The sequence below is a fragment of the Lissotriton vulgaris genome, chromosome 5, assembly GCF_964263255.1.
Source record: "Lissotriton vulgaris chromosome 5, aLisVul1.2, whole genome shotgun sequence".
NCBI classification, from domain to species: domain Eukaryota; kingdom Metazoa; phylum Chordata; class Amphibia; order Caudata; family Salamandridae; genus Lissotriton; species Lissotriton vulgaris.
This window is the reverse complement of record NC_141693.1, coordinates 66053960-66175855: the sequence shown is the minus strand read 5'-3', so window position 1 is coordinate 66175855 and position 121896 is coordinate 66053960. Positions and strand designations below refer to the sequence as shown.

General features: G+C 47.3%; 1 protein-coding gene across 1 annotated transcript; it reads left to right on the top strand.

The window, feature by feature from the left end:
- Positions 1-2661: 2661 nt before the first annotated feature.
- Positions 2662-117842, top strand: LOC147710187 (E3 ubiquitin-protein ligase TRIM39-like). The gene is made up of 6 exons (XM_086920871.1): positions 2662-3181; positions 46445-46540; positions 60680-60910; positions 71184-71206; positions 77638-77690; positions 116779-117842. Exons 1-6 carry the CDS (start codon positions 2768-2770, stop codon positions 117291-117293), a joined length of 1332 nt encoding a protein of 443 aa, XP_086776997.1. The 5' UTR covers positions 2662-2767; the 3' UTR covers positions 117294-117842.
- The last annotated feature ends 4054 nt before the right edge of the window (positions 117843-121896 follow it).

Genomic DNA, 121896 nt, shown 5'->3' with positions numbered 1-121896 from the left:
AAAAAGACCACGACCTACATCCCACCACAACCTATTCCTCGAAGAAACTGGAACAAAACCACCACCGACCAACTCCTCACTTCGCTTAATCAAAACCCCCCGCAACATCATCGGACCCAAACCAAGCCGCCTACAATCTCACACAATGGATAACCCACAGCGCTGACAAATTAGCCCCCTTGAAAAACCACCAGATCAAACAAGGAAGCAAAAAGGCCTCTTGGTTCAACGATGACCTTAAGAAATCCAAGAAATTATGCCGGACCCTCGAGAAAACCTGGAGGAAAAAACGATCCACTATCAACTTGACCACCTTCAAGGACGCCACCCGCAAATACCACTAACTGATCCGATCCACCAAGAAATCAGCATTCAAGGATCGACTCGACAACAACACCCACAACAGCAAGGAATTATTCAACATTGTCAAAGAATTTACCAACCCTACCGCCGGTGCCAACGACATTACTCCCTCCCAAGACCTCTGCGACTCCCTATCCTCTTTCTTCCACAACAAAATCGCCGACATTCATAACAGCTTTGGAAACCGACCCGAAGAACAACCCACTCCACCCACCTCCGAACCAAAACAGCACTATCACAACCTATGCGCCTGGAACCCAATCACGACTGAAGACACCATCCGCCTGATGAACTTCATCCACTCGGGATCGCCAACCGACCCATGTCCCCACCACATTTTCAACAAAGCAGACTCCATCATTGCACCCCATCTATGTGAGGTCATCAACTGCTCCTTCAACTCCGCCACCTTCCCAGAAAGCTGGAAAGACGCCGAACTCAGCGCCCTTCTGAAGAAACCAACAGCGGACCCCTCTGAACTTAAGAACTACCGCCCCATCTCACTCCTCCCTTTCCCGGCCAAAGTCATCGAGAAAGCCGTCAATAGTCAGCTTGCCGCCTTCCTTGAAACCAACAATTCACTTGACCCCTCGCAGTCCGGCTTCAGAGCCAAACACAGCACCGAAACCGCCCTAATCGCCGCCACAGATGACATCCGCACGTTACTGGACAATGGAGAAACAGTTGCCCTCATCCTACTTGACCTCTCCGCCGCCTTCGACACAGTCTGCCATAACACCCTCATACAACGCCTCAGCAACATCGGAATACAAGGGAAAGCGGTGGACTGGATCATCTCATTCCTCGCCGGAAGAACCCAGAGTCCGCGACAACACAACCTCAACATCATCTCCTACGCTGACGACACCCAGCTGATCCTCTCCCTCACCAAAGATCCTAACACCGCCAAAACCAATTTACACGAAGAATGAAAGAAGTAGCCGAATGGATGAAGAACAGTCGCCTAAAACTAAACTCGGACAAAATGGAAGTCCTCATCTTAGGATCATCCCCCTCTACATGGGACGACTCATGGTGGCCTCCGGTTCTAGGCACAGCACCCATGCCCACAGATCACGCACGTAACCAGGGCTTCATCCTAGACTCCTCCCTATCAATGACCAGACAGGTCAACGCCGTCTCATCATCATGCTTCAACATCCAACGCATGCTCAAAAAAATATTCCGCTGGATCCCCACCGAAACAAGAAAGACAGTCACCCACGCACTAGTCACTAGCCGACTAGATTATGGAAACACCCTCTACGCTGGAACCACAACCAAACTACAGAAAAAACTCCAACGCATCCAAAACGCCTCATCCAGACTCATACTTGACATCCCCCGTCAAGCTCACATTTCCGGTCATCTGAAAGATCTCCACTGGCTTCCCGTCAACAAAAGAATAACGTTCTGTCTCCTCACTCACGCACACAAGGCCCTCTACGACCTAGGACCCGAATGCCTCAACAATCGACTGTCCTTCTACACACCCACCCGCCAACTACGTTCATCCAATCAAGCCCTCGCCACAATCCCGCTCATCAATAGATCCACCATGGGAGGAAGATCTTTCTCCTACTTAGCGGCCAAACCCTGGAATTCTCTCCCCACTCACCTTCGCCTCACACAGAACCACCTCTGCTTCAGAAAGCAGCTAAAAACCTGGCTATTCGATAAATAATCCACCCACCCTCACTCAAGCGCCTTGAGACCCTCTGGGTGAGTAGTGCGCTATACAAATTACTGAATTTGAACTTGAACTACTGTTTCCTTATCTTGCCCTTTTACTTTCACCTCCTCATTGTCACAGTTTTTCCCTATGAAGGCGCTATTTATTATTTTTTTCTTCTTCCTCGCGTGTAGTTTCATCTTTCATTCTGCGACACTTGTGTTTATTTTTTCAGTTCCATTCGTTCATTTTTAATCCACTCGTTCATTTTTTTCATTCTAAAATAAAAGTCTTCCTCCGTTTTGTGTTTTACATTTCGAAAAACATAGAGCACAGCGTGAAGTAAAGAGTAAATAAAGTTACGGGAGTGTTTACGAGGCTATGTCCCTCACATCTTCAGCGTCAATCAATGAGAGCCAGAAGGCTGTCAACCAATAAAAGCCAACAGGAACATTCAGGCTCCCAGCAAATCCGTGTCTGTGCTGGGATTAACCAACCAATGGCACTCAGCAGATTCTCTACTAGTTAGACTAGTGCTTATCTTGTCCTCAGCAGCAACCAATGGAAACCAGCAGACTATCAGCCAATCCACAATAGTGCTGCTCAGCAACCAATGGGGAGCCTGCACACTGTCATCCAATCTCAGCCTACGCTGCGCCTCAATGAAACCGTTTCTTTCACTTTTAAAAAGAAGAAAAAATAAACTTTGTTTAATTTTCTGTTTTCTGCATCATGGCGGCAGCAGCTCAGCTTGGGAACCTCCAGGAAGAGGCCACGTGCTCTATCTGTTTGGAATGTTTCACTGATCCAGTGACTATTGAATGTGGGCACAACTTCTGCCGCCCCTGCATCACTCTGACCTGGGAGGGAAGAGATGGAAACTACCCCTGTCCACAGTGCAGAGCAACATCTTGTGGAAAAAACCTCCGACCCAACAAGCAACTGGGGAACATCGTGGACATGTTAAAACATTTTCATCTGTCCCCAGTAAAGCCCCAGGGGGATAATCTGTGTGAGAAACATGAAGAGAAACTGAAGTTGTTCTGTGCAGAGGATCAGAGGTTGATATGTTTGGTGTGCCGGGAGTCCAAGGAGCATAACACTCACTCGGTGACTCCTGTAGAAGAGGCTGCAGAGGAGTACAAGGTATGTCTGTGGGCCTTGAGGGATCATAGAGTTCCACTGTGAGCCCCATTGAGGACCCTGCAAAGGAGCACAAGGTGTGATTTCTGGTACTACAAGTGAAGATCACAGGATATGTATGTGGGCCTTCAGGGATCTCACAGTCCCACTGTGAGGGACCTGAAGAGGAGTACAAGGGGTGTGTGTAGGTGTTATGAAACTGAGCGAAGCGCACAAGGTATGTCTGTGAAATTTATAGATCAATAAGTCACTTGGTGAGCCACACCAAGAGGCAGCAGGGGACCAAAATCTGTGTGTGAGGGTGTTCAGAGGTCACACGTCTCCCTGTGCATCCCGTCGAAGAGGCTCTAGAAGAGCACAGGTAATGTCTGTGGATTTCAAGGGGTCACTAGTCACCCTGCATGTCCATACAGGAGGCTGTTGAAGGGCATTATGTCCATGTTTACGAATTCTGTGGGTCCCGAAAAGAAGGCTGTAAAAAGTGTGTGTGTTCAACAGAGGGCGAAGGTGTAGAGTAACAAGGTATGTGTGGGGATGTTCAGGGTTCACAAGCGGATCCACATGTTAAGTCTTTAAGAGGATGCAAAGTATGGGTTTGGGTAATAGGAGATTCAAACCTCGCCTCTCATTGAGAAGGGTGCCCAAGAGCATATGGGTTGTATGTGAGTGTTGATATTGAGATGGTCCATATTAATATGAATAATAGTACATGTATGTAGGACAATGAAATTGCATCTCACTTATCGTATTCGCCCGTTATGACCTTTACGTCAACAGCGACTCAGAAATATGTGTAGCCTGAAGTTACAGATTAGCAGGTCACAGGTGGGGTGGCACGTAGCAGGCAGACGAGCACGCTAACAGGAAACCCTGAGCATTCCTACAGATAGGCGCAGCGACGCCACAATGGTCCATAGAGAATGGCCCCAATGAGCACACATGATTGGGGGGGGGTACGCACATTCCTAAAATCCCATAAAGTCAGATGCCACATAGTTAGGAACACATAGCTAATAAGGACACTGCACACACCGTGATCACACGCACCCCATGTGGGACATCTAGATACTTTATCCACTGGCCACAGTGTGTCCACGTAAGGTTGAGGACCACCTGGATTCCTCATTCAATGCATTCTTTTATGACTCCAAAGACAGTGGTTCACATACCTAACCATAAAAGGATCGCCGGAACTGTTTGTGGCACGCAATGACCTGTATATACACTGATTGAAAATTGAGGCAGTCCTCCGACCGTATATCTGTGCTGTGCTCTCAGCCTCCACGTTTAATTAAATAAACTCTTCCGTTTTGCCAAACGCTTCTTGTCTTTTCTTCTATTCATGTTAATTAACATTTGAGCAACACGGGTTGTCATGGTTCAGGAGTGAAGACACTTGTGTTCTCACAGAGAACATAAGGTATGTATGTCGGCTTTCGGGGACTACAGGTTGTACACTATGAGCCTCATAGAAGAGGCAAAAGAAGAACACATGATGTCTGTAGGCATTCATGGATCACTATGATCCCAGTGGATCCCCTAGAAAAGGCTTCCCATAAGCACAAGGTATGTTTGTGGGTGCATAGGGATTGTAAGTAAATACACTCCAGCCCTCGAATTGTTTGCTCACAAAGTGAATGAGCAATAAATATGCCTTTAAATCTTGTTTTATCTTGTCACATTTACTCGCCATTCAGAGACAGAGGTCAAAAGTCAGTTTGTCTTACTACATTTCATTTTCTTTCTATGACTGCGAAGTTAGAGGATTTTCTAAAGTGAATTGTGTGACAATCCCGCTGTGAAACAAAAGGCTGTAAGATTTCAGGCTCTTTTTCTAACACAACATTGAAATATCTAATAATTGAACCGTACACACATTTCAAAATATATTTCAGTAGTTATGTAGGCACATGTTTGTAATTCTGTTAGGTGAAAAAAAAGATTTTTATAGGATCATAACAAATCAAAACACTTTACTTGGTGATGTGCAAATGTTTACTGTTAATGCTGAAACCTAATTTCCATACATTGTTTATGCTCTATATAGTTTTATCAGTATAGCTACATGTTAGTGGGAACGTTTGTGGGCATGTCAATGGAAAATGTACTGTCTGTAAATGTGATACCACATCATGCTTTAGTATTCTATTTATTAAAAGTGGGTCTTTAAACATAAACTGCAAAATATTCCTGACCAGATGACCATGCCATTAGTGGACTAAGAGACAAGCTAGGGATCCCTCTGTGTGGGCTCAATACTTATACATGGAGCACACGTTTAGTCTAGTTAATAGTTTTTTTGTACAGCAGAAATAGTGAACTTGCATATTTCAAGGTGCTCTTTTGTGTGATGAAGAAGGCGCTGGCTACATAAGACCACATATTTGCCTAGGATTACACAATTACAGTTAACGGGTCAAGTACATTAGTTAGATCAAGTAGATTATTCAATTTACTAGACTTGCAGGTCTAGTTCATATTTTATGATTTTACGAAGCCTGCACTCTGAGACCTCTATAAGAAGGTGCAAAAGAGCACACAGTGTGTTTGTCAGAGCGCTGAGACCACAGACATATACCTTGCGGTACACAGGCAGCTGTAGAAGATCAGAAGGGATGTGTGTGGGTGTTTAGTGATGTCAAGCTATACTTAAAGAATATAGTTTTGCAGTGCAGTGTAGGACATGGGCTCAAACGTTTGTTGGTCTCAGAAGAATTGATAAAACAATTCAGGGAGTAGCTCACGTCATTAGACACAACAGAAGAGGTGCAGCAATGCAGGGTGTGTCACAAAGGCAGACTTGGTACAGAGCTGAAGAGCTGCAGGTCAAGAGGTGCAGCAATGCAGGGTGTGTCACAAAGGCAGACTCGGTACAGAGCTGAAGAGCTGCAGGTCAAGAGGTGCAGCAATGCAGGGTGTGGCTCATAGGCTGACGTGGTACAGAGCAGAAGTCCCGCAGGTGCAAAGGTGCAGCAATGAAGGGTGTGGCACACAAATTCTTATGGTTATGGTACAGACTGTACGCCCAACTCATCGGGGGCTGCAAATACCCCTTTACCTCTACCAGCACCTCTACTATTACCTCCTTTACCTCCACCAGCCCCTCAACCATTACCTCCTTTACCGCTACCTGCTCCTGAATCATAAAAACGCCTTACCTCCCTTTCTTTACCCATCCCTGAACCCTAAAAAACCCTTATCCCCCTTTACCCTTTCTCACCGCTGTCTGTGTGTGGGTTAGCTCCTGCTCTCTTGGGAATGCCTTTTCAATGTGGCGACCCTGTATAGCTCTGGCTCTCTTTGTTCTCTGTGACAGACCCTGTATGGATCTGCCTCTCCCTTTTTCTGTTCTCTGTGGCAGACCCTGTATAGATCTGGCTCTGTCTCTCTTGCTGTCTGCTCTCTGTTGCAGACCCTGTGTAGATCTGACCCCCGCTCTCTCGCTGTCTGTTCTCTGTGGCAGACCCTGTATAGATCTGGCTCTGGCTCTCTTTGTTCTCTGTGGCAGACCCTGTATAGATCTGGCTCTGTCTCTCTTGCTGTCTGCTCTCTGTGGCAGACCCTGTATAGATCTGACCCCGCGCTCTCGCTGTCTGTCCTCTGTGGCAGACCTTGTATAGATCTGGCTCCTGCTCTTTTGTTGACTGCTCTCTGTGGCAGACCCTGTGTAGATCTGACCCCCGCTCTCTCGCTGTCTGTTCTCTGTGGCAGACCCTGTATAGATCTGGCTCTGGCTCTTTTTGTTCTCTGCGGCAGACTCTGTATAGATCTGGCTCTGGCTCTCCTCTTTGTTCTCTGTGGCAGACCCTGTATAGATCTGGCTCTGGCTCTCTTCTTTGTTCTCTGTGGGAGACCCTGTATAGATCTGGCTCCGGCTCTCTTCTTTGTTCTCTGTGGGAGACCCTGTATAGATCTGGCTCTGGCTCTCTTCTTTGTTCTCTGTGGCAGACCCTGTATAGACCTGGCTCTGGCTCTCTTCTTTGTTCTCTGTGGCAGACCCTGTATAGATCTGGCTCTGGCTCTCTTCTTTGTTCTCTGTGGCAGACCCTGTATAGATCTGGCTCTGGCTCTCTTCTTTGTTCTCTGTGGCAGACCCTGTATAGATCTGGCTCTGGCTCTCTTTGTTCTCTGTGGCAGACCCTGTATAGATCTGGCTCCAGCTCTCTTCTTTGTTCTCTGTGACTGACCCTGTATTTATCTGGCTACTGCTCTCTTGCTATCTGTTCTCTGTGGCAGACCATGTAAAGATATGACTCCTGGTCTCAATCCGTCTGTTCTCTGTGGCAGACCCTGTATAGATCTGGCTCCGGCTCTCTTCTTTGTTCTCTGTGGCAGACCCTGTATAGATCTGGCTCTCTTCTTTGTTCTCTGTGACTGACCCTGTATTTATCTGGCTACGGCTCTCTTGCTGTCTGTTCTCTGTGGCAGACCCTTTGTAGATCTGTCTCTCTCGCTGTCTGTTCTCTGTGGTTGACTCGATAGATCTGGCTCCGGCTCTCTCGCTAACTATTCTCTTTGCAGACCCTATATAGATCTGGCTCAGGCTTTCTCGTTTGTCTGTTCTCTGTGACAGACCCTGTATGGATCTGCCTCTCTCTCTTTCTGTTCTCTGTGGCAGACGCTGTATAGATCTGGCTCCGGCTCTCTCTCTGTCCGTTCTCTGTGACAGACCCTGTATAGATTTGGCTCTGTCTCTTTGCTGTCTGCTCTCTGTGGCAGACCCTGTATAGATCTGACCCCGCGCTCTCGCTGTCTGTCCTCTGTGGCAGACCTTGTATAGATCTGGCTCCTGCTCTTTTGTTGGCTGCTCTCTGTGGCAGACCCTGTGTAGATCTGACCCCCGCTCTCTCGCTGTCTGTTCTCTGCAGCAGACCCTGTATAGATCTGGCCCTGGCTCTCTTCTTTGTTCTCTGTGGCAGACCCTGTATAGATCTGGCTCTGGCTCTCTTTGTTCTCTGTGGCAGATCCTGTATAGATCTGCTCTGGCTCTCTTCTTAGTTCTCTGTGGCAGACCCTGTATAGATCTGGCTCTGGCTCTCTTCTTTGTTCTCTGTGGCAGACCCTGTATAGATCTGGCTCTGGCTCTCTTTGTTCTCTGTGGCAGACCCTGTATAGATCTGGCTCTAGCTCTCTTCTTTGTTCTCTGTGACTGACCCTGTATTTATCTGGCTACTGCTCTCTTGCTGTCTGTTCTCTGTGGCAGACCATGTAAATATATGACTCCTTGTCTCAATCTGTCTGTTCTCTGTGGCAGACCCTGTATAGATCTGGCTCTCTTCTTTGTTCTCTGTGGCAGACCCTGTATAGATCTGGCTCTCTTCTTTGTTCTCTGTGACTGATCCTGTATAGATCTGGCTCTGGCTCTCTTCTTTGTTCTCTGTGGCAGACCCTGTATTTATCTGGCTTCGGCTCTCTTGCTGTCTGGTCTCTCTCTGTCTGTCTGTTCTCTGTGGCAGACCCTTTGTAGATCTGGTTTTCTCGCTGTCTGTTCTCTGTGGCTGACTCAATAGATCTGGCTCCGGCTCTCTCGCTAACTATTCTCTTTGCAGACCCTATATAGATCTGGCTCAGGCTTTCTCGTTTGTCTGTTCTCTGTGACAGACCCTGTATGGATCTGCCTCTCTCTCTCTTTCTGTTCTCTGTGGCAGACCCTGTATAGATCTGGCTCCGGCTCTCTCTCTGTCCGTTCTCTGTGACAGACCCTGTATAGATTTGGCTCTGTCTCTTTGCTGTCTGCTCCCTGTGGCAGACCCTGTATAGATCTGACCCCGCGCTCTCGCTGTCTGTCCTCTGTGGCAGACCTTGTATAGATCTGGCTCCTGCTCTTTTGTTGACTGCTCTCTGTGGCAGACCCTGTGTAGATCTGACCCCCGCTCTCTCACTGTCTGTTCTCTGCAGCAGACCCTGTATAGATCTGGCCCTGGCTCTCTTTGTTCTCTGTGGCAGACCCTGTATAGATCTGACCCCGCGCTCTCGCTGTCTGTCCTCTGTGGCAGACCTTGTATAGATCTGGCTCCTGCTCTTTTGTTGACTGCTCTCTGTGGCAGACCCTGTGTAGATCTGACCCCCGCTCTCTCACTGTCTGTTCTCTGCAGCAGACCCTGCGTAGATCTGGCCCTGGCACTCTTGTCTGTTCTCTGTGGCAGACCCGGTATAGTTCTGCCTCTCTCGCTATCTGTACTCTCTTTCTTTGGCTGTCTGCTTCTCTGTCACAGATCCTGCTCTCTTTTTGTGTCTGCCTGTTCTCCGTTGCAGACACTGTATGTGGCTGGTATGTACTATTTTGCTGTGTCTGGCACCTGCTCTCTCTCCATGGCTGTCACAGACCCTACTGGAATTGAAGCCATCTATCTTCCTATGCCTGTTTTCTGTTACAGACTGTGATCATGGCAGTGCCTGCTCTCTATTTTATCTGTTCTGTCTTTGCTCCTGTGTAGGTCTCACATCTGCTGTCTTGGCGTATCTGTCTGTTCTCTGACACAGATCATGTATGAGCCTGACTGATGCGCTCTTGTATGTTGCAGACATTGCTAAGTTAGCATGAGCTCTCCTGCCATGATGTTGCTTTTACGCACGTTACTACATGACTTTATCTTGCAAGACTGTTTGTGCCTTTCACATGAGAACTGTCAGCTTTCTGTGTTTTTCTGCTTGTTCCTGGAGTTTAGTCTGAACACGATGTGCAAGGTCGATAAACATGTCCCTAGCACCTAGACAAAACATGCTAAACACAGCTGCACTGCTGGAGACTCATGCTTTGATATTACGGAGATGCATGTTGTTCACACACACTGGAGAGAGACCTTTCCTTGAAGAAGAGCTATGCTGTTCCTATGATTTTAAACCTTCCATCTAGGCTCTAAGGTATGGGATCTGCTGACAAAGCTTAGAGATCTTCCTTTATATAATAAACTTGACTTACCAAGGGCAGGGTGGTTAGGCGTTGTAGTCCTTTTTCCACTGTCTATATATAATGACACCCCCCTTTGTATTCTATGGTATTGTAACAATGCTAACTGTTTTAGTTTTATGCATTTTGCTGCTGGTAGTGGCTTGTATTCTGCATTATAGAGCACAAGAGTTAAATACCATTTTGAACTAAAACCGTGACTCTGACATTCATTATTGTGGACAGGTACGAGTGAGTGAGCGAAAAATGTCTTGCCACCGCGATTCCTGGGAGAGTCAGGAGTGTTGTGTTCTGGGTTGTCTAATCATCTGTAGCTTCGTGATTAAGTAGAACGAATGAGATATTACAGCTAGTCGGTTTTGGGATTTTGAGTACTAAGGTGGTAGGAAGGTACAACCCCTATACACCGAGGTCCTGTTTTCCTGCGTATATATATTTATTTATTTATACAGGATTTGTAATGCGCATGGCTGCCTCAGCGACGAGGCGTCCCAGCGCAACCAGAAACCAGAAGAGAGACAGGGAAACTCATCAAGCGACAAAAAGTATAGTTCTGTGTATGCGTAGAATCCCTGCAACAACAGCTGGTACCCACTATCTCACTTTGGTTGCCCGTTCTCTGTTGACGATCAAGTATGGAACTGGTTTCTGCATTCTGTCTGTGCCTACCTGTTTGTCGCAGACCATATATGGCACTTGCCCCTGCTCTCTCTCTGGCTGTCTGTTCTGTCACAGACAATGTATGAGGCTGGCTTCTGCTCTCTCACAGTGTCTGTATGTTCTCTGTTTCAGACCATGTATCAAGCTAGTTCCTGCTCTCTTGCTCTGCCTGTTCTCTGTCGCAGACCATGTATGTGGCTGGTACCCGTTCTCTGAATGTTTTTGTTCTCTGTCGTAGACCATGTATGAGGCTGGCTCCTGCTCTTTAACTGTGTCTGTATGTTCTCTGTCACAGACAATGTATGAGGCTGGTACCCACTCTCTGAATGTTTGTTTTCTGCTTTAAACCCAAATGAGGCTGGTGCCTGCTCTCTTGCTGTACCTGTCTGTTCTTTGTCTCATGCCCTGTATGGAGATGGTAGCTGTTCTCCTGCTGTGTTCTATGTCCCAGACTGCACATGGCTAGTGCCCACTATCGTACTTTGGTTGTATGTTCTCTGTCGCAGGCCATGTATGAGTCTGGCACCTGCTCTCTCTCCGTGCCTTTGTTCTCTGTCGCAGGCCATGTGTGAGGCTGGCTTCAGCTCTTTCGCCGTGTCTGTATGTTCTCTGTCACAGACCGTGTATGAGGCTGGCTTCTGCTCTCTCGCTGACCATGTATTATGCTGGCTCCTGCTCTGTTGCTCTGTCTGTTCTCTGTCACAGACCCCGTATGAGGCTGGTACCCGTTCTGTGAATGTTTCTTTTTTCTGCTTTAAACCCTGAATGAGGCTGGGGCCTGCTCTCTCGCTGTACCTGTCTGCTCTTTGTCTTATGCCCTGTATGGAGATGGTACCTGTTCTAATGCTGTGTTCTATGTCCCAGACTGTGCACATGGCTTGTGCCCACTATCTCACTTTGGTTGTCTGTTCTCTGTTGTAGATCCAACGTGGGTCTGGCTCCTGCGTTCTGTCTATGGCTGCTAGTTCTTTGTCCGTTAAAAAAAAAAGGCATTGCTTTATAGAGAACCCTTCAAGAGCGTTCACTATGGGGTGAGGGCCTGATGTCATTTAACGTGTGTTGGAATAGAAACGGTAGGCTCAGAGGGTACCTCACAAAGGCTGTGAGGAAATGTTTAATTGGTCAGGGGGCACTGATATATCTTATTACCGACCAATATGGATATGTGTGGCCAGAATTTACCATATGGATATCTGTTATTTGTACATACAATCTTGATATATGTGGCCAGTACTTACCTTCTGGATACAGAGCACTAAACTGGGGACAAGGCCTCTGGAAAGATACAGTTGTTGGGTGAAGGGCAAGAGTGAATTGTCGAGTTATGGTAGTGCTTCATGATATGTTTTCAGAATCTTTCCGAATTGTGGGAGAGTCTGAGCTGATTTCATATTGCTAGGGATGCTTTACCAGATTATGGGAGCATGAATAGAGAAGATTTTGCGTGTGGTTGTTTTTATTCTTACATTCTTTTTCTCCAGGTCTGGGGATATCTGTCCTCCTGGTCTAACATGTTCCCTATACTTGGGGTTAGTTTGTTTGCCAGGTAAGCTGGTGTCTTGTTGTTGAGCGCTTTATAAGTGATGCAGTTGGTCTTGAAGATGATCTGGGCTGGAAGGAGGAGCCGGTGTAGTCTTTTAATATGGAGGTGATCTTATCAAATTGCTTTAAGACCTTGATGAGCTGTGTCGCTTCGTGTGTGCTACCTTTAATAGTTGTCAAGTGGTATTGCAGAGACAGTTGAGCAGGGCTTTGCCTCCATCCAAATGGAAGAGGACTTGTACGGTTGTTCTGAAGTCATCTTCCGACTTCACTTTCTTCAAGATGTTTGCAATGTGTTCTTTGAATGAGAGGTATGTGTCGAAGATGGGGTAAAAGTCTGGTTTAAGTTGGAGAGCCAATCATGAAAATGGGATTGTTTCTCTGTATGTCGTCGGGTGAGGATATTTTTAGGTAGCATTAAGTATCTGAAAATTGATGCATCTTGATGCTGCTGTCTGTAAGAATGGATCAAAGAGATCCCTTTTATAGCTTGTAGATGATGGGAGAAAGGATGGAGCCCTGGACTACTCTGCAGCAGACAGGGCATTTCTGGGATCTTGTTGAACCCATTTATATGAACTTGCACCAGTTGGTGAGGTAGGATGTCACTATTTCAAGGTATTGCCTGAAATCCCATGTGTTTTTTCCAGGATGTTGATCACAGCTGGTTGGTTGTGTTTGATATGTTTTTTATTTTTTAATTTGCAACCTTTAAAGTTGAAGATTTTACAAGAGCATGCCATGGGGAGGCATGAGAATGTAGCACGCAGTGCCTCTTATTTATTTGTTTTAGAGTTTTATAGAGCCCGAACCAGACCCGTGAGGGTATCGGAGCGCTTTACAGGATTGACAGGTGGTACAAACAGTCGTACGACGGATGTATACAATTGGGATGGGAACAAGTAGATGCATTATACAAGGAAAGAAATAATAGGCAGTAACATATCCCGGATACAGGTGGGATAAAAACAGGTAGATACGTTATATGAGAGAGCAGCTGTCTCCATTCCCGGGTGGGATGCCCAGAAGAGCTGGGTCGGTAACATCCGGAAGAGCCATGAGTAATGCTGAATAGAAGGAGAAACACAAATGCTGAGGTGATGAAAATGCAAGCGTTGAGCGAGGAATTTGCCCATAAGGAAAGATTTGGCCTCCTTTTTAGGTTTCGCCTGTCGAAAGCTGCGCACCGCGCAGCTTTTCGGCGCAGGCGAAATCTAATGAGAACAGTATGTGGCTTGGTCACCGCCTCTCTGTTCCATTGGCTAGCTCCATAAATGGAGGCTAGCCATTGGAAGAGAGAGGCGTCCGTCATTCTGCGAGGTGATTCATGGGCGTTTCTTCAAATTTTTCTCATCCCGCCCCTTTGTGACGTCATTCCGCGCCCCTTTGTGACGTCATTCCGGCGGTGGGCGGATGTATTTTTATTTTTTTTGGTCAAGGTTTGTTTTGGGCATTTCTTTGAAGATGGTGCCGGGGCCCGTTGACTTCTCGCATCTACTGGTACGGAAGAAGTCCAGGTGAGTGCTTTTTTTTATTTTTCTTGTTATATAGGGCGTCACATAACAATTGCTATGTTAAGTAATGTGTCTTAACTTACACCGGGTATACCGAGAAATATGCCCCTCTCTATTTTCTCTCCTTCTATTCCTTTCCTGCTTCCATTCCGCAAATCCTGCCACAGATGGAGCCTGTTAATTTCCTACTTCAGTCTAGCCCTTAGTGTTATGGCACACATGCACGATTCCACTGACGAGCACTTATACTTGCGCCGCATGAGACCTCTGTCTACTTCCCTCGAAAGTGGTTCCACCGGCTCCTGTCCATTGTGCCAGATCTCCCCTTGAAGGTGAGTGCGTCGGTTTCCCTGCACCCGGTGCAACGCTGCCGACCCTCTGCCCTATTACTATTCTAATTTTACCCGCTCTCATCTCCTTCCCTTAGATCGTTTATCACCATGACTCCCTCCGGTTCTATATACTCCCATGTGGTTGGAACCACCGCAACTGACCAGACCATTGTGTCTTCTCATCACCAAACAGGTTAGCATGCCCTTACCCTACACCCGGAGTAGTCTCACCAGCCTTCCGCCTCCACTTGTTTCCTTTCCTCCCCAGATCCCCTTGACGGTCCACCAGTATGTGCTCTGCCACCGGTAAGGTGCCTCCGTGATCTCACTTCTACATTGACTGCCGGGACCGCTCCATCTGGACCATTCTTTCCAGCCGGCTGACACTGGTAAGCCTTGCCCCCCTTTTCACATGCCACCATTGTGCGCCCGCCAAACTTGTTTTTTCTCGTCCCCCTCCCCCCGGCACACTCGAGTGAATGATTCCTCACATAACCCGCCACTCCAACTGTCTCTTCCTTCTGGCCGCCAGCCTGGGGAGTGGATGGGGGGGGGGGGGACACACTTTCTCTGGCCCCGCTGACGGGACCGCTCCATCTGGACCATTCTTTCCAGCCGGCTGACACTGGTAAGCCTTGCCCCCCTTTTCACATGCCACCATTGTGCGCCCGCCAACCTTGTTTTTTCTCGTCCCCCCCTCCCCCCGGCACACTCGAGTGAATGATTCCTCACATAACCCACCACTCTAACTGTCTCTTCCTTCAGGCCGCCAGCCTGGGGAGGGGAGGCAGTGGGGGGGGGGACACACTTTCTCTGGCCCCGCTGACACGTCAGGCAGGGCATGCTGGCCTTCAGAGGCCGCCCTCCTCTCTGCCTTTCAGTGTACCGCCTGTCATGGCCACAAAACGGCACCTCCACTTTCGCTGCAGACTAGCCCGAGCCTGTCTTCCTCCAGAGGCAAACACCTGTCTGTCAAAGGGCAGCCTGACTTGCGAGAGCTCCCGCAGGTTCACCAACCCAAGGAAAGCTGCATCTCCCCGGGTACGAGACGGACGTGTGCCACACACCTCACCCCATCCTAGAAGCCGGACTGTGGTTAAATGCGGCTGTGGGAAGGCCCCCCTACCTCAGGTTTAAAATGTAATACTCCACCTCTTGAGGGTTCCCGTGATTAACCAACCAAAACCTTGCTGCAACTGAAATGGAGGCGGGGGAATTGCTGTGTGAATGCTCTCCGACGCCTGCTAGTCAGCTGACCACCTCTTACAAAACAAAACATCACAACTCGTCGGTGGCTCGACCTTAGAATCTCTGCGGTGTGAAGGTTTATTCATTCAAAGCGGCCCTTCTATAATCAGCCGTTTCTTGCCCGCTATGTGGCTTCGTGAACCTCTTAGCTGCAGTTCCAGTATATCTTTTCTCATTTGTGAAATGTGACCAGCCTGTTATACCTAACCCCCTGATGAAATTTGAAACCAAGGCAGATGTATATTCAGATTGGAAATTCTTGAATCTAAGAGTCCTTTATTCGGCAATTGACCCGGACACGGGGAAGGCAAGCATAAAAATGTCTTATTTTGGTCACTTACATGTCTGTATTTTGTCGTTCAACACATTGTGTGATGGCAGAGCTCTGGGGTCAGATTGTGCTAAAGTCACACGTGTGTCCATGTTGATGCTGTGGCAGATTGTGATTAAATTGGACTTGGGTAGGCAGGGGAAGTAGAGAGAAAGGAAGACGCAGACCAAGGCACAAACACTTACTGAAAGGCAGATGGGAAGATAGATTGCGAATGATCCGAAGGCAATAAAGATACATGGACATACAATCTGGTAATGATGGATAGTTCATAAATAGATTTATTTAAACCTCGTTAGAAGTCCAGTGTGTGCCCATCTCTCCATTTCTTTACTGTGCTCTAACTGTTTTGTAGTGTGTCTATCGCTCCTTCTCTCTTTTTCTTTCTCAGTCTGTCCTTCTTGCTCTGTTTTTTCTTCCTGTAACGCTCTCTTGTTTGCTCTTAGTATGTCTCTCCCTGTCGCTTTCTCCATTTTTCTCCCGCCCTGGCTCTGTCTTTCTTAGTCTCTATCTTTCTTTGTCTCTATCTTTCTTTTGCTTTCTCTCTTTCTATGCCTCTCTGCCTCCGTTTCCTCATCTTTCCTCTCTCTCTCTCTCTCATTCTCTCTCATTCTCTCTCATTCTCTCTCATTCTCTCATTCTCTCTCATTCTCTCTCATTCTCTCTCATTCTCTCTCATTCTCTCTCATTCTCTCTCATTCTCTCTCATTCTCTCTCATTCTCTCTCATTCTCTCTCATTCTCTCTCATTCTCTCTCATTCTCTCTCATTCTCTCTCATTCTCTCTCTCTCTCTCTCTCTCTCTCTCTCTCTCTCTCTCTCTCTCATATTTGTTTTGAAAACCTGCAAGCGGTGCATAAACACACACTTTGTACCTATAATCCTTGATTACGAGAAGCAAGGTTGTCAGTAAATGCCAGATTTGCTTCTCATAAGCAAGGACTATAAGTACAAAGTGCTTGTTTACACACAGCTTGTTTAATGTTCCTTTGGGTATTGTCCGCGCTATATAAAAATAAATAAATAATGCTGTGCTGGTCCTTTCGGATCTCCGACCCTGCTGCCCCTCCCCTAGTACCTGCGGAAGTCGTTCCTGTCCGTTGCAAAGCCATAAGCTGTCTTTGAGCTGGAGGGGCGCAGTGTGCTCTGGGCCAGTGGTTTTGTGTTACCTGTTTTCGTTACTTTTGGTAGATATGTGTGTCTGTTTGGTGCGTGTGTTTAGTTTGTATTTGGTGTTTTGCCATTCGTGTCTTGTATGATAAACTGCATTGGTGCACCTTTGAAAGTTTATAATTGTGTTCAATGTATGTTTGGGTATGTGCACATGTCGTTTTGATATGTACATGTCTATGTGACCTAAGAGTGTCCAGTGTGTGTCGAATGTATGCATTATGTATGAGTGATTGGTTGTGCTTCTATCGCTGTGATTTGTGTAAGTTTTTGTGGTTGTGTGCCTACCCCGAATGCACAGGAGTTTGTATTGTTATAGGAGTACATGGTTTGATTGCTGTATGTGTGTGCTTCGGTGAAGTATTCCTGTAATTGTGTTTTGGGCTCACACGTCCTTTTGAGTGTGTGTACTTTGAGTTTGCGTGAATGTTGGGTGTTCATGCTGGTGTTGTGCTGTTTGAGCGCCTTGCTTCTGTGGCCCTGTTTGTGTGTGTGCGTGTGTGTGTATGTGGCAGAGAAAGTGATGCAGGTGCAGGGATGAGGTGTGCCTCGGCCCAGGGGCAGCAGAGCTGGCCTTGTTTCTGGCCCTGCAGTCCCCTCGACATCACCCCAGAGCTGACATTACCGCAGGCATTGTCTGTGTAATTGGGTTTGCTCGGTCCATCTCAATGGGTTTAAGGAAACGCGATAACAAGGACACAATGGATTGCTTATGGAGTGGACCTGGGAACCTTAAGATTAGGGACAGGGGTAATAGGCATCACAATTTGATTTCATTCCCCTGCAGGCAATGACACTTTGGGATCTCGGGGTTGACTCCCATGTGGTAATTTGCTTCACACCTCTTATTTTCGCAAGGGAAACAGACCCTACAGCTCACACACAAGATTTGGTTTAGTTTGTTTGCTTCAGTGAGTATGTTAATGGGAGACCGAATATGCCAGACCGCCTAGCTAGAGTGGTGTGCGCATTATTCACACATTCAAACTCTAATACACTTGTGCATTCTTCCACAAATGCGCACCGACACACACGTACATTTTGGTTTATGATTGCATAGATGAGCAGGAGAATGAGTTGCTGACTTTTGTTGCATATTGACACCAGCCCTTCAAGGCCTTTTGCACACTATCTCTCTCTTTCACACACTTACCCTCACACATGCACGCACCACTTTCAACACATTGCCACAGATACAAGCATATGCATTCTGACATTCACTTGCTTTCACTCACACATGCAGTAAACATTGTTTCTGGTCCATGATTGCCTCAGAGGGCATGATGAAAAAATCCTTGCAGACCAACGAACTAGAGAGGCACATACATTTTCATGCCTTGTGGATCCATGCATATGCACACTCACTCACATGCGCACATTCATACACACTCGTGAACGTTCATTCACACAATGATCATGCACACACACCCGTGCACATGTGCATACTCGCGTGCACACGCGCACACACACCTACAAACACACACACCATCACTCAGGGAGCTCCTAATTGAATGTGAGCATTGCATGTCAGCAATACACACGTGCACACACACACACACACACACACACACCTACAAAACACACACCATCACTCAGGGAGCTCCTAATTGTCAGCAAGCTCTTTAATGACTGTACCTTAAGGCAGGGTTTTTGATCCTTTGATCCTTTGATAAGAAGGTTAGTTATTATTAATCATTGTTACTGTTTGCGAGAGATTAAGCTATTGGCATTGTAAATGGCAATGCCATTTATTTATCTGTTTTCAAAACCAACACATAAATAAACAAGCATTTACAATGCAACGGTTTCGCCTTGGCAAAAGTTAGAGCTATTGGCATTGTAAATGACAACATTTTTATTTATGTGTTGGTTTTGAAAACAGATAAATAAATGACATTGTCATTTACATTGCCAATAGCTTAATCTCTCGCAAATGTGAGACCTATTGTACCCTACTGGACGAGCTCAGCAGACAGCAATTACTACCACACACACACACCCAGAACCACAGACACCCAGAGCCACACACACCCAGAGCCAAACACACACACACACCCAAAGCCACACACACACACACACACACACACACACACCCAAAGCCACACACACACACACACACACACACACACCCAAAGCCATACACACACACACACACACACACACATCCAGAGCCACACACACACATCCAGAGCCACACACACACACACACCCAGAGCCACACACACACACACACCCAGAGCCACACACACACACACACACACACACCCAGAGCCACACACACCCAGAGCCACAGAGCCACACCCACCCAGAGCCACACACACACACACACAGAGCCACACACACACACACACACAGAGCCACACACACTCGCACACACAGAGCCACACACACACACACAGAGCCACACACACACTCACACACCCAGAGCCACACACACACACACACCCAGAGCCACACACACTCACACACACCCAGAGCCACACACACTCACACACACCCAGAGCCACACACACTCACACACACCCAGAGCCACACACACCCACCCAGAGCCACACACACACCCACCCAGAGCCACACACACCCACCCAGAGCCACACACACCCACCCAGGAGAGCAAGCACAGCGAGGGGGCAGGGAAGCAAGCACAGCGAGGGGGCAGGGAAGCAAGCACAGCATGGGGGCAGGGAAGCAAACCAGGGGGCAGGGAAGCAAACCAGGGGGCAGGGAACCAAACCAGGGGGCAGGGAAGCAAGCACAGGCAGGTTGCAGGGGAGCAAGCACAGCCAGGGGCAGGGGAACCAGGGGGCAGGGGAGCAGCACAGCCAGGGGGCAGGGAAGCAAGCACAGGCAGGTTGCAGGGGAGCAAGCACAGCCAGGGGCAGGGGAACCAGGGGGCGGGGAAGCAAGCACAGCCAGGGGGCGGGGAAGCAAGCACGGGCGGGGAAGCAAGCACGGGCAGGGAAGCAAGCACAGCCAGGGAAGCAAGCACAGCCAGGGGGCAGGGAACCAAGCACACTAGTCACTAGTAGGTTTCAAAAGAGATCCTGTGCTGCACAATTTTGAGATCAAGTATTTGTGCAACAGCTGGCCGGAGATCCCTACTGGAATACTGGGAGAGGGCATGAACCCTCTGCCTACTCAGAAACGCAGATAAGGAGCAAGATTACACTTTCAAGCAGGATGAAACAGAAAGCATGATGATCAACGCATAACCAGTGCTGCTGCCACAGCCAGAGTTAAAAAGGTAGAATAAGGTACGAACAATTAACATCACTTTTTTACTGCTTATAAATAAAAATCACCTGGCTTTAAAACACACTGTACTCTAATACAACGATCATTAAACCATGTTTCGTCATGTAAGTAATGAGGAGTGCTTTTCATAATGAGGTTTACTGAGTTACTGAAGGGCACGTAGGTAAGCAGCCATTCATACTCTGTAGCACGCAAAATGTATTTAATTACTTTCATTCAAGTTAAGAGGGATTCAGCATAAGCGAGTGCGTGCCAAACTCACGTTTTGATTCACACGTTTAGTTTTTGTACCTTCTACAATGCCTCCTATTTGTTCATCCTTTTTCACAATAGTAAGCGTTTTTTACAGCACGTGTCCCATACAAATACTTAACAATGATATACCTTACACTGATCCCCACGCCCAGAATTCTTATATTTTCGCCTTGCCTGATAAGTATTATATGAGACACCCCAAACATTTTCTCCGTTAGTGGGCTAAAGGTAGAATATCTAGATTAATCCCCTCAACTGATTAAGAGCTACTACTGTAGTTCTCATTGGATGCATTCATAGTGGTGCAATTGATGCCAATGAATGCGTGTTTACAGCCTTCTCCCCATAGTGGGAATCTCAGGGTGTTGGTGCTGTATTTGTTACCAAGCGTATACTTGGCAGTAGGAAGTAAGCTACTGCTTGCCGAGTGCGCCAACCTTTGGGTGTATCATGCCACCTGGGTAGCTCCCGTTTAGTGCATCATAGGATACTCTTGATCAAGTTGCCCGTCTCTAATTACGTGCAAATGTAGATAGTTACTAATAGAGTCCCTTACTGTTCACGCTCATTGATTGCCCTCCATATGGATGGGAACTGTAGAGCGAGCAGACCAACCTCTCGCTCACTACACTCAATCTCCCACGATATTCACAAGGCGCATCCTATATGCTACAAAACATTGATTGCTCGAGGCATATAGGCTGGAGGTTCCTGTTGTACTATTTTTTCCTGAGATGGGGGGACACCATGCGTAGGACACACACACCATGATGCTCAGATGGGGTACCCTGCCCATGTCGGGTGTGGTCTCTCTAAACCTGCTGTCAGCTGCTTCCCCTCCTGGTTTCATTGCAAAATATGAAGTTTCCTTACTCTCCTTACCTCACTGTCCACTACTTCATGATAGGCCGGTGGAGGGTCGAAGCCTCCGCGCCCGCTGCGACTGCCCTCGCCACTGTCCCCACGAGGGCCGCCGCTATCCATGGGCTCATACCCGCCGTAGTCCAAGCCCGGCCGCTCGTTTGTGAGCAGCGCCACCGCTTCATTGATGTCATTTTTTGCCAAACGCAATGCTTTCCGGATGGCACCAGGGTCAGCGAATCCCATGCACAGCAGGGTCGTGGTATGCTGCTCTTCTTCGCTCTCCATGTCACCCGTGCGCACAATCTCCTGGCCACTCACTGAGCTCCGCACCTGACACTTACGCTCCTGCGCGCCGCCATCTTCCCGGCCCTCCCACTTCCTCCCACTACCTCCCTTTCGGTGAACAGAACAAAGCCACTGGAGCTGCCAATCTCTTGTCACGTGACCCCAGGGGCGTAGCTAGAGCTTGTGGCGCTGGGGGCTATCCCTCAAATTGCCGCCCCAGGGGGGACGGGGGGGTGTAGTGCTGGGGAAAAAGGACGACGAGCACTTGAAACAGGTCCGAGAGATACGTAATATCGCTGCTGATAGTTACCTCGATCATGCAAGTTACATGCACATACATGACACGGTCCAAGACTACACTGTTGAATACACTATATAAGGGCTACAGTATGAATTAGCTTCCAGTGTAGTAGTGTGATGTTTAAAAAAAATGTCCTCTACTCAATTTGTTTGACACCAGGGTTATATTAATGTAGAGCGGGTACAATGGGGTGCTGTATGATGTTTTCAGGTCATTCAAATTTTTGAATGCCTTAAATGTTCACTGCAAGATGATCAAAGTCAGCGGTGGCCATCAATAGGCGGCTGGGCCAGCATGGCTTGATCCATGATACAGTTTCAGAATATGTGTATAGTATACATTTATATGCCGCAAATCTAAATAGGACTCATTTACATATCAGTTACTTTGAAAATATGGCAGGAATCTGGAGCTGCATTGGCCGCACCTGCTCTAAGCTTTAGTTCAGAAGCTGCACATCTCTGCAAATCAGATGTCTCCTTCAGGGGCAAACACACTCCTCTGTGGCGCAGGGTGGCCCCAAACCTTTAAAGGGGCCCCCATTCAGTCCAAAGTCTATGAATACTTATGAGATATTGGGGACTTGGGGCCCCTTATCACAATCTGGAGGGGTGCACCATCATTTTGTGTTACGCCACTGGTGTCCTTAGGGCTCATGTGGGTTTCTGATTTTTCATGGTATCGGGCAGTCACTGTAATGAAGACAGTGGTTGGTGTCTGTTGTCACGTCTTCATCGCCCTAGCAACTCAGGACCAAACAAAGAGCAGCTAAGAAAGAGAAGATGAAGAACAGAAGATTTCTGAAGACCATGTGCCTACCAATCATGCTTCAATACATGGCACAGAGCAGCAATGACTGCCCCAGAGGAAATCGCTGTAGGTCTCAGTGTCAAAGGAAGCACCTGCGAAAAACTGTACTTGTAATTCCATCTTAGCAACAAGATCTGCACAATCTTTACCCTCCAGGATAGTTATGGAAAGAAAGTGGAAGCCAATGACTAAACTCTGGGAGGCATATGAAGAATAAAAGCCTTCATGCACAGGTTGAGTACTAAATAGGCCTTGCATATGGACCCACCTACATTCCTATGGGTGAAATCCTCCCTGGTCACTTTCAAGCAACATGTAAAGTTCTGAAGCCCTGGATCTACAGTCATAGGAAGTGGAAAGTATGGTTTTCCACTGGATATATTCTGGTTACAAACTGGGTGACAGTGATTTTCTCCATGCCTTTCTATTCATGAAGGATGGCATGCTTGAAAACAGGAATCATACTGAGGGATCTAAGAAGAAGCCTGTGTAACAGAGAAAAGGGAGCACAACTATTGAACAGAGCATTCACTGGATCTATAGGAAGCCCCAAGTGATTTCCTAAGGAAGACAGGACCAGAATAAACCCTCTTTATCAACAAAACCCCCTCTGGGGTCTGTCAAGGCTGATGTATCTGAGTTTTCCCCAGCATCCTGGGAAAACCAAGCAGAATGAGAAGAAATATGTGTCTCTAAATGTTTCAGTCATAAAGGCATTTAAACGAACCTCCAAAACACAATTTACACCTCCCTGACTTTCTGAAGTTGAAGGCCTGTCAGTCTCTTAGAAGAGTACTCGCCCTCCATCAAGCAACTAAAGGCAAACATTGCTCTAATAGCAGTGAACCAGCCAGGAGCAACAGTCCCCTGAGGAGTAGAACTCTACAGCTTAAGTAGCCTTGGGTAGTAAACACCTTCAGCTGGGGATGTACATCTATGGCCACCAAATAAACATATAACATGGCGCATATGCTGTACACCCACCCCCTCAATTCCAATCCACAGAGGAGGCAAGTGCATTAGACGTGAGCTGGGGCTGAGAAGCTGAAGAAAGAGAGACCAAATAAAGTAATCCACCCTCAACCCAAACTGGACAGGGAATGGGGGTTGAGTCCACGCAGCACCATTGCAGGACCCTATTCTGAAGGATGCCCCTGAACAGGACCAATTCAAGAAACGATAATAATAAGGTATGCAAAGCAGACAAAAAAAAGTATGTGAGATGTGTATAACGCCCTTTTATAGAGTAGTACTTGGGGGATTAGGTCTTTTTTTGTGTGGTAGTACATAAATGTAAAGGTGGGGCCTCTTCACTGGTAAGGCCTACGACAGCATAGCTGCCAAGGTTTCAGATTGCTCTTGTATGACATTTTCATAATTTCTGTGTAATTATGAGTGACATTTAACGTCTATAAGTGGCACTTTCTCACAAGCTAAGTCAAGCAATGAAGACGAGGAAAACATAAATATTAGCAATTAAACCCATTTGAGCAAAAGGAAGCCCCAGAATATCTTGATACTGCTTCAAATCCCTTGAAATGGAAGGATAAGATACTGATATAAACCTATTATCTGTCCAGAAGACATAAAAGTAAATCAATCATCATAAAATGTCTCACATCCCCATGCCATTGCACTTTATTGCACCCTAGCAAGTAAGCATTTGCTAAAGGGATGAAAAGAACAGAGGGTAGATATTTTGTTGTTCCCGCTGGTACAAAAAAAAATCACCTAAAGCTGGTAAATATATTTTTTTTATCTGTACATACTTCAAAGAACACATATAAATAAAAAGCACTTTTAAATATGTTCTAGCGCTGACCCATGGCTAATGCTTAAAAGTAAACAAGTACAGAAATGGCATGTTACAAATGAATAAATCCGATTTTGTTTTTAGTTCTATTTGGTATAACATTTAAGCATTTGCAGACTCTTGAAACAAGTAAACTTACCGACGGCTGCCATTCTAGCGCTTGGGATCGTGTCTCAAAGCTGAGCGCTTCACCAGCTTGCTTTATGTACACAGAGCTGCGGTGTGTAAGTAAAGTGAGACGAGGTTTTTGTTGGTCTATGCTGGAGTAGCAGGGTATAATAAAGGATTTTGTTGTCCTTTACCAGATGCACATTTTTACTAATTATAAATAAAACGTGTTTAACTTGAGCAGTAATTCGCTCTGTCCCGTTGTATTTAATCCCTGGATAGCTTTATGGGACCTTCTGAAAATTGTACAGACACGTACATCCTCATGTGCAGCTGAGCTATTTTCAATGTATTTGAAGATGATGTAAGAAGTATTAGTTTGCAGTTAAGAGCACAACAAAACTAAAGCTAAGTGCAGATTCAATGTGCAATTTGTCCACAGCTGTCCTGGTATTTATAGAAATGCGAGCCCCCGTGTAAGCACAGTCATTTTCTTTCTGGCACTGTCTCCTCCTTCTGCTCACTTTCGTATAATTTTTATGGCCTCAAGCACGTAGGCGCATTTCAGAACTGATTTATGAAGATAATGTGCCTAGCATATTCAATAGCAGTAATAAGCAGGTTGGCTATGAGATTTTCTCCCCATTTATTAACTGCAGCAGCGCTGGTCCAAGCAAAGCTCATGTAAATCACACACGAGGGGAAACGAGCGCAAGATGGGGAGACGAGCTCCGGGAAGCTGCTCTGAAAGTGAAAGAATTCCAAAAAGTGCTGATAGCCTGCAGCCCCTTTATTGCCCTTGAGCACAGGATGCATACTGTCCCTCACCAGTACCGAGATTTATGTCTGCACCGGCGGTGCGCGCCTTGAAAACCATCCTTCGGACATGGAAGAGAAATGCAAAGAAAATGCGCACTGCCCTTCAGAGAAGTGTTATGCTTGTTCACCAAGAACTGCGTCTTCGAGCTTTTCAAGGCACAAACACCAGAGGTCAGCATCACTTCAGGCAGACTCCCCGCACCCATAATGCCAGTCATGCTGTATGCAGCCGCCTCGGGTCGACCGTCGCAGTCAAACTTGCAGAAGTTAAATCTGCTTGTGACGGGCCTATTCTAGGTGGTGGTGAGGTTCCTTGACAATTGTAAGTGATGTTTTCAACTCGCACGAATATAGTCGAGTCTGGTATCTACGAACCGCAAATGACGAGTTTAGTAAGTGTGCGCAGTTTCGCTGTGCTAACTTAAACCGTTCGTTTGTTACGTGGGTTTTTCATCTGTACCCACGGGTTCCATCTTAGATACGGCATCCATTTTGTCTCTTGCCCTCAAGTAGCCAGCGAACGGACGTTGTCCGCTTCGCGACCCTGGGACTCCCAAGATATTTGCGGAAGACACATGTCTTTTGTAAGTGTCTTTATGATGAGGGGGATGATACTGTAAGGCAGATGGCCCCGCTCGAGGCTCATCTCGCCGTGCCGGTTTATTGTCTCAGCCGTGCATCTCATTAGGCACGTCCCTTTGATGCCTGTAGCTCGTGTTTCCCGATACCTCCCCTTTTACACCCTTTCCAATCTCCCCACTGTTTCCATCTGTTTCCATCTTCCTCTGCACCTGTTCTTGTTCCTTCTTCGATCTGTCTTATCTTATGAAGTCGCCACCTCCGTATGTACAGGGTACCACAGCTCCTGTGGTTCCCCCTGTACCTATTCTTCCACCTATTCTTCCTCCACCTGTTCCTCAACCTGCACCCGTTCTTCCGACTGTTCCTGCTCTTCCTGCTCCTTTGCCTGTTGCTATCCCCTCTGCTCCTCCGCTTCCACATACTCCTGCTCCCGCTACTGCTCCTGCTCCTGCTCTGTTAACTCCTGCTGTTGCTTCTGTCTCTACTCCTTCGCTTGTTAGTCCTGTGTCCTATACTTCTCCCTCTACCCGTAGTCGTACTTCTCCTCTTGCGGCTAGCTTCTTTCATTCTCTCGGACCTGTTCTTGGGTCCGCTGGTTCCGATGGTCCTCAGAGACGTAGTCAGCTTCCAGGTAACAGGGAACGCGCTTCGCTATATAATATGGCGATGGGTTGGATGACGCATCCCCTTAGAAACCCACCACGTGTTGTGCTCGACACGTTTTGTCAATTCAATATACCAACCCAAAGATTCGTGTTTGAAGAAATGTGTAAGGTTCTTCGTGATCAGATATCGGCCGACGCACCTGACGAGGTGCTGACCGCTTTGTCTGATTTGCAGCTTCAGTTCTCGACTGGACTGATAGTGGATACCAACGTTCGACGTGCGGTTGAGCGGTTGCTATCTTTTCGTCCCACTCCTATACCTCAAGCCTTGTTTGTTGAGGATGTTGAAAGACAGCCAGATGAGTCTGGTCAATTTCCTATGCGTGAAGTTCCACCAGTATGGATGCCAGGTGATGCTAATGCTATTCCTATTATTCTGCCACATTTCCAGAGAGTGTGGATCCATCTCCCATGGAAACGATCAGAAGTGTTACAGGTGAAGCAATCTTTGCCTGACCCTCGCAAAAACCCTGCAGGGTACTATAAAGAATTATCGCAGCTCGTAGACGCTACGATAATGAATCTTGCCGATATCGACATGTTGTTCGGCAATGTCGTGCCTCAACCGGTATGGGCTAAGATTCGTCAGGAGAATCATCCAAATGAATTAGGTGGTGATTGGGCTGCCATTGTAGCGGCGGATGGGTTGCAAACTGGTGGTGCTAAACCCGAGCAGTTGATTGCTGCTCTTCCTCAAAGAATAATAACGCTAATGAAAACTCTTATGCCAGCTATGAGAGTGAATTGGGACAAATTGTCAGCTTGTAGACAGAAGAAGGACGAGAGTGTCTCTGACTTCTTTACGAGGTTCGAGGAGGCATTCATTGACCATAGTGGCCAGGATATGAGCACTGAGGGTGGTCAACGGTTGTTTGTGGACAAATTCGTTTCAAACTTATTGCCCGATTTGAGCAATAAATTGAAGAATTCAGAAAGTGCGTGGGCCGTTTCTACTTCGGCTCAAATATTGGCTACGGCACAGCATTATGAGAATAGAGAGAAAGAAGAGAACGACCGTGCTGATAAAAAGACGAAAGAGCTTAAAACTAAAGTGTTGTTACAGCAAGCGTATCCTCCACGGTCGAATCAGAATGCCTCGCAACAAAATAGATCGCAGTCTCAATCGAACCGATCACAATCTCGTAATGACTCCTCTTCCCAAAGATCCTCGTTAGGGTACAACCAATGTGCCTATTGTAGACAGGAGGGTCATATCAAATTCAATTGTCCTGTTCTAAACGATCGTAATAGTGGTAATTCATCTAGAGGAGGTCGTGGTGGTTCACAGCAGACGTCCCGCGGTAGGGGTCGTGGAGCTCAGAATGACCGTTCAGATAACTCATCAAATTCCGATAATTGTTTTGATCAACGTGGATCATCGCAAGGACGATCCGAGCAGTACAATGTAGACGATTATTACGTCGATCAGGGAACTGACGACAGTAATTACTAGGACAGCCATAGACAAGGAGAGGGAGTGGTCTCAGTTCCGGTTGATCAGAGAGGGCCTTACGTCGCAGTTGCTACATCGGGCGTCTTTGAGCCTTTTCTGTTGGACACTGGTGCAGCGAAAAGTTCCATAAAGCATTCGAAACTCCCTGGCGCACCTTTGTCTGGCTTAACAAAGGTTTCCGTTGGATTCTCTGGCGCCCCCGTTAGCAATCCAGTTTCGCGCCCTCTGCCCCTTACAATTGGGCCTCGTGAGCTGCAAGCTCCGTTGATTTTGACCACGGGCTGTGGTGAAAATCTTTTGGGTCTGGATTTGCTTAAACGTTTGTATGCAACTCTGTATTGTTCCCCTGCGGGTGTAAAGCTTACGTTGGGAGAGAGGGTTGTCTCTCCTATGTACTTGTCTCTCGATAAGCTTCCACCGGAATTGAGTTCTCTTCCTGCATCTTTGTGGGCAACAGGTCCCAATGACGTGGGCCTGCTTGACATCTCCCCTTATGTTGTTCAGTTGAAATCTAATGTGCGGTTGCCACGTATTCCCCAGTATCGTATCTCTCTTGATGGTGAACGAGCATTGTTAGCGATCATCTATGATTTGATCGAGAAAGACGTTATTGAGGAAACACGGGGAAACGTGTGCAACAGCCCTGTACTGCCCATTCTAAAACGTACTGATCCTTCGAAACCACCTGTTTATCGTTTTGTTGTCGATTTACGGGAGGTGAATAAAATTGTGATTCCTCAGTTCCCCGTTGTGCCTGACATCACGGCACTACTGACTCTGATTCCAGCTTCTGCATCTTGGTTTTCGGTGATTGATTTGAAGAATGCGTTTTTCAGCATTCCCATTGCAAAAGAGAGCAGAGACCTTTTCGGTTTCTCTCTTGGTGGACGCAGCTTCCGGTTCAAACGCGCTCCTCAGGGCTACTGTGAGAGTCCATCTATTTACAGTCAAGCCTTGAAGGGTCAACTGGATGCGTTTTCATTGCCGGCTGGTGCGGCCTTAATCCAATATGTCGACGACTTATTGGTAGCTGCAGATACTCAGGACATTTGCAAAATTGCTACGGTATCGCTGCTGCAACATCTCTGCGAATTAAATCACAAGGTGTCACCTTCTAAACTCCAATATTGTTGTCAAGAAGTAACCTATCTAGGTCACTTATTGTCAAAGGAGGGAAGGCGGTTGACCCCGGAGAGAATTGCAGCAATTGCGCGAATGGCTGTGCCAACAACCCAAAGAGATGTGCGTGCCTTTCTAGGTATCACGTCGTACTGCAGGCAATGGATTCCAAATTTTTCATTGCTAGCGAAACCATTGGTAGCTCTTACGTGCAAGGATGTTTCAACTCCTTTACCATGGACGGAAGAATGTCAGAAAAGTTTTTCTGAACTACGTGATTCATTGTGTTCGGCTCCTGTGTTAGGTACTCCTGACTATAGCAAGCCGTTTACATTATATGTTCACGAGAGGGAAGGTTGTGCGTTGAGTGTCTTAACGCAACCTTTTGGTGGTAAGCAACGTCCATGTGCATATTTTTCCTCGACCTTGGACCCGGTAGCTAGAGCATTGCCGAGTTGTTTGAGAGCAACAGCGGCAGCTGCGGTGTCCATCCGACAATCAGCAGGATTGGTCATGGATAATATGCTTACGGTGATGGTTCCGCATGCAGTCGACACTCTTTTAAATCGTACGAAAACCCAGCACCTGACGAGTGCGAGATTGTCTGGGTACGAGTTGACGTTGCTGGCAAGCCACATTCAGATAAAACGTTGTAATGTCCTGAATCCAGCGACGTTGTTACCAATTAGCTCAGAGTCAGATGAAATAACAGAACACGACTGTTATTTGAGGACAGAAGAGGAAACAAAAGGTCGAGTGGACCTTAAAAACACTCCTTTGGAAGACCCAGATGGAACGCTGTATGTGGATGGTTCATGTTTTAAATTACCGAATGGCGATGTGACTACTGCATATGCTGTTGTAACGTTGAATACTGTTGTTGAGACCGCCCGATTAAATCAGAATTCTGCCCAAGCTGCGGAACTGATCGCTCTCACTAGAGCGTGTGTGTTAGCGAAAGGGAAACGTGTGAATGTGTTTACCGACAGCCAATATGCTTTTGGCGTCTCCCATAGCTTTGGACGATTGTGGAGAGAGAGAGGTTTTCTGACATCGCATGGTACGAAGATTCAGCATGGTCAGCTTGTGAATGATCTTTTGGATGCACTTACGTTGCCTAAGCAAGTAGCGATTGTTAAATGTAGTGCGCATCGTAAGGTGACTGATAATGTTGGTCGTGGTAATGCGTTTGCGGATGAGACTGCTAAGGAGACTGCCCGGAACCTTAGCACTCGAATGTATGTGACGAGTTCGGTTAGGTGGCCTACAGAATCGAGTATGTGTGAGGACACTATCGAGAGTGTGAAAGCAATTCAGAATGAGGCCACCGAGACTGAAAAGATGAAGTGGGAAGAAAGTACGGGAAAGTTGGATGCGAATGGTTGTTGGATTGACTTATCGGATCATAAAAGATGGATGTTACCGGATGCATATGTGCTAGCTGTTGTGACAATGGCACATGGGTTAGCACATATTAGCGCGAAAGGTATTTGCAAGTTGTTGTCTCCTGTGTGGAAGAATGATGGTATCACGAAATGTGCTGAACGCTTGGTTAAGAACTGTATGGTATGTATGTTGCATAATCCTGGTAAGGGAACCCCAACTCCTCCTGGTAGTTTTGCTCCCCCTTCATGTCCCTTTGAGGTGATCCAATTGGACTTCATCCATATGGAGCGATGCAATAACCTGAAATACGTTTTAGTTGTGGTTTGCGCATTCTCCCGATGGATCGAGGCCTATCCTCTCAAAGATAATACTGCCTTGTCCACTGCGAAAATCCTACTGAAGGAATACTTTCCTCGGTACGGAATGCCTAGAGTTGTGTGGTCCGACAACGGAAGTGAGTTTGTGGGGAGTGTGATGAAGAGTGTGTGTAAGGGCCTTGGAATTAATCAAAAATTCCATAGCGCCAATCATCCCCAGTCAGCTGGTTTGGTTGAAGGGTACAATGGCACCCTTAAATTAAAGCTAGCGAAGATTCAGGCTACGACTGGTCTCTCGTGGCCTGACGCTTTACCCTTAGCATTATTGTCAACAAGGGCAACTGCACACTCCCGAGTAGGGCTCAGCCCCTAGGAAATAGTGTTTGGTCGTCCTGCAAATGTTTGGGGGGTCCCTAGACCGGGTGTGTTCTGTGATCTTGAGTATCCAATGTTGATCGATTATCTTCATGACTTGACTGCTAAACTGAGGTTAATTCACCAACAGTTTTACGAAGCATTGCCGACGCAGACGGAGGGTCCAGGCCACCAGCTCCAGCCCGGAGACTGGGTGGTGACGCGCAATTTTTCGCGCAGGAAGAATTTGGAGCCAAGATTCACTGGACCCTACCAGGTCCTCCTTGCCACGAGAACTGCTGTTCGTCTAGAGGGTCGGAAAAACTGGGTGCATGCCACCCATACCAAAAAAGTCCCTATTCCGCTGCCGGCAGACTCGTGGGTGAGGAGAGGCATTGCATCAACTGAAACCGAAGGATTGCCGGCGTTTGTACCTTTCAGCGACGCACAACCTGTCGGAGAATCCTCAGTGCAGCAGAAAGACACTGTTGAACATTTGTCATCAAAGACTCAAGACCAGAACATTCAACTGATCAACAGAACGCTGTCTCTTCAACGGATCCTTTGTTTGACGAACAGACACGTCCTGGGAAAACCCGATACTTTTAGGCGATCCAGCACTAAAGACTAATAAAAAGATCCTGTTATGTCCCTTGACAATTGCATTATCCCGTTTTCCACGATCAGTTTGAACACTCGTATCATTGTAATTATTCTTGTATATATACATTGAGTTTCGTTCCTCATATTTTTGCTTCCACAGCTGAGAGACACTTTGCATACACATAATTGTGAACAAAGGCCGTAGGGCCGCGCGTGTACTTCCTTCTGGTTAGTAGGTCTTGACACTAGGTTAAAGACCGTCGGTTCCTGGGAACTCCTAGGGATTGACTACTGCTACACAGAACGAAGTGCGTCAAGAAACGTTGCGGACGGTCGTAGGGAATGGCATTTTCGAAGCTGATGGACTTGGAAGAAGCTCAGGCGCAAAGGTTCAAGTTGCAACAACTTAGTCGTACCAAATGTTTTATGTTTCAAGTTTTCGTATTGCTTTTGACTGTTTCTGCATTATTGGCGGGTGGGGTGTATTACATGATGTCTTGTTTTTTATCTCCTGCCATACCTACTCCTACCCCTAATTCTAAACCTACCACTGTTGCATCTGCCCATTCTTTTCACTTCTTACCCGAACACGAGCAGGCTAGACGTGCAGAATTCCGCAACAATTCCTTTATTCAGCTCCTTCACCAGCACCAGTTAGTGGTTAACACTACTAATTGTTGGGTGTGTGGGTTGATGCCACATACCACGGATAAGGGAATTCCATATCTGGTGTTACCGTATAGTTCCCAAGGGTCCGCTCGAGCATTTCAAACAATGTTTCGAAGCGCACTAGATTCTCAACCCAATCGAGAGCCACGTTCTCCCTACCTTGGCCCTGGCTCGTACTATAAGCCTTTGTCTATAGCGATAGAAGACTTAGATAGAGATATCTATGAGCCATCGCTCATTCCAGTGGAAGAGGTACAAGCCTATAGGGTCCTGAGTAAGGTCGAGTACAGTGCGCTCACGAGTGATAAACAGCTTAAAAGCTCGCCTCCGATATGGGTCGTACCCCACATTGGTAATTTTTGTCTAATGGGTCGTGGCCGAAGATCGAAAGCCCGACTTGGAGAGAGCGCTTGCGCTGAAAATTACATGCTGCCGATGATCTCGTCCCCTGTGTTTCTGGCTGCCAAGGGTACCTACTTTGTCTGTCATGATCGTGCGTATGCATGGTTGCCCTCTGACTTCATGGGCTCATGTTTTATCGCAAACTTGTTGCCTCCGACGTTCACTGTAGATGCAGATTATCACAAGACTAGAATTGTGAGAGGCGTAATTAGCGAAGAGGATACTGCCGGTCAAGAGGCAGGAGACTTTTTCAAGGGTTTCCTCCCCTTTTGGGGACCTATGGTTAATAGTAGGAACCTGAGACAGTTGACTCGAGTGGTAGAATCGACAGCTAATATTACTGCCAGTGCCCTTGGTAATATCACCACAGAACTTCAGGCGGATAGACTTATGACGTTACAAAACCGTATGGTTTTAGACGTGATCTTAGCAGATCGAGGTGGGGTATGTAAGGTGATCCATTCGAGCTGCTGTATTTTCATTCCTGATAACGCTCCGACTGTTTATCAAGCCATCTCAAAGTTGCATAAAATCTCTGAATCCATACACGTGGATGTAGGGGATTGGACGCTACTTGGGTGGTTTTGGGGCCTGATGTCGACTTGGGGTTGGAAGATTCTGATGATCATCGGAGTTGTTGTGGCGTTCCTGTTCACGTGTTGCCTTTGTGTGCAGTGTGGTCCTGCCTTATGTGGCCTCTGGGCTACAACGTGTATGAGACAGCCGCCTGTTACCAATGGAGCTCGGTTGGACAGAGCTATGCTACAGCAACATCTAGATGGTCTGATGAATATCGAGTATGATTCCGACTAGTGCTTGCCTACATGAGGGCAAAAGGAGCGTCTGAGGTTCCTTGACAATTGTAAGTGATGTTTTCGACTCGCACGAATATAGTCGAGTCTGGTATCTACGAACCGCAAATGACGAGTTTTGTAAGTGTGCGCAGTTTCGCTGTGCTAACTTAAACCGTTCGTTTGTTACGTGGGTTTTTCATCTGTACCCACGGGTTCCATCTTAGATACGGCATCCATTTTGTCTCTTGCCCTCAAGTAGCCAGCGAACGGACGTTGTCCGCTTCGCGACCCTGGGACTCCCAAGATATTTGCGGAAGACACATGTCTTTTGTAAGTGTCTTTATGATGAGGGGGATGATACTGTAAGGCAGATGGCCCCGCTCGAGGCTCATCTCGCCGTGCCGGTTTATTGTCTCAGCCGTGCATCTCATTAGGCACGTCCCTTTGATGCCTGTAGCTCGTGTTTCCCGATACCTCCCCTTTTACACCCTTTCCAATCTCCCCACTGTTTCCATCTTCCTCTGCACCTGTTCTTGTTCCTTCTTCGATCTGTTTTACTGCTGATTGGAATGTACTAATGGTGGGAAGATGGGTTTTTACAGTTGGGAACCGCCAAAATGTTTCCGCACTTATGTTCCGGACCTTATGAGTATCAAAGTGACCAAAGCGACCCCTCTCGGGGATAATTGTGGGAACCGGGTTGTAAACTTTTGTCTGCTATGCAAACCTATGGGAGAATCGTGTATAAAAGGAGCGATCCACAGAACCAATTTGAAGCAGTCTCCCCGAACTACACTCGTTGTACTTCCGTGATTTCTGTGTTTCCCTGCAGCAAATAAACCTTGAATCTTTGACGCCGAAGGAAGTGTCCCGTGTCTCTGTCATTTGTACGCCGGAGCAGGTTACCCACGAAGGTTTCAGGTGTTGTCCCCTGGCACCGCTGGGTCTTAAAGAACCCAGTCCTTCAGTGGTGGCGTGGCGGCACGCAGCAGTTTCTCTTCAAACGGCCCCACCCGCCCCCCCCCTAGATACGCGACTGGGTAAGACAGGAGAGATGAGAGAGAGGGACAGGGAAGCCAGAGAGGCGGGAGAAGCGAAGAGGTCCCGGGCCGCGCTGTGATTGGCTGACGTCACGGGGGTGTCCCGGGCCGGCAGCCAATCACAGCGCGGCCCGGGAATGACGTCACGGGGGTGTCCCGGGCCGGCAGCCAATCGCAGCGCGGCCCGGGACAAAGGGGCGGGGCTTAAAAAAAGCACCAGAAACGCCCCCGAATCGCGTTTTCTGGAGAAAGCGCGATTGACAGCCTCTGTCTCCCAATGGCTAGCCTCCATTTATGGAGCTAGCCAATGAGAGGCAGAGGCGGGTCATCGATCATATATAGAACTCAATAGGTTTTTTAGCGCATGCTCACTACGTGAGCACTTGCAGGCAAAACCTAAAAATTTGTCATTTACAATGCCAATAGCTCTAACTTTTACAAAGGCGAAACCGTTGCATTGTAAATGCTTGTTAAAAAGTGCCAAAGATGGAAGTCTTCTGATGGTGGGCGGGAGTGAGTTCAATATTCTTGGGGCGGCCCCAGAGAAGGCCCGATTGCATGTTTTTAGGTCTCGGCTAGAAGCGAGCGAAGCTCGCTCTCGCCAGAGACCTTATTGTTAGCGGCTCAGCTTCCCAGGAGGACAGTCCTGGCCGCGCGCAAGGCGATTTGCGCCGGCCACGCGCGCGTGAACGCGCTGTCTTCCTCGGAAGCTGAGATGCTGGCAATACCTCCCGCTGCTTGCGCATGCGCCGTGCCCCATGGAAGGTTTCGGCCTTACGCATGCGCCGTGGCCCTTACTGCAGGACCGGCCGCGGCAGACTCGGGGCTGCGGCCGTCCACTTTAAGCACTTTAGGGGTTAAGAATCTTGTTGGCGCGGAGGGGGGTTCGATTTTACAGTGGTTCCTCGGGTCATTTTTGTGTAGGACTGGAATGTGCGTGGGAAAGGTGAGCAAACATATAAAACAAAACTTTTCATTGAACGTTTTATGTATACCCCTCCTGAAAGGGTTTTACGTGAAATCTCATGAAAAGCATTCCTGATTCGATATGCATCTGGAATTGTTTCTGATACTGGGGCCCTCGAATACTGTAAATAGCATAAAAGTCAGTGAAAGAAGCTTGGAAGGATTTAGGCGCAGAAATCCACAATATGTCAACAGCAGCAACTTTTATTACTCACACAGGCCCCGGAACAGCCAGCTCCATCAGACTCCACGTGATATATGTATTACTGTTGTGGCCAATGCGCCTTCGTTGCCCTAACATGACAGGGGATTGAATGCGTTTCTGCCGGTTGCCTTAGAAAAAGGAACGTGCTATTAAGTGGTATGTAGCTGCCTTGCATTAATGGAGAGGACCGCGGTTTCACAAGCTACACAGACGTATTTTCTTACACTGACTGGTCAGAAGTCCAATTTTTTATTAAAATAATTACTCTGGTGCACATCTCTGTAATACCCATGATGACAGCTGCGCATTTGTGCATGGTTGCATATGTAGATGTTCTCTTAAATAATTTCAGTTGAAAGGACGTTATTGCTGTTCGAAACCTAGAAACCATTGCAGAGAGTGCGAAATTTACATACATTTTTTTCTGGACGTGAATTTACATTACATTTTGACAAAAGTTTATGTTTATTATGTTTATGTTTATTAAAACTTTTATAGCGCGCTCTGTTACCACGGGGTATCCTGGCGCGGTGAGTGAATTGAGAACATAAGTGCTGGAGCAAAGCCTGGATGAACTACAAGAGAGGGGCATTGAACAAGTGAGTCTTGAGATCTTTCTTAAACACAGAAATGGTTGGCGAGGCTCTGAGGGAAAGGGGGAGAGCATTCCAGGCAGAGGCTGCTTTAACTGAAATGGATTGACCTCCCATACGTGCATATTTGAATTTAGGGGTGGTTAGTAAACATAGATTGGCCGATCGAAGGGCACGGTTGGGGGTGTAGAATGAAAACCTTTTCTGCAGATATGTTGGTCCCTGGCCATGGACTGCTCTGAATGCCAACACAAGAATTTTAAACAGAATTCGATGTGGTACTGGTAGCCAGTGCAGACTGCGTAAGTGGCTACGCACGCTTGACCTCCTTGGGAGAGAGAAAAGCAGACGTACTGCAGCGTTTTGTATCACCTGCAGGCGGTGAACCATGTACGCAGGTAGACCACTGAATAAGGCATTGGCGTAGTCGAGCCGGGATAGGATCAGAGCTCGAAGGACAGACTCCTTGGCTGCCCTAGGCAGAAGAGGAAAGAATTTCCTCAGGGCACGCAAGTTGCCAAAGCAAATGCCGGTCAATTTTTTTATGTGATCCGCAAACTTTAGATCCTGACCGAACCAGACCCCCAGGTTCTTAGCTGGGCCTCCCGTCGCACTGGGACAGGGCAGGTCCGGGGGCCAAATCTGGTCCTTGAAATTGTCAGGGAAGTAGCCGAAGAATAAGACCTCGGACTTATCTTCGTTGCACTTAAGTTGGACTTGTGCAAGCCACCTGAAAACTTCCGACAGACAATGCTGGACTGCTGATGGATCGGACACACCCTTAGGCCATGTGAATAGCAACTGAGTGTCATCAGCATATGCTATTATCTTGGCTCCCAGATGTTCCGCCAGATAAAGTAGAGAGGTCATATAAACGTTAAACAGTAAAGGGCTTAACGTAGAACCCTGCGGGACTCCAGTTGACAGTCTCTTCGGGGCCGACGAATAGGGGGGCATCCAGACCTGTTGAGTTCTATCACTCAGGAATGATGACAGCCAGTCAAGGGCCAACCCAGAGATGCCAACAGCACGCAGTCTGTCAATCAGTAAGGCATGTGGGACCGTATCGAAGGCGGCAGAGAGGTCCAATAAAATCAGGACCGCTCTGCCACCTCCGTCCAGGCACTCACGAACAGCCTCCAAAACCTCAACTAGAGCTGTCTCGGTACTGTAGGCAGCTCTGAATCCTGACTGAGCAGGATGTAGGGCGTGAGAGGACTCAATGAAGCTGTCCAGTTGTTTAAAGGCCACCTTTTCACACACCTTCGCCAGAGCTGGCAACAGTGAAATGGGCCGATAGCTCGATGGTAGTGCTGGGTCTGAACCGGCCTTTTTTAATAAAGGGAGCAGCTTTGCCTCCTTCCAACTTCTCGGGATCATGGCCGTGGAAAGGGAGAGGTTAATGATGTGCGTCACCTCTTGAGTAATGGTGTCCGTTATCCCGCCCAAAACCCTGGCTGGGCAGGGGTCTGAGGGAGATCCAGACTTTAAAGCGGTCAGGATTTGCCGTATGTCCAGTTCCGAGGCCGGGAGGAAGGCAACGAGTTGGTCCTGTAGACATAGTCTATCCGATCCAAGTAGGACAGGAGGAGTCGTAAGGGACTTTTGAGCCATTTCTAAGTCCGATTGTATTTTTGCAATTTTGTCCGTAAAATAGCAGGACAGTTCTTCACACCATTGGGCGGAAGAAGGGAGCTGGGGTTGGGCAGCACAGGGAGATAGAAAGTTTTGGACAATTGAGAAGATCTCTTTGCTGTTGTTATCCGCCTTCTCAATTCTGTCCGAATAATACCTACTTTTAGCTGTCTTGATCGCAGCATAATAGTCCATTTGGGCTGCTCGTAAAGATTTCTTTGCGGCAGGCAGGTAGGCTTGTCTCCATGCTCGCTCTAGTTTTTTGCAGACCAGCTTCTGTTCTCGCAGGGCATGCGTGAACCATGGTTGGGAGGGTCGTGACCGCATTCGCCGGACACCCCCCACATTAGTGGAGGTGGCGACACCGTTCGCTATCCAAGAATTGAATGCATCAACAGTCGCTTCTAGCTCCATCATTGGGGCCGGACGGGTGTCGGAAAGGGACTCAGATAAGGACATCACATTAATCCGGGGATGGTGTACCATAGAAGGAGTTTTCCTCAGACCCTCATTTAGCTGCCAGGCAAACTTGATCATATAATGGTCGGACCACACCATAGGCATTGGGGGGGACAGACTAATCTCAAAATTAGTGCAGATTAAGTCAAGAACATGACCTCCCACATGTGTGGGAGCGTCGACCCATTGGGAGAGGTGAGCCATGCTGAAAGTCTCACTAAGACGAGTAGCTTCAGTGGTGTTAGCAGAATCCACATGTATATTAAAATCGCCCAGCAGTAAGAAGCGAGAGAAGCGTAAGGCTCGTGGCACGATAACCTCCTCCAAAGATCCAATAAAATTTCCGACGTAGCCTGGCGGTCGATACAGTAGTGTACCGCCTAAGGTAAAATGCGGACTAATGTCCAGGCAGAAATGGAGAAGTTCGGCGGCTTTGATTTTGTCCAGTGTATGAAATAACGCCTTAATGTGCGAAATTGGCTACTTTCAATGAATTTCAGTGCAAAATGCAACATTGCACATTTTGTGCTACAAAAAATTGCAAAAAAGGACTACAGACTAATGATCGCCCTCTGTCATTCACATTGTTCCCCTATGTTCATGATACTTTTTAGGTCTCGGCTAGAAGCGAGCGAAGCTCGCTCTCGCCAGATATCTATTGTTAGCGGCTCAGCTTCCGAGGAGGACAGTCCTGGCCGCGCGAAAGGCGATTTGTGCCGGCCACGCGCGCACAAACGCGCTTTCCTTTTTGGAAGCTGAGACGCTAGCTATACCTCCCGCTGCTTGCGCATGCGCCGTGCCCCATGGAAGGTTTCGGGCTTACGCATGCGCCGTGCCCCTTACTGCAGGACCGGCCGCGGCAGACCCGGGGCTGTGGCCGTCCACGGAGCCCGCGAGGACGATGTAAGTGTTTGTTTTCTTTCTTCGGCTCCTCCTCTTGTTTTTGCTAATTGCAATCTGGCTGAGCGGAAACTGTGAAAGCACATTTGAGCAGAAAGTTCTGAAATATAGTCCATATTGCTTCTTTTTTTGTTCGTGTTAGACTCTCAACTGCTCTTGTTGCGATTTTAATACAGTTGGCAAGGATTGTGTTGTACATTTATAATGTGCCAGGAGAGTGTGGTCGTCTTTTTCTACTGCAACCGTCCCCTACTAGCTCGGATTCTGTAAGTCTAAATCTGGGAAGAATAAGAAAAAATGCGTTTTTTGGTCCTTCAAAGGTCATGCTTAAAACATCGCTATTGAGCGCTCTCTCTCTCTCATATATATCACTTTTGCAATCGCAACTCCAGTGATACGTGAAAGGGATTTTTACTACTGTGCATCTGTTTTTCCAACCCGTAAAATAATGTTTGAAACCCTTTAAAAGTGCGAATAAGAGGGAGCGTAAAAGTGTGGGTGGGGCTCCCATCTCCCATTTATTAGTCAGAAATATATGTATCATTTGTTTGTTGTGATAGCAGTAATGTTTGGAAGCCATTGATCAGTTGCTGACCTTAACTAGTGCCCTCCCACAACATTTCCCGCCAGTTGGGGTTGTGATATATTTCTAAATGAGAAGCTGTTCCTGGATTCCAAAAAGAATCGTACTTCGTACACCTACTGTCTTATGTTTCCTCATAATTTGTAGATTCCAAGCTGTTTATTTGTTTTTTTAGGTACGCTCAAAGAATTTTCAGAGCATAGCTTTCGAGTACTACTACTATTTGCAAAAAATCACTTGTCGATTTCCCCCTCAGTGGAAAATATGCACATGGAAATGATTTGGAAAGTGCATTTTTGCACATGTATTTATTTTCTTTTATCCCTAAAGAAACCTCTTCCAATGTGTGAAATATCATGGTGTTATGCCTGTACCATATTGGAAAGCATTTGGTTTGCCTTTTTAACTGGAATAGTTTTTCTGAGGTTTCAAGGTTGGGCCCTATCTTTACATTTAGAATATCTTCAAATGTAAGAATGGGTGAGTTTGCTGAATTTTACAGGGCTACCACGCCTGCAACAGTCCTAGCCGCTATAAATGTTAAGACACTGGAAAAACCACACTACTGGCACATTTTCGACTGCTATAAATGCACTCTGCTGCGCTTAGCCTAATTATGTGACTCGCACGTGAAATTTTAATCACAAATTGCTTATTTCACGCACCTATTAGGCTAAGGTGTGCAAAAATCTACGTTAATTGAGCCGGTTTTGTGTGTCGAAGGAGCCTCACCGCCCCTGCAAGGCGAATATTTTTCTGGTTCTACGAGAGTTGCTGCTTGAGCTCAGATTATCCGCCGCGACACTGCCTCCTCTATTTCTATTTTGGTGACCGTCAGCATCACACGTTTTTCTACAATACACGTACACAGAGGGGCCAGGTTGAGTTTCGTGAAGCAATTAAATGCACGTTGGCTTGGTTGTAAAGCACAGCACGGGCATGAATGTTGGATTCTGCTCGGCTAGGTATAGAAGTGGGACAGCACAGTCCGGAGGCTTGCAAACAGGTGGAGAACGCACCCTGGGGCGTCATGTCCCTACTGTCTCGGTATTAATAATGCATCGAAAGATTAGCTGTCGAGCGTGTGGAAAGAGGTAGCAGGTTTCCTTGCGTTTTAATACCCAGGAATGCCCCCGTTCTGCTCTGGGTGGTGCGCATTCAACCAGTGGTTGTTCCCACTGCGCTTTTCATAATTCCTTCGTCTTCCCGCGAGCCTGTGAATGACCTGCCCGGCACTCGGCCTAGAATTCAGCGTAATGAAAGCCCGGTGCGGCACGCGGACGCTGGGTGCCAGCGCGCGGCCCTTGTCGAGCGCGGTGTATTTTTAGGTCTCGGCTAGAAGCGAGCTTCGCTCGCTCTCGCCAGAGATCTATAGTTAGTGGCTCAGCTTCCGAGGAGGACAGTCCTGGCCGCGCGCAAGGCGATTTGCGCCGGCCACGCGCGCGCGAACGCACTGTCCTCCTCGGAAGCTGAGACGCTAGCTATACCCCCCGCTGCTTGCGCACGCGCCGTGCCCCATGGAAGGTTTCGGGCTTACGCATGCGCCGTGCCCCTTACTGCAGGACCGGCCGCGGCAGACCCGGGGCTGCGGCCGTCCACGGAGCGCGCGAGGACGATGTAAGTGTTTGTTTTCTTTCTTCGGCTCCTCTTGTTTTTCCAATGCGAAGTGTGTAAAGCAGTAGGACCCGCCTGGATGGACCCGGGTCTCCCGGTATGTTTGCAGCGCTGCCCGGCATCAAGCGCTTACTTCGTGGCCCAGCAGGCAAATGACCAGTGATCATAGCGAGTCCCTCTGCTCTCCGTGAAAATGCTGTCTCCGTCCCAGCGCAGCTCTGTCCCAGCGATTGCGTTCCGAGAACCAGGGGCCTTTGTTCCAGGTCGCAGCAGGGTACGACAATGCCTCGACCCTGCATCCCTGCCGAAACGGAAACAGCAACTCCTGGGGGACTTGAGCTACAAGGGCATCCCAGGATCTTAGACAGCACACAGTCTGTTAGAGTGGTGTACATTTTTTGTGGCCATTTTATATAGCGGAGTATTGGAGCGCTTTACATGAGCCGCAGTTACATTACACAAGGATACATTCATATATTGGTAGACACGGGGAGATTATTTGGCCAGAATCACAGGATGTTGAGCCGATGCCGAAACTCAAACCTCAAAGTCAACAGCTCTGGCCGTTACTCCACATCCTCGTGTGCAGCCAGGGAGAGAATAAAGCACATATGCCTACTGTGAGTAGTTTTGGTACATTAACAGTTGAATCCTTTATTCCCTTCGTGTAGCCTCGAGGCTCTCCCTTTATTATGATGCCGCACAGCATTCTCGCTTGCTATACCGCTGCCTCGCAGTGACACAGAATAATAATTGGGGCATTCTGTCTTTAAGACATACCAGGACTAATATTAACAAGCGAGAGGAGTTCAGAGTGCCTGTGCAAGCTGTGAGGAGCTTGGGGCACATGAACAGCGTGGACTGCTCTGTGCATCGCAGCGGTGCACAACATGACTCGTAGGTTTGCATTGCGCACCGACGTGCAGTGCAGCATGTGGCCCAACATGTTGCTTGTAGCATACTAAAGATGCCCGAATCAATCCGTCTCAAGTTATTAGAGTTCTCGGGTGCCGGACGTTGTTCTTTATCGATCGACAGATCTTGCTCGGGGTATCCCTTCGATCTCTGTAATGATCGAGCCCGGCTGCTGGAGTTATAGGCTGGTTGTACAGGCACACGCTTTGGCGCTGTTAGCGCTCAAGCCTCTAATCCTCCAGTAATTAGGATTTCCCGAGCAGGCCCATTTCCAGGAAGGGCTGCGCTCCTAGCGGCTTCACACACTCCAATTACAAGCATTTACAATGCAACGGTCCCGGCATTGCAAAAGTTAGAGCTATTAGCATTGTAAATGACAATGTCATTTATTTATGTTTTAAAAACAAAAACATAAATAAAAATAATATCATGCGCAATGCCAATAGCTCTAACTTTAACAATGCCGAGACCATTGCATTGTAAATGCTTGTTTTTTTTTTCTGCAGGCGTGCTGGTTGGAGCAAAATGTCTGTCGGATCATGAGTTTCTGAATCCTCCAGATATCACGAGTTTCTGGGTGAGCAAAGCTGGGGTCTTGGAGTATGGTGCCTTGTGAGTGATGCAAACCAGCTTAAGTTGGATTCTGGCCTCCAGAGGAAGCCAGTTTAAGGCTGTGAGGTGGGGAGAGATATGGTCTAATTTCTTTGACCCTGTTAGGAGTCTGGCGGCGGAGTTGAGGCAGGCTTTCAATGGGGCAAAAGAGTTTTTGGGTAGACCTGCGAGGGTAGAGCACCCAATTTCTAGTCTGGAGACGACTAGTGCCTGTGTTGCCATTTTTAGGTCAGTGGTGTCAAGGAAAGGTTTCAGGTGTCTTAGGTATCCCATTACAATACAGAATAAAGAAGAAGGAAACAAAGGGGGAGTAAAGGAGGGCGCATTAAGTATTAAAATGGGACTGGCTTAGGGAAGACGGTACTCATGTGGTACAGGTTAAGCGGACAAATATCATCTTCTGACTATCATAGGCGGGGTGAGATCACGTCCTCGGTGTGAGGGTAAACTGGTTGCAGTGTGTGTACTCTCCAATGCAGTGGGGGCACTGTTAGGCATAAGGGGTAGTAGGAGGGTGTGGGAAAAGGGAGAGAGTGGGGAGAAAGGAAAAGAGCCTGATAAGAGTCAAGTGTGTTGGGAAGCCTGCAGTGGTGCATGCAGTGTCAGTGAGCCAGCAGGTACCATCTGGTTCAGTATGATAGGGGTTTTGTTCATTGGTCAGTGTGTCTCACGCGGGTGTGGGGTGCAGGCAAGAGATTCTAACACTGCTGTCATGAAAGGTCTTGAGACCACCTCATAGATTTGTAATTGGTCATTTATAGTATGTGATTTTTTTTCATGTTGCACTAAGTGATACAGTGTAAGGAGCCATTCAGTCGACGGGGGAGGGAGGACTACCTCCAGTGACGTAATGTGCACAGCTTGGCCATTTCAAGTGGCATGGCTAGCCATCTGCAGTCCTGCGAGATCGTGCCTGGGAAGTCTGAAAAATCATGGAGAACAGCAAGGTGGGACGAAGGAGTAATCCGAACGGCACTATACTGTCATATGTGCCTCCAAACATGAGACCAGTATTAAGCAAGTCAGGGGTGGTCTTGTTGCTGAGAAGGAGGGCGTGATCTACTACTTGGAATGTAGCTGTCTCAGGGTGCAGTCTGGTACGGAGACAGTTTGGTCCTCCTGTGACAGATTATTCTTTCTAATGTGCTCCTGTAAGGTAGGTAATGGGGCAGAAGTTGTTGAAGTCGCTAGGTCCAGGGATGGTTTCTTTAGCAAGGGAAAGATGTGACCCTCCTAAGAGTTTTCCTTAACTGAAGGAGATGATGATAGTGTGGTTGAAGGTGCTATCCTTTGAGCGGGTTGATGATGGATGAAGGAAAGGAGGTTACCTAGAAATATTCGATAGATCCCCATGCATGAATCTACTGCAGGAGTACCATTTGGTGGTGAAGGAATGGGAGATGGTTGGATGTGCGGGGTATGAAATGATAATGTTCGATCCGATTTGGTGGAGAAGAGGTTAATGTCATTTAATTTGTCGCCTGATGCAGGGACTGTAGGTTCTGGCAGAGGGTTGGTTCAATGTTTGACCGCCTTGGAAAGGGATTTGCTTCTGATGGTTACTCCACCGATGGTGGTTTTCAAGTCAAAGGTTTTAGCTGTGGTTAGATTTAGTGTGACAACTTTACATTGTCCCGCCTCCAGTAATAGGTCTGGTTTCCTCCGGGATGGCTCAATTTTACTGCTTGACAAGTTCATACTCAAACCAGATCCTGCCCGTGGCATCAGGTCATCAGACTCCTCAGTCAATGAGCCGTGTGGTCCGACGGGCTAGGGGCTCAGCTCCCACCCAGGTTGCTTAAGTCAATGATGTTGCACTAAGTTTTGCCAGCAGCAGTGCGAGCGGGACAAATCTCCTGAGTGTTGCAGGTAGTCACTTGGGGTACCCTAAAAGGGCAGTTTTCTAGACACACACTCGAATATCTGCACCCAAATGCTGCAATTTGGGGACAGTGCCAGACCAGGTGCGGGGCAACTTATGCAGTTGTTAGAGCCGCTACACTATATGTGGCTTGTTTTAATGGGGTGCTGTAGGCTTGATGCAAAAAGTTTAACTGAAGTAGTCTTAGTCGACCATTTGTCAGCTTGTTTGAAGCAATAGAGCCCTTTTCGCTCGGTAATTGTGTGGCCAGGTGTGTTTACCATTTAGCTTTATCTGTAATCAATGGGGCAGATGTCTGTGTAGTAGCGTATAATGTACTGGTCAGGTGAGCGTTGCATTGCAGCATTCAGAGTAACGAGTGCTTTGCAGGCTCCTGGTTCCAACAGAAAGGATGAGTAGTGTGCTTCACAAATGGCGTGCATACGTATGTAGGCAAATCTTTCCACCAGTGTAGGTTGTATCCGCCTGCTGACGGTGGCTAAGTCTATATAGGCGCCACCGAGGAAATAAATCGCTATCTTAGTTATTCTCTGCCCTTTTATTCTGTTGAGGGTCAGCCTGTCAGCTGTGATTGAGTAAAGCGGGTGGTGGGTCGGGGACGGTTCCTGGGTGTAGAGCTCAGGGCAGGCTGAGCGTCTTCTGAGGCCCTTACAGGCCAGTCATGCACTATTGACTGAGTTTAATTCAGTCGGGCGCTGTCAAGGTGCCTTCCCAATAAGGGCACTCGAGGGTATTGATGTGCTGCGTCTTGCTCAATTGCTTAGGGAGCCATATATGGCAGAGAGTGTATCCACTAGTGTGTGTGTTTGTGTGTGTGTGTGCCGTGCCTGTGCACAGTAGTAGTACAGCTTAAAGTCTGGTGTTCTAATTCCCCTAGTCGTACGGCAACATGAATGTTCACTTGTTTATTCTGCGCTGGGGTTATAGATACTCTCACTTAGTGCTTTGAAAATGTCACTAGGACAAAGTTTCTTTTTTAAAGTAGTTTCCAATCTAAGTATTTTTATGAGTTTAGGTGTAAAATACTAATGTCTTTATCAAGTAGGAAAAGTGCCAGTGATGAAGCTAGTTTACCTGGAGCAGGAACTCTGGCCCTAGGTCCTTCAGATTTGAAAGTGTGCAAATAGGTGACATCCTTGTCTGTGTCCTTGTTTGTGATACTTGAGGATGGTACTTAGTCTTAATATGTACAACTGATACATAAAATCTGTATGTGGTACTGCTACAGTCTGGGCAGGTATGTTTGGTAAGAGACTGCACACTACCGATCTACACTTATTTCTTGCACTCCCATCTCTGCAGGTAAAACTTCAAGATTGGCTGCGTCTTCTGAAGAAAAAGGAGGAATATATTCTGGGGTCTAAGGTCAAGGAAGAGGAACAATGTAAAACCTTCAGAGTGAGTGCTGTGTGTTTGTGTGTCTGTATTTATATTTGCCCGTGTCTTTGTGTGTACCTCTTAAAGTTAAAGACCCACAGAAGCCAATGAGACCCCCTACATACTAGGTCGTGACACACACTAGGTAAATATACTGACCAGAGTCACTGCTGTTGGACATTTGGTAAGAAACCAGCCAAGGGTGTGTCTTAAAACAAACAACAACAAACAATGACTCTGCTCACCCTAAGGTAATACTTAATTACATACTTACGTAATGTGTATTCATGTATGTATTTACATGTGTGGCATCTGGCAGTGAGTTTATATCTGTGAGTGTATGTGTGGGTATGTTAGTGTGCAGACATGTTACAGTATGTGTGCTTCGATGGATGGTTCCGGAGTTATCTTTGGGTGTGCATGCATGCCTGTGTATCTCTATAGTTGTGTATTTTTGTGGGCATGGTTCAGTCTTTGTGTTTTGTCTTTGTATGTATGCATTTTGAGCATCAGAATATGCCAGTAAATGTGCATGTGTGTTTCAAGGATGTGAATGCTGTTGTCTGAATTTATTTGCTCTGAGTTTGTACTTCCATATGTGAATGTCTGTGAGTTCTCACATCACACAGTCTGGTCGTATTTGTGAGAGTGCAAATAAATGTTTGCATCTGTATGAGTGTGTGCCTCTGAGCTTGTGTATCCCCGGGTCTGGATATATACATCTGTGAGATTATATAAATATGCATCTGTGTGTAAGTATGTGTATGCATGGGTGTGTCTGGAGAGTGTGCATCTGTGGGTTTGTGTAAACATCTATATGTATGTGACTTCACAACGTGTGCATCTCTATGAGTGTAAGCATCTGTGAGTTTGTTTATGCATGACTGAAGAGTGTCTCTACAAGCATTTGTGAGTGTGCACACTGTGCATCTGTATGAGTGGGTGCCTCCGAGTACGGTGCAGGCACTGGAAATAACAATCTGTGATACTGCACAATCTTATATGCATCTCTATGCACATGCATTTGTGCCGCTGTGTAAATATGTACCTCAGTGGGATTGTGTTTGTATGGATCTGGAGTTATATATCCATCCATTGGTCTGAGCACACCTGCTGTAAGGCCCTTCCTAAGCCGAGGTCTTAGCAGTGTAGTTATGCTGGTACATTGCATATACATCACTGAAGCGCAGAATATTTAATAGCGTTCATCTAGATCAGTGGTTCTTAACCTGTTGTCAGGGGACCTTTTGTGGTCTGCAACACCTACTGAGGGGGGGTCCACGAAATATTAGAAAATAAAAATATATATTAATAAAGTGTATGTACGTAAAGAAGCAAATTGTATATTTGTTTAACACCTTAGCTGCTTCGCAACTATCCCTTCCCAGTGCTGCGCTGTCCATTGGAACTACTGCTGAATGGATGTTCAATGGTCGTGCGCAGCACTGGGGAGGTAGCGCTCGTGACGACCGTTGGCCGTCAGCAGCGCTTAAGAGGTTAATGAATGCGTATTTCACAATATTTTGTGTATTGTTTTACGATTTAAATCTTCGAAATTGCTTAAGCCAGAGGTCCCCAGATTCCAATAATAACTCAGCGGGTGTTCCGGATTTCAGTAATGATTAACTGGGGGTCCACAGAAGTCAAAAGGTTAAGAACCACTGATCTAAATACTAAATGGAAAACAGAAGCTCCAACATTGTGTTGATGAGTTTCTTTTTAAGATGTGGAGCTGGGGACTTTTGATCGAGCCATATGAATGGTATATCCAGCCCCCTGGTATATCCAACCCCATGGCATACCCATGGGTACAGAGAAACTGAAGGTTTGGCCATTTTCAGGCTTCTAGAGTACACACACTCCATGTAATTATCTTCTGTTTCAAAGCAAAGCAATTTTCATAGCTTATTTTAACCTACGGCTTGTTCATTAGTTTCAAATCAGATGCCCTTTAATCTTGACATGTTTCGGAACATGTCCCTTCCCCAGGAGATATGCATTTCTAAATCTGGAAACAATGTAGCACAACCCAGCTTTAACCTCTGTTCTCGGACATTATCTGTTTAACTCAATCCTCATTGCAAGCTTTTTCTGCAGCAGTCTCATAAATCGGCCACAGTTTGATGTGTCATATTTTATGCCTGCATTAAACTGCTGTTACAAAGATGGGGCATAGTTGAACTAGGACACAATGCCCTGATTCAGACTGGTAGAAAGGGCTGCCTGTAACATCTCAGGAATAGTGCACATTTATCATCACTCGGACATTACGGTTGTGATAGTTCATCATGTGTCAGTGATGATAAAGTTAAAGAAGGTGTCATTTCCATAAACATTTCATGGTATCTGATAACTGTGGGAGAGTTTTTCATGAAGTGTTTTTCCTAAAGTGTACTCTTCATTCTTTAGTGGTTGTTGTTACCTCGCTTGTACTCTACTCCTGATAGTACTGACAGCTGAGTGCCCGTTCATTGCTTTAAACCATGGTGCACCAGATCGCAGCTCTGTGCACCAGGCTCAGGGGGTTTGCGCAGTCAGACTGTGTGTGGGGGTGAAGAGAGGGTGGCGCTGATCAGGGTAGAGAGTGCAAGGGATCCCCAATCGTGGCGGGTGAGGTTGTTTGCTTCTGGTGTCCAGGGCTCTGTCCTACTGTGGCCAGATTGAGCCGTCAAAGGCTTCTCATGGAGATAGAGGGCGGGGAAAGCCCTCAGAAGTCAACAGATACAATCTATTCTGTCCAGCCTTGTTCTTATTTATAGTTCGAAAGAAAGACCTTTAAGTTCACAGAAAAATGAAATATCACAGTTCAATAAAGGTACAATTACACGATTGCATCTATTTCGATCTCCAGGAAGGCGCAGCGCCCCCTCTGGCGCCCTCGTCCCTCTGTAGGAGTTTCAATGTCTATGGTCCATGGATGTCCTCTCAGCGTAGGCTTTATTCAAGCACAGGTGCAGCGGGCTCTAGATCGCCCACCTGGCTCATTTAGATCGCTTTTGCCTCAAGAGCTGACGCATACAAATCGCTCCGAGTGCGGATTTCTCTCTGCCTCTTTGGTGGGGTTATGGCTCTGGTGGCATTGGCGGGCATGCCCGGCGCACCCGTTCCTTTAGCAGCAGCTTCAGTTGTGTGGAGCTGTAGCAACAGCTTCACTCAGGTCAAGGACTGCTGGTAATCAGTTCAGCAGAGCCTGCACTGCGATGCTCGTCTTTGACCGGTGTGGCCCCCAGGCCAGTTGCGTACGAGAGCTCCGTCATAGCAGTTTCGACGTCGGGGCAGGGTCTTCAGGGAATGGCTGTCAGTGGCAGTTGCGGCTGCCAGGTCGGATCGGTGCTTTCACACCAAAGGTTAATGATAGTTCTTTTTGGGATAGTTCTCCCTTGAATGTTTTGGCTCAGTTCATAACGGGAACTGCCCAGGGAGACTGGAAGACCCCACACAACACAGATGTCTCCTGGCTGTTCTCCTAATGGCAGTCCGCTTTTGTGAGAAGCTGGGTTTCAGTTGCAGTAACCCCCACATCCCCCCCCCCCCCCCCACACACACACACTTTTTGCCAGACTACTGATGCACTTTGACTTGATGTGTCCTGGGTCGACTCTCTCTGGGTGTTTTCCATGCTGGAAATATACTAGGCTTCTCTCCATGGCAGGCTGTAGTGCCTGACACTCATTCCCTTTCTCATCAAGCTGGCTTCTAGGTGCTAGGCACTTCAGATCTCCTATAAAGCTGTTCAGACTTCATGTTGTGTCCCCTCCCCTCTGGGATGGGAGCCTGTCTGTTAGTCAGACTCCGACCATGGGCACACAGCAGTCCTATGAGTACTATGTAAAGCATTCCTTGGTCAAGAAGACATTGGAATTCAAACAAAAGTGCCGGTGCCTGGGGGAGGGGGGGGGGAGGGGGGGATCAGGGTGGAGGGGGTTGAGTCTGATTTTTAGTATACCCATTTTACAGGGACTGGATTGGAACTGGTTTGGTTTGATTATCTTGACATTTTCTGGATGTGTCTCAGACACCGCCTTTGCACAAGGTGATGACACTCAAAGGAGGCAGCAATGATGCTGCCTTCAGCAGGAGTGTCCAAAACAGGGGCACAAGGAAGTGCGAGATCCCTGTACCTGGCTGTCATCAGCAGTCCTGAAGCAGTGATGAGGGACAGACAAAAGGACAGGACGTGCCCAGAATCTTCATCTCTTAACAATAGAAACTGCTGTCAACCATCCATCCTACCATCTACTAAAGGGCAGTGCTTGGAAAGGACTAAATAGCAACCATCTGCTAATAAGGATTTAACTGAATTTCACCGGGATGCCCTGTCTACATACTCACTCACTTTAGTGTCTGGTTCTTCACCATCCGACTGCAGGAATTCAGTCAGTATACTTCCAATGGGGGGAAGCTGTATCCACCCTCCATCTTGTGCCATGCTAAAAAAGAACCATCTGAAATGGGCCCCACTATCCCAGAACTCAGACCCCCACCAGAAAGTGTTGTATTACCACACACGTGCTACACATCCACAGTACCTACGTGCACTGGAAATGCACACGGAAGGTTAGCGCATGGGCCTGGAATTCGCACCAAAGCAGAACTTTACAGTAGACTTCACTCTCATCTGACACAGAAAAAAGGTTTGGTCACAACTAATGAATCGCAGAACTTGGTACGCGGCCACCACCAGTTTAGGTGGGTAACTCAGGACATGGAAAGTAGTGCCATCTCAGTTATGCGAGTATACACGGTCTTCCAGGTCACCCCCAGGTTCTGAGCTTTGCTTTATCATCGGTAGGACTAGGCCTTTGTGCACACGTTATATCAGCATGATTACCTGGCCACACAAAAGTTCAGATCAGTTTCACATGCAGTCAGACACCTGTTTACCATTCTGGAGACATACCCTATCATTCAGTTTATTGATTACAATCTGTGCTGTTGCCCTGGCACAGGGCATAAGTTACCCAATCACGTTCTGCGACGCAGAGGGCAGATGTTTCGCATAGTCAACATGTCCCCAAAAGTAGGAACCCTGTCCTGATGAAGACCCTACAGAGGTCCACAAAGGGTAGAAACACGCTGTATTGACAACACGGTGGAGGACTATAATTTCAAATTAGGAATGATGTAACAAAACCCCTTTCATAATCAATCAGTGAAGCGTATCTTTCGCAACCCCTGCCATCTCCTTTTGAAAAGCAACATTGATCAGCCCAATCTCAAAAGAGGACTTTCCTTTAACTTTGGCAATCTACAGGTTCCTGCAATATGACATTCTAAAACAACTGTTACATAATCATGGGGGTGATAAACTATAGGTTCTTTCATGGTAGTTGCATAAACTCACATACCTGCACGCTCCACCAATGGTCCCTCGTAACTCTTGTTAATTCAGTGCTCCACAGAGAAACTACAGTGAATGCATGGAGTGAGTTATTTTAGTGAACATGACTAGTTCCTATAACAAACATTAACTAACAACACTGGAATACCCATTGGCCTTGGGTTCCGGGGCAGTATGCTGCCTGGTGAAAGTGCTTCAATGCGTCGTCTGGTAGTAAGTGCTATATAAATGTAATTACAATTACACTTGTCATTACAATTCTATAAGCAGAATATATGCCAATGATATTCCAAATGTAGTTAAGAAGCTGCACATTAGATTTGCCATGGGGTATGACTTTAAATATCACTAAAATAATTCATGCAAATTTGTTTTTAGCCAAGAGATCATGGCTGATAATTGTTTCTCTAGAAATGTAATTCAGAATACATTATTGGCACTAGTAGTCTACTCTCCTGCACGTCATCTTTTGGTCACTACTGAGCGCAAGAGACACTCCTCACTTCGTGGTTGGGTCCGGAATCGTAGCATTAGTTCTTTTTTGGAGGGGGGGGGGGCGTGGCCCGGGGGGGCGTCGACATTCCACCATTTCGTGACGTCGACGCTCCCACCATTTGGTCGTCATCTTCAGATTCTTTTTTTGCTGTTGGGTAGGGATCGTTGCCGAAGAGTTCCAGAGTTTTTGGATGAGGAATCAAAGAAAAGTACAGAAAATCAACGAAAATAAAGGTTCTGCTACACCGGACTACAGGTCAGGTGACCGGGATGACTAGTGAGAAGGTTTACGACCAAGATCTCAACGATCTACCGAGAATGCGCTCGCAGGGGGCGTCCTGAGTGCGGGGATGGACAAAACACAGTTCAAGTTTTACACCAAGTGCCACCACAAATACGCCAAGAAGGACCAGCATCCAGTCTGCAACCTCTGCTTGCTGCTCGACCACAGCATGGAAGACGGCAACTCGTGCTCGGCGTTTACACCCAAGACCCTCGGAGTAAGGGAGAGGCAGAGAAAGGCGAAGCACAACCAAGGACGGTCAGCCGAGCGGATCCTTCGAAAAGCACTCCCAATCTGCAAAAGCCCTTGAAAAACCTATGTCGTTGAAGGTTGCCCTCGAAAATGACACCTCGGCGCAGAGAAAGGAAGGGCCGAGGAGGCACTCCCATCCTCGAGGCCGAACATGCCACTGAGATGGAGAAGAAGAAGAGGAGGGTCGAGGCCGAAATGGCGAGCATCCTGCAGCAGAAAAAGGACTTCGACGGCAAGATGAGCCAATACACCATCCCGCCGAAGCCCGCGCTCGAAGTTGAAAGAGACGACCAGGACGCCGAACTGCCCGAAACACCCAAACCACTCGAGGAACAGGGGGCGAAGACTCTTATTTCGAGGAAGAAGGCGACGAGGATCTGCAATCCTACCAGAACTCAACGTCCTCGGAGGCACAAGACCTTGAATGGCAAGATATCTAAGTCGAATCGCCGTAAGAAGGGGTAGACACTTACCCTTCGGGGGCCGAGGCCCTCGCCGCCACGCGGCATGGGGGTCTACAACTTCGTCGTCCAAAAGGCTGCACAAACTTATGGGGTAAAAATGGGAGGAGAAGACGCCCAAGGCATGCTTTCTCCTCGACTCTACTGCCTCAACAAACTAGGAGCCAAACATGCTCCTTAGTCTGCTGGAACCATGAAGAGAGGCCTTTAAGGAACCAGCAGTATGCAAAACGGTGACTCAAAGAACAGAGAAGAAGTATAAACATTCTTTAAAGGACCCTGCATACATCCAAGGGTCAGTACCAGCCAACTGCAGCAACGGCTAGGAAGAGGGCCAATGTGCCCACTAATGCCGGACCACCTCCAGACAAGGAGAGTAGGAGGATGAGTCTCACCAGGAGAAGGGTAGAGAGAAATTCGTCAATCCCTTGGTGCATTGCAAACTCCAACACCCTGATCAACAGGCAGCAAACCAACACTGGGATGAAGTGGGGCAGCTCCTAAGGCACCTACCAGATCCGTACTAACAAAGAGCAGCTCACCTGGTATAAGAAGGCAAAAGCATGGTGAACACATCCCTAAAATCGGCCTTGGATGCTGCAGAAACCTCAAGCAGACTAATGATAATGGGAGTGACCGAGAGAATACACGCATGGCTCCGAATTTCGGAATTCAAGCCAGAGGTGCAACGCAACATCCTGAATACACCTTTTAATGGAGAGCAACTGTTCGGCACACCAGTTTACGACAAGTTGACGCAGCTCAAGAAGGACAACGAGACAGCAAGGTCCATGGGAACATTGCAGTTCAGTGGGCTGAGATGGGGCACACCCACGAGACGGCCCAATGGTAGAGGAGGCAACATGCTTACCACATCGCATCAGACGTTCCAGGAAGGCTACCCAGAGAACAACCAAGGCTAGCAGCAGCAGGGACAGCAGCAGCAGAACTGGCCGTATCAGCCCCGGGGATAGTCCTTTAGAGGGTGCGGAAATGGACGAGTACAGACGCGAAGAGGAGTCCAACAGCCTACCTCCAAGTGACTTCACAATGAAGCCACCACCCACCCTAGCAACACCTCGACGTGGGCACAAAGACATAGGGAAAAACAGAAACCTGACATTCCAAACAAACAGTCCCACGAACACACAACCCCAGTAGGAGGCAGGATAAAGGACTTCCTCAAGGAGTGGAGCAAGGTCACAACAGACAGATACTAAACATCATACAATACGGATACTGCATAGAGCTAGAGAAACAACCCTCCAACAGAAAACCAAGACACAAGGCACACAAATTTCGCTCTTGCGACTAGAAGCACAAGAACTGCTCAGTAAGGAGGCGATAGAGGTAGTACCGCACAACCAGAGGAACAAGGGGGTTTACTCCACTTATTTCCTTGTGCCAAAGGTGGACACAACACTAAGACCATCCTAGATCTAAGGTTCTTGAACAAGTTCATAAGGACTCAAAGATTCAAAATGATTACCCTGCAAGAGGTAATACCCCAAATACAAGGGGATTACATGGCAACTATATATTTAAAGGACGTGTACTTACACATCCCAATCAACCACCAGCACAAACGTCTTCTAAGGTTTGTGATCAACCAAACTCATTACCAGTTCATAGTACTGGCATTCGGACTCAAATCCGCACTAAGGGTGTTTACAAAATGCCTACCTGCAGTAGCAGCGCACTTACAAAGACAAGGGATATACTTATATCCCTACCTCGATGACTGGCTCGTTCATACAGCCAACTGGGGTTAATAATAATAATAATAATAATAATAATAATAATAATAAACCATTTCTAAAGCGCATGGTTACACTTAAACAGTGTGTCCCCGCCCTGAGAGATGCTACTGCTCCCCGAGAGGTTGGTGTCTGGGGCTCACCAGGATCCCCGACTGCGAGAGACTGTTATTTTCGTGGGAAAAGATGAGTTTTCAATTTTTGCCTGAATCTCATTTCAGAGGGCTCCATACGTAAATCAAGAGTAAGCTTGTTCCAGTGTTTACTGGCAAGAAATCTAAAGGAGCCCCTCCCCTCCTGGCTTTGCGAACACGAGGAAGTTGGAACAACATTGCTCCGGCGGATCTTAGGTTTCGGGTGGGACGATGAATAGTGAGAAGGTTTCGTAAGTACCTTGGGCCTTTTCCCTGGGCAATGCGATGGGCAAAGCAGAGAGCCTTAAACCTAATTCGCTCCTCTATAGGGAGCCAGTGAAGTTCAGATAGTGCCATTTTCCCTGATGCTCTGCGTGGAAGGTTGAGCACCAGACGCGCAGCAGCATTTTGGACACATTGCAGCTGGTGGATACCTTTTTTGTTTAGGCCAAGGAGAAGAGCATTGCCATAGTCTAAATGAGGCGTGACTAGGGCATGAATGAGTGTTTTCCTGGCACCAATGGGGAGTAGGTCCAGGACTTTTCTGAGTGTTTTAAGTATTCCGAAGCATTTTCCTGTGATTTTACTAATCTGATGCTTAAATGAAAGCTCCGCGTCCACCATAATTCCTAGATTTCTGACAGACTCCACCGAACGGGGAAATGCCCCTAGTTCTATTGGCCACCAGGCCTGCGACCAGGCAGAGGGGGATTTACCAACCACTAGCAATTCTGTTTTGTCGCCATTAAGGCTCAGACAGTTGTTGTTCATCCACCCTGCCACAGAAAGCATGCAGTTGGAAAAATTAGTGGCATCCTCTGCCTGGTTGTCAGTGAGTCTAATGATTAGTTGGGTATCGTCAGCGTATGTGAAGATATCCACTCCAAAAGCTTCCACGATATGAGCTAAGGGCTCCATATAGAGATTGAATAACGTGGGGCTCAAACTGGTGCCTTGAGGAACCCCATGTGTGAGCTTTCGAGGGAAGGATTTATAAGGGGGGCATTGCACCTGAAAGCTCCTGTTTTCTAAAAATGATTTTATCCATTTCAGTGCGGATCCCTCAATTCCCATGTCTGAGAGGCGAGACAGCAACGTTGAGTGCAGCATGGTGTCGAAAGCTGCACTTAGATCTAATAAAACCAACGCTGCGGTCTGCCCCTCATCTGCTAGTTGTCTCGGGCATTCTGTGGAGAAAAGAACCGCCGACTCTGAGTGACCCGCTCTAAACCCTGACTGTGTTGAGTGGAGAAGAGAGTTCTCCTCAACAAATTTCATAAGTTGTAAATTTACTACCTTCTCTACCACTTTCCCACAAAAAGGGAGAAGGGAGATAGGGCGAAGATTCTGTAGCTGGGAGATATGCAAGGTGGCTTTTTTCTTCAGGGGAATTACTTGTGCCGTTTTCCATGCATCTGGCACATAGCACTCTTGAAAGATAGGGTGATCAGGTGTTATTCTCAATTCATTGGGAAAAATCATCAACCGACCTGGCGGAGATCGACACCATACAGGCCAAAGTGTTCCCCAGCAGGAAGAGAACATTGGCGATACTGAAAGAGACACGTCTTTACCGCAAGGGCAACGTTCCGACAGTGTGGACAGTGAGCAAGCTAATGGGATGATGGCATCATGCATCCACCTGGACCCAAATATTTGACTCCACATGAGGCTATTCCAGGAATAGATACAGAAGCAATGGTCACAGGCAACAGGGAGTTGGGAAGATATAGTGATTGTCGCACACACAGTGCATCAGGAAATGGCGTGGTGGAACAAGGAAAACATATCACAGGGGAAACCATTCACACAACCAACTCCAACAGTGGCCATCACAACGGAAGCCTCCCAGCTGGGGTGTGGCGCACACATGAAGAAGCTCAAGGTGAGGGGTCTATGGTCTCAGCAAGATGCGGTCAGATACATCAACTACCTAGAACTAAAAACTGTGTTCCTAGCCTTAAAAACCTTTCAAAAGCAACTGTACGGAAACAAGGTGTTGATCCAAATGGACAACACGACTACCATGTGCTACATCAAAAAGCAAGGGGAAACACAATCAGTAGCACTATCGGGGCCAGCACAGGAAATATGCACATGGGCCATCCCTCTAAGGATAGACCTACTAGCAATACATCTCCCAAGGAAGGACAATGTGGAAGCAGAACGACTCAGCAGGCAGATGTCCGCATCCCACGAATGGGAGATCAACCAGCAGGAAATAGAAAAAATATTCCAAAGGTGGGGAACACCACAAATAGACCTATTTGCAACACACCAGAATGCAAAACACCAAATCTTTCCATCCAGACAACCAGGCCATCGGTTACAAGCGAATGCGCTATGGATAAGTTGGTCAAAGACATTTGCATGCGCTTTCCCCCCAATACCAATGATACACAGGGTACTCGACAAATGCAAGATCAGCAACATGACGCTAATACTGGTAGCACCTCAGTGGGCCAGACAGTCCTAGTTCTCGCAGATAGCAGAAATGGCACAAGAACCAGCACACAGATTCCCAAGAAGAAGGGACCTGTTAACAATGCAGGACGGAAGGGTGCTACACCCAGAGAGCCTCAGCATGGCTCCTGAAAACCTAGAATTTGCGAATCTCAAACTACCAGCAAGCACTCAGGCAGTACTCAGGGAGTCAAGGAGACCGACAATAAGAAAGTGCTACATAGCAAAATGGCAAAGGTTCTTCCAATGGTGCATTAAGGACAAACTACAACAGAAGATCACAAGAGAATCCACAGTACTAGGATGCTTAAAACACCTGCTACAAAGCAAATTAAGCTACACATCCCTAAGGGTGCAAGTAGCTGTGATAGTAGCTTACACAAGGGGAGAAACGGGGAAGAGTTTCTTCACCTCCAAAGTTGTGAAAAGATTTCTGGACGGAGCTAATCGGATTGTACCCCTAAAAAGGATGCCAGCACCAAAATAGGACCTCATCGTGGTGCTAACTCAATTGATGAAGGCGCCCTTTGAACCTATTCACAAGGCTACACTGCATATGCTCACACTAAAGACTGCCTTCTTAGTGGCTATTGCGTTGCTACGAAGAGTAAGTGAATTGCAAGCGCTAACACTCCAAGAGCCCTACCTACAAATACACTGCAACCGGATTGTAATGAGAACGGACCCACACTTAATGCCAAAGGTGGTGTCTCGATTCCACATTAACCAAACAATCCAAATACTGAGTTTTTTCCAAAAACCTACTACAAGCACAGAAAGGGCGCTAAGCACACTAGACGCCAGAAGGGCTGTGATGAACTATATAGAAAGGACAAAGGAGTGCAGGAAAATGAAGCAGCTGTTTGTATCCTTTGCCAGCAGTTTTTTGGGATGGCCCGTCACCAAAATCACCATTGCACGGTGGATTGCACAAACCATTCAACTCTGCCACAAGCAGGCAGGGCAACACTTACAAGGATCAACTCAAGCTCACTCTACAAGGAAGAAAGGAGCAGCAATTGCGTTTCCAGCAAACACACCAATTCAAGACATTTGCCAAGCTGCAACCTGGTCTTCAGTGCATAAATTCACTAAGCACTACTGTGTGGATATTCAAATGAATAAGGAACGCAAGTGGGTCAGAAGGTCTTACAACACATTTTCAGAAACCAGTGCTCATCTTCCACCCAACCACCATAATAAGGACAAACCGCTACTAAGTCTATGCACAGCATAGTGAATCCAGAAAGATTCACTCTGCAAAACGTATAGTTTCTTACCTGTCGGTGTCGTTCTGCAGCTTGAAGACTTTCTGGATTCACTAGCGATCTGACCCTCCTCCGCCAGAAAGATGAGACGGGAGGAAAGGAGGATGAAATTGCAATCATAATGAAATGGATCAACAAAAGAAGATCACACAAGACAAGAAAAAAGGGTCCGAAGATGGCGACCAAAGGTGGGAGCTTCTTCAGGAATGGTGGAATGTCGACTCCCACCTGGGCCACACAAAAAAAGGAAAAGAGAAGAAATACCACAATTCTGGACACAACCACTAGATGGCGGAATAATACACAGCATAGTGAATCCAAAAAGTCTTCAAGCTGCAAAACTACACCAACAAGTAAAACTATATGTTTTCATTTATGAAACCACAGCAGACCTTTTGACTGAACTTCTTATATTTGCAAACACCAGCCCGCTAAAGGTTTATCCCATATGTTGCAAATACACATTTACAATCTAATAAAAAAAAATATAAACCTCGGTCCCACTTGGGCTTCAGGGAGCTATACCATTACAGTTTCACACAACACATGAACACTTTCCTTATTAGGACTGGTGACTCAAGGCCACAACCCTCTACCAAGTAGAGCCATGAGTGCGACCCCTTTCAGGACTGATGACCCACTACAGAAACACATCATTATAAGAAATGGTCACACATTAAAGGAGCACGAACCTCTATCAGTATATGAGTGTCACATCACAGGAGCACAGCTCTCTTACTGTATACTATTGGCAAAGCACAGTAACACAATCTTCTTTCTCTATAATAGTTACACATAGAGGAGCACGAACCTCTACCTGCCTACTAGTGGCACAGGACCACAACCCTCTATCTGTAAACTAGTTTAATCCTCCACCAGGAGTGAATACATACCTGACTCCTCAGTATTTCTGATTCCAGCTGTTCATGGTGACGCCAAAGAGACCTCCTCTCTCAGGAGCTGAAACCCTGCTATTCCAGGCTGGGGTGAAACGTACCTCGCCTTAAAACTCTCACCCTCCTGTCTTAGGACGAGATGTGTAACCAACCTCCAAGCCCATCTTCTATAGGAATTTGTGAACTACCTGCAGAAACTGGTGCAGTAACTGTGATTATTTCTGGTAATTATCCATTGAAAAGCAGAATACTTCTATTTCCAGTGTGAAATTACCCTCCTCATCACTCTAAAAGAGGGACAGAGTAGGTTGTGTCACAATGCCCTCTGCACATCCAGTGTTGTGGCAACATAGGGTTATTCCCCACCCCCTCAAATCTCCTGTCTTCCATCTTGAAAGTTCCTGGCTCCATCTCATGTTCATGCTCGAGTGTCAGTCACACTCACTCCTACTTGAATTCAGCCAGTCTCTCCACTCAGTCTGTCTCTGGGTCTTTGACTGTCTCATCCTGCAGTCGGTTCTCTCCGTTGTACTTTCTCCATGGATCAAACTTCCCCGCAGCTTTACAACTTCTGACCTCTCTGTGGTTTGTGAGGTGTCTGTGGGGAGAGCATAGGAGCTTGAGAAGGACGTGATATGGTAGAAGGGAATGTACTTAAGGAGACTGTTTGTTCAAATATGAGAAAAAGCACATTAGTGTTCTGATATTTGAAAGAACCTGAGCCCTCCCCCTCCAGACTCTCCCCTTTAGGATGGCAGTGCTTGTAGGAGACTTCACAATATCTAACCAGCTTTTCTTTGCTTCTGACAGGACAAGTTAACAACTGAGAAGCAGAAAATTGACTCTGAGTTTGAAAAACTGCGGCAGCTTCTGAAAGAGAACGAGCAAAGACTGCACAGGAGACTGAAGGAGATGGAGAAGAAAATCACCCTGGTAGAAAATGCAAATATCACCAAATTTTCCAATCAAATCACTTCTCTCAATGCCCTGATAACGGAGATAGAAAACCAGTGTGAGGAGCCAGCGTGGGAACTCCTGAAGGTGAGATGTATTTTGATCAATTCAAGGATGAGAAGAAATATTTCTACTTTGTGTGCAGCATTCAGATTGTAAGGGTAACACACATGATCTACTGACAATCAATGCACAGTGACCCCATGCACTCCGACACCTGCACACAACCTACAGATGGGCGTTAATTACACTGCCCCCTTGTGTCCTTTAATCTCAATGCAATATACAACAGGGGAATTTGCAGTGACTTCATACAGTGTCGCATGCATGTCAATAACCCATTGTTATATTTGCCTCCCATGTTATATGGGTTATGTTGCCCTTAAACAACGCTGTATGCCCCTCAATCTGTTCCAGTGATTTGTCCCTGACTTTGGCATGCTGAGCCTGTGGTGACTAACGGTCAAACAAAAACGATCCTTATGAGTCTCTGGCTAGACACTATTACCTAGACATAACACAGAAATCCAGTTGTTTCTAGTACATGCAGGTTTTAATATATAACCCAGGACATAGGGTTGAAGACACGAGAACCGGTCCAGGGACGAGACTGCACTGCCTGGGATGTAGAACAGCCGTCTATGTATGCCAACGGTATCGGGTCTGCCACTGAGCCCAGAAATCTATAATCACTCAGCTTCGCAGGGGGGGGGGGGGGGGGGGAGTTATAGGCAAACTGTCGAATTTCATTGTATATGGTTTAATAATCATTCTAATGACATTTCTGTTTTACGTTTGTTTCATAGTCATGGCACCCTTAATGCATATTAGAGCACGATAGTTTAAATGAATATTCTAAACTTCCTTCGTGTCACTTTTCAATTCTATTGTGGACCGGTACGAGTGCGAGAATCAAAGGAAGTGAACTGTCACTGCAATGTTTGAGAGGGTCGGGAGTGTTGTGTTCAGGGATGCCAAATCACTTGTGTAAGGAGCTGACTCTGTGTATATACTACACCAAAATGAGGTATAGTGTTCAGAGTCCAGTGGAACCCCAAAGGTAGACAGAGGTAAAAGTAGATAGCACCTTACTTTCTATTTGTGGTAGTGTAGGTGAGGAGTAAGGCTTTATCAGAGGGTAGTGTTAAGCATTTGTTGTACACACTCGGGCAGCAAATGGTGTTACACACTCAAAGACTGAACTCAAACCAATTTTGTTTGTATAAAAATATTTAGTTATATTTATTTTCTATAACCAAGCAAGCTTCACACAGGTAAGTGTAAATGGTACCTTTCAAGGCAGGTTGAACAATCCAAGCAAGCTGAATGAAAATGACTGTTACAGGTTTGTAAATGCTGTGAATACAGTTGAAATTACTGTTAGATTACCTCTGATTACTTTTCAGATTACTTTTTCTACTGTGTGATATGCCTAGATATCACACTTGGACATTTCCTAGAGAAAAGGGAAGTAAATCAGTTTTTAGTTATATGCAGTTTTTCAAGTTCTCATACAAGACCAACTCCACACAACCATTTTCACAAGAAAGCAGTCAATGCAGTTCTATGGAAAGAAATTAAGTTATTGATTTCGAGGTAAGTACTTACATTTGGGAGTTGGTTTTCTGGGGTTAGAACTAGGGTTCCTCCAGGGTCAAGGATGCACTCTCAAAGCACCCACAGCTGCACGAGGGCGGCCGGGTGCAGAATGCTGAGGCCCAATGTTATCCAACAGGAGAATAAGAGACCTCCGGTTGGTGGCTGCTCATCAGCAGGTCACAAGGTTGTGGGAGCAAAGCTCCTTGTGTTAGGTTCAGGGCAAAGGGGGATCCGAGGTAGCACCAAAAGTACACATCTGCTGCGGCACAGGGGAGGCTCGGTGCAGGGTGCTGTTTTGGCGTCGGGTGCCCTGTTTTTTTCAATGGGAGTTTTTGGATTTTAACTGCATGCTCGGTCCAGGAAGACTTCCCGGAGAAACCAACAGCTGGACAGGTAAGTTGGAGGGCTCGGGGACATAGGTGCACCATCCAGTAGAACTCCGGAATCTCCGGAAGACCAGACGACCGCATACATACGCGACGACGCCGCCGAACATATGGCATATACTTTATTCTTCTTTTACTCTACTGGATCTCAACGAATGGATGATTATTAGATCTGCCAACTACACAATTATAAAACCTATTGTTCAGACACCTACCAAGACGGATGGGACGTGTAGCATAAAAATACACTGCGTTAAGCCCTGAAGAAGTCCGGTTTCGGACGAAACGCGTTGGCTATTTTTATCTGCGAGTTTTTGAATAATAAAAGAAAGAATAAAACGAAGAAAATTGACTTGAAATTTTCTTGGGAGAACAGTTGGATTCCATCTATGTTACAAAACAAATGTTTATCAAGCACTAATATCGTGTTTATTATACAGTTTTTGGTGTGCGAGGTCAACTTGTGAACTTTATTGCAATCATGTAGGCTAGGATAAGGAGTCTCCTTATCATATTACACCTTTACGGTCCAGCCCTCAAGTCCAACTGCAATATCCTACTAAAGCACCCGTCAAGGAAATTCTTTCCCAACTGGAGTACTAGGGAGTAATTGAACAGTGTGTCTCTCAGATGAACAACTCTCTTTTTCCTGTTTTAAAACCGGGTTGTTCCTATTGCATTGTTTAGACTATAGACATTTAAATTGTCACACACGCACATTTGCAGCACAAAACATGAACAGTACAGCCTTCATCAATAATTTGGTCCAAAAAAAATATAAAACCACCTTGAATATTTCCAATGTTTTTTTCAGCCATAATCTGGCTATTGAAAGCTGGAATTGAACCGCATTTAGCGCACTGGGTTTTAAATGTGCTACGCACAAATTCCTATGGGCTATAAAAATAGCCCTGGCTTATTTTCTGAATGCATTATGTCAATTCTTCAGGATATTGACCCAGGTTCCCTGTCCTATGTAGATGATATTTACCTAACGGATGATGAATTAAATTCCCACTCGACCAGGGTAGGTGGCAATATATTGGGATGTACTGAACTTGGTTACAAGTTAAACTTCAGACGCCATTTGCGTCGGGCGCTAAGTCCTTTGAGTTTGGGGTTCCCTGGGGCTCTGCCTTGAGTCAGTGTTCAATGTCTATATATCCCCTTTGGCGACCCTGGTGGAATCCTTTGGAGTGCAGATCAGCTGTTACTTTGACGGAATGCAGATTATTCTAACTTGGGGCAGGAACATCTCTGGTGCCCAATTTGAAGCGTGTCTGTCAGCAGTGTTTCAATGGATGTACCAGAGTAACCTCCAGTGTAATACAAGCAAAACAGAGGTACTGTTTTTTGGTCCTCCCCCCACTCTTGTGGGGTGGTGAGGTTTGACCTAGCTCTGCTCCCTATCCTTCAACTCTAACCATGGTGGTTAAGAGCCTGGAATTAAAGTTCGATAGTAACCTGTCTTTTAAACCACAAGTGGATAGCACAGTTGGGATCTGCTTTGGCCTTCTCCTGTTTTTGAGGACATTTTTGTTCCTTCTTCCGGCTCCTTGTCAGAAGATGATAGTCCATGCCCTCATACCATCTCGGCTGGACTGTGCTAATGCCTTATACTGGGGCATTCCCTGTACCAACCAACTTAAGAGACTCCAGTTAGTGCAGAATTCTGCAGCCAGGCTACTGCTCAACATTCTTAGGAACTTTTCTGTTCAGCGCCATCTTAAGGAGTTACAGAGGCTTCCCATAACGAGCGAGAGTGAAGTTTAAGAGACTGGTACTTGCCCATAGAGGTTTCTATGGTATAGGCCCTAAATATCTATCCAAGCGATTACTCCCCTCACCCCCCAATTATCATTTTTTAGTGCCCTTCATTCAGCTTATGCATTCCTGACTGTTGTGCCTAAGACGTGGTGAAAGAGTTGAGGAGGCACTGCCATCTCGTCGCTAGGTGCTGCCAGCTGGAATGCTCTTCTCTTGAATCTATGTGTGACCAGGGTTGTCAGCTCTTTTAAAAGTAGCCTGAAAATGTGGCTTTTGATTGATGCATTTTGGACTTTGTCCCTCTAGTGGCAAGACCAGGGGTCTATTGTACCTGTAGCGCCAGGACACTATAGAGTAGCTGCGCTAAAAAGAAAGTCAAATATTGCTTTTTCTAAGTGTCCTTTTCCTAGCATTTGAACCCACTCTTGAGGGGAAAAAGCCTTGCCACTCATTTTTTGTGTCTCGGCTGTCGAAAGCAGCGCATGCACTGCTCTCGTCATACGAGTGCTTCTTGGAATCAATACAGATTCCGAAGCTCTCGGAGGTGGAGTTGAAGCCCCACCCACCTTCCTCATTCGCTGGCGCCATCTTCCATGCAAAACGCTGGCTTTTGATTGTAAAGGAGGCTTCTTAGTCCCCCCCATATTGCCGCCTTGTCTCCTGTTGGCCCCGCCCACCAGGATTTGATCTTTTACTGGCGGCATGATACTGTGGCCTTTAATTACTGGGTAAGCACTACTTGTTTCCCCTCCCCGCTGTCTCTCTCCCCGAGCAGACCCTTCCCTCTGTATCTCTGAGACACAGTTGCTTGCCCGTTTCAGTTTTGCGAGGCAATTTCTTCCCGTTTCTCTAAACAGGAAGCAACCGACACATCACCTCCCCGAAGCAAGGAACCAACTCATCACCTTCCCAGCGACCCTTTTGTTTGTTTTGCGTGACGCATCCAAGGTACTTTGAGAGTAAAGTGTCGCTTTTACCTTCTACATTGAACTAAGCTATTTCTACCATTTGAAAGTCCTATTTTTATTACAGTATTGTGGATTGTTTTTCGTTTGGTCTTGTGTTAAGTCTAGTAAAGATTACTATTTTTTCTAAACTGGTGTGGTGTCCAGTTGTAGTGTTTTCACTGTATTACTGTATGTGTTCACAAATGCCTCTGAGATAAGCCTGTCTGCTTGTGCCAAGCTACCAAAGGGGTGAGCAGGGGTTATTCAGGAGTGCATCCCCCTTTCCCTGACTAGAAGCAAGGTTCCCTATTTGGACAACGGTGTATACCATTGCTAACTAGAGACCCCCTTTTCTAACAATAGTGAAGTTTTGGCTGCCGTTAATGCAAATAAAGAATGCACCCCTTTACCTAAGGGTTTTCCCTCCAAATTTTCTTATTTAAATGACAAAAATATTCCTTATGGAACTATTCTGGGACATGGTGATCGCTTGATACCCAATTAAGACCGCCGAACTGCATTGGTGCAGGCTGGCCATGAAGGGCTTTCATCCGCACTTGCTGATGTGGCAGCCACAATTTCGCTTCTACAGCAACGGTATTGGTGTCACGGTTTATATCAACAGGCCAAAAAATATATCCTGTGTTGTGACATTTGTCAATAAATTAAAGTTTCAATGGTGGCCCGGCCGCCAGAAACACATTTGTTTATTTCCGTTGCATTTATTTGGATCACTGTGGTCCATTATTTTCGGACACTGTGTTCAAATTTATTTTGGTTGCAGTCAGTTCTTGCTCTAGATTCCTCTGGGTTTGACCACAGTGTTCAGCTGAAGATTGAACTGTTATTTAAGACTTGCAAGTCTTTATTGGGCCAAATGCAATGCCATGCATTCCACTTGGACCAGGCCCCGGCTTTCGCTTCAAAAGTGTACTGGGATTTTTGGTATCCCAGGGTGCACAGGTGAATTATTCCTCTCTATATACAGCTGTGGTCAATTCTGTTGTGGAGAGGACGAACTGTGACTTAAAGCAATCTTTAACGGCTAGAGTATTAGGCACTGGGTGTAGTTGGATCTATCACCTTTACGGGGTTGAAAGGGTTCTAAATAACCTCCCTAAAAGATCTCTGGGTGACTGGACCCCATACGAAGTACTTTTTGCCATCAAGATGTTGGTTCTTGACCTTGACGGGCCAGACATTGGAGCAGCTACCACAACGTTTTGACATAGATATTCGTTGTGCTGTCTTGCAGGATCTACAAAAGTTCTGTGACGCCCAGTCAAGCAACCCTTTGAGTGTGTCTCCTTCTTTGAGTGAGTTTCTGGCTGGATCCCCAAAATAGGAGGGCTTGTGAGTGGCAAAATGGTGTTAAAGAATTTGGATCCTCTTACCAAGCACAGGTGCCTGTCCTGGGTGTCCAAGGCACAAGGACGGTTATCCTGCCACCTCTTCCTGGTTCTTAAGACACACGGTTTGTCTTCAATGAACATGTCAAGTTACACCATGTGGTCAATTCTGCGTAGTAGATCACAGATTATCCTTACCGTTACACAGAGAGCACCACCAATGCTGTTCCTCCTCTGCGGGGTCCATTCTCACGAACACCACTGAAGCGTGTACTGTTATTTCTGCTAAGTCTTCTCCACCTGACCCCGTTTATACGGATCCACCTCTCTTGGATTTTTCCAACACTGTTCCTCAACTGGCGCATCCTGCTTTTCAACAAAGTGCTTCTGGATGCCATATGGAGCAGGATGATTTTTCTTCTGACAGTGTTTTGCACACTCCGCCAGCAAGGATCTGTGTTTTTTTTATTTCCTGGGTGGAACACATTTATCTAGTCCTGCCTTGGATATATGTTTGGTTCACTTTTTTTTTTTTTTTGGTTTTCTTTTTCTTCTGGATTGGATTCGTGATTGTCTTCATCATATTAATCAATGGCCACTACCTCCCAGAACGTTCTGTTACAGAACTGGTTGATGGGGTATAGCCCCCTCCCCCCATACTTCTTCCCATAAAGTAAAAGAGACTTGTCCATCGTTAACCTTTCAGCTGTTCTAGTAACAGATGGAATTGTTTGGGATAAAGTTCCTTTGGATATGTTCGGCCGTACGGATATCCTGAGAATACTATGTGTTCAAAGTTTCTGTGTGTGATGTGATGATACCTGGGCTGCATTCAGATAATTGGGATGTTGAAACTATAGATTCTATGCTCTCTGAGTCAGACTATTACTATGTTTTTTTAATTTGAGGACCTTTATCTTCTGCTAACTATGCTGAGATGTTCTGTTACTACCATTACGGCCAACGTTGTCTGCACAGGGCCAGTGTCCAACGTAACTGTTTATTATCCACAATGGGAACATTGCCTGACCCTCCACAGGGAGTTCCAAAACATACAAGAGACATTCACATATTTTTCAGGGTATGATGCTTCAGATCCTACATCATATTAATCCCAACCCCACCAAAAAAATACATGCTTATGCAAACAACGCTAATATATACTGCTTAGTTTGTTAATCAATTAACACTTAAGGGCTATGATTATTAGAAAGACAAAATTTAATTACAATCCATCTGGGGGAACCAAACCGTGGCAAGTTCAAGGGACGGAAATCTTGTTCCAAGCATGTTTAATTTCAATAAAAATTATTTTTCTGAATGATACCAACCAGCTGACTACATGTCTGGGACTGGCAAATATTTAAGAAGTGAATGCCCTGGATATTCTCTATTGCTCGCTTTAAAAATTGGCACAACTTGACACATTATACTGAAGAACAGCTCAATAGCATGGTGCAGTTGATACCTTTAACTCCACTTTTTGCAGGTCATATGGGTGGTTATTGTGTCCAGTAGACACACATGGTTGTCATGGCTGTCTTCTTAATTCCACAGTTGGATTTAAGTCAAGCCGACCGACCACCGATATTCTAATTCCCCACATTCAGTGAGAAAAATGTGTCAACAATGGTTAGAAGATTTTCACACTTTCTGCTGAGAAACGTCTTTCTCATCTCTCCGAAGATACAGATTTATTAGATTTCTTATTGGGCCCTAAATCTCCACGTTCTAAAAGATTCATTTATGCTACGTATAATGAAATTTGGAAACTGTCTCAAATGGAAGCTGTTGCACAGTTAAGACAAATTGATCAGCATAATTTGGATTGAGTGCTTGCTGTAGTCGATAATAGTATTAATATGTTGTCGTCTTGCATTTATAATTTGAGTAACATTGATCTGTTAACCCCTTCGCCGCAGCGTGAGGGAGTGCGAGCGCGGCGCTTCCGTGCTCATGACAGCTCCACACCGTCATGAGTCATGGGCGGCGTGTGCTCATGACGGCGTGAAGCCGTCATGACCCCGCCCACTCACTAATTCGCCCGCACAGGCCGGGAATTAGTGCCGCGTGGGAGGAGTGGCAGTTGGATGACTGCTCCACGCCGTCATGAGCACACGGCGCCCGTGGCTCATGACGGCGTGGAGCTGTCATGAGCACCAAAGAGGCTAATGATATTATCCATAGTGACATGTCAACATTGTATTATGGACAAAGTCCGCTTAGATCGATCATGCAGTTTAGCTGGACACTACAAACTCTTAAGAATGAGCGTGTACCATGGCGCTATTTGAATTCAGCCAGCTTATTTTTGTCATTTAATTTAACACTCCAACAACTGATGATAATGAAAGACTCTACTTATTCAATGCTGCACTTAGAAAAGTTATAACAACTTCCATTTACAATAGCTGAAACGTCTTCGGCTGTAAGGTAAGAATATTACACAATATATTAACCAATTTTAGCATTTCAGTTCACAGCTTGCATGAAAAATTTGCTGTTCACAGATATTAACCCTTGGGAGGCAGCTTCATTCACGAATTATGGTCCCTTCCCTTTTCTTATCTCTGTGAACGGGGCAATAAGGATGTTTTCCTTACTGGAGAGTAGTGTGACTCTTCCGTCGGACATTCACTTGTTTATAAACAGGTTACGATTCATGGTGCGTATAATGATTCAATAGCGAATTTGGCGTGTTATCTAAAAAGAAACCCAGCCCCCACAATCCTCCCTCTAATAACTGTCCTTTCAAATGGGAGCTATTTAATGCTTCGCTATCAATATTGCTATAGGATGTGAGCTGGAATCCTTTACATTTTGTCTGTTTCCAAGCTCATCACTTGTTGGAATAGTGTCCTTTTCCCCCTACTCAAGGGATTGTAGATTGCTCCCTGTGACCTTCCATTCCAACGTTGAAGGCAGATTCTAACAAGCTAAGCAGAGGCAAAGCACTTTTGTTTTAGAAAAAAGTGGCCCTCACATGTGCTCGTAAAACATTTGCATTGCATGGATTCTGCTCAGTTCGATTGCATTATTCCATGTGTTTTATAATCCAATCTTATGTTGAATCCACGAAGGCTTCAATTGCGGCGAATCGGGATGCGACTCTGTGAGCTTGTTGAAAATTATTGACCTTTCCGCACATTTGATGTAAGACACCCGGATTGTATGACTGAGGAACCATTGTGCCAAACTGTTGCTATAACTAAACATATCCTGACGAAAGGCTATTCCAGCCCAAAATGCATTGGAATTGGATTGTTTAATTCGTGGATTCAACATATGATTGGATTATATAAAACCCATGGAATGATGACATTTCATGGGACTGAATTGTAGTAAAGAAAGAATATGAAAAGATATTCTAGTCTAATTGATTTAAATTAAATCATTTAACTTTGGATGAAAATCTCAGTAAGGGTAATATAGCTTTGCAATTGGGGGATGCTTCCCCACGGGGAGCGCTATTGGAACATCACCGTGGGTGAGGTACATGTAGTGAGACTCGCCCACTTGCTAAAAGTCCAAAATACGGGTGATCCAAAAAGCAAATAAATCTAGACATACTGAATGGGCGGAACCAATTGCAGCATACCTCTTCTGCTCGTACCGCCTTCTGCAGGGCGCTCTTTTAGGACTCTTCTTTTGCTCAAACCTTCTCCTGCAGAGCTGTCTTCTAGTACCCCATTTCCTTGCACCTCTTCCGGCAGGGTGCTCTTTTAGTACCCCTTCTACTCGTACCTCTTCCTGCAAGGACTCAGTTCATAATAGTACAGACCAGCTGTGCCTTGTATCAGTTCATAATAGTACAGACCAGCTGTGCCTTGTATCAGTTCACAATATTATAGACTGTGCTGTGTCATGACTCAGTTCACAATATTACAGACTGTGCTGTGTCATGACTCAGTTCACAATATTACAGACTGTGCTGTGTCATGACCCATTCACAATATTACAGACTGTGCTGTGTCATGACTCAGTTCACAATATTACAGACTGTGCTGTGTCATGACCCATTCACAATATTACAGACTGTGCTGTGTCATGACTCAGTTCACAATATTACAGACTGTGCTGTGTCATGACCCATTCACAATATTACAGACTGTGCTGTGGCATGGCTCCGTTCTCAATATTACAGACTGTGCTGTGTCATGGCTCAGTTCTCATGATTACAGACTGCAACAGGAATAACTCGTAATGAATTCTAACTATTGATCATAAGAATTGTTTCTCTCCAAAAATACTGCTACAGTTTAACTTCTTCTGTTGAAACTGAGTTCACTGTGTTTGTTTCTCTGTTTTTCAGGATGTCAGAAGCACCCTGAGCAGGTAAGGCTGGTTTATTATCCTCCTCTGTGTGTAAGGAGCAGGTCTGTCTGCTGCAGTGTGTAAATGCTACTAATGAGTTTACAAAGTGTTACCGTCAGATCTTCATCACTTTGTCTGCAGAAAACACTTTTGATTCCCTTAAACTCCCTAAATTTTCAGAAATCTCTCTGAGCCCTCAGAAAAATCTTCTATGCCCTGAAATAATTTCTGCAAAAATGAGCTTCTGTCCTCACAAATCTTGTAAACCTACCTGAAGTTCTCCGAAAAAGTGCCCTGATCGCACTGAAACCTGAAGTATATTCTGGGAAAGATCCACCAGGTATCCTCAATTCAGAGTTCCACAAAAATATGTCTCAACCACAATTAAAACATCCCCTCAATGCATCCAATCATCATTGGAAATTCATTAAATCCATATTCAGGCTCCTTCTTTGGTGCGTTCCCTCCAATCCGCAAAGGTGCATGGCTTACAGCCTGGAGTGAGGTCTAGCGGAAGATCTCGCGTCTCACTGTGGTGCTGAAATGAAAGACACACACACTACCTGGCTCAAAAGTTAGGAACCTCTTGTGCAGGCTGTGAGTGGTATTTACTTTAGCAATGACATCACCTGGATTGAACCAATGGGAGCAGATCTAAGGGTGACCACTGACACCTGAAATGGCCTGAACTATGGTGCTGCACATGCACAGTAGCATCATCAACACTACATTCCTACAAAACTTTAACAACAAACCGCACTAGCTCAGCATTGTCTGACTATTGCTCATAGTCTAAGCGGTGCAGAGAAGTAGCAGGATTCCCTCAGCAATGCATCTAAGTGGCACCCACCTTACAGTTCAGGCCTGTGTCACTCCCCTCGCTGCACACCCCAGTTGTCTCTATTGCCTGAACAATGTCTGACAGGGAACAGCTGGCCCGGGTACAGGATTCCAGTGTCACCAGCTCATTGTTCCTATCAAACAGTTCACCCACATCGGGATCCTCATCTTCTGCGAACTCAGACTCTTGGGAGATAAAAGAGCAGTAAAACCTGCCAAAAAAAAAATTTCCTCCAGTGCTTTTGTCTCCGTTACCGTAGTCCATTGAGCTTGAGTGATCCGCCACAGAGTCAATTAATCAGGGAGCCCGAACGTGCTCCTCGGATGTTAGTCCTTGACTAGCACCAGCTCTTGAACACAACGATCAGAGTGTCCGGCCCTATGTCTTCAACTGACTTCCTTGTTGCGCTTGGTTCTCCTGGCCGTGATGGGAGCGTCTGGCGGGCTTTGAGTCCACCTTGGTTGAATAGGAACGATGTACTCCCACCGTTCTTCCCGGATACAACTGGCTTGGATCTTATTCCGTCATGGTGGGAGGCGTCCGCCCGTACACCCACACGAACGAGTAGATGGCCGGTAGTGGAGAAGTGTGGCTCACTGGTTAGAGGAGGCAGACTTGGAAGCAGAGATCAACCGGGGACCAGGGTTCAATTCCCGGCTTGGCGGGGTCTTGAGTCCTAATATGTCCATGGACTCGACAATTCTCGCTCCGGTGCCTACTGGATTAATGGGTCCACACTCTGCGACTCTGGGCAATAGCTTGCTTAATCTCCACAACGGCCCCTCGCGGCGGGATGCCTGGCTTTCACCTTGTGGATACCCTGCCGGGGTTATCTCACAGGGGAATACCAGGACGGGTTCCCTAAGCAAGCGCTTAGAAACCAGTGGTGATTTGCGCTATATAAATTCATGTACACATGGCTCCATCAATGTAATGATCTCTCCGATACAATTGGCTTGGATCTTATTCAGTCATGGTGGGAGGCGTCCGCCCGTACACCCACACGAACGAGTAGATGGCTCCATCAATGTAATGATCTCTCCGATACAATTGGCTTGGATCTTATTCAGTCATGGTGGGAGGCTGCAGCCCGTACACCCGCACAAACGAGTAGATGGCTCCATGAATGTTGTGATGTTCTCCCAGATACTATTGGCTTGGATCTTATTCTGTCATGGTGGGAGGCGGCAGCCCGTACACCCGCATGAACGAGTGGATGGCTCCATCAATGTTATCATGTTATCCCAGTTCAATTTGTATTACTGTTGTCAGTGCCCTCAAAACCTTTCGTACTTCCCATATGCGTGGTGTCACTTTTAGATGCTTCATGTCAAACTCTTTCAGGTAATCTGCCATTTCTTTTCACTGCAATGGTGGGCCATGGGTCTGCCTTCAGTTCACTAACATGACATGGGCTGCACAGTTTATTCAAGCTTTCGTATCCCTTTACTCAGACTTGGTGTGCACTACATTGACCATGGAGTTTTTGAATAATTGTCTATGGTCACCAGTGCGTGCCGCCTGTCGGTGAAACTCCTAAAGCCAGCACTCACTTAGACCTAAGAAGCCTTGGGGATGTCATCGGTGATACCGGGGCTCCAGTCTACTCAATGGTTGGCAGAGTGAGCGCACTTTCACTGTGTTCTCCACAAGGTCGTTAATTCCTGAGATGTATCGAGCTATTCACAAAGAATTTACTATTACACTTTTGAGTAACTTTAATTCTTTTGTCTACTCCCAAAATTCAAGTGTAGTTACTCTAACGTGTAGAGTTATGCATTTCCATCACCTGAAATAGGATGGAGCAAAATTTACGAGTGTAAGTTACTACTACCAACAAAATTGCGATAGTAAGTCCAGCACCACACGTGACCAATCGACTGCTACATCCTGCCATAGAAAAATAATGAAGGTATTGACTCAAAATAAAACCTCTAGGAAATATTGTTGAATTCAATTTTAAAAATTGTTCCAAAACCACATAAATGTTCTTACATTTTAGATTTGTTTTTATTTATCATTCAAATATAAAATATTTGATGTCTGGAATGAATCAATTAGTGGTTAATGGAAGGGGATCTTTTTTAGTGTATGGTAGCTGGGTGTGAGCAGTACAGTGTCTTGCTGCATGCTTTTTTTTTAAAGCAACCTTTATTTATTTATAAATGCAGAGACAATACATCTTAGAATACCAATGAGAAAGAGGGTAAACAAAACAGGGTCCAGCCCCTCAAGTCAAAGTAGGCTAAAGAATCCAGTCCTGCATGGGCGGCAGGGTCTTGAGGGCAGCCGGCAGCAGAGTTCCACTATGGCGGGTCACCGTTCCATTGGAGACATCGCTCTGATAGCAGGACTCTGCAATGACCTGAGAAATGAAGCCCCGGGAGAAAGAAGAGGGAATCCACGAAGTCAGGCATAGAGGCACATCCAATCATTACTAGTATGACCAAGGAGGAAAAGAATGCACAAGGGTGGGGCTGGGGAGCTGACTAGGAGGAGGATGTGAAAACAGTGAAAGCTTGCCGTCCCTTGTGTTGGAGTACACTACTGGACAGAACAATCAGCCGTGGTAGAAGAAGACATGGGGATAGGTGTTGTTGTGGACTGCGGAGACCAGTAATAATGGTGTGGGCCGGCAGCGCGGCAAGGCACCACCTGTGCAATCCATTGGGAGGGAGGGAACTGTCCTCAGGTGTTGCAATAGGTCCTAGGGGAGGTCGTGCTCATGGGCCTGGAGACGTAGAGGTGGGTAGGAGTGGAGGTGCACCATAGACACAATATTAAGCTGCATTGTCGGCAGCCTCCATGACCCACCCCATAACTTGTCAAAAGTGTCTGATTGTCATTGGGCTTGTATGTGAATTGCTCATGAAGAGCCGCTCTACGGAGTTCTATCACCCACTCCGTCAGGGTACGGCACGTGGGTTGACGCCAGTTGTGGAGAAATGCATATCTTGGCCACAGCCAGCAGTGTAGCCACCCATGAGTGGGAGTCCATTTCAAAGAATCATCAGTATCATGAAGGAGGTGAAGGTGCGCTGAGGGGTGGAGGAGCTGTGGGTGGAGCTGGGGATGGTACGCCCACACCACGGTCCAATAAGACTGTATCTTCTGACCACTCCATAAGATGTGGAACAGGTCGCCGTCAGCCGCTGGACACCTCCAACAGTGGTTGTTGGGCAGGAGACCTGCCTGAGATTTCTTTGGGGACCAGTACCAGTGATGCGTCACTTTGAAGTATAGGATGCTCGGTTAACGCGATCCTGAGAGCAGAGGAGCTCTGCCCACTATGCCGGTATGTATCCTTGACGAAGATAGTTTGCGGTATAGGTATAGGGCGGTAGTAGGTATCGAGTGGGCCTCCCCTATAGTAACTCCAAACAAATCAGAGACCAAGTGCCTATACCCACCCCATAGTGGCAGATAGCATTGGATGAGGAAGGGCAGATGGCATTGGATGAGGAAGGGCAAGTAGCATTGAATGGGGGAAGGGCAGATAGCATTGGATGAGGGAAGGGCAGATAGCATTGAATGGGGGAAGGGCAGATAGCATTGAATGGGAAAGGGCAGATGGCATTGGATGAGGAAGGGTGAGTGTTTTTTGGGAGTAGACACACCGCTGGTTAACTGCTCCCTCTGGTCCTGTGTTCTGATCCTCTCTGTGTCTTGCTGGTAGATGGACTCCTTCTACCCCCCCCCCCCCCTCCCCCCCAACCCTACTGCGCCCTGATGCACATTGTAAGGCAGGAGCGGCATGACATTGTAAGGTATGAGCAGCGTGAGACCTGGGTAGGAGCGGTATGACGCTGTGAGGCAGGAGCGGTGTGACGCTGTGAGGCAGGAGCGGTGTGACGCTGTGAGGCAGGAGCGGTGTGACGCTGTGAGGCAGGAGCGGTGTGACGCTGTGAGGCAGGAGCTGTGTGACGCTGTGAGGCAGGAGCGGTGTGACGCTGTGAGGCAGGAGCGGTGTGACGCTGTGAGGCAGGAGCGGTGTGACGCTGTGAGGCAGGAGCGGTGTGACGCTGTGAGCCAGGAGCGGTGTGACGCTGTGAGCCAGGAGCGGTGTGACGCTGTGAGGCAGGAGCGGTGTGACGCTGTGAGGCAGAAGCCGCGTGACACTGAGGCAGAATCCTTCCCACTCTGGAAAAATGACCCAATGCTGGAAGCCTCGACTGCAGCTTGGAGAACAACCTACACTTTCATTAAGATTCATCCCCCTTCGCCATGAGGCCGCCCGGTGTGGCAAGATGCATCCTTCCGCATTGCCGGCGCCCCATTTACTGGGCAATGTGGTATGCTCCTGGTGAGACACATATCGACCACCTCTTTGCAGAGGATGACACTGTAAGGCAGGAGCGGTGTGACACTGTAAGGCAGGAGCGGTGTGACACTGTAAGGCCGGAGCGGCATGACACTGTAAGGTATGAGCAGCATGAGACCTGGATAGGAGCAGCATAACTGTAAGGCAGGAGCGGTGTGACGCTGTAAGGCAGGAGCGGTGTGACGCTGTAAGGCAGGAGCGGTGTGACGCTGTAAGGCAGGAGCGGAGTGACGCTGTAAGGCAGGAGCGGAGTGACGCTGTAAGGCAGGAGCGGAGTGACGCTGTAAGGCAGGAGCGGAGTGACGCTGTAAGGCAGGAGCGGAGTGACGCTGTAAGGCAGGAGCGGAGTGACGCTGCAAGGCAGGAGCGGAGTGACGCTGTAAGGCAGGAGCGGAGTGACGCTGTAAGGCAGGATCAGCCTTGACGCTGTAAGGCAGGATCAGCCTTGACGCTGTAAGGCAGGATCTGCGTGACGCTTTAAGGCAGGAGCAGCATGACGCTAAGTTAGGAGCAGTGTGGCACTGTAAGGTAGATAGGAGCAGTGTGAGACAGTAAAGTAGTCTATGGGTAGGAATTGGGCGAGTGCATGTGTGTGGACGAGTGACAGTCTGTAAAGGTATTGCAGCCCCTACAGCTCTGTCAGGAAGACACCTTTCAGACTGAATCCAGATGGCGCAGGTCAATTGACCCTGGCTCATGAGTTGGCACAAGGTTTCAGACTGTAGATTAATTTGTAGTAGGATTCCTGGATTCTGTCAGGAAATATTGTGTGTTCTGGAGCAGTGATGATGGGGTTTGCAGCAACAGAGGTGGTGTGTTAATCCATGCAAGGTTCTAGAGGAATGATGATCAGGTTTACTGTGGCAGGAATGGAGTGTGGCAGTGTTGTCTTGGGTGGTTGCTGGAACACATGACCCCAATTATGAAGGTATTTATTAAGTTTCCCATATACACCCATCAGGAGTGTATAACCTGTTAGTTAGCCCTCTTCTGGCTGAGCTAACCATTGTGCCTAGATGACCTAAGCCTTGGCACTCCATGGCCTACCATGATGGTTTCTCTGAACTTGCCTTAGAACCCCCACATCTGGCATAAGATCTGAAAGGCACTTTTGGATCTCGTAAGAGCTTTGACTATTGTGTATGAACATTAACTCGCACTGAGCACTAGACCGCAGGCGCTCCTCTTGAAACTGAATCTTATTTCAAATATAGGCCATATGGGATTATCATACTTTGTTCCTGTCGCGGTCATTGCTTTTTTAATATAAAGATGATTTGTGTGTTACAGGTTTAATAATGTGCCGGTTCAGTGCCCAGAGGCTGTGGTGAAGAGTTATAAAGGTAAAAATCATTGTGATGATTATCTGTGAATGTTTCTGTTCATTAACTTGGTATAGTATGGTATGTTATATGCTTGATATAGCACACACGTGCCACCAAAATAAAACTTCGACATATCATCAAAGACCAGGCAAATTATTAAATGATTCAGCTCAAGACAACACCAACAAAATAAGTTAGAGAAGTCACTTTTCTTATGGAGACTCCAACCGTAGATTCTTCACTGTAGGAGAGTGCCACTTTTGGACATTGTTTGCCCCCACTTTTCGCCTAGAAAATGCTGTAGTTTTGACTGAAAATGCACAGGGTCCCTGCCAACCCTGTCCCCTGTGCCAGATCTCCTTCCCTAACCTGTACCCTTGGTTTCCACATTTGCACCCCTTTAGCTCACATGTAAGTCCCCAGTAAAAGATAACTGATACCATGGGCCTTGTGGTAAAAGAGGGTCCCTAAGGGCTGCAGCTTGAATTCGACCCCCTAAGGGACCCTTCTCCAAGCACATGCACACTGCCACTGAAGCCTGCATGTCTTGGTGCAAACAAAACTGAAGAGTCGGCATAGCACATATCCCTTTTGTTCCATACCCAGGGACGCTGCATGAGATATAGGTAAGAGACTCTTCAAGCAGGCCTTAGAATTAAATTCAGGGTGTACACTATCTCTTTTGAGGGTATATGATGATGAGCAGATATGTCCCTGCAGTATCCTTGTCGATTCCTGGATATTGTACGTGACCAGGGAAGCCATTGCAAGTACATGGGCTGGACACTCGTCATTATGAGTTCCTCAGCTTCATGATGGCTTCACTGAAATGGGGGATGTTTGCTACCAAACATCTCAGCATAATAAACCTGCACTGATTCCACTGTCAGATTTATAAAAAAAAATTGCACACACAGGACCCCTTAAAGGGGTCCCCTGAAACCTACCAGTCCTTAGTGCGGCCACCGACTGGCCTGAGTCAGCCTGCTATCATCACAGTTTTCTGACCACATGGGGAGGGTGCCTGCGCTCTCTGAGGCTGAGAACACTGCCTTTCCTGGGTGGAGGTGTTCACATCTCCCCCCTGGTCAGGAAGCAGGGCCGGCTCTAGGCATGTGCAAAGTGTGTACCTGCACAGGGCCGCCAAACACCAGGGGCCGCCACGACGAGGATCGTCGTGGCGGCCTCGTCTGAATGAAAGTTCAATGTCTGATGTATGTTTAGCTCTACCGTATGGCTGCTGCATCATTAGGAGGGACTGGGGCAATAGAAAAGGGGAGACATTGCAATTGTATACGATTACTGTCTGTACTGCATAACGTCCTAAATGGGCTGGGAGTGTATATGGCATTTGCCACATAGTTGGCTCCGTTGCAACATCAGTGAAGAGAGCACAACACCCCCCCGCCCCCACCCCCCCCCAACACCACCACAAAGGGCATAAAACCTCAAACAACTATTTTTGTTCTGAAATTCTCTTTCTTTTTCTACTTCCAGGCATTGCTTGGGTCCAAGCTGTGTTCTTAAGTTTTGTTGCATGAGTTTGCGGATCGACAGTGGCTACCCTTTTTACGTGCATGAAGGCATCACATTTTTAAAAGGTTCCATCGGGTTGAACCCACACCAGGCTTAGTTTAAATGTAAAGCTTATTAATCATGTTCTAGTTAAGTAAAACCTTTACATGATGTAAGAACACAATGTTAACCAGTATACAATCCGTTAAAAATAACAAGGACATGCAAAAACATGAGGGCACTTCAGTAATGTCCTAATTAATACAAGTCTATGCAAGGTAAAGTGCAAGTGCATACACTCTTCAGCAGGGCTTTCAGTGGGCCGGGTCCTGCCAGTGCTCAGCACCTTAGTTCTTACAAGCAGGTGCTGAAACCGGTTCCTATCGGGCTCTCGATGTTTACCCTCGCCCTCAGGATGAAAAAAAATCTTAACTTTGCAGCAGTACCACTGCTTAAAGCCTTTGATGTCACTTCAAAGAGACTCATTTGAGTTATTTCTGTCTCATCATTTCAGAACCGAAGCATTTTCAATATTATATACCATGAAGCTATAGTTGTTGTTTATTTATTTTATGCAACTAACAACAATTGGCAAAGCCAATAATCCTAGCTTGTTGTAGTTATGTGACTTGATGTATCATATTTCTGGATGCAATGACAGAAACAGCATAGAAGCAGTATAGGAGAGGAAGGGGTCCTAACTTCCCCTAGACCATCTCCGATGTTTTACCTTTGAATCCTATCCAGGGACTCCAGGAATAAAAACAATTGGAAAGATATCTCTGAGTTCGTTTTACACTTGCACAATCACTGTCTTTTCGTTTTTTCAAATGACTGCATGGATCCCGACACATTTTATGCTTGTTATGTCCTCCCCTCTCTTTGCTCCATCCCAGACATTGCATGGATGTTGCAGCAGGCCTCTGATGAAGCATGCCACTATTCAGTGGGTGAGAGCAGTCTTTTAATAAACCCCAGGTTTTCTAAAGAGAAGGGTGTTATATTGGCCACGTCCTCTCCCTCCTTCTCCTCATTTTATGGTTACAGTATGAGCATTACAGGGAGGATGGAAAAAGAGCAGTAGCTCTCTCCCCTTCCTATTTGAGTAATGATTTTAGAAACCGCAAAATACCAGTCTGACGGCACACTATGCTAAGCACAGATTTTTAGCGTAGGTGTTTTTAAGCCACTCCCTTAATTACATCGGCCACGCCCTTTTGAGAGACACCTCTGTATTTTCATCCCACTTAAAGCCCTGCTCTTCAGTAAATGTCGCTAATGCTCCATAAAAAGCGGAGGTACAGCAGATAAAACTGAAGAATGGGACGCATTCAACCAGAGTAAAACAATTAAAAAGTGCAGTTGCGTGCTAATCACTAACAAACTCTTCATCAAGTCTCCTTAGTTGAGACAGACAAACAGACAGTAAAGCGCTGGTGCATGGAAGCGCAGATGAGTAGCCTTTAGGACAGTTCCTCCATTTGATGGTACGACCTCTTTAAATTGTTGCTCCACAGTGATAGTAAACTTTACCAGGCAAGCTATTACTTGTGGGCTCCGGTCTTGCAAGCAGAACAGCGAGGCTTGGCAGCATGTTCTAACTCCATTAGCATTAAAGGGGTTGCGTAAAAGCTCTCTGCATGCCTGTTGCAAAATGGGCCATATGCATAATATGTGCAACAAAGATCCGTCAGGCCCCTGACACAGCCTGCATGACGGTGAAGTCGGCTCTGGGGCCCAAGGAGGCATTGCATCCAACGGACGTGGCCATCCGCCAAGCGTAAGACACCATATTCGATACGGCATTGGTATTTGTATTTGTATTTAATTTATTTATAAAGCGCTAACAATCATCCTAGGTAGGATATCACGGCGCTGAGGTTTGGTGCTGAGGGGTACGGTAACCGCATTGATTACTGATTATTCTGGTTTAGGGAAGAGTAGCGTCTTTAATTGTTTCCTAAATGATAAGAGACATTCTGTCAGTCTGAGATTGGGAGGTAGTTCATTCCACTTGGTTGCAGCTAGATGAGAGAAAGCCCGCTCTCCCATCCTGACAGTCTTCACGTGGGTAGTGTTTGCTCTTCCTGAAGTTCTGGATCAAAGGTTCCTCGATGGTCTATGGAATTTGACTTTATTGTGTAGAATGGTAGGGCCTGTATTGTAAAGTACCTTGTGCGTGATACACAGTAATTTGAAGTTGGCTCTTTGTCGCATTGGGAGCCAATGTAATTCTCGCATGCAACTTTTGGCCGAATCATATCTCTTCTTATTGCATACAGCCTTTGCCGCGGCATTTTGCACTATCTGCAGTTTAGAGAAAAGATAGTCTGCCATTCCAATAAACAGAGAGTTGCCGTAGTCCAGCCTGCTCATCATCAGCGACTGGACCAGGGTCTTCCTACACTGTCGGAATCCAGGGGAAGACTCGTCTGAGCATTTGTGGGACACCCCCGCGCCGCACGGCCACCAGCTGCTGCGTGTGCCACCCCGCTCTGCCCTCTGCCTCGCTGCCTGCCTCTCTGCCGGCTGACGCCGCCGCCGCCTGTTTGGTTTTCTTTTGAAAATCATTTGTGCTTGCTGCTCTGTGCCTCGCGGCCGGCTGACGCCGCTGCCGTCTGTTTTGTTTTTCTCTTGTAAATCATTTGTGCTTGTTGCTCTGTGCCTCGCGGCCGGCTGACGCCGCTGCCGTCTGTTTTGTTTTTCTCTTGTAAATCATTTGTGCTTGTTACTTTGTGCCTCGTGGCCGGCTGACGCCGCTGCCGTTTGTTTTGTTTTTCTCTTGTAAATCATTTGTGCTTGTTACTTTGTGCCTCGTGGCCGGCTGACGCCGCTGCCGTCTGTTTTGTTTTTCCTACTACTTCTGTGCTTACTCCCCACTGTATTTACTGCTTGTGCCTATTACCCGTTCTCTCGTTCTCCTTCCTGTCTGCCCGCCTACCGCGCCGCCCTCCGCCTTCCCTCCCCGCTCCCCGCTTCCCGCCACCACCGCTGACCACGCCCCCTTTCCCTCTGCTCCCGCCTCCCAGCTGCCCCGCCCACCCGCGCACTTGGCCTTAAATGGCGACCGTGCGACGCAGGTGAGTGTGACCCACTTGTGGGACACCCCCGCGCCGCACGGCCACCAGCTGCTGCGTGTGCCACCCCGCTCTGCCCTCTGCCTCGCTGCCTGCCTCTCTGCCGGCTGACGCCGCCGCCGCCTGTTTGGTTTTCTTTTGAAAATCATTTGTGCTTGCTGCTCTGTGCCTCGCGGCCGGCTGACGCCGCTGCCGTCTGTTTTGTTTTTCTCTTGTAAATCATTTGTGCTTGTTGCTCTGTGCCTCGCGGCCGGCTGACGCCGCTGCCGTCTGTTTTGTTTTTCTCTTGTAAATCATTTGTGCTTGTTACTTTGTGCCTCGTGGCCGGCTGACGCCGCTGCCGTTTGTTTTGTTTTTCTCTTGTAAATCATTTGTGCTTGTTACTTTGTGCCTCGTGGCCGGCTGACGCCGCTGCCGTCTGTTTTGTTTTTCCTACTACTTCTGTGCTTACTCCCCACTGTATTTACTGCTTGTGCCTATTACCCGTTCTCTCGTTCTCCTTCCTGTCTGCCCGCCTACCGCGCCGCCCTCCGCCTTCCCTCCCCGCTCCCCGCTTCCCGCCACCACCGCTGACCACGCCCCCTTTCCCTCTGCTCCCGCCTCCCAGCTGCCCCGCCCACCCGCGCACTTGGCCTTAAATGGCGACCGTGCGACGCAGGTGAGTGTGACCCACTTGTGGGACACCCCCGCGCCGCACGGCCACCAGCTGCTGCGTGTGCCACCCCGCTCTGCCCTCTGCCTCGCTGCCTGCCTCTCTGCCGGCTGACGCCGCCGCCGCCTGTTTGGTTTTCTTTTGAAAATCATTTGTGCTTGCTGCTCTGTGCCTCGCGGCCGGCTGACGCCGCTGCCGTCTGTTTTGTTTTTCTCTTGTAAATCATTTGTGCTTGTTGCTCTGTGCCTCGCGGCCGGCTGACGCCGCTGCCGTCTGTTTTGTTTTTCTCTTGTAAATCATTTGTGCTTGTTACTTTGTGCCTCGTGGCCGGCTGACGCCGCTGCCGTTTGTTTTGTTTTTCTCTTGTAAATCATTTGTGCTTGTTACTTTGTGCCTCGTGGCCGGCTGACGCCGCTGCCGTCTGTTTTGTTTTTCCTACTACTTCTGTGCTTACTCCCCACTGTATTTACTGCTTGTGCCTATTACCCGTTCTCTCGTTCTCCTTCCTGTCTGCCCGCCTACCGCGCCGCCCTCCGCCTTCCCTCCCCGCTCCCCGCTTCCCGCCACCACCGCTGACCACGCCCCCTTTCCCTCTGCTCCCGCCTCCCAGCTGCCCCGCCCACCCGCGCACTTCGCCTTAAATGGCGACCGTGCGAACGCGCAGCGGCCACGCGCAGCGGGCGCGCCGATTGTGCGCCGAAGGCGCGCCAAAGGTAAGCCCGTCTGCGCCCGTCCGCGACCGGATCGCGACCAGCGCCAGGACCCCTGGTCCACGAAGATCCCACCCGGCCCGCCTGACGTACTCCGCCGCCACCCTCTTCGCTCTCAACTCCGGCCGACTCCCAGAATGCCATCAAGCCACACCACGACTCACCCACGGACCCTTCAGCTGCCACGCCTGCAAGTTCACCTGCATCCGGACCTGCCTCGCACCAGCACCCGCCAAGCCGAACACCAGCAGTACCCACCTCAAGTGCATCTTGCTCAACACCCGCTCCGTCCACAGACACGCCATCGAACTCTGGAACCTCCTCGACACCACAGCCCCTGACGTTGCCTTCCTCACGGAGACCTGGATGAACGCCTCTTCAGCTCCCGACATCGCCATCGCTATCCCAGAGGGCTACAAGATCGTCCGGAGGGACCGCAACGCCAACCAGATGGGAGGAGGCATCGCCATCATCCACAGGAGCACCATCCGTCTCACGACCAGCACCGACAACACCCTGACCAGCGCCGAACACCTGCACTTCCAGATCCACACCAACCCGACCACCACCCTCAGAGGCACCCTGATCTACCGACCTCCGGGACCACGCACCCAATTCTGCGAGGACATCGCCGACTTCGTCAGCCCGCATGCCCTCCCCTCCGCTGACTACATCCTCCTGGGGGACCTCAACTTCCACCTGGAGAACAACAACGACCGCAACACCAGCACCCTGCTCGACAACCTCGCCAATCTTGGACTCAAGCAGCTGGTGTCCACCCCCACCCACCTCGCCGGACACACACTCGACGCAGTCTTCTCCGCCAGCACAGACATCAACTTCAGCCACGCCACAGAACTTCAATGGACGGACCACAGCTGCGTCCACTTCACCTTCAAGAGAACGACGACCCACCACCACCAGAATCAGACCGCCCGCAGAAGCTGGAACAAGATCACAGCAGACCAGCTCGCCGCTTCCCTGAGCCAGCACCCTCCCGCCAGCTCAGCGAACCCCAGCCAGGCCGCCGACAACCTCACGAGGTGGATCAGCAACTGCGCGGACGAGCTCGCCCCGCTGAGGACCCCGCCCAGCAGACCCGGCAGCAAGAAAGCCCCATGGTTCACCGATGAACTCAAGAGCTCCAAGAAGAACTGCAGAGCCCTCGAGAAAGTCTGGAAAAGGGATCCCACACCAGACAACAGGACCACCTTCAAACTGGCCACCCGGAAGCACCACCAGCTGATCCGCGCCGCCAAGAAAACTGCGTTCAAGGACCGGCTGGACAACAACGCACACAACGGCAAGGAACTCTTCAACATCGTGAAAGAGCTATCCAACCCCAGCGCAGGAAACAACGACATCACCCCATCGCAAGACCTCTGCAACTCCCTCGCTTCATACTTCCACAACAAGATCGCAGACATACACAACAGCTTCAACAACCAACCAACGAACACCAAGACCCAACAACCACCCCCCACCACCACCCTCCACGCCTGGACCCCGATCAACACCGAAGACACCATCCGCACGATGAACTCCATCCACTCCGGATCACCGACTGACCCCTGCCCTCACCACATCTTCAACAAGGCTGACGCTGTCATCGCACCCCACCTGCGAGACATCATCAACACATCCTTCGACACCGCCACCTTCCCTGAGAGCTGGAAGCACGCCGAACTCAGCGCTCTTCTCAAGAAACCCACAGCGGACCCCACCGAACTCAAGAACTACCGCCCCATCTCGCTCCTCCCGTTTCCAGCCAAAGTCATCGAGAAGACCGTCAACAAGCAGATGGCCGCCTTCCTCGAGACAAAGGGATCCCTCGACCCCTCGCAGTCCGGCTTCCGAGCCAATCACAGCACCGAGACCGCCCTCATCGCCGCCACCGATGACATCCGAGCCCTGATGGACAACGGAGAAACAGCGGCCCTCATCCTCCTAGACCTCTCCGCGGCTTTCGACACTGTCTGCCACCGCACCCTAGTACAGCGCCTCAGCAATGTCGGAATCCAGGACAAGGCGCTGGAATGGATCATCTCCTTCCTCGACGGAAGAACACAGCGAGTCCGTCTATCACCGTACAAGTCAGAGGCCACCAAAGTCATCTGCGGCGTCCCTCAAGGATCCTCTCTGAGCCCCACCCTCTTCAACGTCTATATGAGCCCCCTCGCGGCCATCGCACGCCAGCACAACCTCAACATAATCTCCTACGCCGACGACACACAGCTGATCCTCTCCCTGACCAACGACCCCGCCGCCGCCAGAGCCAACCTGCACGAAGGGATGAAAGAGGTAGCCGAGTGGATGACGACCAGCCGCCTGAAACTGAACTCGGACAAGACGGAGGTCCTCATCCTGGGCTCCTCACCCTCCGCCTGGGACGACTCCTGGTGGCCTCCCGCCCTGGGCACCGCACCCAAACCGACAGACCATGCACGCAACCTGGGCTTCATCCTGGACTCCTCCCTCTCCATGACCAGGCAAGTCAACAACGTCTCATCGGCATGCTTCAACATCCTCCGCATGCTACGGAAGATCTTCTGGTGGATCCCCACCGAGACCAGGAAAACCGTCACCCAGGCCCTCGTCACCAGCCGACTGGACTACGGCAACGCCCTCTACGCCGGTACCACCGCCAAGCTCCAGAAGAGACTCCAGCGGATCCAGAACGCCTCAGCCAGACTCATCCTCGACGTCCCACGATCCAGCCACATCTCCGGACATCTGAGAGACCTCCACTGGCTCCCCGTCAACAAAAGAATCACCTTCCGCCTCCTCACCCACGCACACAAGGCCCTACACGACCAGGGCCCGAGCTACCTCAACAGCCGAGTCAACTTCTACGCTCCCAAACGCCTCCTCCGATCAGCCAACCACGCCCTCGCCGACGTCCCCCGCATCCGAAGAGCGACTACAGGAGGAAGGTCCTTCTCCTACCTGGCCGCCAAGACCTGGAACTCCCTCCCGACCGACCTGCGCCTGACCCAAGACCACCTCTCCTTCAGGAAGAAGCTGAAGACCTGGCTGTTCGAGCAGTAGCGGCACCCCCCCCCCCCCCCCCCCAAGCGCCTTGAGACCCCACGGGTATGTAGCGCGCTCTATAAATGTATGTGATTGAGCATTTTCAATAATGCAAAGCCTCTGCCACAGACAGTGGAGACATGTGATTTCATGGACAGAGCACTGTCCAATACCACACCCAAGTTTTTCGCTTTTATGGTAGGATTTGGGGGCAAGCCCAGGTTACTTGGCCACCAGCTATTGTCCCAGAGCTGGGGATTTTTGCCAAACAGGAGGATTTCTGACTTGTCTGCATTTAATCTCAGACAGTGCTCTTGCATCCAATTGGCCAGCTCAGTCAGGCATTTTAGTAGTCGAGTTTTAGGATCATCTTTCTCATCAATGGTGACCATCAGCTGGGTGTCGTCAGCATAAGAACACATTTCAACACCCCACTTTCTTCCAATGGCTGCCAATGAGGAAACAAATACATTAAACATGGTTGGGCTTAATGAAGCCCCCTGAGGAACCCCATATTTAATGTTTCGCGGGGGAGAAATGAAATCACCCAGACACACTGATTGTGTTCGATCCGCCAAAAAGGATTGTAGCCATCCCAATGCCTTGTCTCGAATACCTTTCCCTTCCAGGGCTTTCAGTAGTTGGTAGTGTGGTACGGTATCAAAAGCCGCCGATAAATCCAAGAGTATCAGGACGACTGTCTTACCCTGATCCACCTGGGCCCTGATATTGTCCGTCACCGCCAAAAGTGTTGTTTCAGTACTGTTGTTCGCCCTGAAACCTGTCTGAGAGACATCCAACAGTTCATTGGCTTCCAAATAAGTGGATAGCCGTCTATTGACCAGTTTCTCCAGAACTTTTGAGAGGTAAGGTAACTGGGATATTGGTCGATAGTTGGCAGGGTTGTTTACATCTAATCCTGCTTTTTTTTACTAGTGGGGTGACTAGGGCCTGCTTCCAAGATCTTGGAAATTTAGCAGAGCATAAGGAAAGATTGAGTGCTTTCGTTACGGCAGGGCAAATTACAGGGGTTAGCTGAGAAAAAATGTGGTGCGGACATGGATCTAGTGGGGATCCTGACTTAACTTCGAGCATGACTCTGCCTACCTCGGCTTCTGAAAAAGGGCCAAAACTTGAACAGGTAACTTGAGTTGTGGTTGGCATACTGCGCTCTATGGTTTCTGGCCTACAATTAGGAAAAGAGGCATAAATTATATCAATTTTCTCACAGAAACAATCATTTAGTTTATTGCAGTTCTCTTGTGATGGAGTAAGTTTTACTGAAAGATTTGTTGGGTTACATAATTCCCCGACAATTTTAAAAAGTTCCTTTGAGGAATTTTTATTCTCAGTGATTCTACGTGTAAAATACTCCTTTTTTGCCTTCTTGATTGCTTTATTGTAGAGTACGAGTGCTTGTTTGTAAGTGTTTCTGGTCTCGTCTGACTTGCCTATTCTCCATTTATGTTCCAGAGATGTACATTTTCTCTTTAGAGATTTCAATTCTGGTCTGTACCACCTTTCCGATTTTGTAGTTCTGGGTTTGTGATGAACTCGGAGGGTGGAACAGAACTCAAGTGCAGTCTTAATACTTGTGTGAAGTAAATCTATTTCTTCATGAATGTCAGTAGATGCTAAACTCGGGTGTGAAAAATGTTGTTTGAATTTGTCTATTGAGAAATTTTTCCAACTCCTCGTGCTTGCTACACTTAGACCCAGTGTTCTCGTGTGTGTATAGTAGGTAGATTGATACGGAAAGTGATCATATAGTGATCTGTCCATAGCAGAGGTGTTACAGAGTCAATGTCAATCGATTCCATGTTAGAAAATACCAAGTCCAATATGTGACCTGCCGTGTGTGTAGGATGATTAACTCTTTGTGATATCTGCAGGATTTCCATATCCTCCACTAATTGTTTTGTTAGGGGGTTATTGCGTTTATCAAAATGTATGTTAAAATCTCCGAGGAGGAGGATATTTTTATTCTTCAAACAGACTGGCATAATTTGCTCCAGTAATTGTGTACTGAAATTTAATGTGCAGCCAGGAGCATTGTAGATTAGTACTCCTCCAAATAACACATTAGTGTTTAAGGACACTGAAAAAGCCATAGTTTCACAGTTTTCCACTTGTATGTCGGTCTCTTGCTTACAAGGGAGAAAGTCTCTAAATAAAAGAGCGACGCCTCCTCCCTTTTTCCTCATTCTATTCACGTTCAGAATCTTATATTCTGGAGGGAGGGCTGTGGCTATATCTGGAGTATTGTGATCATCCAGCCATGTTTCAGTTAAAAAAGCCAGGTCGGGTTTGTGTTCGTTTAAAAAATCCCAAATGTATGTGGAGTGTTTGGGCAGAGATCTAACATTCAAATACATGCAAATAAGGGGGGTTGTGGGGGTATTCATTGTCACATGAGTTTGTTTAGGAATGCTCTCCCATCTACAGTTATAACAGCTGAATGGGCCCAACGTCTCTGTTGGACCCACGCGAGCACAGGCATGGATGTTAATTGGCGCCTTGTATTTGATCTCCCTCAACTCATGCCTAGAGTAGGTTATTACTATATTATATTACTATATTATATTACTATATTATATTACTATTATCGATATTACTGTTTCCGGGCAAAGAGCCACCGATTATTTCTCTGTGGGGGTTCGGTGCCCCTGTCATAGCCCTGGCACTGCAGCTGTCTGTGCGCCCAGTCCCTCATGTCGTGTGTCACAATGCCCTCCTCCTCCTAAATTGTATCGTTCTGAGACTAATTCGGAAGGGTAGGAGCAGCCGCAGGTACTGGTCATCTAACGACTTTTCTGGACGTATTATTAAAACACCTACCTGAGCTCCGCCCCGTCCGGACCCCCTCTTCTGGGGCCCCCACCTACGCTCCCTGCACAGGGCCACCATGAGCCTAGAGCCGGCCCTGCAGGAAGAGCCATCCGTGGAGGGGAGATCAAAGTCTTTGCCACCTTTGGAATGCAACCCCAGCCTCTCCTGTCAGAGGGAGCAGGCCTCCTTCCTGTCCTCACCCCCTTTTTTGTGGGAGGACAGGCAGGAAAACTTGAAGAATAGGAGGTGTGCCCCCCCTTTGCCAACTTCACCGTTCTAGGTTCACACCCCCCTTGCCTCCCTGCCAGGAGGAGGTCACAACTCTTCCCTCAGCAGGTCCTTTGTTTTCCCTCCTGAGAGTCGTCTTCGCCTCTCCCCAGGAGGGCATAAGGCTGTCTCTGGGATAGCAGCTGTTTGCAGTCATAAATGGCAACTAGGAAACTTTGGGTAACAAAGTGGCATCTTTTTAAAGTTCAAAAACACACAAAAATGCATCGGGTCTAGTTGGAGCACCCCAACACTGTAGAGGGCAAGGCGTAATGTGTATATTGTGAGCCCTCCTAAAGTGTTGCGTTGGTCCAACCCTACGCTTTTTGTGTGTGGTTTTTTTTGTTTATTTTTTTTTTGGTATAATTTTTATTTTATTAAAGAAAAAGAAACAATACACAAGGCAATAAGACAATACATGTGGTCATGTGTTAAAAGAGGAGTGCAACTGCAACACAGTTAAATACTGAGCTCTTCGATGCAATAAAGGGGGGGGCAAGTGGGGAAACAAAATCAATGAACATACGTTACATCTGGCAGGAATGTCGGATTAGGGGGAAAGGGAACCCTCGAGGGTCTCCACTAAAGGAGGCATACATATATTTCTGCGGTAGGAGTTCCATTGGCTCCAAATTTTATTCCACTTCCTGGGTCTACCCCTTGCCACATACACCGTCTTCTCCCTGAACATACACCAGTCCATGTTCTCCTTCCAAGCCCGGACAGTGGACGGCCGTTGGGCGCCCCACAACTGGGCGATATCTCTCTTGGCAATCATATTTCCAAGGGTCGCCCACTGCGTCTGGGCCACATTATAGTCATTCGGTTCCCAGACATTCAGCAGGCAACGCCTAGCTTCAGGCAATAAAGCCACCCCTGTGACTCTTTCCATAACCGCATGCACCCGATTCCAGAACACCACCACCTCCGGACACTCCCAGATTATATGGAGGAAGGTTCCAATCAGTCCACATCCACGCTTACATAACCGATCCTCTGAATAACCCATATGCATCAGGCACGGGCCCGTGACGTATATCCGATGTAAGATTTTAAGTTGAACGAACCGGAGGCGGGCCGGAATCGCGACCTCTTTGGGCGAGGACAGGGTTCACTGCCAATCCTCGTCATCCAGCTCCAGACCGTCACTGGTCCAAACCTCCCTGAGCCGCACCAACAGATCCGTTCGATTATTAATCAGTTTCTTGTATTTCAATGAGATAGTGCTGCCAGGAACGTATCCGTCAAGCACCCGGTCTTCCAATGGGGAGGATTCGGAGATATCGGTACCCTCAGGAAATACCGAGCACAATGCATGAGTAATCTGGGCATATCGGAAGAATTCCCTGTCGCTCAACTCATACTCCACCTTCAGTGCCTCGAAGGTCTTAATTTTACCCTTGGCCCACAGATCATTCACCCTACTGATACCAATCATGTCCCACTTTCAAAACCTTTAGTCTTCCACAGGCAATCCAATCTTTCAGACGCGTAAAGCGGAGTCGCCCAGGTCAGTCGATCCCTCCATCCCGTTGCCGCAGTCGCATCATGCCAAGCTCGTACCGCTATCTTGGTAGGTCCCGAAAGCCCATTTCCCATTGCCCTGGAATAAAGGGCTTTGTAATAGTCCCCCCCAGGTAACAAATACTTATCCATCTCGAATGCAGGATTAGAGGCAGGTCCCTACATTCCATGATTAATTGCTCCCAATTGAGAGGCCCAGTAATATCACCTGATATCCGGAAGGGCAATCCTCCGTCATACCAGGGAAGTGCGAGTTGGGCGATACGCGAGCGTCCGTCCCAGATCAATCGTCTCTGCTGGCTTTCCACCTCCCGAAAATAGCTAGCCGGGACAACGTCAAAGGTATTCTGGAGCGCGTACAGAAATCGCGGTAGAGACATCATTTTAAAAAGAGCTGCGCGCCCGAGAGGGGAAAGCGGTAACCTGAGCCACCCAGCAACGTCTGATTTTAACCTCTGTAGAGGAGGGAGCAGGTTACGCTCGCAACGGGATCCAATGTTATAAAAATACCCAAGTACTTAAATCCTGAAAGCGACACCTGGATAGGACATCCGCGTGGTAAAGGGGGGGCATCACCTGATAGCACATACACACAGGACTTGGTCCAATTAATCACCAGGCCAGAGTTCCTTCCAAACGAGGTAAGCACTTCAAACAATACATTCAACGACTTACGAGGGGACGTAAGGTACAGCAAGATGTCATCCGCATAAAGCGATATACGATCCTCGATTTCCGGGGTCCACAGAATACCCTTCATCGACGGCTCCCAACGTAGCCAGGCAGCCAAAGGCTCCAAGGCAAGGGCAAAGAGAAGCGGTGACAACAGACAACCCTGCCGCGTACCTCTACCAAGAACAAAAGGCTTAGACACCCGACCATTCACTACCACCTGCGCCAATGGCTCCTCATACAAAAGTTTTACCCAGCCAACGAAACCCGGACCAAAACCGAATTTCGCAAGGGCGGCCCAGAGGTATGGCCACTCCACCGTATCAAAAGCCATCGTAGCGTCCAAGGAAGCCAAAATGTCCGGCTCGTGCATTGACGCCGCCCTCGCGAGAACACCGTGTAAGCGCCTCAGGTTAAGTGCTGTATTGCGGTATGGGATAAAACCGGACTGATCCAGGTGGATCAATTCACTAATCACTTTTATCAAACGGTTTGCCAGCAACTTAGCAAGAATCTTCGGTTCGGCGTTTAAGAGCGAAATAGGCCTGTGGGACGCGCAGCGATCCCGCGGCTTCCCCTCCTTGTGAATCACCACAATAGTGGCAAGACGCTGATCCCGGGGGAGGGAGCCGATGTCTCGTGACTCCAGAAACATGTCTCGGAGATACGGCGCCATTTTGTCAGGGCGCAATTTATAGAGTTCGATGGGAAGACTGTTAGGGCCGATAGCTTTGCCCGAACACACAGAGCGAATAGCGATGGCTACCTAGTCAGCCGAGAATGCAGCGTCCATTAGGTCCCTGTCTGCATCCGCTAGACGGGGTAACGCAATATCACGCAGCAACAAATGGGAGTCCTCCTCCGGTCTGTCGGAGACTGAAGTGTACACCTCTAAGAAATTATCCGCAAAACACTCGACAATCTCAGCCGGGTCAGTCAGACACACTCCATCCGGTTTCTCAATCACAGGAACCACACGACTCGCTCTCTCCTTTTTTTCCAGCTATGCAATCAATTTCCCTGCCTTGTCACCCACATCATACAGTCTACCCTGCTGCTTTCTACTCATGATTTTGGCGGCATCCGTCACCAGGGCCTTATAATCCTGTTGCTTACGGGTATGGAGTTTGCTGCGAGTTACACTAAGTTCCAGATCGCTTTCTAGCTCAGCTATTTCAGTCTCTAAACTGACTACTTCCTCATTTCTCCTTTTCTTGGCATCAGCGATTAACAATAGTGCCTGACCTCGGATAACTGTCTTGAACGCCTCCCACAGTGACACAGAAGAGGACACCGACCCCTCATTCTCAGCAAAGTACTGATCCAGGGACTTAATCAATTCGGCACGAGTTTTGGGGTTGCGAAGGTACCAAGGATTGATCGGAGCAACTCGTCCCTCGACACCCATACTAGTGCCAATCTGAAGCCATAGTGGGGAGTGATCTGATATACCCCGGGCCAAATGCCTGATTTCCCTGACCGAGGAAGCCTGTGCCGCTGGCATCAAAAGGTAGTCCAGTCTAGAGAGGCTACCGTGGGCTCCGGAATGGAAAGTGTACTGCACCTCTCCCGGGTGCATCAATCTCCAGCAGTCTACCAAACCCAGTGTTTCCAAAAACCCACTTAACCAAGTCTGTGACCTAGGGAGGGGGGAGGGGGGGGGGGAGCGATCTACACCACCGGAGACTACTGAATTGAAATCTCCACCAATCAACAGGATACCATCCGGAAGCCCCAGTATCACACGCCCAAGCTCAGCAAAGGTTGAGGTCTGTAGACCGGGCGGGACATATTTTTGTGTGTTTTTGAATTGCATTGGAAGTGATGCATAATGTGTCTCGAAATGCCCCCTGTGTGCGCTCTGTGTGTCAGTCATTACACTAAAAGGGGTTTAACCCATGCAGTCATGGGGACCTGGGCGCTATGTGGTACATATAATTGGGGGGTCCCCGCAAGAAAAGATATATTGTACTAGGTATGCTAGTACTAGAGCAAAATTAAAGAAATACACATTTTTTTATGCAACTTGCAGAGTATTGTGGTTTATTAACAACACTGAGCACCTAAACTGGTGACACATACTTAATAATAATTGGTATCTACTAAGAAGCCCCAGGGAGAGGGGAGAAAGGAAAAGAAGGGGGGTGCTTAAAGATGTGAAGTACAAAAAGGAATAGGCATATTTAGTCAGAACAATCAAACAATGACAAAACAGAATCAAACATTTCAAATTAATTAAGAAATTTTAGAAGGACATTCAACGGTCACAGTCTATCAATTGAAAACTCAGGGATTTGGACCGGATGTCAAAGTAAACACAAGCCGTCGACGTTTCGACCCCTGTATAATAGGTCAGATAAGGTCCTTAAGCGGGGTCTTCATCAGGACAAAACGGGGAAGGTGGTGATGGGGCAAGATTATCTGAAAATTTAAAAAACAGTGTCAGACATTAAGAATGGTAACAGCTAATGTTGCCAAATAACAGAAGACGTCATAAATACGACGTCAGAATTACTAATAATCACAATTACCATGGTCAACAGGCCCCAAAAAGGCTCTGGTGGAGGAACTCGGGTACGCCACTCAATCGTAGTGGATAGCCACCGCGACAACAATTTCGCAACTATAGAGGGATTGGATTAAGAGAACGAAGTCCATTATTAAAAACACTAGGGTCCAAAGGGTCCTTACAGGTATATAGCTTAATGGATCGATTCATAAAGGGTAAAGCCTCTTACATCAAATCATAGAGGTTGTCTCAGAACATAGTGGCCTGTGGTGAGAAATTATTGGCCACGTAGCTGAACCCTTCTTTGAATTTTGGCACGTCTACAAAAATAGCAGGTTCTATCTTAATTTGTAGACCAACTGGTATGATATTTTCTTGGAGATACCTTGTAAAAAGGTGTCAATGCAGGCGTGTTCTTATTAATTTTTTCTCTAATCTCTCTAATCTGGATATCTTGTCATTTAGTGAGAAATCAATAGTTGGAACCGAAGTGGATAGAAAGGTTGTGGACAGATCTTTAGTCAGCTGATTGATATATTCCTCTGTATAAGATAATAATTCTTGTTCCGCCATGGTTTAATAAAAGTTAATTCAATAAAGAAACCTCGCAGGTCAACACCTGCTCAGAAGACATTACACTAAAAGGGGTTTAACCCATGCAGTCACGGGGACCTGGGCGCTATGTGGTACATATAATTGGGGGGTCCCCGCAAGAAAAGATATATTGTACTAGGTATGCTAGTACTAGAACAAAATTAAAGAAATACTAAAGAAATACACCTTTTTGTATGCAACTTGCAGAGTATTGTGGTTTATTAACAACACTGAGCACCTAAACTGGTGACACATACTTAATAATAATTGGTATCTACTAAGAAGCCCCAGGGAGAGGGGAGAAAGGAAAAGAAGGGGGGTGCTTAAAGATGTGAAGTACAAAAAGGATTAGGCATATTTAGTCAGAACAATCGAACAATGACAATACAGAATCAAACATTTCAATTGCAACAAGCTGAAATTTGTGGCCAAAATTAATACATTTTAGAAGGACATTCAACGGTCACAGTCTATCAATGGAAAACTCAGGGATTTGGACCGGATGTCAAAGTAAACACAAGCCGTCGACGTTTCGACCCCTGTATAATAGGTCAGATAAGGTCCTTAAGCGGGGTCTTCATCAGGACAAAACGGGGCAGGTGGTGATGGGGCAAGATTATCTGAAAATTTAAAAACACAGTGTCAGACATTAAGAATGGTAACAGCTAATGTTGCCAAATAACAGAAGACGTCATAAATACGACGTCAGAATTACTAATAATCACAATTACCATGGTCAACTGGCCCCAAAAAGGCTCTGGTGGAGGAACTCGGGTACGCCACTCAATCGTACTGGATAGCCGCCGCGACAACAATTTCGCAACTACAGAGGGATTGGATTAAGAGAACGAAGTCCATTATTAGAAACACTAGGGTCCAAAGGGTCCTTACAGGTCTATAGCTTAATGGATCGATTCATAAAGGGTAAAGCCTCTTACATCAAATCATAGGGGTTGTCTCAGAACATAGTGGCTTGTGGTGAGCAATTATTGGCCACGTAGCTGAACCCTTCTTTGAATTTTGGCACGTCTACAAAAATAGCAGGTTCTATCTTAATTTGTAGACCAACTGGTATGATATTTTCTTGGAGATACCTTGTAAAAAGGTGTCCGTAACGTCTAAAGTTTCCATTTGTAAAATAGTTACATCAAATTAAACTTAAGCAACTAGTCTGGATTAATGCAACAATTCTTTTGTTTTAGTAGTCCCATTTGGAAGTAAGGACTGCCGAGTTGTCAGCGTTTAATTCCATGTAAGCCAATGGGACTACTAGACTTTTAACAGTAGAAACTGCAGTGCCAGGTTTTACTGCCAGGACATGTAAAGTTATCAAAAACACATACCCTTCTTTTCAATATAATGCACCCTGCCTTTAGGGCCCAGGAGGTATGCTTTAGGGGTGACTGATACATATTAACCCCTTAGCTGCGGCGGCTATTCCGCCGCAGTGCTAAGGGGAAGGAGGGGGCACGCGGCGCTCCCGTGCTCATGACGGAAGCGCTCCGTCACGAGCCTCGGGTGGGCTGTGTTTGTGACGGAACGGTTCAGTCACTGCCCCGCCCGTTCAATAGAACGCTCAGCGCAGGTGCGGAATTCGTGCAGGCGCGGCGAGAGGGCTGTGATGGAACCGTTCCGTCACCAGCACAGCCCACCCGAGGCTTCACGAGCACGCAAGGGGTTAAACGATATGGGCTTTTCTATTGGATTAAATGGCAAAGTCGAGTTAGCAGTTTAAAACTGGTCTGCCAGCCTGCAGTGGCGGGCTGGAAGTCACTCCTTGCTGTGTGTAATTTTTTGTAGTACAAGAAGTGTTGCAGTCGACGAGGGACACAACTTGCAGGCCCTAGGTACCATATACTAGGGACTTATAAGTATGTTAACCTATGCCAATTGTGGGTAAACCAAGTAGCCATATGCCTTTTAAGTGTAGAGCACTGCACGGAGGTATAGTTGGCAGGTTTCAGTCCACTCCAGCAGCATCCGTCCATAGGTACTGCCTAGTACTGTGGTTGCTGTCTAGTACAGTTTACTGTCTTGTTCCATGTGCTCTCTAGTGCAGTGTACCATCTAATATACTGCACTAGAAAGAACAATGTACTTTGTGCCACAGTTTATCGTTCAGAACAGTGTTCCATCTAGTCCATTTGTCCTCAGGGTGCTTCCTATTGCAGTGCATGTCTAGTATCTTGTGCCCTATATTACAGTCTGTCAGTTGCTAAAGGGTTTTATCTAGTGCAGTGTCGTCAGGAGTGTCGCCTCTAGTAAAGCCTCTAGTAAAGCGTGCAAAATGCTGATGTTTAGTTACCTTTGCTGCCTAGTACAGAGTGCTGTGCAGCTTTCGGTCTAGCAAGCTGTCTAATGTTTTGTGCTATGTAGTGCAGTGTACCTCCTAGTACAGGGTATCCATTGTATTGTCATGTACAGTGTGTTTAGTTCAATGTGCTTTCTAGTACTGTACACAGTTTAGTGCAGCATGCAGTCTAGTACAGTGTGCCTATACTCTCTAGTTCACTTTTTTGTCTAGAACAGTGTGCTCTCTAGTACAATGTTCTGTAGACTGTGCTGTGATTAGTAGTACAGTGTGCTGTCTAGTACAGTCTTCTGGCTAGTGAGCCGTGCTGTCGAGTTCACTGCACCATCTATTACAGTGGGCTATTTAGTACAGTTTGCTGCCTAGTGCAGTGTGCAGTGTAATATAGTATGCTCACTTCAAGGTTAAAACCAACCACATGCCTCTTTAATGGCTAATTCAGATGAGGAAAGAACCCCAAATTGTTAAGGTGGTCCCTTTCCCTACAGGGTATTATGGACTTTACAGTGGAACACAAACCGGGGAAGGACCATGCCAATGCAGATGGCCTTTCCAAGTTTTCCCCCTAGACGATGAGAACTACCAGGGACTAGGGTTGTTGCTCTTCACCGTCTGTGAGGGTGGGGTGATTATGTAAGAAAGATCCCTTTTTGTATAGTCACCCCCACACTTTTCTTCCCCCAATTCTGATGTTGATGAGTCTGAACGTGCTTTGGAGCCTGCTGCCAAGGCCCCAGTACCAGTGCTCTATCCCTAAAAATGGTGTAAGAAAATAGGCAAGGGTGTAAACCCCCTTATAAGTTCCTAGTAAATGGTACCAAGAATACCATGTTTATGGGTGTTAAAGGGGTCACCAGGGCCTAAAGCAATGTTTGTGCCAACTTGTGTAACCAAAATAAACGGATGACATCAGGCCTGCCATAGCAGACTGCAGGGACAGAGCAATCTTCCCAAATGCGACTTTGCCCTGACCTTGAGGGGCAAGGTAAAAGCACTATTTCTAATATGTCAGTCACTCCTAAGGTAGGCCTCCTGAGCCCATGAAGCAGGGTGCGTTATATTAAAGGTATGGACATATCAGTGCAAGATGTTCCTATAGTGGCCTTTTTCAATAAGGGTTACTGTAATTGATCATTGGACCGTAGGATAACATAGGCTGGTTCCTGGGCACCCGAGATTGCCAGATCCATTATGGTCCTACTGAAAATAGTCCTGTTTGGTATCAAACAACTTTTATCATCTCCCCTGGTATGATTTCCATGTCTGTTTGATATGCCATGCACCCAGGTGGCTACTTTAGAGTTTGCCCACCACCTGCCTCTCCTCTGGTTGGCAGCCTACAGCTGCTACTGCCAAGTCAAGAATCTTGCCCCCTACTACTAGTTGTGAACACTCCCGGGAGTCGGAAACCCATGGGGTCTAATGGGAAGATGGGGTCTTACACACTGAGGCCAGGGACTCCGAACCAGGGGCATCCAGAAGAGTGGTGGTCCCCAAAATGTACACCGTGTTCATTCTGACCTTAGCCCAGGGCGTCCCTCTAGCTGGACCTCTGGTACAAATCAAACCCTGGGGCAGGTGTGTTGCCCATTATTGTTGGCCCCAGAAGTCTGACTAAGTGAAGAAGTTTTGTCGCTACCCGTCATGCCAGTGGTATGCCGGGTGCAACTAAAATCTCCCTTAATTCCATTTACAGTGGTTCAGACTACCGTTGAGAGGGTGGAAATTAACATTGTTTGACCCCTTGACCCTCAAACTGCACAGGTTTATTCTTGTGGTAGGAGACCTTGTCTCTAGGTATTCTAGGGCAATTCCCTTCTGCACTGTCATTGCCCCTGAAGTGGCAGAGGCCTCCTTGGTATCTTTAACAGAGTGGGGTTTCCTAAAGAGGTGGTCTCCAATAGATGCTCAAATTTTATGTCTGCATATGTAAAAGCTATGTAGGAAGAATGTGGTGCGAGCTGAAAGTTCACTACCCCATATTGCCCTCAATCAAATGCTTTAGTTGAGAATTTTGACAAAACCATGAAGGACATGATAATGGGCCTCCCTGAAAAGCTTAGAAGGAGATGGAATGTCCTGTTACTTTGCCTCTTGCTTGCATACACAGAGGTGCCACAGAAGGCGTTGGCTTTAGCCCCTTTAACCATCTGTTTAGCCATTCTGTAAGGGGTTTATTGATTCTAGTGAGGGAAGGCTGGGAAAAACCTCTGAAAAGCCCAAACTAGACATAGTGGAATGTATGTGCCTGCTTTCACGCATGGCTCTGTACATGAAGAGAGCCAGCAACAATCTGGATGCCAGCCAAGGGCGTCTCAAGCTCTGGTATGACCAAAAGTCAGCACTGGTTGAGTGCCAACTAGGTCAGTTGGTGTGGGTGTTGGAGCCTGTGGATCCCAGGGCACTCCAGGAAAGTGGACTGGGCCCTATCCAATTGTGGAAAAGAAACCGGAATTCACCTACTTGGTAGACTAAGGCACCCCTAGGAGTCCTCACTGAGTTCTCCACGTGAATCGCCTAAAGCCACACTAGGACAGAGCTGCCATGACCATGAACACTGATGGAGGTCAGGAGGAGGAAAGTGAACCTCTCCCTGACCTGCTGTCAAATGAATCTACAAGATGGTTCAGTAGAGGGTGTTGGATTATCAGACTCTCTTACTGTACAACAGCCGTCTTGTTGCAGGCAAGTCCTGAGCCAGTTTGCTGAGCTTTTTTCTTTGACCCCTGGACAGACAGCAAGGTATGTTCATGATGTGGATACTGTTGACTGCCTACCTGTCAAGAACATGTACAGACTTTCTGACCAAGTCAAGGTTTGCATCAAGGCTGAAATAAGCAATATGTTGGAGATAGGGGTGATAGAACCTTCTGAGAGTCCCTGAGCTAGCCCAGTGGTACTGGTCCCCAAACCTCTCTCAATGGGTGAAAAAAAGAGATGAGGTATTGTGTGGATTACAGAGGGTTGAATGCATTCAAGAAAACTGATGCATACCCCATTCGAAGAGCAGATGAGCTAATTGACAAATTGGGTGCAGCCAAATTCATTAGTAACTTTGATTTAACATTAGGGTATTGGTAAATTGGACTCACCCAGGGAGCAAAGGAGTGAACAGCATTTTCAAACCCTGAATGTCACTTTCAATTTAAAATGATGCTTTTAGGACTGAAGAATGCACCTGCCACTTTCTAAAGGTTGATGAATCTAGTTATTTCAGTCTGGACCATGTTTGTGTAGCATATCTGGATAATCTAGATGTATTTAGTTCCACCAGGAGGATCACTTTGTCCATTGAAGGGAGATTTTACAGGCCTTGCAGGAAGCAGTCTAACTATCAAGGTCAGTAAGTTCCAGATAAGGCAGAATTCTGTTGTTTTCTTGAGTCGTCTTGTAGGTGGAGGCCAAGTGCCACCTCTCCAACCCAAATTCCAGACCAGTGTGAGGCTCCCAAGACCCAGACCAAAGTCAGGGTTTTCTGTGGCTTAGGATGTTTCTGAAGGGGTACGGTTCCATTGTGGCCCCTCTCACTGAGCTCACCACCAAAAAGCAACCTACGAAGGTCATCTGGACCACAGGATTCTAATTAATCAGTAGATCTATAGAGCACTACTCGTCACCCCTAAGGTTATCCAGGTGCTGGCAGGGTCCAGTGGTTCAGCCAGGTCTTCAGGGACTGTCGGAACTCTGGAAAAGATGGGTAGGTTTGTAGATGGAAGGTTAGCTCGTTTCATGTCTTCGCTGCTAGATAGAAGAAGGAGCGACCTCTGCATCTGCTAGGTCGAATGCAGGTGGGGGGAAAATTAAAGAAAGGTACCCAGAACGGAGAAGTGTGTATTGGGCTTCTGGAACTTCAGGCAGTTGTTCAAGTAGGCGTGTCTGAAGTTGTGTAGGGCCTTGTATGAGTGGGCCAGGACCTTGAACTGGCATATTTTCTGTACCAGGAGCCAGTGGAGTTCCCTGAGTTAGGGGGTGATGTAAGTTACTCTAGGGAGATCCAGGACGAGTCGGGCTGCAGTGTTCTGTATGGTCTGTAGTCGTCGAAGGAGGTGAGCGTTGCAGTAATCCAGTCGCCTGGAGATGCGGGCCTGGGTGATGGTGCGTCTGGAGCTTTGGGGTAGCCATTTGAATATCTTACGAAGCGGAAGGAGGAGACCGAGTTGACCTGATTAGCTTGTTGCCCAGAATGATGCCTTGGTTCCTAACCTGGTCAGTGGATATTGTAGTGTGTTTGATATCTGAAGGCCACCAGGACGCGTCCCATGGCGAGCTTTTGTTTCTGAAAATCAGTACCTCCATTTCGTCTGCGACAGACCAACAGGTCTTTAACACCTTGAAAGAGGCTAGGTGCTGAGCACCTGTCCTGAAGGCAGCGGACTGTGGAAAGGAGTTCATTGTCCAGACAGGGCTGTGTTTTGACCAACAAATGACGAGTGCCACGATCAACCAGTTGCCTATATCAGCAGGTGACTTGTCCCTAGAGAGCAGCATTGGAGTGCCATTGAGAGGGAAACCTTCGCTATGGTTTGGTCCCCGAAGAAGCTGAGATCCTACCTGTTTAATACTCGCTTCAAGGTTCAAACCAACCACAGGCCTATTAGATTGCGGATGCAGATGAGCAGAGAGATTGTTAAGGTAGAGACACCCAGCCTGCAATGGCAGTCTGCATAGTCTTGGTGAGGGGTCCCTATGGTGGCACAATTCTTGCTGCTACCCTAGTGGACCCTCCTCAGTCCCAATGCCATAGGTACCAGGAGTACCATTTACTATGGTCTTTCAGGAGTGTCCGAAGTTGTGCCAATCGTGGTACAGTTTTGTGAAAGTGCTCTGGCACTGGGGACCTGGTTGGTAGGTAACCAGCGCAAATTCAAAATTACATCATGTTCCAGTAATGTGTACTTTTTAGTGTTGTGTGCTTCATAGTTTATCATTCTCTCTAGTGTATAGTGCTGTTAAAGCAGTGTGCTAGCTACTGATGTGTGCTCTGTAGTTCAGTGTTCTAGTGTAGTGCACATTCTAATATAATTATTTTATGTGCCCGGGCTAGGCCCATTTAGCATTGCTGCACATTTTCTTACATTGCCCTCTTTCTACACAATTACATTTTACTGTGACCTTTGGCACATATTTGTGTATGTGACAATGTTGAATACGTTTCTCTGAAAGTGCTGTGCTTACACATCTGGCTTTGCACAACATTATCTGACGCCTCGAACACCGAGTACAAGGCCTTTGTGCACATTGTGCAAATGTCCTTTCTTCATCAATTGGGCGACAGGGCTATCTACATACCCTTAACAACACTAATCCGTATGTACATCGCAAGGATGCTTTTTATTATAAATAAAGGAGCATTTCTGCTGAAGTCGAGGGGTCCCTGCATGGAGAGACTTTGCCAGGCAGCTGCATACTATATGTTAATTAATCAAAAAGAGACTAGCTAGGTATAGGGGGGTTGACAAGATTTTAGTGACTCAGTCTTGTTTTGTCAAGGGGTGGTGGCACCTGATGGGTGTCCTTATAAAGCCCTCACCCACCAACCTAGTTGGTGGCATGCTTCATCATCGGGCCCACCCAGTGACACCTAGCGTGTCCCGGGTGTGCTACGACGCCTGCTTACAGCGGAGCAGGTATGTCACTGTGTGTGCGGTGAAGGGTGATTAGTTTGTGAGTTTAAAACGGCTTGGCGGGGGTCCCAGTACCCGAAGGGTAAGGACACTTTATTACCTGGGCCTCCGTCAGCGGTTAATAATCAGGCTGTGGGACGTTAGAGGCGAGTTACGACCTCCCACGTCCTTTAGAGTGTCAACATGTTTCAGCCAGTGCCTTATCTATATGCTGGCTTTCTTCAGGACAGATAAAATAGTGTGTGCAATTAAAACTAGTGGGTGTGTGAAACAGACTATGTGTCTACACGCCCTAAAGTGTATCTATGTGTGAGAGGGGGGATTCCCTTCTCAAGGACACCTGTACATATAACATGTAAGGACAAAGACAAGACATACAGGAGAGAAGAGAGTCACTAGAAGATATTTATCATTGTTTATGACAGCCGGCTTAATAGCGTTGGGGTGCAGGCTATAAGCGGCTAAAGTGTAATGATACTGGTGGTACCATTATGGTGAAAAATCGCACTAGAACTTCGTAGGTGAAGTGGGTAAAAAAGCGGTATTTACAACAGTGGTGACAGAGGTGAGAAATAAATGAGGCGCAAGAACACTTTCTTACGCTAGTTTGAAGTTGTTTTCTCTTCAAGGTTATTGAAGTGGCAAGGGGTTGGCCCTATATGAAAGAGAAAGGTAGGACCACTGGGGTTAGGAGACCTGTAGGGAGAAAAGAGTGGTGGCGCTTACCCATAGTAGAGGTGGTAGTTCAGCATACTCACAGGATTTCTGGCCAGTGCCTGCTTTGGACCTGTTGTGCCTCCTTCGCAGAACCGGTAAGTAATGGCCGGTGCTGCAGGGTTATATACCGAGGTTGATTGGTTGAGCGAGGGCACCTGTGGGGTAAGAGGAATGGTGGAAAGACTCGAGCTGCCGAGTCACGATAGCGCCCAGGTGTGTGCCGGTTAATGTGCGCGGAGTTGTGGACAGCATCAGCGCATGCGCGGTGTCACCGTCTCGTGGGGCGCATGCGCGGTGGAATTAGAGCTGCCGCTCGTGCGCATTTCGGGAGTTCTGCCTGTGGAATCAGGTCGGCGGAGTGCGCATGCGCTAAAAGTTAGCGCGTATGCGATTATGAGAGTGCTGGACACGCTGGCTATTTATTTGTAGCGAGGGGGTGTGGGCACGTGGGATAATGGGCACAGAGGGTGGTAAATTGCATGAGTTACAGTTGCATAACTACACTTGTGAACAAGGGGTCGGATGGAAATACAACCCAATACACAGAAACGAAGGCTCAAGGGGGTGGCATTATTTACAGGGGGATTGGTCAGTCTCTAGGGAGACAGGTTAGCCCCTGGGATTACAAGTTTGTCAGGGAATTCCAGGGGATGGCATCGTTCAGGCCCTGTGTGGCAGTTGAAAGGCGATATATCCATCTCTGCTCTTTGCTGAGGAGTTTCTTGTCATTGTTGATGGGGCTTTCAGGGATTTGTTCAATGACTGTCCAGCTAAAGTCATTGGGTGTATGGTAGTGGGTGATAAAGTGGTTGGTCAACCTACTGATGTTCTTTTTGCATCGTATAGTGCTACGATGCTCGGTTATTCTGGTTCTGATTTTGCGTGTTGTCATCCCCACATACCGGAGACCACACGTGCATGTGAGCAAATAAATCACGTTGCGTGAATTGCAGTTCGTGTGGTTCCGTTGGGACCAGATTTTATTGGGTTCGAGGTTCAAGGTTTTGGTATGGGATGTGAGATGGCACACACTGCAGTTGTTGCAGGGGTAGTGTCCTGTAATTTTTGGCAGGCCCCATGCATTGAGTATTGTGTTTTCAGGTGGTTTTGCCGGTATTTTCGGTCGGGTGCTTACCAGTTGGTCTCTCAGGTTGTGACACCTCTTATATGCGAACCTGGGTGGTTCCCATTTCCTCTGTCCGGAATTGATGATTCTCCAATGTTTCTTAATGATTTTTGCAACCTCATTGGAGGCAGTGTTAGAGGTTGTGACGCAAGTTATTGGTTGCTCCTCGTCCTCTTTAGTGATGTTTTCAAGGAGTGCTTCACGGTTTTGGTTTCTAGCCCTTTTCTGAGTTTTCCGAATGATGGCCTTCGGGTAACCGCGGTTTTCCAGTTTGGTGGCTAGGTCTGCTGATTGTGATTTGTAATCACTGACATTAGTGCAGTTTCTTCTTATGCGGAGAAACTGGCCAAATGGTAAGTTTTCTTTAAGAGGGCGAGGGTGGAAACTGGTGTAATGGAGCAATGAGTTCCTCGCTGTAGGTTTGTAATAAGTGGTGGTGACGAGGGTCCCATCCTTGGCTGTGATTTCCAGATCTAGGAAGGGGAGTCGGTGGTTGCTAGCTGTGCTAGTGAAGTTCAAATATGGGTGTCTGGTGTTGAGCCAGGTCAAGAATCTGTCCAACTCGTTCTGTGAGCCCTGCCAGATGACCAGGATGTCATCAATATACCTGTGCCATTTCAGGATATGGTGACTGAACGGGTTAGTTTCTACAGAGATGTTGGTGCTTTCAAAGTGATGTACATATAATCCTGCCACGCTCGGCGCGAAAACGCTGCCCATGGATGTTCCGTTTGTTTGTAGGTAAAAGGTGCCTTCATACTCAAAATAATTTTCTTTAAGAGCCAGGGTCGCACATGTCAGTACGAAACTTCTCGGGGTGTGGTAAGGCCAGGGTGATCCTTCCAGGATGTCATGTAGAACCTGCAGAGTGGCATCTTGTGGGAGACTGGTATACAGGCTTTCCACGTCAAGCCCTACCAGTAGTTGAGTGTCAGGGTCAAAGGCAATGTTGTTTATTACCTGCAAAAGGTGTTTGGTATCCTTTATGTAGGTGGGTGTCTTTTGTACCAGAGGGTTCAGAAAAAAGTCACAATATCTAGAAAGGGGTTCTAGTAGAGAATTAATGCCAGATACAATTGGTCTGCCTGGCGGGGGGGTTATGCCTTTGTGTACTTTGGGTACCGTATAGAAGTATGGCGTCCTGGTATGTTCAGGACAAAGATATTCAGCTTCCTGCTTGGAGATGTGTTCCGCGTCTGCTGCACTTTTGACAAGTGTGTGGATGGTGGTTCGCAATTGATCTGTTGGGTCCTGTTCCAGCCTGCGGTAATTCCTGTTGTCGCTGAGTAGTCTGCGACATTCAGTGTCGTAGTCTGTTTTGTCAAGTAGCACAATGCCTCCCCCTTTGTCGGCTGGTTTTATGATTAGCGTGGGGTTATTTTGAAGGCGTTGTATAGTATGTCTGTCCTCCCATGACATGTTGTTGAAGTGGTCGGTTGGGTTGAGGTTCTCAATGTCATGGTATACTGCCTGTTCAAATGTGGTGATTTCAGCAGGAATGGTGGAGGGTGGTGGGACGAAGGTAGATTTGACTCTGAGACAGTCATTGAACAAATCCCTGAAAGCCCCATCAACAATGACAAGAAACTCCTCAGCAAAGAGCAGAGATGGATATATCGCCTTTCAACTGCCACACAGGGCCTGAACGATGCCATCCCCTGGAATTCCCTGACAAACTTGTAATCCCAGGGGCTAACCTGTCTCCCTAGAGACTGACCAATCCCCCTGTAAATAATGCCACCCCCTTAAGCCTTCGTTTCTGTGTATTGGGTTGTATTTCCATCCGACCCCTTGTTCACAAGTGTAGTTATGCAACTGTAACTCATGCAATTTACCACCCTCTGTGCCCATTATCCCACGTGCCCACACCCCCTCGCTACAAATAAATAGCCAGCGTGTCCAGCACTCTCATAATCGCATACGCGCTAACTTTTAGCGCATGCGCACTCCGCCGACCTGATTCCACAGGCAGAACTCCCGAAATGCGCACGCGCGGCAGCTCTAATTCCACCGCGCATGCGCCCCACAAGACGGTGACACCGCGCATGCGCTGATGCTGTCCAACTCCGCGCACAATAACCGGCACACACCTGGGCGCTATCGTGACTCGGCAGCTCGAGTCTTTCCACCATTCCTCTTACCCCACAGGTGCCCTCGCTCAACCAATCAACCTCGGTATATAACCCTGCAGCACCGGCCATTACTTACCGGTTCTGCGAAGGAGGCACAACAGGTCCAAAGCAGGCACTGGCCAGAAATCCTGTGAGTATGCTGAACTACCACCTCTACTATGGGTAAGCGCCACCACTCTTTTCTCCCTACAGGTCTCCTAACCCCAGTGGTCCTACCTTTCTCTTTCATATAGGGCCAACCCCTTGCCACTTTAATAACCTTGAAGAGAAAACAACTTCAAACTAGCGTAAGAAAGTGTTCTTGCGCCTCATTTATTTCTCACCTCTGTCACCACTGTTGTAAATACCGCTTTTTTACCCACTTCACCTACGAAGTTCTAGTGCGATTTTTCACCATAATGGTACCACCAGTATCATTACACTTTAGCCGCTTATAGCCTGCACCCCAACGCTATTAAGCCGGCTGTCATAAACAATGATAAATATCTTCTAGTGACTCTCTTCTCTCCTGTATGTCTTGTCTTTGTCCTTACATGTTATATGTACAGGTGTCCTTGAGAAGGGAATCCCCCCTCTCACACATAGATACACTTTAGGGCGTGTAGACACATAGTCTGTTTCCCACACCCACTAGTTGTAATTGCACACACTATTTTATCTGTCCTGAAGAAAGCCAGCATATAGATAAGGCACTGGCTGAAACATGTTGACACTCTAAAGGACGTGGGAGGTCGTAACTCGCCTCTAACGTCCCACAGCCTTATTATTAACCGCTGACGCAGGCCCAGGTAATAGTGTCCTTACCCTTGGGGTACTGGGACCCCCGCCAAGCCTTTTTAAACTCACAAACTAATCACCCTTCACCGCACACACAGTGACATACCTGCTCCGCTGTAACCAGGCGTCGTAGCACACCCGGGACACGCTAGGTGTCACTGGGTGGGCCCGATGATGAAGCATGCCACCAACTAGGTTGGTGGGTGAGGGCTTTATAAGGACACCCATCAGGTGCCACACCCCTTGACAAAAACAAGACTGAGTCACTAAAATCTTGTCAACCCCCCTATACCTAGCTAGTCTCTTTTTGATTAATTAACATATAAACCGGGGATCTGGACTAGCTATCTGGTCCTCTCTCTCCCTCTTGATACACGATCAGCTGCCTACTATCCCCATGTGGGGTGTCCAGTTCGTGGCCAAGACGGGGTCCTACATTCTTTCCTGCCAGATAATGGGGTTAAATCATCCCGTGTGGGGATTCTTAGTTTTACTCCTACATACACTCTAGGCGCACAAAGAGTAGGGATTACATAGTAGGAGTATGCATGATTACCACGTTGTTTTATATGCCTGCATTTATACACTGTTTTAGCACCATGGTGGTACCATACCTGCTACTCACTATTTTGGTGCTCGTAATCATTTTCATATATTTCTTTCTACTGATTATCACAGCACATGTATTCTATACAAGAATAAGGTTGGTTTGAAAAATATATTGAAAACATCCCATGGTGCATTCTCTGTATATTTCTCTGAGAACAAGAGTGCATGAGAGATTGGCAAAGGGGTTCTAGATCTGTTATCTAGATCCCTGAGGGGTCGGGTTGTCATGTTCAATGGTTGCCAGAAACCATTCAGTCTCTGTTTAGTTTAGGGGGGCTTATGGTGGCACTGTGAGCTAGCTGGTCTTTAGGCCAACGCATACTACAGGGTGCATGAATTGGTTTAAGTGCTGCACCCAACGTTTATGATGTCCACAAATGTGCAGATCCTACGGATTAGTGGGAACTACACAACCGTAAACTGCATAATCCAGTGTGTTCACTGGGGCAGTGCACTGTTTAGTGCTATGTACTACTTAGTTCAGTAGTGTGGTGTAATGGAGAAGTGTGGCTCACTGGTTAGAGGAGGCAGACCTGGAAGCAGAGGTCAGCCCGGGACCAGGGTTCAATTCCCGGCTCGGCGGGGTCTTGAGTCCTAAAAAATGTCCATGGACTCAACAATTCTCGCTCCGGTGCCTACTCGACTCACGGGTTCACACTCTGCGACTCTGGGCAATAGCTTGCTTAATCTCCACAACGGCCCCTCGCGGCGGGATGCCTGGCTTTCACCTTGCGGATACCCTGCTGGGGTTATCTCACAGGGGAATACCAGGACGGGTTCCCTAAGCAAGCGCTTAGAAACCAGTGTTGATTTGCGCTATATAAATTCCTGTACATTTACATTTACATTCTAACTTGTACAGTGTGTTCTCTAATGCAGTCTACCATATAGTACAGTGTGTTTTCTATCACCTTGTGCTGCTAGTAGTGTATTGTCCACTGTAGAGTGCTGCCCCAATATGTGAAGCCGTGTAGTATGCTTCATGAGTAGTAATGTAGTATGCTTCATGTATGGTGGCGTGGTATAGTTTAGTATACTTCATGGTGGTTGTGCAGTGTAGTGTAGTATGTGTCATTTATGGTAGTGTAGTGTAACATGCCTCGTGTGCTGTAAGGTAGTTTGGTGTAGTGTCATGTTTGGTAGTGTGGTGTAATGTAGTATATATTGTCTAGTAGTTGCTGTAGTGTAGTATGCGTCATTTGTGATGGTGGGGAGTAGTGTAGTTTAGTTCATGTGTGGTGCAGTGATGTATTTGTAATTTGGGGTAGTGTAGTGTAATGTATGTTTCATGTGTGGTAATGTGGTGTAGTGTAGAATGTGTATGTAGTGTAGTTTGACTCGTGTGAGGTGTGGTATGCTCCATGAGTAGTGGTTTAGTGTAGCATGTGTCATATGTGCTAGTGTGGTGTAGTGTCATATGCCATGTTTGGTAGTGTGGTTTAGTGGAGAGGGCCTCATGTGTGATAGTGTGTTGTGGTGTAGTATACGTCATGTGTGGTGTAGTATGTGTCCTGTGTGGAGTAGGGCTGTATGCATTGAGTAGTATGCATCATGTGGTAGTGTGTTGTAGTGTAGTTTGGAAAAAGGGGGGGGGGGCGGTTGGGCACAGGCTTGAATATTGAACAGTTGTGCGAGTGTAGCGTGCCACGGAGGTATCACCTAGTCGAACATCAGGTGTGATTATCCATGTAGAAAGAAGCGTTCCCTTTAACTTGGGAGCGACCCTCTGGGCGCTGCTTTATCGGATCGACGCTGCGATCTGTTCCTTGTTTTAAATCATATGAGACCAATAAATAATCAGTTCATCAATTTTCCATCATCATTTGATTTATTACTTCAATTTCCAATGTTGAAATTCACATCGTGAAGCATATCATGATCATAAATCCATATAGATGTATAGAGCTTTTCCCAATGCATTTCGTACCTATGATAGGTACTTCATCAGGGGAATCTGTAGAAATAATACATATAACATTTCAAGTCTGTGCAGAGGTCACTGAGCTGGGTCACCTCTCTAGCTTCCCTTTCATCCTGCCCAAACTCCCTCACAGGCAAGTACAGCTGCTGGCTCTGCAGACTTAGACATGACAGTTGTGAACACAGAAAGGTTTCCAACCACAATGGCAAACCACAGAAAAAAAACACTGATCACCAAATGTTAGGCATAGCAGTTTCTGGCTGGCTAGTGCGCATCGCAGCCAGGCAGAATCTGCCATCCTAGATGGGATGAATATGATACACTCATCCGATAACCTGTGCTTATTCTTGGGTCGCTTGGCACAGAGAAGTCAGGCTTATCCTCGGGGTCAAAGTATGAAGTATTTGCATAACACCACACTCGCCACCGAAAGAATCCACACCAGAAGTATAAAACACTGGTCTTTTGTATTACACGCACATTGAAATCAAAATGACATACACATTGGATATATGCTTTACAGTTATATGCAACTGTCGAACTCTCCCATTATCAGCAGAACGGCATGAACATATATCTACTAGTCTTAGGCATTCACTTGCCCCGTTATCCCCTCAGCCTCCTAAGCAACATTACCCCATGTGCCTACTTCCTCGAGGTGTTCACAATCTAACGGGTCCCTTACACATCAACGACAGAACATATGCAGGCTGTTCAGGGGTATTCCACTTTCCTGAAATCACATTAGCATAAAACAAGACATTCCCAGTATCGCATACCTCTCACAATTGTAACGGTCAAGAAATCAGAGGTTTTGACTACGCCTCGTGACCTAGCTCCTCAGCCACTCAAACCAAACCAGCCAACGATACAGCAGCTGGCGACACTTTGGTTAGATTTTTGCTACCACCTAAAGTGGAAGGAAACAGTTGCTTTGTTTGTTCCATCCAGATTAAGCCCTCAGGCAACCAGTGGCACCTTCACAAGTGTGGAATCACTATACTTCCTGTAGGCAAGAGACTGTGACACCGGAAGCGGGTGCACTTCCACTTTGGAGAAATGTTTCCCCTCCTGCAGAGGTGCGAGCTGCAGTTGCTTCAGGCATCCAGCTGTGGGTGCACACCAGGCACAATGAGACGTCCTCGGGTACAGTCATGGCATTTTTAACAACAGAGTACCTTGTGGTGTGGGTCCGGGGAGAGGGAGCCAGCGACCTATGACTGATGCTGTGATGTAGGGCACTGTTGTCCTCTCGATCTGGAGGTCGGAGACTGTCCAGACTTCCAGCTCGGGTTCCGCAGACTCTGCAAATGTCCCCCAGCATCCCTCGGACACCACATGCTACATGTCAGCTCAGGTCCCTCGGATTCCGCAAACTTTCCCAGCACTCCTCGAACTCCTCATGCTACGGCACCCCCAGGTGGGCTTAGAATCCACCAGGTTTTGTAAGTGAAAGTGTTCCTCACGATGGCGGGGAGCACTTAGTGTTTTTCATAATACCCCTCACACACCAAAAGGACCCTTGGTGTCATGCTTTATCATAGGGTTCTTCGCACCCCTCTACGGGATGCGGCGTGCTGCGAGCTACGACTATGCGGGAGCACTTATAATAGACTATGTATGGTGCATGTGAGGTTTTTTCAAAGTGAGTGAATGGTGGGTTACGTGAAAAAAACTTAAAAAGCACCTGGCTCGTGCGACACTGAAAGAACCTTTTATTCGGTCCCCGGGCTGGTAATAGTAAAAAAGTGAAGTGCGAGGTGTTGATGTCGTGATTATGTACATCACCTCATGTATGCGTCGACATGTTTCGGAGGCAAAGCTCCTTCTTCAGGACAGGGTGCACAACTTCCCCCACCTTACTCACGTATCTCTATTCAAATAGCAATGTATTTACAAAAAATCAAAAAACACAGAAATAAGTGTGTGTTCTATAGGCTACAATGTACCTACAGCGGTATAGCTCAAGTTTTATTCGAATTGCACTACCTGAGAAGAAAGAGGAATAATCCAATGATGACCTCAGAAAAACAATTTTAGCTGGTGCAATCACCTAGATAAAATGTTTATTGGGGTTAAACTCACAGTGAAGAATTACCCCTGTAAAAAAGAAACCTACTAGACACACTGACATATAACAAAAACACACACTCCCTGGTGCAGCTTTGTGTGGGGACAACGGAAGGAAGATAAGACATAATATATAGGCATAAATGTAGGCATACTTGTCTTTGTTATGCATTTAGCATCATGAGCCTTCTTAACGTCTGGGGGTGGGGGATTGCCAATCTGCAATCTAAAGAAACATATATTGTAGCTGTAGTGAAAGTCTTGTTGTACTTACTTCAGGTTGAAGATCAAGGCAATCTGTGAAATACTCACAAACTCAATGGGAGTTCTGGTCCATGTCAGCCCAGACGCAGCTCCGCTGGTATGGGAAAAGAGTCCTGAGTGCCTCGTATTTATACTCACTTCCCTAGGTTAAGTGTGAGTTGATTGCCAATTAGGTCGCTAGAAGCGGAAATAGTTATGTGCCCTTGTATGGGTTTTCCTCCATTAATAGTGCCTACACTGTGTTAGTTCTAAAGCGTTCCCGTGCTTGGGAGGGCACCGCTTACTGAGCATGCGTTTGTTCCGAGAAATGTCTAACTTCCTTCGCACATGCGTACTAGGTGCGTAACATTGAAACACTACTCTGTCCTTGACGCTCTGGATGTTGATTCTGTAAACGCTGCCAGTTCTTTATCTGATAATCACTGAAAACATGCCTGCTGCAGTGGGTAATAGGATAGTAATACCCTAGTGTTTGCTTGGGTGTTTCCAGGAGCTTGTACTTTATTGTTCGTTAGACGCCTTTGTGCGCATGCGTGTGTTCTGGGCGCTACAGTGCGTCATCTCTCCTCCATCGAGAAAATGGTGTGTGAGGGGTATTTTAAAAATCACGAAGTGCTCCCCGCCATAACACTTTCACTTACAATGCCTGGTGGATTCTTGTTGTTTTCATAAATTAGCCTTGGGAGTACGAATCCAACCATAATACTCTCTCTCCCTTCCTCTGTTTGTTTATTACGCCCAGGTGGGCTGCAGATTGTTGCAAGCACACTCCTAGGCACAGTGTGAGTACTGCATACGTCAGGGCGGACATTTTTCCGCCACACCCTGCGGGGTCCTTATGATCTAGTGGAAACAGGGAGATCCTTTCTGTCCCTCGGATCTCCTGGACAAAAGGCCAGTCAACCGGCCCTTGGAGAGTGCTTAGGGACCTGGGCCACAAAAGTTAGCAATTAACTGCAGGCCAGCAAATTCCCATCAAAATCCACTGAGTGCTAGTCCCCTTCATGGAGCACAACAAGCCCCAAGCCACCACAAGTCTGTGGATAGTCCAGTTGCTGTCCCTCCTGCCCCAATGGTTACTCTTGTCAATGTCCCAGCATCGAACCAGCATAGTATTGTTCCAATCCCCAAAACGTCTCTAACTACTGAGGTCACAGCCCCAGTAGTTATACCCACAGTGGCCTTTGAAGATGAGATCAGTTCAAAAGGCCACCTTTAAAATGCACAGGCCCGCTCTAAATGTAGTCTTGTCTGCCATTCTACCCTATGTTTAGTGAGGCGAGGGCCCTGCCCCTTGGAATGCAGGTGCCAATTCCGGCACCTCTTATCCATCCCAGAAATCTGCAGTTTATTTTGAGGCCCTAGTTTATGGCTGTCTATCAGGAATGCACAGCTGTAACTGTCCCCCAGCACCCAGATGTGGATTGGAGACATGCCGACAGGCACACAAAGCCACAATCGCAGAACTTCCCATTTCCCAAAGTGGCATTTCCACATTAGTAATGTTGAATTCACTCACCATACCGGAGAGGATTTGCCGTTACTAACTCATTAATATCGAGCACTATACTGCCACTCTTTTCCGCATGTAGCAAATACAGCTCAATAGACTTTCCACATATACCTTATGTCAATCAATGCAATAAGCAGGCCCCACCGTACTGAACACACAACACTGTGCCATTCACTATCCGTGTATGTAGCGTACACAGCACATGCCCTAACTCTTCCAGACACCACTCCCTGCCCCCAGGGAGTACTCCGATGTAGCAAGAGACATGCAGAACCTTGGCAAATAGCTTTTTAAATGTCAAGCATCATTAACCTGCACACACAGGCCGGCCATTGCAAACCAGTGGCATGTTTGAAGGGCTATCTCCGTGGGTGGTACAACCAGTGCTGCAGGCCCACGGAGGAGCATTTGAGTTACATGCCCTAAGTATATGTCTTACCCCTAGACAAAGGACTAATAGATGACCCAAATCAGCCAATCATGTATACACCAATCGCCAGTATGTCTATGACAAGCACAGTGCTTTGGCACTGAATGGCAGTGTCAAAAGTGCTCCAAGTTCTAAGACTTGCACATAGATCAGCTGAAAATCAGGAGGGACAACAGCAAAAAGTAGAGGGCCATTTCCAACATGTAGTATGTCTCGTGTGGTAGAGTGGTGTAGTGTAGTATGCCTTGCGTGGTAGCGTAGTGTAGTGTGCCTTTTGTGGTAGCGTGGTGTAGTATAGTATGCTGCATAGTGCAGTGTACTGTTTACTAGAAATATCCTCTCTATGTAGCGCAGTGTGCTGTTTGGTGTAGTGTAGTATGTCTTCGTGGTGTAGTGTAGCATGCAAGAAAATGTTGAGGGTAGAGCCAACTATCCTCGAGGCTGAGCACCAATTTAACAGTGAAAACAAGTTTCTAATCGAAGTTCATGTATTTTATTCACTTCATCAAAGTGTTGCAATTCATCAATTCTGTGAAATTAGATGAAAATCCTAGCTGACATAATTCCATTCTTATGTAGCCATCTTATTAAACAGTTTTCCAATATTTCATTACATCAACACCCAATGCATTTCGGGTCCAGAGAAACATGACCATTCGTCATGGGTCTGCAAATAAGGGACAAACAGGACCAAATTAGTCACTCTCAAGTTTCAAAAACGTAAAAGAACATTGCACCAATGATTTAACAGCTGCTGTAACGGAAAATGCAGAAAACCAAAGTGCCGCCTCAGCGGGAAATTAAACGCCACCACATGAAAATAATAGTCTCATACCCACGTAGTGAGCTAAAAGTACGCATTACCGATGTGAATCTCATTCACCTACTTTAACATCAATAAGCAACAAAATATGACTTACGGGTAACAGGACGCATCAGCGTCTCACCGGGTTCAGTTTGGTTACCGCGTAGTTGCAACAAATGTTATCATAGGAAGAACGTTAATCATGTGATCGCGAACGCAAACCAATCAATCAAAGTTTCCATCCAGAAGCCTTAAAGAAACATTTGCCAACTTCACAGTATATCAGACTCAAGAGGATCACATCAATGAAGATGAAGCAGGCATTGTTATCACATAGCGTCACACACTGGTTTGTGATGACGCCTTAGTACTCCTATCATGTGATCTGTCGCCCGCGCCGTGATTGGTTGCGGTCGTGATCACATGATTAACGTTCTTCCTATGATAACATTTGTTGCAACTACGCGGTAACCAAACTGAACCCGGTGAGACGCTGATGCGTCCTGTTACCCGTAAGTCATATTTTGTTGCTTATTGATGTTAAAGTAGGTGAATGAGATTCACATCGGTAATGCGTACTTTTAGCTCACTACGTGGGTATGAGACTATTTTCATGTGGTAGCGTTTATTTTCCCGCTGAGGCGGCACTTTGGTTTTCTGCATTTTACGTTACAGCAGCTGTTAAATCATTGGTGCAATGTTCTTTTACGTTTTTGAAACTTGAGAGTGACTAATTTGGTCCTGTTTGTCCCTTATTTGCAGACCCCTGACGAAGGGTCATGTTTCTCTGGACCCAAAATGCATTGGGTGTTGATGTAATGAAATATTGGAAAACTGTTTAATAAGATGGCTACATAAGAATGGAATTATGTCAGCTAGGATTTTCATCTAATTTCACAGAATTGATGAATTGCAACCCTTTGAAGTGAATAAAATACATGAACTTCGATTAGAAACTTGTTTTCACTGTTAAATTGGTGCTCAGCCTCGAGGATAGTTGGCTCTACCCTCAACATTTTCTTTCATTCAAAAGGGCACGTCTAGACTACGTGCAACGACTAGAGCGCCATCTCATAAATTTGATTAACCGAGTGGATAATTCCTGAAACTTTCGAGTGCACTAGGATAACACTTTGTTTGTAGTGTAGCATGCCTCATGTGGGATAGTGTAGTAACCTTTATGTGTGGTAATGTGATGTAGTATGTGCTGCGTTGTACAATGTAGTGGAATGTCCTATGTAGTTCAGTGTGCTGTTTGGTATAGTGTGTGCTCTAGATGAATGAGCGCTTTAGTGTGCACAGCGTGTTCCCTAGCATAGCGTACACCTTCCAGATGTGGTTTAAATAAATCCTATGCAAAACAGAAAACAGTAGTTACAGCCATTATATGTGTCATTAAATCTTTAATTGTGAATCTCTTCTCTGCAGTGATGGTGACTCTGGATCCTGACACCGCTCATCCACAGCTCGTCCTGTCTGAGGGGCGAAGGCGAGTGAGAGACACAGGAATAGCACAGCCCCTGCCCGACACCCCCAAGAGATTCACCTCCCTCTGTCCCTGTGTGCTGGGGAGCAAGGGGTTCACCTCTGGTAGACATTACTGGGAGGTGCAGCTGCTGCAGGAGGAAGTTGCGTGGCATGTGGGGGTCGCAGCAGAGTCTGTGAACAGGAAAGCAGTCTTCACATGGTCACCTGAGGGGGGAGTGTGGGCTCTGGAGGGGTGGGGGGGTAAGTACGAGGCTCTCACCTCTCCTGAGACCCCTTTGTCCCCTTGTGAGAAGCCCCTGAAGCTGGGGGTGTATCTGGACTACGAGGATGGTCGGCTGTCTCTGTACAATGCTGACTCCATGGAGCTTCTCTACACATTCCCACAAGCCCCCTTCAAAGAGAGGCTCTTCCCGTTCTTCTTGCTCGGGGGAGGAGCAGAGCTGAGACTGGTGTGAGACCTGCAGAGACATTCAGCCCCTCATCCCTCCGGCCCACCCTCTTCTGCCGTGATAACAATGTAAGGGGATAAGTCTCTTGAGAGGGACCCAGTTATTAGGATGTTTATTTCAGCTTTAAAGGGCTCCTTTGCCCCTGCAGTCTGTTCAGCGCCCCCATCAGATTGTTCGCATGGTGGCAGATATGGCGTCTCGCAGTAAACAGGCAGCCCTGTGAATTGTTGTTATTAATAAATCCTTGTCTCCGTATTACAGGACTGACTTATGTCACACAGTTTCTAGCTCCTGCACACTGCAGCAGCCCCTCAGGGTCTCTGCGATGTATGCATTGTTTGTAGCAGGGCTCTGTTTACCGTGTGCTGGGTCATAGGTCAAGGAACAGCCCTGCAAAGTGCCAGTATCTTGTGTTACACCAACACATTGATATATTCTCTGAGAATTATCATACAACTGTGGGCACTTGACAGGGTTGTTACAGCGCCTGCCCACGTTCCTTTAGTAAAACTGCTGCTGTTCCTTAAAATAAAAAGTTGTTTGAGTTGCAACGTCAGTGGTCTTGTAGCCTAAACTGTCAGGTGTCCATGTGGCAGGGAACTCTCGAGACCTCGAGCGCAACACGCCATTGGCTTAAAAAGCCACGACTGACTGAACATGTTACAAAAATATCTGCATCTGTCGGTGGCTTTTACCAGCTACAGCCACTGTTGATGTTTACACATTATAAACAAAGAGCAAGCCCAAAACTTTAAAGATGCATGATTATTTCCATTAGACATCACATAATAGAAACCATAGACGTGAAGCTATCAAATATCCCGAAGTGCAAGAGAAGAAAGAGCGATAGAAGGAAAAAAAGAGAAGGGGAGCAGTAGAGGGAAGGAGCAAGGGGAAGGACAGAATAGTCCAGTAGCCACGCCACTCAATGGAGCCACCCTCTCCCCACATGAGGGGATCAGTGCTCTTACCAACTCAATTAAAGGGAGAAAAGCGTTTTTTTGCAAGGGCAGTCGTGGGGAAAACTCAAGCAGTCGTATGAGCAATCTAAGGAAGAAATATTTGTGTCAGGTCTCTGCCAAGAATCCCTGTCAATTGACCTAAGATAGTGTGCCAAAGGACTCCAGATATCTTTGGGTCTAGAACGGCCGGTTATCTGCTTCCAATATGCATCCAGCATCTCCTGGCACAATGTTGTGTCACGCAGCCAGTTATTCCTCTTAGGGGCCCTGTGCCTGCCCCAGTGTTTCGCAACCCTGTGCGTTTAACATGTAAAAGGAGCATTGCTGTCAGTCTGCAGGACGGAAGGGTCTCTCTAACATAGCCTAATAAAATAACGTGGGGTGTGGAGACCAGGACAAGGCCTGTAATGTTGGCGAGGTCGCTGCATACCTCCATCCAATAATCCTGGATATAGGGCACCCCAAGGCAGGCAGCGTGCATCTGACACCAGGCCCAACCATCACAGCTGCGCCAGCGTATGATAGATTCTGTGTAAAAACCTGAAATGAATTAAACATAGCCTATAATTGGGAGAGAGAGCACGAGATTGGGAGCAGGAAAATATCATTGTTCCCCACTAATTTCCACGTTAATGCCCTCCGACCAAGTCTATCAGGAAGAGGCTACACGGATCGAAGCTGGTTGCTGCATACATGCATAAATTTGCGTAATGACACTGCTTAGTGAAGAATTGGTAAGCTCTTCTTATAGCACCGCAAACACCTTCGCTAGAAAGTTATCGTGGAAAGTGCGCATGGACTCCTAAGTTGGTAATAAGTCATTGCATCCAGAACAGAAGCCGGGGAGTTCTGAAATACCTGTTGGTAACTAATGAAGGTGCCTTCAGGTTATGCCGCTCTGAAGGAGGTTAGCTGCAGCCGGTGCAGACGTGCCTGCACTCCTGCCTCAGACACCGACTGGAGCAGTGGGTGACCCAGAATCGACACAAAAGGTGCAGAGAGATGGTTCAAATGTGCTCTTTTGCACAGCTCATTCCATGCCAAGACCGTACACGCGACCGTATCGACTTGTTGACGCACCGTATGAGGAGGACCATAAATCACAGTCTGAAGCGGATACGGAGCCGTATGAACTGCTTCTGGAGCAGTGTGTGGATGAAACTGAATTGGGTGAAGCCAGAAATAACCAAAGTTCGCATGGGCACTACAAAAATAAAGGTACATATTGGGTGCTCTCAGCCACCCTGTGCAACTGGAAGCTTGAGTAGTTCCCATGCATGAGGCGGAAGAGGTCAATTGACACAGAAATGTAGGGCGATCGCTAATCTACCAGTAAGGGATAAAGGCATCCTCGAGAATGCCGGCACATGCTCATCTAACCACGTCATCAATCTACCATCATTGGCACCCGGAGGAGCTGAGGTGTGACAACTAAGCCATATTCCCATGTATCGGACGGAATCTGTGCCCCATGTTGGGGGAAAGTTGGATGTAAAGGTCTGCATGACGTCAGAAAATGGGAATAGAATGGACTTTGACCAGTTGATGGTGATGCCAATTAAACACCCAAACAGAATAAACTCCCTAAGGACAGGGTTTAGATTTTCAGGCGGGTTCCACATATACAGGGGGACATCATCCGCATACATGGATACAAGAATATGCTGAGGCCGAGAGATCAGTCCACGATGCGAGTGGTGCTGTCGCAGACGAGCCACAATTGGCTCCATTGCCACGCGAAAAGAATAGGGGAGAGAAGGCACCAATGACATGTGCCGCGAGCGATCGCAAAGAGAGGCCTTTATCCGCAGCCTTGCAACGGGTAGGGTATAGAGTAATCTTATTTAGTAAATGAATGTTCGAGGCATGTGAGCTGTACATCACATGCTTTGCATACTCCTGCCATCTAGTGTTGGGTCCAGATGTTTGCAAGTTTTTCTTCGAAGAAGTCTTGGTAGTCACGAGGTAGGTGGTGACTCCTTTCGGTGATAATGCGCATGAACATCGACTCCATTGTTAGATAGTTTTTTTCCGTCATCTAGTTTGGGCATGTATTGCTGCGCTCCTCTTTGAAACCGTGTCTTCGGGTTCCCCCTCGGTGCGCAATCCACTCTACCCGTGTTGGTTTTGGTTCGAACATGTATTCCACTTCTCAGAGTATCGTTTCCGGCGAGGAAAACCTCTATTCGATCTAAGATCTTGGAAAGGCCGTCCGGTCTAACCTCTTCGGTCTACTTTGCAGTCGATGGAACGGACTCCATTTAAATTCTGTGTCGGTCTACTTTGCAGTCAATGGAACGGACTCCATTTAAATTCTGCCCTCTGTGTCTCACCAAGTAGAAAGTGTGCAACTTGTGCTTGTCTCCGGAGCACAAGGAAGGTTACTGTGACGCGTGCAAGTCAAAGAAAACGTTCTGTGGTCGTCTGGCTCAGCATCGCGAGATGCAGAGTCAAAATGATGAATACATGCTGGGCCGCTTCGGCGAAGGATCCAAGCATGAATTCGACACACAAGGAGCCAAGGAAGAACAAGAAGAACTCGTCCCCATCCAAGAATCGGACTCAGAGTTGGAAGAAGACTTGCCACAAGGTCAATGTACCGTGAGGAACATGAGTACCGAACGCCCCTTAACCCAAACTTCAACTCAGCCAAATCAAAAGGCTTATGTCCCACCCCCGCCTTTGGGCCGTGGCCGGCACCGGCAAGAGGTTTTTGGCACTCCGGCTCGGCACCGAAACACGTCTCTAAGCCTTCCGGCTCAGGATCGAGTCGGCCAAAGTCTGGCACTGAGCCGAAACCTTCAGACTCTAAGCCGAAAACTGCTTTTGAGCCGAAATCCTTGACACCGAAAGCAAAGCCTTCTTTGGCACTGAAACCTTCTGCGCCGAAAATCGATTCTGCCCCGGCACCCAAATCCTCAGTGCCAAAACCTGTAACTGTTCCTCTGAAGCTGCAGGATCCAATTTTTAAGGCCCCAGCACCAAAATCGGACCCAAAACAAAAGGAACTTTATATAAATCCAGATACAGTATGTGTTCTAACTAAGTCACTCAGAAATGCAAACCTGAGTCACAGGACACCCCTTTCTTCATTTCTTTCAATAGAAAGAATGTGGGTATTAACCTCCTCCCCTCCCCCTCTTTCGCCACATTGCCCTACACCAACTTCTCCACCTTTGCATAATTTGCAGATTACACCAACTAACTCTCCACCACCTGATGATGGAGATTAGTGGGGGAGACAGTTTACCTTTAGACCCCTGGAAGGATTATCACACAGATTCACCTACAGATAAACCAGATCTTTACCCTGCAAAGCCTTCCCCTCCTGATGACAATGTAGGGTATCTAGAATTACTGGCTAGAGCTGCAGAATATCATGTGGTAATGTTACACAAGGAATCTTTAGAGGAAGATTTCCAATTTGAAACACTTAGTACCACACAAAGGGCTAGTCACACACTACCAATGCTTAAAGGCATGATGAGACATGCCTATGACCTCTTGACAGATCCAGTGCATGCTCGCATTTTCACCCCCAGGATTGATAAAAAAAAAATATAAGCCTACGTCCTGAGATCCCGTCTTTATTAAAAGACAGTTACCACTCGACTCTTTGGTGGTCTTGAATGCCCTTACACTGGCCA

What these genes read in the sequence shown, in the direction of transcription:
- LOC147710187 (XM_086920871.1), top strand. Translation starts at nt 2,768, where the DNA reads ATGGCGGCAGCAGCTCAGCTTGGGAACCTCCAGGAAGAGGCCACGTGC. An exon ending in AACAATGTAAAACCTTCAGA is followed by an intron (nt 46,541 to 60,679) that starts GTGAGTGCTGTG and finishes TGCTTCTGACAG; the next exon opens with GACAAGTTAACAACTGAGAA. An exon ending in TGTGGTGAAGAGTTATAAAG is followed by an intron (nt 77,691 to 116,778) that starts GTAAAAATCATT and finishes TCTTCTCTGCAG; the next exon opens with TGATGGTGACTCTGGATCCT.